This window comes from Eptesicus fuscus, chromosome 1, assembly GCF_027574615.1.
Source record: "Eptesicus fuscus isolate TK198812 chromosome 1, DD_ASM_mEF_20220401, whole genome shotgun sequence".
In the NCBI taxonomy this organism is placed as follows: Eukaryota; Metazoa; Chordata; class Mammalia; order Chiroptera; family Vespertilionidae; genus Eptesicus; species Eptesicus fuscus.
In genome coordinates this window covers 134,718,818-134,862,105 of record NC_072473.1, presented here as the reverse complement: position 1 = coordinate 134,862,105, position 143,288 = coordinate 134,718,818, and the positions used below count along the sequence as shown (strand labels likewise).

The 143,288-nt window shown below is 46.1% G+C and overlaps 4 protein-coding genes across 8 annotated transcripts; 2 read left to right on the top strand and 2 right to left on the bottom strand.

Moving 5' to 3' along the window:
• Nucleotides 1–25,970: 25,970 nt before the first annotated feature.
• Nucleotides 25,971–41,058, top strand: ATP6AP2 (ATPase H+ transporting accessory protein 2). 3 transcript variants are annotated; one of them, XM_028127720.2, is made up of 9 exons: nt 25,971–26,133; nt 30,562–30,692; nt 33,143–33,274; nt 35,589–35,684; nt 35,840–35,977; nt 37,772–37,825; nt 38,719–38,868; nt 39,649–39,768; nt 40,041–41,058. In XM_028127720.2, exons 1-9 carry the CDS (start codon nt 26,094–26,096, stop codon nt 40,233–40,235), a joined length of 1,056 nt encoding a protein of 351 aa, XP_027983521.2. In that variant the 5' UTR covers nt 25,971–26,093; the 3' UTR covers nt 40,236–41,058. The 3 variants fall into 3 exon arrangements, with proteins under 3 accessions (XP_027983521.2, XP_054570435.1, XP_008151254.3); XM_054714460.1 differs by lacking the exon at nt 37,772–37,825; XM_008153032.3 differs by lacking the exon at nt 25,971–26,133 and having other exon boundaries at nt 30,525–30,692.
• Nucleotides 41,059–59,387: 18,329 nt separating this feature from the next.
• Nucleotides 59,388–60,165, top strand: MPC1L (mitochondrial pyruvate carrier 1 like). The gene has a single exon (XM_008153062.3). The coding sequence runs from the start codon at nt 59,388–59,390 to the stop codon at nt 59,985–59,987; it is 600 nt and encodes a 199-aa protein (XP_008151284.3). The 3' UTR covers nt 59,988–60,165.
• Nucleotides 60,166–64,868: 4,703 nt separating this feature from the next.
• C1HXorf38 (chromosome 1 CXorf38 homolog) lies at nt 64,869–78,230 on the bottom strand. Of its 3 annotated transcripts, none has more exons than XM_054714469.1 (7): nt 77,990–78,230; nt 77,668–77,802; nt 73,886–74,005; nt 71,888–72,037; nt 70,934–71,113; nt 67,057–67,219; nt 64,869–65,552 (listed from the first exon to the last, which is right to left on the bottom strand). In XM_054714469.1, the coding sequence occupies exons 1-6, from the start codon at nt 78,203–78,205 to the stop codon at nt 67,058–67,060; spliced, it is 963 nt and encodes a 320-aa protein (XP_054570444.1). In that variant the 5' UTR covers nt 78,206–78,230; the 3' UTR covers nt 64,869–65,552; nt 67,057. The 3 variants fall into 3 exon arrangements, with proteins under 3 accessions (XP_054570444.1, XP_054570449.1, XP_054570445.1); XM_054714470.1 differs by lacking the exon at nt 64,869–65,552 and adding an exon at nt 65,797–66,656; XM_054714474.1 differs by lacking the exon at nt 73,886–74,005.
• A 2,229-nt stretch (nt 78,231–80,459) lies between these two features.
• Nucleotides 80,460–140,126, bottom strand: MED14 (mediator complex subunit 14). The gene is made up of 31 exons (XM_008153031.3): nt 139,625–140,126; nt 135,225–135,251; nt 132,640–132,745; nt 126,886–127,059; nt 126,138–126,267; nt 125,358–125,486; nt 124,930–125,037; nt 124,266–124,398; nt 123,316–123,466; nt 122,731–122,842; nt 116,790–116,915; nt 114,898–114,976; nt 112,312–112,471; nt 110,174–110,368; nt 109,662–109,796; nt 107,187–107,263; nt 102,927–103,087; nt 102,694–102,840; nt 101,364–101,455; nt 100,328–100,480; nt 99,785–100,054; nt 97,967–98,107; nt 96,011–96,122; nt 93,103–93,234; nt 91,218–91,400; nt 90,038–90,273; nt 87,703–87,882; nt 87,502–87,609; nt 86,036–86,161; nt 85,275–85,467; nt 80,460–82,629 (listed from the first exon to the last, which is right to left on the bottom strand). Exons 1-31 carry the CDS (start codon nt 139,837–139,839, stop codon nt 82,556–82,558), a joined length of 4,365 nt encoding a protein of 1,454 aa, XP_008151253.1. The 5' UTR covers nt 139,840–140,126; the 3' UTR covers nt 80,460–82,555.
• Between the last annotated feature and the right edge of the window lie 3,162 nt (nt 140,127–143,288).

Here is a 143,288-nt window from a genome sequence, read left to right as displayed (position 1 = left end):
TCCCTCCACGGCATCGGGAGCTCAGGGGGGCGGGGGGACCGGGTGTGAAAGGGATGGCGTCAGAAGCCACTCAGGAAAACTCTTCCAATCATCACACATGGAAACTTCTAGGCGGGGGTTAGTTCTTACTCACCCCGAGGCAAAGGGGACTCTCTGCTGCCGGGAAGCTATTCAGCAACACAATGTCTGTGATTATGAATGCACCGTATAGTTCTCTTTCCTTGTGCACGGGATGTAGGTGAAGTAGAATATTTTAAACATATTGTTATTGATTTCAGAGAGAGGAAGGGAGAGGGGAGAGAGAGACAGAAACATCCATGATGAGAGAGAATCATGGATCGGCTGCCTCCTGCACGCCCCCCACTGGGGATGGAGCCCACAACCCGGGCCTGTGCCCTGACCTGAATTGAACCGTGACCTCCTGGCTCCTAGGTCGATGCTCAACCACTGGGCCACGCCGGCCGGGCTGTGGGAAGTGGAATTGATCAGAATTGCTGGTTTGTAGGGCACAGGCCTCTGGCAGCAGCACACGCAGCGAGCAGGTCTGTCTGTGCAGTCACGTGCCCTCCCCCTCGGGGAAGTGGCCGGAGCTCAGTGTCTGCGCCTCTTGCTCTGATGAAGTCTGGCAGCTCCAGACGGAACGGAAGGGAAAATTGCCACTGACACAGCAAAATGCCCTGAAGAAACGTATTTATCAATGAGTCAATTTTTATCCCATAAGAGTAATTCGATTACATAATTACGTAGCCCAATACCGTGTAGCGGCAATTTAAGAAGGCATTTGAATTGCTCTTGTAGGCCCTAATTTCAGATTAACTTTATATATTTTTTTGGAATTATTGATCAAACCAAAAATCAATATTGAGTATGCAGCCAAAAGTTGTAAAATAAAAAGTACCATAGAGGGGTGTTAGGCAGTTTAAAAATATATTATGTTGCCTTGTCTGCATTTTGTGAGGTTTAGGTAGCTATCAACTCTTCAAAATTCAGAATTTCTTGTGATTTTGCATTGTGCCAAACGTTGGACCTGTAATCTTATGTACTTTTCCTTAAAGAAGGACCTCAGCCCGGCCGGTGTGGTTCAGTGGTTGAGCGTCGACCTATGAACCAGGAGGTCACGGTTCAATTCCCCGTCAGGGCACGTGCCCGGGTGGTGGGCTTGATCCCCAGTGGGGGGCGTGCAGGAGGCTGCCGATCCATGATTCTCTCTCATCATGGATGTTTCTCTCTCTCTCCCTTCCTCTCTGAAATCAATAAAAATATACACGGAGTGGCCAGATTATGATGATCTCTGAACGCATAATAATCTGGCCACTCCATGTATATCCTATAGAATAAAAGGCTAATATGCAAATGGTCCCCTCGACCAGGAGTTTGACCAGCAGGCAGGCCGGCCAACCACCCATGTCCCCTCCCCCTGGCCAGGCTGGCCAGACCTCACCCATGCATGAATTCATGCACCGGGCCTCTAAGACACACACACACACACACACACACACACACACACACACACACTGAGTGGCCAGGTTATTATGCGCTCAGAGATCATCATAATCTGGCCACTCAGTGTATATTTAAAATAATAATTTTTTTAAAAAGAGGGACCTCAGAAAGGTGTTAGTTTCAGGCCTACAATGCCTTGATCATCCTCCGTTTTCACCCATGACCCCAGGCATGTGCATGTCATCAGCACTGCTGTTCTGGACCCAGCGCCCTGCACACACATCTCGTCGGCCCGGGTGCTCGGAGGTGGCTCTTGGCACAGGGCAAGAAGAGTCACTCAACACACTCGACACGTTGGTCACCTACAGACCCGGCACCACTTTCAACAATCTGCACACAGTTAATGTGGCCCGGCCGGCCTGGCTCAGGGGTTGAGCGTCGATTTATGAACCAGGAGGTCAGGGCACATGCCCGGGTTGTGGGCTCCATCCCCAGTAGGGGGCGTGCAGGAGGCAGCCGATCAATGGTTCTCTCTCATCATTGATGTTTCTCTCTCTCCCTCTCCCTTCCTCTCTGAAATCAATACAAATATATTTTTAAAAATGCAAACAGCCCTAGCTGGTTTGGCTCACTGGATAGAGCGTTGGCCTGCACGACAAATGGTCCCAGGTTTGATTCCGGTCAAGGACACAGGCCTTGGTTGCAGGCTCCTCCCCAACCTGGGCCCTGGTCGGGCTCATGCAGGAGGCAACCAATCCATGTGTCTCTCTCACATCGATGTTTCTCTCTGTCTCTCCCTCTCTTCCACTCTCTCTAAAAAATCAATGGGAAAATATCCTCGGGCAAGGATTAAAATACATATATACATACATACATACATACATACATACATACATGAAACAGTTAATATGGATGAGAACTAACTGCTGGTTTTCAAATAAATTTATAAAAGTGAAAGAAAAAAACAGAAAAAGGTGGGGGGAGGGGGACGCAGAGTGGGCTCCAGTTCTGTGTTTGACCACAAGATGGAGGTAGAAGAGTGGTCCCTCCATTCAGCCAAAACCTCATTAAGAGCTAATCAGGTAAAGTGGGTTTTTCCGCGTTTCCTGCCGCTGCCTCCCCCCTTTGCCAAGCCTCAGTGCACTCACTATTGTTCCGCTCTTCGTGGCTCAAGTTGTCACAAACCTGCACTTCTGTTTGTGAGCTCAGCTGAAGCCCGCAGTGCCTTCTAGACAACTTGCCCCGCTGCTCACCGGTAAGGATTATGTTCTTATTAACTGTTATTAGGAGAATTTTCTGACTCGGAAGTCTCGGGACTTAAAAGTAAAGTCTTAGCTCAGTAATTGCCGGCTCCTGCGCTGCTGTGCTTGGCGCTTTCATTACCGGCTGCTATTCGAGTGCATTTCTCCGTGCCGCCCCGTCGGGGCTCTGCACAGAGCGCTATCTGACACCAGCCCCGTGCCTGTCTGTCTGAGGGAGATATGGGGCCCTCTAGCTTTACCAGGGCCTCGGGAAGGCTGTTACTATAGTGACCCTAAGAAATAGGACTGACTAGCCTAAGAAAGACAACGATCAAACTAGAGTAGAGCCCGGCCGGTGTGGCTCAGTGGTTGAGCATTGACCTATGAACCAGGAGGTCACGGTTCAATTCCCGGTCAAGGGCACATGCCTGCATTGCAGGCTCGATCCCCAGTGTGGGGGCTGCAGGAGGCAGCCGATCCGTGATTCTCTCTCATCACTGATGTTTCTCTCTCTCTCCCTCTCCCTTCCTCTCTGAAATTATTTTTTAAAAGTAGATGTATTGATTTATTTTTTAATCCTCACCAGAGGATATATTTCCATTGATTTTTTTTTTTTTAGAGAGAGAGGGAAAAACAGAGAAATAGCGATGTGAGAGAAACACACCGATTGGTTGCCTCCTGCATGTGCCCTGACCAAGGCCTGTCCAGAATCGAACTCAGGACCCTCCAGTCCACAGGCCAACTCTCTATCCACTAAGCCAAACTGGCCAGGGCAATAAAAACATATTTAAAAAAATAGAGTTGAGCTTCCGCGGTCCAATCCTCCACGCTCCAAGCTGACACTGGACACTGTCCACCTCTTTCCCCGGGAGGTCCTGCAGGCCTTCCGCCCGGCAGCCCGACACCGTCAGCTCAGGACACGGCGCAGAAAGCCCGGGGCGGCGGCTGGCCGCCTTCCTGACCTCTTCTGCGAGCTGCGCCATCCCTGAGCCCTTGCCCTGGACACGTACTTGGTAAAGGGGGGGGGGGGGGGTGTTTGCAGGAAACAATGAGAGGGCGAAGGGCACGCCCCAGAGCCGCCAGGCTGCCAGCCTGTGCTCGGATACAAGGACCCCACCTCTCCTGCAGTCCAGGCAACAGTGTCTGTCTGAGGGGGATGGATGTACCCCATGGGACAGTGGGTGTGTTTTTCTTTTCTTTAATATTTGTATTGATGTCAGAGAGGAAGGGAGAGGGAGGGAGAGAGAAACATCAGTGATGAGAGAGAATCATGGATCGGCTGCCTCCTGCACGCCCCACACTGGGGATCGAGCCTGCAACCTGGACATGTGCCCTTGACCGGGAATCAAACCTTGACCTCCTGGTTCATAGGTCAACGCTCAACCACTGAGCCATGCTGGCCAGCAAACAAATACATATTTTTTAAAAGAAGAAGAGGAAGAAGAAATATGAGAATCTGGGGTCTGGCACTGAGCACTTTTGCTTCTAGGGTTGATGAGTTTGAAGCCTGAACTCAAAGGTTCTCGCTGGCCCACCCCTCTCGCTTCCCCATCATTCAGGGGTAACGCTGTTCCTGTCTCATAATGCGGGTGTAAGGCTCTAACGAGGCAACATCCCCAAAGCGCCTGAGATGCCTGTAGGTTTTTCAAAAACAATGGCTTTCCTCCCGCCCCCGCGCCCCCAGCAGTCAGCACCATCAGCCAACCCGAGCCCGCAGCGCTGGGGAGACATCTCTTTATGGCCACTCGCCTGTGCGCCTCGCACCCCGTCCTGCCCGCCTCGCTAATCCCAGGCAGGAAGGCAAGCACTCGGAGGGGTATAATGCTCCGCGTTCCCGCGGAATGTAAAGCGTTTAATTAGATGCCAAGGATTGAAACTCTTGATTCAGAGCCCGAAATGGCTAATAAGGTTTTATTGTCGCTATTACTTAGAGTTTTTATAGAACTTTAGGCTGGCAGAGTGCTTTTCAATCACTCGAGAGAATCTAACTTTGTTAGCAGCGAGATGAAAAAAATGTTCTATTCATCAGGAGAGACAACATCCATAATATTTTAAGTATTTAAGAATTACGACCCTGCTGTGAGAACTACCTTCCGCGGGGAGGTGGGAGTCCCGGTGCGGGCCCAGGGCATTCCCGCAGACTCCGGTGGCCGGTGTGCGGGCCAACTGCGCGCCAGGAAACGGGGAAGTTTCTAAAACAAACATGAGCTGCCTCCGGCTACACAGACGGAGCTTTTGTCCACACGTGATTCCTGAACATTCTTCTAAGGGAACTCTTAAGGTTTTATGGGCGATCGTATTCTAAAACCGTCCATGGCTCCAATCCGGCTTAATTTACGAGCGCTCTGGGTCAGAGAAGTCTCCCAGGATTCTGCGGTTGGGGCAGCTGCAATTGGAGCCAGGTTTGCACCGATTCTTCCATAAATACTCTCAGTGGGCAGCCCTGGCTGGGAGCGTGTGAAAGTGGGTTTCCCTCCCCATAAGCACGGAGGGCAAATTCAGGCCCCGCCTCGTGGCTGTGTCAGTCAGCTGCTGCAGATAGAGCTGCCTAACAACCAAGTCAGAGCTCAGGGGCACGCCCGAGCGGTTTGGATCAGGGGTTAGACTCTATAGAGCGTCGACCTGAGGTCTGAAGGGTCCCAGGTTCAATTCCAGATCAAGGGCACATGCCTGGGTTGTGGGCTGGATCCCCAGTAGAGGGTGTGCAGGAGGCAGCCAATCAACGATTCTCTCTCATCACGAATGTATCTCTCTCTCCCTCTCCCTTCCTCTCTGAAGTCAATAAAAATGTTTTTGTTTGGGGACAGCAGACACCCAAGAGCGAGCAAGCTGCAACGCACGAGCCCTCTCCAGCCCCGTGTCATCCTTACTAGTGACCAAAGCAAGTCACGTGGCTGAGCCGGCGTCCACAGTGAGGCGATCAACCCACCACTGTGGACGGCACTGCAAGTCACATGGCCCAGGGGTGAGACGGCAGCCGTCTGTGTGAGCTGCCGCAGGTGAGGCTGGGGAGAATAACTTTCTTGGAAAGGAAAGGCAAAAGCAATCCATGTCAGCCATGCATGCATCCATTTTGACAGGAGAAAAGGTTTTCACCCGGAGACCCAAACGAATGTCAACCCACTTCCTAGCCCAAAGGTCATGGGAAATTTTTGACTAAGCACTAATGGGCAATTTTATCAACCTAATAAAAGAGTAACTGCTCATTGACTGTGCCTTCATGATGCCCACCAGCCAATCAGGAGTGGGTATGCAAATTAACCCAACAAAGATGGCAGGTTAATTTGCATACACAGGCACCAAGCAACCGGGGGCGGGATGCTTGCATCGTCACCATGGCGACGACACAGGCATTCCGCACCACCCCAGCTGCTCCGGGCCTCTGGGCAGCGTGGGAAGGCAGAAAGGTGGCTCCGGCCAGAGCAAAGGTGGTGCTGGCAGCCAGGGGAGGGAAGGCCCATTCTTGCACGAATCTTCGTGCATCGGGCCTCTAGTATATTCATAAAATTGATTCAGAGAGGAAGGGAGAGGGAGAAAGAGATAGAGACATCAATGATGAGAGAGAAACATGGATCGGCTGCCCCCTGCACACCCCAACCTAGGCTCGTGCCCCGACCAGGAATTGAACTGTGACCTCCTGGTTCATAGGTGGACACTCAACCACTGAGCCACGCCAGCTGGGCAAGGGTGCTTGTCAAGTGGACCGCTTTATGAACAACACACAGGAGGGGAGCCCCCAGCACCCTCCTCCCGTCCCCACAGGGCAACCCGCACTCACAGCCCGAGGCGGGGCAGGATGCCGCCCTGCAAGCAGAAAGAGTGGAGGGACCGGCCCCGCAGCTCCGCCGGGACCAGGCTCGGGTGGCGGCCACACACGCTGCGGAGAGGCTGTGCTCCCTGCCATTAGGCCGAGCCGCAGCTGGCCCCGGGCCAGGCTCGCCTCCGTGCCCATCTGTCAGGGTGGCACCTGGCCCTCTTCTAGAAGCAGATGGTTTCAATTGATGTTTCCTTGCCAGTCTCTCCTGCGTTAACTCTCCCAGCCCACCCTGCCTCAGCCCGGGGCGTGGGCTCCTCCCATGCTCTGCTCCCCCGTATCTTTTCCCTGGGAGCCAATTCCCTTTCTTCTTTCTTCTTCTTTTCTTTCTTTCTTTCTTTCTTTCTTTCTTTCTTTCTTTCTTTCTTTCTTCCTTTCTTTTTCCAAGTTTTCAGTTTTCTTCAGTAGTAAGATTATAAGTGGATTTGTATATATGCAGGGGGAAATCGATAGCCTGTATTTTTTCTTTTTTTTTGAGAGAGAGAGAGAGAAAGAGAGGACGGGAGGGAGGGAGCGGGGAGAGAGAGAGAAACATCCATGTGTGAGAGACACATCAGTGGGGCCTGGGAGGGAACCCGCAACCCAGGTACGTGCGCTTGATCAGGAATTGAACCTGAGGCCCTTTGGGGCGCGGGCCAACACTCTCGCCGCCGGCAGGGCAATAGCCTGTATTTTCTGGGACAAACTAGAGCCTGCAAAGCACTGACAGCTACAATAAAAATCATGTTTTCCATTTCACTGACCTTGGCATGCGGCTCACCTCCTATTCCCGGACCGAACCGGCTCGGGCCTTCCTGGCTGTAGACTTGGCCTAACAAACGCTCCCAACCAGAGGCAGAAGCCACGCCCCGTTCCCCGCCACACCTGAGCCCCAGGCTAGCAATGCAGTGGCCCCGAGGACCACGTGGGTTTACTTTGTTTGGTTTTAAAGGAGCGGCCTGGGTCAGGGCCGCTGCAGGTTACAGACACCCCCAAGGCAAGACTGCACCTCAGGCCTGAGGCTCCGGCCAGCAAGCAGGGCACCTCCTCCCACCCCCAGCTGGCCCGGCCTGGGTGGCTCAGTGGTTGAGCCTCGACCTATGAACCAGGAGGTCATGGTTCGATTCCCGGTCAGGGCACATGCCTGGGTTGCAGGCTCGATCCTCAGTAGGGGGCGTGCAGGAGGCAGCTGATTCATGATTCTCTCTCATCATGGATGTTTCTCTCTCTCTCTCTCTCCCCTCCTCTCTTCCTCTCTCTGAAATCAATAAAAATATATTTTATTTTATTTTTATTTTATTGATTTTTCACAGAGAGGAAGGGAAAGGGATAGAGAGTCAGAAACATCGATGAGAGAGAAACATCGATCAGCCGCCTCCTGCACACCCCCCACTGGGGATGTGCCCACAACCAAGGTCCATGCCCTTGACCAGAATCGAACCTGGGACCTTTCAGTCCGAAGGCCGACGCTCTATCCACTGAGCCAAACCGGTTTCGGCAATAAAAATATATTTTAAAAAAACGAAAAAGAAAGCACGTTTAACCAAATATCTGGACACCCCAGAGTCCAGTCCAGTGACACAAAATTCTCCATCACGTCTGCGTCTAGACATCGCTCCTACAGACGGGAGCGTCCGTCCCAGGATCCTCATTCCCCCGGAGAACTGGAGACGCCCGAGTGCTGGGGGGGGTACCTCTGGAGGGGCGGCTCCCACAGGCAGGCACGCGAGGAGTCGGCAGTCACAGCCCGTGGGAGCCGTGTCCCGTGTCCGTGGGAGCCGTGGCCCATGGGAGCCGTGTCCATGGGAGCTGTGTCCCGTGTCCATGGGATCCGTGTCCGTGGGAGCCGTGTCCCGTGTCCGTGGGAGCCGTGGCCCATGGGAGCCGTGTCCATGGGAGCTGTGTCCCGTGTCCATGGGATCCGTGTCCGTGGGAGCCGTGTCCGTGGGAGCCACGGTCCGTGGGAGCCGTGTCCATGGGAGCCGTGTCCATGGGAGCCGTGTCCATGGGAGCTGTGTCCCGTGTCCATGGGATCCGTGTCCGTGGGAGCCGTGTCCGTGGGAGCCGTGGCCCATGGGAGCCGTGTGGTCGGCAGCGCGGCGGCAGCTCAGCACTGAGCGCTGCCCCGCGAGGCGCTGTTTCTCGGGGAGCCCCTGAAGGAGTGGCTCACCTGCACGCGGGGGTCACACTGTGAGAACATGTGCCCTGAACTGGGGGCGATGAGGAGTGGGGCTGTGACGGCCATCTCGTGCTCACCCTGCGTGGACTCGCGGGCTATCGATGTCAATGCCTTCTCCTGCGAAGGGTGCGTGGTGCCACCAACATTCCTTAAGGGGCGAGCGGTGTGACTCCGCCGCAAACTGACAGGTGGATAGAAGGAATCAAGTAAGGCCCGGCCGGTGTGGCTCAGCGGGTGAGCCTCGACCTATGAACCAGGAAGTCACGGTTCGATTCCCGATCAGGGCCCAGGCCCGGGCTCAATTCCGGTCAAGGGCACGGACCTCGGTTGCGGGCTCCATCCCTGGCCCTGGTCCGGGTGCGTGTGGGAGGCAGCCCATGCATGTGTCTCTCTCACATCATGGATGTTTCTCTCTCTCTGTCTCTGTCTCTCCCCCTCCCTCCACTCTCTCTAAAAACCAAAGGAAAGTATGCGGGGTGAGGACTTAGAAAGAAAAGGAAAATGAATGAGTGCAAAGGGGAACCGGTGCGCCCAGCTTCCAGCACAGGTGCGGCTGCTGGGCCCCAGGACGGCAGCTCCCCCGCCCTCACTGCTTGCCACTGCGCGCCTCCCCCCCCCCCCCCGGGGCTCCCCAAAATGAGAACTGTCTCCTGCAGAGGCTTCGTGCTGGGGGACCAGCCTCCACGCCCCTCCCCTTGGGCTGTGGCTGTGGGGGCCCGGGCCACCCCGCGATCGCCCCCCCCACACACACGGCGCTGGCGCAGGGGGGCAGGCAGCGGGCGCCACGCGGTTCAGAGGGAGGCGCGGGCGCAAGGCCTGCAGCGATCCCTTGAGCAACTCGCTGCCATTTCCGGCTGCAGGCTCAGGGCGACCCCCTGCTGAGACCCGCTGCCGCATCGCAGCCACAGCTCCAGCCAGGGGAGCCAGGCGGGCAGAGTCGCTCACTGCAGTGGGGGTGGCGGGTCCTGGGGGCCCCGAGGGGAGGGGAGCAGGAGGGATGTTTAGGAAGGCCCCTGGGAGAGGAGGAGAGGGAGGCAGGGGAGGGAAGACACGCTCAGTCGGCCGCGATGCAGGCCCAGGCCCAGCCTCAGCCACCCCAGGAGGCTCTGGAGCGAGGGTGACCCTGCACGCTTGTCCTGAGTCGCACCTAGATGGCCGGATTTTCTTTTTCTTTTCATTTTTTAAAAATATATTTTTATTGATTTCAGAGAGGAAGGGAGAGAGAAAAAACAACCACACACCAATGATGCGAGAATCATGGATCGGCTGCCTCCTGCACGCCCCACCCTGGGGATCAAGCCCGGGACCCTTCAGTCCACAGGCCCACGCTCTGTCCACTGAGCCACACCGGCCAGGGCTGGATGGTCAGATTTTCGTATCCCAGCAGCCATCGCTCAGTGGCAGCCCCTGAAGGGTAGGAGAGCCGGGGGCAGCACGCTGGCCTGCATGGAGCAGTCAGGCAAGGCCATGTGCCCAGGTCTGCCTGAGCGGGGGAATGCAGTGACAGGTGCACTGTCCAGCGCAGAGGCCCCGTGGGAGGGACTCCACAAGAGCCTGGCTCATTAGGGGCGAGGTTCGTGCCGCATCACCAAACAGCAGTCCACCACAGGGGTCAAAGGTCACTGTTTCCTCCAGGCCCCCATTCACTCAGCACACCTTTCTGAGCACCTTGCATGAGCCCAGCATTGGGATCAGCTGCCTCCTGCACGCCCCGCTCTGGAGATCAAGCCCACAGCCCTTGAATCGAACCGTGAGCTCCTGGTTCGTAGGTCGAGCCATGTGAGCCGGGGCTGAGCTAGCTCTTAAAGGGCAAGTACATGGCTACCAAGCAGACAGCAGGCAGAAGGGCTTCCAGGCAGAGGAAGCCACACCTCCGGGGACACAGATGTAGCGGTTGTGGAGCCGGTCAGAGGGGCTGGAGCGTAGCGGGTGCGGCGTGCGAATGCCAAGCTGAAGCGTGTTGATTTGATGATGAAACCTGGGGAAGCAACGGAGGTTTTGTAGCAGAGAAGGGGTGTGAGGGGAGACGTTTTAGGAGAATACCTGAGTGGGAGGGAAGATTAGAGGTGGACCAGGTGGAGGGCCGCCGCATGAGTCCAGAAAGGGACCATGAGGCTCAAACCCAGGCACAGCGGTGAGGATGGAGGCCAGAGACCAGACTCGAGCAGAAGTTCTGGGGTGAAGGGGGATGGGGGCCTGGGGGTGCCTAATGCTGGGTGATTGGCCTCAGTTCTTCAGACAGAGGCCTCGCGTGAAGCCCGCCAGCCTCTCGGGCCTCTGTAGCCTGATGAGAATTTGTTTATTCTAACTCTCTGCTTAGGAAACAGCTTTCTGCTCTGTAATCTGGTCTGTGCAGGAGATCGAAGCTCCTGGAAGAATGTCCGGAGCGAATCAAAGGCTGGTGTTCAGGACGCAGAGAGCCACGTCTAGTCAAAAGCACAGGCTGCGTTTCCAGCTTACTCTGTTGCTAAGGAAGTGGGTCTCAGCTTCGCATTTTGGCTGATCTCCTTCCTTCTGGAACAGATGGATACATTTTCTCTCCTACCTTCAAGATATAAGGGTAGAGGCTGGAGAATTTGCTGGAAGATTGAATGTGCATGTGAAGGGAAGGGCAACCGTGAAGATCGCACCAGGCTTTGGGCTGAGATGGGAAGGCGGGGGGAGGGGCATGCGGGGGGAGGTGGGAGTTTAGTGTTGGATGTTGATGAGCTATTAGGCATGTAGGCGGAAAAATGGAGAAAGCGGCTGCATATATTAACATAAAGTTCCAAGACGTGATCCGGAATGCAGCAAAGACAGAGAGATGAAAAATAGAAAAGAGGGGCTCATAGATATGGAGGCTAGAACGACACAGTCTAATAAGTGTTTGATTGGCATCTGAGAAGGAACAAAATGGAAGAAAGGCAATATTTGAAGAGATAATGGTTGACAATTTTCCAAAATTATTGAAATGCATGAATCTTCAGATCCAGAGTCCAACAAGTTCAAACAGGATAAAAAGCAACCCACACTGAGACACATCACAGTGAAACTGGAGAAACCAAAGAAAAAAACAGACTCTAAAGCAGCCTGGGGGGGCGGGGAGGGCAATTACCCAGAAAAGAATGACAATTAGGATGTCAACATAGTTTCCAACAGCAACTGTAGAACCCAGAAGACAGCTAAATGCTCTTTTTCTAAAAAATCATAATAATTCACATATCATGCAATTCATTCCTTTAAAGTGTGCAATTAAGTGGTTTTTCATGTATTCACAAAGTTCTGCAACATCACCGCTGTCTAATTCTGGAACATTTTCATCACCCCAAAAGACTGCCCGTCTCCCCCTGGCAAGCACTAACCTACTTCCTAATTCTATAGATCTGCCCGCTCTGGACATGGCATGTCAATGGAATCATACAATACGTAGTTCTTCGTGCCTGGCTTCTTTTACTTGGCATGATGTTTTCTAGGTTCATCCACATTGTAGCATGTGTCCGAACTTCATTCCTTTTTATGGCCAAATGAGATTCCTTGTGTGGATAGACGACATTTTACTTCTCTATTTATCAGTTGGTGCATTTGGGTTGTTTCTATCTTGTGAGTATCTACACTAATAAAAGAGTAAGGTGCAAATTGACCATACATTTGCGACTCCCACCAGCCAATCAGGAGTGAGCATGCAAATTAACCCAACAAAGATGGCGGGTTAATTTGCATATGCAGGCGCCAAGTGGGGCGGGATGCTTGCGTTGTCGCCATGACGATGACCCAGGCGTACTGCACCGCCCCAGCCACTCCAGGCCTCTGGGCAGCGTGGGAAGGTGGAAAGGCGGCTCTGGGCCAGAGCGAAAAGACAGTGCTCGCAGCCAGGGGAAGGAAGGCCCGTTCTTGCATGAATCTTCATGCATCGGGCCTCTAGTTATGAATAATGTTGCTATAAACATTCATGTGCAAGTTTCTCTGGTGGACATGTTTTCATTTCTCTTGGGTGTATACCAAGGAGTGGAATTGCTGGGTCAGATGGGAACTCTGTGTTTAACATTTTGAGGAACTGCCCAACTGTGTTCCAGAGCAGGTGCACCATTTTACATTCCCACCAGCACTGTATAAGGGTTCCAACTTCTCCATATCTTTGTCAACATGTATTATTAGCTGTCTTTTTTATCGTAGCCATTCTAGTGGGTGTAAAGTAATATCGCATGTGGCTTTGACTTGCCTTTCCCTGACGGCTAATGATGTTGCACATGGGATTATTGGCCATTTGTATGTGTTCTTTGGAGAAATGTCTATCCAAATCCTTTGCCCATTTTTAATTGGGTTGTCTTTTTATTATTGAGTTGTCAGAGTTGTTTATATGTGCTTGATATTAGACCCTTATCAGGTATGCTTCTCAAATGTTCTATCTCATTCCATGTGTTGTCTTTTCACTTCATTGATGGTATTCTTTGAACCAAAAGAACTTTTAGTTTTGATGAATTTTTGTATGGGGTAGAAGGGAGGAGTCCAGCTTCATTCTTTTGCGAGTTGGTATACAGTTGTCCGGCACTGTTTGTTGAAAAGACTGTTCTCCACCCCCCGCCCCCATTGAATTGTGTTGCCACCAAATGCTGTCTTTAAAGTGCTGAGAGAAAATAACCATCAACTTAGAATTTTATGCCAAGATAAACTGCATTTCAAGGAAAAGGGTAAAAACATGACCTTTTCAGAAAACAAACACTGAGCCGTTTTATCAGCAACGGACCCCACGTAAGGAGCTCCTTAAGGGCTGCACTTCCGGGAGAAGGAAGGACATCTGAGGTGCAAGAGGAGCATTTCAGCAGCAGCATCCGTCTGTCACCCTAAGAAAGCCACATCCTGCAGCCACAGCGTCCTGCAGCCTCCAGGCAGCCACCCGGGGGTCAGATTGTCCGTGGCCAGGTGAAGGCTGTCTCTATTGGGCCTACAGGGGAAGCCTGCCAACCACCAGCTAGCAAAGCCCACATCTCCTGGCAGGGAAGAGAACCCATCAATCAGAAGCCTACAATCAGAGATGAATGGGGAGGGGCCCTGCCCACCCACGTAGCTGTAAGGAGACGGGGCATCTCTCCCTTCTCCAAGCTGCCCTGGTGTCCTGCTTCCATTCCTGGGTGGTGAGAGCCTGTCAGGCATAAACCACGTGTCTGCCACACTCTCTCCCCATCCCTTCCTCCCTCTCTTCCTGTTTTCTTCCTTGTTTACGATGCAACACTAAATCTACTCTAATTGATCACAGACTTATTCGCTCACCTTTCTAAAAACATTTCCCATGAAATCCAATGGTATTTAACACCAGCAGAATGGACCTTAGGTACTCTGATCACAAATCAGACAAAGCCATTTTAAAAGTTTCTTTTTAATATATATTTCTTTATTGATTTCAGAAAGAAAGGGAGAGGGAGAGAGAGAGAAACATCAATGATGAGAATCATTGATCGGCTGCCTCCAGCACGTCCCACACTGGGGATCGAGCCCTAAACCCAAGCATGTGCCCCTGACAAGGAATCAAACCTGGAACCCACCCTTCAGTCCGCAGGCTGACGCTCTATCCACTGAGCCGAACCGGCTAGGGCAAGACAAAACCATTTTAATATAGGGAAGTATCCAGTTGCCCTGAGACATTAAAAAAATGCAGAATTCCTGCCCTAACTGGTGAGGACTGAAGGGTCCCAGGTTCAATTCTGGTCAAGGGCATGTACCTTGGTTGCGGGCACATCCCCAGTTGGGGGGGGGGGGGTGTGCAGGAGGCAGCTGATCGATGTTTCTAATTCTCTATCCCTCTCCCTTCCTCTGTAAAAAAATCAATAAAAATATATTTTTTTAAAAATGCAGAATTCCTGTAAAGTTCAAAGGTCTTTAGACCTCGGCAGGAAGATATGTGAATACCTTTTAAGAGTCAAAGAAATAAAGACTCAATTGCCCAAAGGAGAAGGGGCTTGCGGTGGTGTGCACACAGTGGAGTGTGCAGATGTAGTATTACAAAGTTGTACCCCTGAAATTTATGTAATGTAATTAAGCAATATAACCCTAATAATTGTTTTTTAATGGCTAAAATAAAATGTTGCAAAGTGGAAAAAAAAGAATCAATTGGCTTCCTCAGCCTGGGTGGGGTCTGCAGATGTAAGTGAGAAGACTGAAAAGTTAGGTGTAATGTCGGGGGCCATGACCACCCCTTGAAGTTACAGAAGCATTGACAGAGCAACTCTAAATGGCAACGCGGGCTCTTTCTGCAACCTCAAGCGGCTGAGATGAGATACAGCAGTGGTTTCCGTAGTGGGAGTGAGAGGAATTGCCCAGCTCTCTGCAGCTCCAGAGCTCACGTGTGGCCAAAATTTCTGGTCAAAAACAACTTCAGCTCGTCCGGTGTGGTTCAATGTTTGAGCATCAACCTATGAACCCAGTTTGGTTCCCAGTCAGGACACATGCCTGGGTTGTGGGCTCAATCTCCAGTAGGGGGCGTGCAGGAGGCAGCCGATCCATGGTTCTCATCACTGATGTTTCTCTCTCTCTCTCTCTCTCTCTCTCTCCCCGCCCTCCCCCCCCCCCCCCCCCCGTTCTTCTCTGAAATCAATTATATATGTGTGTCCTATATAATAAAAGCTTAATATGCTGTGTCTGGTCGACCAGTCGGCCATTCAACCAATCAAAGCGTAATATGCTAATGATATGCTAAGGCTGCTCAACCACTCCCTATGATGCGGACTGACCACCAGGGGGCAGACTCTCTGACCAGTAGGTTAGCTTGCTGCTGGGGTCCGGCCAATCGGGACTGGGCAAGATGGACTGGACACACCCTGGAACCCTTCCGCAGTCCCTCCCCGGCTGGCCAACCTCCCGCGTCTCTCCCCGGCCCCAATAATGCACCAGTGGGGTCCCTCGGCCTGGCATTGTGCCTATTGCAATTCAGGACCCCTCAGGGGATGTTGGAGAGCCAGTTTCAGCCAATCCCACAGGCCAGGCCGAGGGACCCCACTGGTGCACAAATTTGTGCATTGGGCCTCTAATATATATATATATATATATATATATATATCCTATATAATTAAAGGCTAATATGCAAATAGTTGTGACACCCTCACGCCGTAACAACCGATCCAGCAGGAGGCTGCGTGTGCAGTGAGGCTCATGCGGGTGGGCGGGGACTTGACTAATTCCCTTTTTTTTTTTTTTAAATGTATTTTATTGATTTCCACAGGGAGGAAGGGAGAGGGATAGAGAGCCAGAAACGTCGATGAGAGAGAAACATCGACCAGCTGCCTCCTGCACACCCCCCACCGGGGATGTGCCCACAACCAAGGTACATGCCCTTGACCGGAATCGAACCCTGGGACCCTTCAGTCCGCAGGCCGATGCTCTATCCACTGAGCCAAACCGGCCTCGACAACTAATTCCCTTTTAATGTGCATGAATTTCATGCGCAGTGAGGCTGCATCCCTGCCCAGCGCTGGCTGGGGACGTGACTAATTCCCTTTTAATGTGCATGAATTTCATGCACTGGGCCACTAGTATATATATATACATGTATATATATATATATATATAAACTTAAGAACAGACTTCTGTCTGGAAGCTTTAAAGTTGAGTCTAAAAAGAAAGTGATAAGAACACAAGGTTGAGTCTCAATTAATTTTTTAACTAACAAAGCATGGGAGGAAAATATATCCCCATTTTATGTTTAAGGGGCATCTAATCTCCTCAGAAATAAATCAGCCAAAAGTATAAACTTCACATTTCTCACAAAGAAATCTTTGAAGTTTGAGACTATAAAATAACAAAAAAACATATGCTAAATAATAAATTTTCAGAATGAATTCTTGTAGATATCCATTATTATTGCAAAGGAGACCCCAAATTAAACATAAGTTAAATCACTGAAAATGTGGTGAATTTTAACTGATTTCAACATTTTCTTAGAAAACTAAGGACATTAGAAACTATTGAATACAGTTTTAAAATAAGACAAATTACAAAATTGTAGATTTTGTAATAATACCATCCCTCACACACATTTACTTATCCAGGCATTCATATTCAATAAATACTCTTTGAGTGCCTACTATTAATAAGCATTTTTGAGCCTTTTTATACATCAGGTGCTATATTATGTCATCTTGTCTAATCCTTGAACAGCATTTAGGGTATATTATTTGCTTTATTGCTGTAGCACAGAGGAGGAAACTGAGGCAGAGAGAAGCTGAGCGACTTGCCCAGTGACTAAGTGGCTGTGCCCAGGTGTGAGCTTCAGGCAAGGTACCCAGTGCTCTGCCTTCCAACCACTATCCTCTGCTGCCTCCGTGTGCCCACAAGAAACTCAAGCTGAGGCAGCTGTGAAGACGAGCTCTTGCTTCACTTAGGGAGTTGACACAAGCACAAGAGACCAAAGGAGCCCAGGAACAAATAGCATATGCAGGGAGGGGCAGAGGAGGGTTACAGTGTGAGTTTGAAAAACACACTGTATTCTTATGGATTAACTAACTAGAGGCCCGGTGCACGGATTTGTGCACCAGTAGGGTCCCTCGGCCTGGCCTGCAGGGATCGGGCCAAAACCGGCTCTCTGATATCCCCCAAGGGGTCCCGGATTGCAAGAGGGCACAGGCCAGGCCGAGGGACCCCAATGGTGCACAATCGGGGCTGGGAAGGGACCACAAGAGGGCTCCAGGGCATGTCTGACCTGTCTCGCCCAGTCCCTATCAGCCGGACCCTAGCAGCAAGCTAAACTGTTTGGAGTGTCTGCCCCTGGTGGTCAGTGCATGTCATAGTGACTGAACAGTCAAAAGAATGGTCAGACACTTAGCATATTAGGCTTTTATTATATAGGACTATTGTGTTCTTTTCCATACTAACAACTGTAAGCCTACTTTTGCCCTACCCTGTACATCCTGGTAGAACAAATTTTACCAGTTTGGGGTTAAATAAGCACATGTGGCTTGTTTTATTTTGTTTTAAACATGTTTTTATTGATTTCAGAGGAAAAGGGAGAGGGGGAGAGAGATAGAAAGAAACATCAATGATGAGAGAGAATCATCGATTGGCTGGCTCCTTCAAGACCCCTACTGGGAATTGAGCCCGCAACCCGGACATGTGCCCTGACTGGGAATTGAACTGTGACCTCCTGGTTCAAGGGTCAAAGCTCAACCACTGAGCCATGCCGACTGGGCTGTTTTGTTTTTAAATTTTTTTAAAACAATGTTTTCAAACTTACACAAACTGAGAGTAGTATAATGAACCCCCATGTACCCATCACCCAGTGTAACTAGTATGAATTCATGGCCCATCTCAGTTCTTCTACACCCTACCCACTTTTTTCTTCCCCCACCTCCTCCCTATTGATTTTTTTAAGGAAATACCAGCTATCATATTCTTTTACCCACAAATACTTCACTATGTATCTTTAAAAGAGAAGGAATCCTTGTAAACATAACCACAATACCAATATCGCCCCCAAAATAATTAACAATGATACCTTAATATCACTTGTTCTGTAGGGAAGGAAAAATAATTTTCTCTCTACCCTTCTAGGTTCTTGGTTGAGACACGTGCGCGCACACACACACACACACACACACACGCACACGGTAATAAAAGAGATAACAACAGGACAAAACAAAAGAAGTGTAATAACTTGTATACCTCCTGTATACATGGGAGACACCCAGGAAAACCAAGCGACTTCCCCAAATGGCTGACGCCACCACCTTAAATACCATCTGCAGGTAAAGACAAAAGAAGATGCTGGGGACGGGGAGGCAGTTCCGGTTCCGGAAGCTACCAGGAAGGCCCAGGAAACAAGGGGAAGGCTGTGATGCCGATTTAAAGCTGTGCCTTCTCCATTGACAAGAGTCTCCAGAGACTTGGGTCACCTCCTCTTCCTGGGACAGAGAGGGAGACGCCTTCCCATGGAGCGTTCCCTGAGGTAAAGGTCTCTTGCCAAAGGGTAACTTCTGCTCAGTTTTCAGAGCTTCCCCTGTGCCTGCTGTCTCTTAAAAACAACCAGCCTGGCCAGGCCGGCATGGCTCAGTGGATGGAGCGTTGGCCTGCGGACTGAAGGGTCCCGGGTTCGATTCCGGTCAAGGGCACATGCGAGGCCTGTGGGAGGCAGCTGATCAGTGATTCTCTCTCATCATTGATGTTTCTCTCTCTCTCCCTTCCCCTTCCTCTCTGAAATCAATAAAAACATATTTAAAAAAAAACAAAAAACAACAACCAGCCTAAAAGAATCCTTATGCCAAAGAGGCGTATTTGGGGGTGGCAGATTCTGCTCCCCTTCAAGTCTCATATTCAAATGAACTGCTTGAGGGTCCACATACCCAGGTTAACAAAAAGCCCAGATTCTTTCTTGGGGCCCCTCTCCAGGGAACTTATCCAGGACACAGCCCAATTCCATCCCAGTCCTGCTTTCAAGGGAAAGAAAGAAGTAGGTAATCTGAGCAGTCCCCCAACAGGCACCCTCTTTTTGCTGCCATGGCTGCCCCCAAGTTTTGCTGATGAATACCAGTGGTCTTGCTCAGTCCGGCAGCCCGAATTCACCCCTAGTCCAGCTCCTGCCCCCTTCCTCCTGAGAGCCCTGGAATAAGGTGCCACGACTTGGAGCCCAAGTGTATGGCTCTACTTTGCCTTGAAACAGCCCTTGTTTCCACAACACACCTGGGGGGTTGCAGGCCCAGCCCGGCCTTGGCCAGAATTCACCTTTCTTAACAGTCAACACCAAGGTGTTGAGCTAAGCTTTTCCCTTATTGGCTCATTTACCCAAGGGTTCCCATGTCTCCTCTCTGGCCAGCAGACACCCACCAGGACACTTTCAACCCATCAGAGAGGGATATTACAGGCAGAAATAGAATAGTGGGGACCAGCTATCATTATAAGAAATACTAGAGGCCCGGTGCATGAATTTGTGCATAGGTAGGGTCCCTCTGCCTGGCTGGTGATAAAGCCAATCGGGTCCATATTGCTCAGTCCTGATCAAGGCCAATGGGAGCTGGCTGGCCAGGGAGGGACCGCGGGAGGGCTCCAGGTCGAGTCCGGCCCTCTCACCCAGTCCCGATCGGCTGGACCCCAGAAGCAAGCTAACCTACCAGTCGGAGCGTCTTCCTCCTGGTGGTCAGGGTGCATCATAGCAACTGGTCAAGCGGCTGACCAATTGGTTGGATACTTAGCATATTACGCTTTTATTATATAGGACTAGAGGCCCGGTGCACGAAATTTGTGCACGGTGTGTGTGTGTGTGTGTGTGTGTGTGTGTGTGTGTGTGTGTGTATGTCCCTCAGCCCAGCCTGTACCCTCTCCATCTGGGACCCCTTGAGGGATGTCCAACTGCCGGGGATCAGACCTAAATGGGCAGTCGGACATCCCTCTCATAATCCAGGACTGCTGGCTCCCAACTGCTCACCTGCCTGCCTGCCTGCGTGTCTGCCTGATTGCCCCTAACCGCTTCTGCCTGCCAGCCTGATCACCCCCTAACCACTCCCCTGCCAGCCTGATTGACACCTAACTGCTCCCCTGCCAGCCTGATTGCCCCTAACTGCCCTCCCCTGCTGGCATGGTCATCCCTAACTGCCCTCTCCTGCCAGCCTAGTCACCCCTAACTGTCCTCCCCTGCAGGCCTGGTTGCCCCCAACTGCTCTCCCCTGCTGGCCAGGTAACCCCTAACTGCCCTCCCTTGCTAGCCTGGTTGCCCCTAACTGCCCTCCCCTGAAGGCCTAGTCCCCCCCAACTGCCCTCCCCTGCTGGCCTGGTTGCCCCCAACTGCCCTCCCTTGCAGGCCTGGTAACCCCAACTGCCCTTCCCTGCAGGCCTGGTCCCTCCCAACTGCCCTCCCCAGCTGGCCTGATCGCCCACAACTGCCCTCCCTTGCAGGCCAGGTCCATCCCAACTGCCCTCCCCTGCTGGCCTGATCACCCACAACTGCCCTCCCCTGCCGACCATCTTGTGGTGGCCATCTTGTGTCCACATGGGGGCAGCCATCTTTGACCACATGGGGGTGGCCATCTTGTGTGTTGGAGTGACAGTAAATTTGCACATTACTCTTTTATTAGATAGGATAAATCATGCTCTGTTAACCGTGATTGTTTTGTTCTGGTTAAAGAAGGCATATTCTGGGCTTGGTCTCTCTCCTTCCCTTCCTCTCCCTCCTTCTCCCTCCTCTCCCTCCGCTTGCTCTTCTTCCTCTCCCCTTCCCCTTCCTTTTCTCCCCATCTCTCTCTCCTCCCCCTCCTCCCCATGAAAAACCAAAATAAAATACAAATTTTTAAAAAATAAAGAAAGCATATTCTGATCTGGCTGGGAATTGTATGCCTGGGGACCTGGGAGTTAACCTTGGAACTGCCTATTATCAAGGAAACACTAACAACCTTGTTGCACCCTTTGCAACCCCCCAGGCAGCATTGCCTAACGATTATACCCGTTTGTTCCTTTTGCCTACTTCCCCATGCCTGTAATACCCATTTTTATTTTTGCATACCCATTCTTATTCCTTTCACCCACTTCCCCACGTAATCTTCATCCTTGTACCCCACATACCAGGTAAGCAGCTGGCTTATCGGGGGGAGGGGTGCAGAGAAGATTTTTGTGGATGACCTGCTGCTCTCCCATGCTGCTGGCAGGATTGGAATAAACACTCATATATGGTTTAACCCTGCCTCTGCTGAATTGGCTCAAGGGGGTTAGCCCCGGACCAGCTGCTGCTGTCCATTACTCCCCCAGATGCAAGTCTTGGGGGGGTCCCTTAGAGGTTAGGAGATGCATGGCTGTGGGGATGAAGTGGGGGGGAGGGAAAGGTATGGGCCTGCTCCAGGGCACATGCTGGGTCCTTCATCTTGAGGATTTGAAACCAGACCCATTGGTTGCCTGGTTTCAGAAGGACACACCTGCCTGGCCAGTGTGGCTCAGTGGTTGAGCATCAACCTATGAACCGGGAGGTCATGGTTTGATTCCCAGTCGGGGCATATGCCCAGGTTGTGGACTTTATCCCCAGTAGGGGGCATGCAGGAGGCAGCCCATCAGTGCTTCTCTCTCATCATTGATGTCTCTCCCTCTCTCTCTCCCTCTCCCTTCCTCTCTGAAATCAATAAAAATATATTTTAAAAAAGGACACACCTGGAAAAGCTGAAGAATAGTCTATTGAGACCCTTCCCTAAGACCTCCCCTAAACTCCCAGCCTTTAAAACCCTCTAGACCCGTGGTCGGCAAACTGCGGCTCTCGAGCCACATGGGGCTCTTTGGCCCCTTGAGTGTGGCTCTTCCACAAAACACCAAGGCCTGGGCGAGGCTATTTTGAAGAAGTGGCGTTAGAAGAAGTTTAAGTTTAAAAAATGTGGCTCTCAAAAGAAATTTCAATCGTTGTCCTGTTGATATTTGGCTCTGTTGACTAATGAGTTTGCCGACCACTGCTCAAGATGAAGGACCTTTCCCTCCCCCCACTTCATCCCCACAGCCATTCACCTCCTAACCTCTAAGGGACCCCAAAAGACTTGCATCTGGGGGAGCAATGGGCAGTGGCAGCTGGTCCGAGCTAGCCCCCTGAACCTGTCCCAAGGCGTCTTTTCCCTGGCTTCCCAGTGAGCCAGAGCAGCCCCACCCAGGCTCCCCTGTGGCTTCCTCTCTCCTGGCCCTTCCTGGTCGCCCAGCCCCAGCTGTGACAAACACACTCTCACAGTCACCGGACTCGCTGGTGAAATCTTTCCTGCATGAAGTCAAGAAGCCACACACCACCGCCGGCCTGAGGCATACCTGCTCCAGGCCCAGGCCCCTCTCCGGTAACAGCTGTTTGAAATCCTTTCCAATTACAAATAACAGATTTTCACATGCAGCTCCTCTTGCCTAGAAACAAATTCAAATCCCAACTTAGGAGGCGCCCTGCTGTATAAGGTAAAGAATGACAAAATATTCTGGAGGATCAGAAACGATGGAACTGACCTTTGGCTGGCTGGGCGCCGGGGAGGAGGTGTGGGGGGTGGGAAAGACTGATCCTGCAGGAGGGAAATCACAGATAAGTTCATTTAGAAACAATTAAGTTACATTGGACTATGTACAGAATGGGGCTGAGTTGTTATTTCAATTAAAAAAATAACTCCTCTAACGTAAAGCTCCAGTGTTAATATGGCATTATATACTGTATATACTGCTCGCCTAGGAGTGTAAATATCAGGCACTCCAAAATAAATTACAGCCATAATGCAAAGTCTGACCTAGTTCTTAGGAACATAGACTATAAAACACTATAATGAAGGCAAAAATCCACGTCAAAATCTCCATTGTCTCGGAAGATGAAACGTAAAGAAGTTTATTCAGTGGCATTATCATTGGAAAATTATTATTGTATTAATTAATATTAATTGTTATTAATATACGGTCGCCACTTCTTGGCTTGATGGGTGAAAGGTGAGTATAACGCAGTGAAGGCAGCAAATTTTCCCACCAGCAGGCAGTGCAGACACAGTACCTTTCCACGCCGCGCTCGGTGCTCTGAATTATTAATTAGGGTGTTCAATATACTGCGTGGTGCATGAGGTTAGATTTAACTTCATATTCTGGCAATCGGATCTTGCCACCTTCCCAGGTTGGAAAATTAGGTTGTAACAGCAGCATTTCTTATGTTTGGTCAGGAAACCACACCCGTGACAAGGGTGGGGAACCCTTTCAAGCTGACCCAGAGAGGGGACAAGTCAATTGAGGTCTTGAGAACAACAGCCACAATGATGAGCTCCTGGTACTTCAACTCCCAGTTTCAATCTTGCGGAAAATTCTAGAAGTATTGGGAATGACGTGGGTTTTGGCCTTAACTAGACCTGGGTACAGATCTAGGTTCTGCCAACACACAAAATACAATAATAGGGGATTAGACGAATAAATTAGGGTGCCATCTACACAATGACATATTATGCAGTAATTAAAAATATACTCTGAGGGGCCAGATTATTATGATCGCTGAACACGTAATAATCTGGCCACTCAGTGTATATGCAAACATTCTGTGAAATGGATGGGTACCACAGCATTTCATGTAAAGGCAAGACATTAAATGTCTGTTTAAACAGGTTTCGTCAATTAAAGTTTGATAATGCTGTGAACTGACAAAGGCCAATTTATTTTATTTTTTTATAGCCAAGTCCTTTATAAAATATATATATATTTTTATTGATGTCAGAGAGAAGAAGGGAGGGGGAGAGAGGGATAGAAATATCCATGATGAGAGAGAATCATAGATCAGCTGCCTCCTGCACACCCCCTCCTGGGGATGGAGCCTGCAACCCGGGCATGTGCTCTGACCGGAAATCGAACCCAGGACCACCTGGTTCATAGGTCGACACTCAACCACTGAGCCGCGCCGGCCAGGCTGAAGCGCCATTGTCATCACATCATATCTGGGTATGTAGCATCAACATGGTGTGTGATTGTTGATGTGGACCTTGGTCACCTCGCTGAGGTCGCTTGTCAGGTTTCTTCCCTGTGAAGTTACTCCCGCCCCCCCTTCACTTTTTCATTCTACAGAATTGTATATGCTATCTTTTGAAAAGGAATTCTTAATTTTTAATTGAGTGGGGGCTGCATGGTCTTGGGGCATGATATGACCTTGGCCTCCGCAGGGCTCCCCGATGGCTGATTTGCAGGGACCAGGCCACCTCACCATGCTCTATCTGGGATCACTCAGAATTTACTGCTGGAATTAATGGGGTGGGGGGGTGGGGGGGCAGAGGGAAAGAGTTAGGAAAGCAAACTGAATTATGTACATATTCTTTCAAATATTATATGTGTACCTCTCCTTCCGTTTTCGTTTTCTGATTCTTCTGAGAGTCATCCCCAGTTCCTTACGAAGCGCTCAAGATTGAATCCAAAGGGCTGCATTCATAAAGCAGAACTACTGATGGTTCAGAATGGGACCTTGAGTATGCGCCCCCCACCCCCCGCGCCGCAGGTTTCAATCTCAGTGTATGAAACCAGAAGGCTTCCTACAGCGGTTATCTTACTGGCTTCTACGGCTAAGAAGCAGCATTGCCCCTTTAAGACCTCAGAGGAAAGGGGGCCTTAGGTTGAAAGGGTAAGAGATTCACCCTTAGCTAAGCAAGGGATGTTATTTGTCAAGACATAATAGAGCATGAGAGATGGTGAGATTTTGACGTTTTATTGTGTGAGGGGGAAGAGGAAGGATTTATTTTATTCCAGGCTATTTACAATATTTTTGGTCATCTTCAAATTAAAAGACAGAAGAATGTTCTGGAACTCTTTCAAGAACAGGACAATCCACTCCTTTCCCTGTCCCTTTAGGTTGGATGAGCGCGCAGGCGCTCTGCTCCACTTTTAGCTGACTATGCCCCTAAGTAAGGTTCATTTACACAAGCTCTTTCCAGGCCCTTGGTCTAGAACCGGTTCTGGTGGCCAGAGTGACATTTCAGTGGATGTGAACAGAAGCGACTCCATCGTGTGCTGCCTCCCCCACAACTTAGTTTCCTACCTGGTAGAAATCCCCCCCCCCCCCCCTCACCTATCCTTGCCTATGGGAGCGCATCCATCCTTCAAGGTCATCAGCTGGGCAATCATCTTCTAACTCCAGCTGTTACAGTGTGTTACTTCTTTCCTCATATCACGGGCCAAGAATTACGAGCTGTGGGGAGGGCGGATCCTGGTCTAATTACTATGTGTAGCCCTCACGGAACCCGGAGTGAATGGATGAAGAAAGTCATTGATGTTTCTGTCACGTCACTCCTGGTCGATCAGGAAGTCAGACAATCTTAGGAGGTAGGGTCACCTCATTTAGCAAATCCACACACAGGCCGCCCAGGTGTATTTGGATTTCAGACTATCAATTTCTTTTTTTAGCATAAGTACGTCCCATGAAATATTCATCCTAAACATTATTCGTTGTGCCCTACGTGGAGGACAGGGCTCCCAGGGGCTCCCAGCTTCCTCCCAGCCGGAACGCAGCGTTGGGCAATAGAGCGAAACCAAACCGGCCACGCAGCTTCCGCGGCTACCCCCGTGGCAGGGCAGAGCCACGCGACCGGGAAGGACGGACAGCCGGTTGGAAACGGCCACCCGGGAGTGGCCACGGGGTCCGCACGCGGGAGGAAGGCTCCGTCCGCTCCCACACCTGCGATCGCCCGCGCGACCCTCTAACTCGTGACCAGTTGTCACGGGCCAGGGGGCGGGCCTGCCCGGCTCTGCGATTGCTGTCTCCCATTAGAAGGGCCGCTCGTCCATCACGTTAGACCCGCCCATCCATCAGTTAGGCCCGCCCATCGGCCCGACGCGCGCCGGCCACGCCTCCCCCGCAAGCCGCGGCGTCTCCGGCGATTGGTGGAGAGCGCGGCACCGGTGAGCGGCGGCGACGACGGGGCGGTCCCAGGCACTCGGGCAGAGCCGGCGCTCGTCACCCGCGGTGCTGCCGTGGTCGCTCGCGTCCTCCTGCCCGTTCCTCGTCCCCTGCGCCGCCGCGGCCGCCGGAGCCATGGCTGTGCTCGTCGCGCTTCTGCCCTTATTGGTGGCGGGTGAGGACCCGGGGCGGGCGGGGCGCGGTCCGCGGGGTCGGGGCCGCCGGGTCGGGGGCGGCCAGGCGGGTGCCCCGGGGGGGCGGGTGCCGCAGTGCGGGCGAGGGGCGCCGCGGCCGGGGCGGGGCGGGGCGGGGCCGGGTGGGGGGCGTCTGAGCGGCCGCACCTTCCTCCCCGCGGAAGGCGCGTCCGCCCGTCTGGCCTCGCGTCCTCCCGGCCTCTTCCGGCTCCGGACGCCGGGGAGGCATTTCTCAATTGAGTGTGGAACCGCAGCCGTCCGCGAAGAAGGGCAGGGACTTAGCTGCCATCAGCGGCTGCGTTTCTTCCGTTTTCCTGGTGGCTTCATCCCTCGCCGATGGCCTCAGTGATCGTTGCGGGACACAAAAGTTGGAGGTGGAGTCCTTGTCGTTGCCTGGTTGTTTCTAAAGGCGAACTCCAAGTCCCTCTCAGTGGCCGGTCCCAGTTAGCGATTTTAAGGATTTGGGAACTAAGATGTGAGTCACGTTCTTAGGGTCACATGTCAGATCATGGTAGCTTTGTGAGAGGAGCCTGGGTTCCCTGCCATTCAGCAAGGGGCAGCTAGGATTTGGCCTCAGTGTATCACGCAATTCCTTGAATTTCACAGCAGCCCTTGCGCAGGACAGTGATCACGCCTAAGCACATTACCCAACGCCACGCAGGTAGCCAGCAGCAAGGCTGGACTTGAACCCAGATCAGCTCTCGCCAGAGCGTGGGCCTTTCCATTCCAGGCGCTGTGGCCCAGGCGGTGGGAAGGCTGCCGCTTTGTGGGAATCACGGGGGCTGGGACCCGGCGCAGGCGGGCCAACAAGAGGCCGCGTGGAAACAGTTGGGAGGAATTGGGTTCCGGCCCCCCGTGCATGGCTTTAAAGCCCATGGGTTAAAATCTAGAGGAGGCCCGTGCCTCTGCTTGCACGGTGTTGTGTTGATGACAGTTATACTTCTTTTCCTGCCCCTAAATTTTAGGCCTGTTTTGTGTCTCTCTCTGGAAAGTCATTCTGATCTATCTACTAAGTTACTTGGGGGCAACTTTTTATTTTAATTTCTTTTTGTTGTTTTTTTAAATCCTTACCTGAGGATATTTTTCCATTCATTTTTAGAGAGAGTGGAAGAGAGAGGGAAAGACAGAGCAAAACATCGATGTGAGAGAAACACACAGATGGCTGCCTCCTGCACGAGCCCCCCAACCAGGGCCTGGGCTGGGGAGGATCCTGCAACCAAGGTACATGCCTTTGACCTGAATCAAACCTGGGACCCTTTGGAGGCCAACACTCTATTCACTGAGCCAAACTGGCCAGGACTATTTTTTAATGTTTTAAATTTCATTTTTGAACTTTAAAAATCTTCCCTTTCATACCATGATTTATCTGAACATATGCTAATTGCACGTTTAGTGTTATGAGTGATACTATTTTGATTCAGGGACGTTTAGGGGGTTTTGTTTATTTTTGGTTTGGCCGATGGTTTGAACACGCTTTCCTAACTAGAATAGGCTAGTTCATGCAGACCAAGAATCCCATCCTGTCAGCATTTGCATTGCTTGGTCTTGTCAGCTGAGGTTCCATTAGTTTTTTCCACAATGACTAAATGTGATCTAAGGGAAGACATCTTTAAGAGATCAGACTTCTCTGTTAGTGAAGAAAACATAGGTTCTTTAAAATGGTTGTTACCAAGTCAGAGAGAGACTAGAGGAGGGAATTAGGATTATGAATACCACGTCACAAGGAGTATTTGAAAAAATTCACGTTCAGCCTGGAGAGGAAAGGCGCAAGGTCAAAAACACGTGGATCTGAAGGCTGTCCTGTGGAGGGGGTTGATTTGGTCACTGAAGCCCCAGAGGTAGAAAGTAGGACCCGTTCCCTTTTTCCCGGATTGATTCCATCTGCCACTCCCAGACCACAGCATAGTGTGGGGGGGGCTCCCAAGGGGTGGGACTCGGCCTCCACTCAGACTGGGAGGCTCACAGGACACATGTGGAAGGTTGGGGTGGGAAGGAGAGGCATTTCTGACAGTACAGGTCTGAGTGTTTAGGGGTTCAGTTGAGAGACCCCAGAAGTAGTTAGTGAGGTGCCCTTGCGTTTGGTCTCCAAGGCTCTGGGCAGTGAGTGGAGGTGGCTAAACTGAAGGATGAATGAACAGATCTGTATTTTGAGGTGACAGGAAGGCAGGTCATAAGGTGGCAGTTCCCCAGGCCTGGCGAGAGCCCGAAGCGTGCGCACTGGACATGGGTGGGAAAGGACTCGTGGGATCATCAGAAAAAAAGTGGACAGGTGAGCTGTGGTGCTGAGGAAGGATTTCAAGGCGACCCATTCAAGCAGCTGGATGGCAGGCGGGGGCATCCTTGGGGGCAGGGAACACGGGGGAGCAGATGGAAAGCTGGGGAGTTCCGTTCCGAACCTGTTGGGTTTGAAAGACCCACGGGGCTGAGAGGGACATGCACAGCAGACTGTTGGGGGTGCAGGTCTGAGGCTCAAGAGAAATCCAGGCTGAAATCAAACCCTGGGAGCCATCAGTGTGTTGGGGAGTGTTCAGCCTTAGGAGAGAGAGGGAGACTAGGAGAGTGGGGGCAGGGAGGGGGCCTCGGGCCTCCCAAGTGCAGTACGCACTTAGTTTTGGGAATAGCAATCAGTGGTCAGGTGTTCTGTAGAATTCCCTCGCTTTGGGTTTGCCTGATATTTTCGGATGATTAAATTGGGAAAAATACTATACAGGTCTCTCCTTTTAAAGGATTGTAACTTTGGGGCATATATTATGAATATGTAACCTATTATACCACAAGTGTATGCTTTGTAAATATGTGTACAGGGGGGCTACATTCAAATTCTGTATTTTGTACTGGAAGGATTGAAACCTACAAAGTCTGGAGTCCATGACTGATGTTTTCTAAAGCGCTGGGCTCCTGCGGGACTGCTGCACGGACAGGAAGGAGCATCGAACTATAAAGTCAAGGCAAAGGCCCAGCCGGTGTGGCTCAGTGGCTGAGCTTCGACCTATGAACCAGGAGGTCACGGTTCGATGCCCGGTCAGGGCACATGCCTTGGTTGTGGGCTCGATCCCCAGTGTGGGGAATGCAGGAGGCAGCCGATCAATAATTCTGTCTCATCCTTGATGTTTCTGTCTCTCCCTCTCTTTAAAAAATCAATGAACTTGTGTGCATGCGTATTAGCATAACCAATGGACACAGACACTGGGCAGTGGGGGCTTGCCCAGGGTGGGAATGGCTGAGGGGGGGGGTGTCAATTGGGGAAAAAGGAGACATATGTAAAACTTTAAACAATAAAAAAAAGGAGAAAACAGAATACCAAAAATAAAATCAATGAAAACATATTTAAAAAATAATAAAGTCACGGCAAAGGAATTGAGTAGAACATTGCTGGGTTGAGTGAGTAGGGCCACATCTCAGAACAGGGCTATCTCTGGATCCAAATGTGGTTTTTAAATGTGTGTGGTGTTTTGAAAGTAAGCGTCTCTTGCTGCCCCATTTTCCGTAGAGTTTGCAAAACTCCTTTAGTGAACCAAGATGCGTATCCATTACAAACGGCCCTTCCATTCTGCCCATTTGTTTTGGTCCACCTCGGGCTGGAACAGTTTGGAAATTTCTGCTCTGGTGGCTGCACTGAATTGCATCTCGTTTTATCAGCACCATCGGAGGCCTTTTATTCACTGTCAGCACCGCAACACCAAACATGGTCACCGCCAACTACTGGGCCACACCGGCCGGGCTTCTCCTCACATCCCTAGACTAGTGACTTTGTTATTACAGAATACCTTTTCTCACCTTCATATGTCCACTGGAAATACTATTTCCTGGATTTTGTCTCTATGGTCTGGTGTTTTGTATCCTGACTGGTAACATGTACCCCCACTTGACAGGCCTCATTTCACTAGGTTTGCCTGGGGGATGAAAGGAAAGATCTGACCTTTCCTAAGATACTAACCTACTACCGTTTTAGGGTGAAATGCTAGGAAATTTTATGAATTTGCATTTTGAAGAGAGGATCGATGGTAGAAATAATTTAGAGTTTTTAAGATTTCATTCTTGTTAGTCTGTGCTAGAGTTTTGTTTTTTTGTTTCTTAAATTCTGGAGACGTGCCACTGATTTCTAATACTTGACAAATTGCCACGTGCCCCTGTTTAAGGGCCATTTGTAGGATGTCCTCTAGATCATTAGGGGAATCCGGTTTCGTAGTTGTATCTTTGTTACAGCAGAATGCTTGCACTTAAATTCTTAGAGTGATTGATACCTTGAAAAAGAATTCATTGATGTTTATTTAGGATTCAGCGTTTTGTCCCATCATGATTTAGTATGCTAAGTCACTGGGAATGGGGAAACATACTTCATAATTTTCAACATGGATGCAAAAGATTTATGATGCTCATCATTCACTTACTAATCTGTTCTCTTCCAGGTGTTTTGGGGAACGAGTTTAGTATATTAAGATCTCCGGGGTCTGTTGTTTTCCGTGATGGGAATTGGCCTATACCAGGAGAGCGAATCCCAGATGTGGCTGCATTATCCATGGGCTTCTCTGTGAAAGAAGTATGTGTATTTAAAAATATATATTTGGGCCCTCGTGGGTAGCTTATCCCTATATGGTTCCATCCCCGGTCAGGGCACATACAGGAATCAACCAAAGAATGCATAAATAAGTGGAACAACAAATCGATGTTCTCTCTCTCTCAAATCAATCAATAAAATTTTTTTTTAAAAATTAGAGCTGTTTCTGAAAGCATTTTTGTTGATTTCTGCAAATAGCCCGAGAAAGCAACAAGCTAACATAGGTATATTTGGTACAGGTTGCAAAAGTAAAAAAGCTCATTTGTAGTTGGGGAGATTTTGGATAAGTACAAGCGTGGCTTATGAAACCAAATCCTTACAAATCATTGTCCATGTAATAGGACGTATATTTTTTAAAAAACATATATTTTATTGATTTTTTTACAGAGAGGAAGGGAGAGGGATTGAGAGTTAGAAACATCGATCAGCTGCCTCCTGCACACCCCCCACTGGGGATGTGCCCGAAACCAAGGTACATGCCCTTGACCGGAATCGAACCCGGGACCCTTCAGTCCACAGGCCAACGCTCTATCCACTGAGCCACACCGGTTAGGGCAGGACGTATACTTTTATTGTTTTCAGTATACGTGACCGATTTGTGTTTCAGCTGCGGCTGCTGTTACAAAGCACTGAGGCTGGGTGGCTTCTAAGCAGCAGCCATTTCCTGCCTTTCTGCGACTGTGTGAGCTCAGGGTGCCGGTGAGGGCCCGCCTTCCAGGGCGCAGGCTGGGCTGCTTGCTGTGTCCCCACATGGTGGGAGGGGTGAGAGCGCCCCAGGTCCTTTGTAAGGGCACTGACCCCTTTCGTGAGCGCTCCACCCTCATGACCCAAGCACCTCCTGAAGGCCCCACCTCCCGATACCATCCCCTTGGGGCTAGGAGCGCAGCATGTGAATTTGGGGTGGGAGACACAAACACTCAGTCTCTTATAATTTGTTACGAATGAAAAAGTGTGTATCATCTTGCCTGAGTTTAGGAAAACGGTGTTGTCAGTTAAGGAGTAGCCTGGGACAGTGGTCGGCAAACCCATTAGTCCACAGAGCCAAATATCAACAGGACAACGATTGACATTTCTTCGGAGAGCCACATTTTTTACACTTAAACTTCTTCTAACGCCACTTCTTCAACATAGACTCGCCCAGGCCGTGGTATTTTGTGGAAGAGCCACACTCAAGGGGCCAAAGAGCCGCATGTGGCTCGAGAGCCACAGTTTGCTGACCACGGGCCTAGGATCACAGGTTCCAACCATTAAGCTGTAACACACAGGAACTGGCCGATCATGCGATGTAGCAGAGGGGCCTGGCCCCAGTGAGCGTGAGGGACGCACGGCTGTGCACTAGCGGAAAAGGGGTTCCGTTTGCTGGGTCTTCCTGTCATCGCCTCCCGTTTTATAAGTTTGGGGCTTTTGATGTGGCCTCCAGATATCATCCGTCACTCAGAGGAACTGTCCTCCGAGGGCCTGGGTGCCCCGAAACCAGGAGCAATGCCTGCGCACCAGCTCGCGGGGCTCCTGAGCTCCTAGCACGAGCGGGACTGGCGGTTACATTTAAGGATGAGATTTGTACTTTGTTCTTTACAGGCTTAAATTTGACTACAAATGGCAATTAAGGTAACCTTTAGAAATAATTATTAGTGAACTAATATGAGTTACTTTCAGCAGGAATTTTGTTTTATTTATAAAGAGCTTAGTCTAATGACAAAAACTTTTTTGAGATGTTTTCTGTTGATTTTAGAGTGAGAGGAGGGGTTGGGGGGAGAGAGAAAGAGAGAGAAACATCTATGTGAGAGAGAAACATCCATCAATTGCCTCCTGTACACTCCCCGACCAGGGATTGAACCCGAAACCTGGTTATGTGTCATGACCGGGAATTGAACCCACAAACTTGGTGCGTGGGATGATGCTCCAACGAACTGAGCCACCGGCCAGGGCTAATGAGATGCTTTCGTGTTTACTTGCCGGCTATTTCCCATCAGAGACTTGAGGTGACTTCCTATTAGACGTTCTTGCTGAAATCTAGAAGTTTTTAAGCAAATGAAGGTAGAAATCCGCGTCCTTGCTTAGAACCGTGGTCGGCAAACTGCGGCTCGCGAGCCACATGCGGCTCTTTGGCCCCTTGAGCGTGGCTCTTCCACAAAACACCACGGCCTGGGCGAGTCTATGTTGAAGAAGTGGTGTTAGAAGAAGTTTAAGTTTAAAAAATGTGGCTCTCAAAAGAAATTTCAATCGTTGTCCTGTTGATATTGGGCTCTGTGGACTGATGAGTTTGCCGACCCCTGGCTTAGGAGATTGCAGCTCCCTGAACGGAAACACCTGCTCTCCGTGACGTGTCCTTGCGGCGTCCGCCCAGAACCCCTTAGCTGTTCTCAGAGGCTCCGGCCTGCTCTCCCGAGGGGTAACTCAGTGCCGTCTCACGCTTCTCCACCTTCATTCAGGACCTTTCTTGGCCGGGCCTTGCCGTGGGAAACCTATTCCATCGTCCTCAGGCCACGGTGATGGTGCTGGTGAAGGGAGTGGACCGGCTCGCGCTGCCCCCAGGCAGCGTCATCTCCTACCCTCTGGAGAACGTGAGTATCTGGAAAGGCAACGGGGGGCGTCTTTAATTGCGTCTTGTCAGCTGTCACCATGCTGTGTTCTGAGCACACGTGTCTTTTTGGATGCACTGATTGATAAGTCCAACAGCTTCTGGTACGAGCAGTGACGTGGGCTGTGGATTTATTGAGGCTTGTCTGTTCCCTGAGCATGGGGTACTGTCTCCGATAAAAGGCAGACAAATGGCCCCACTCGGAACAGTCAGAGGCTCGGAACACGGGAAGCAGCCGCGGTGTCTCCCGCTGACGCTGTCTCGGGCGTTATCTTGTCACTTTCCCTTCAGAATTTCACCTCATTTTTCTGGAAGGCGACTGGAGGCTCGCTCACTCCTTCACAAGCTCTCAAGCAGGCGGCTGACAGCTGTCGGGAGAGACCCTCCTGCGCTGCAAGCACCGAGAAGTCACCCCAACACGAGCGGTCCCTGGGATGTCCCTTTCCCTCCACATTAGGCAGCCCTGACTCTCTAGCTTCTCCAGCTTGATCGCTGGGGACGTGCTACCTTCAGTTCTCAGCTTTCCTGCCACGAGTGCCATTTCACTGGGTACATGTCCTAGTGTTCCCTCCGGAGTCCGAGGCAGAGAGCTGGCTGCTCAGGATGCTCCCGCAAGCTTGAACATTCTCCTCTCTTCATTTGCTCATTAACTCACTTTAAGAGAATTTTGGGAAGAGTTAATATGCATCCTGACTAAGAGGAAAAAATGATTTTGTTTCACAGCCTCATGAGTGGTGGGATTTGATCAGTAAGATTTATATAATCCCAAAAATTTCTGCCCGTACCATGTTAGCATTACTTTGCTGCTTATAAACGTGAACCTTTTTAATAGTAAAAGGAATTACTGTAAGAAATCTCCATTAAAGCAAAACCACTACTACTATACTGCTTCTTGTTGTTTTTTTAAAAGTATGTATTTTTATTGATTTCAGAGAGGGAGAGAGAAACATCAATGATGAGAGAGAATCATGGATCGGCTGCCTCCTGCACGCCCCACGATCGAGCTTGCAACCTGGGCATGTGCCCTGATCAGGAATCGAACCGTGACCTCCTGGTTCATAGGTCAATGCTCAACCACTGAGCCACACCAGCTGGGCTATACTGCTTTTTTTAGTACCATAATATTGAGAATAAAATAATTATTTTGAGGGGAAAATTATCGCAATTTATTGTTAAAACTAATGTAGGGCAAAAAGAGATCTGTGAGGATAGAAGTAAGACTTTCGGTTATTCTTGGGGGTGGAGTGACTGATGGGGGAGGCTCTAGGGGCTGATAATGTTTGGTCTTGATCTGGGGAGATTATATGAGTGTACCCATTTGTAAACCTTCCTTGAGCTGTTACCCCAAGATTTGTGCACTGTATTGCATGTATGTTACACTTCAATAAAAAAAGTTCAAGGAGCCAAAACCGGTTAGGCTCAGTGGATAGAGCGTCGGCCGGCAGACTGAAGGATCCCAGGTTCGATTCCGGTCAAGGGCACATACCTTGGTTGTGGGCACATCCCCAGTGGGAGGTATGCAGGAGGCAGCTGATCGATGTTTCTCTCTCATCGATGTTTCTAACTCTCTATCCTTCTCCCTTCCTCTCTGTAAAAAATCAATAAAATAAAAATTTAAAAAAGTTCAAGGAAAAAAAGATTTTACCACAAGTGGTTATTTCAGTTTAATATCCTGTGGACCTACGATAAAAGCCCTATGAAATTCTGTGACATACTTTATGCTTTGTCTAAGAGTCTTCAGTGTATCTGAAGACAAACATTTTTAAAATTTTGAAATGATAAATGAGGTCTGTTTCTTTCAATTCAATTCAAAATCTTCTGACCTGTGTGTGTTTTTTTATTAAATGTATTGGGGTGACATTGGTTAATGGCATCATACGGATTTCAGGTGTATTCTGACCTCCTGAGTGAAAGTTAATACTTTATTGTAGAATATACATTCTTTGTCGAATGTTTAGTTAATATTGAGACGAAATATATTGCTATTTAAATACACACATGACCAGCAGGAAATGATGGTTTATGCAAGACAGCATTGCGTCCGTGGTGTTTGCAGGTTATTTCCTGTTTGGGCACATTGGGGGACAGGCTCATTGGCCCACTAGGCGGCTGTCTGACCTCTGTGCCCTCAAAAGGACTCTGTGTTTGGATGTGATTTGGGTCTTTTGAATTTCCCTAGAAATTGCTGATGCCTTTTTTTTTTTTTTTTTTTGAGGCTCCTTTTTTAATACCATCTGAATGATTTTTCTTCCCACTTTGGTTGAGATAATAATTAAGGTCTTCCTCTTAAATTTCAGGCGGTTCCTTTTAACCTTGACAGTGTGGCAAATTCCATTCACTCCTTATTTTCTGAAGAAACTCCAGTAGTTTTGCAGCTGGCTCCCAGCGAGGAAGTGAGTGATACACTTTTTATTTAAGCTGCTTTAAGAAATGAGCTTTCATTAGTTGATGAAAACTTAAAGCCAGTTTTATGAACACTGCCGTCAGACCGCTGTACATGGGACTTCATCTGTAGGACCCAGCTGAAACTTCTGGGTTCTTCTTGCAGAGAGTGTACATGGTGGGGAAGGCAAACTCCGCGTTTGAAGATCTTTCAGTAACGTTACGACAGCTGCGCAGTCGCCTGTTTCAAGAAAACTCTGTCCTCAACTCGCTCCCCCTCAATTTCCTGAGCAGGAACAATGAAGTGAGTACAGCTACCGACGCGCAAGTTAATCTCGTTACTCTTTCCTGTAGGTGTTTAAGACAGCGGGTCCAGTTCCCGAGTAGAGGAGCTGGGGATTGAGAAATAAAAGAAAGAAAGAGACAAGACTCAAAATATAAGGAAAAAGCTGGGACCCGGGTGGGACCACCGTCCTCTCTGATGGAGGGACAGGGACCCAGAGCCGATGCAGCGTGTTTATTTATATTCCAAATACCAAGGGGTTTCACCAAAAACTTAGGATCAAAGGAGCTTGGGGGGGCCCAGGTCCTATTCATTCCCTCAATCCCGGTGCTAGACTGGATTTACATATCAAAGGCCGCTCCCCGACACCTGGGCAAAGGTAAGAGTCAGTGCTGACAACACGTCCGCCTTTTTGGTCAATGTGTATCCAAGACGCGGCTCTGCCTGTCGCCTTGGATTCAGCTGACAATAATTAAAGAAATGCCCATGTGCCTTCCCAGGGGGCCTTCTACACTTTCCCATTTCTTATGCTGCTGACTTTTGCAAATTTATGGCTGGAATAGATTCTTCTTTCCTCTAGTGTAGTTTTCTCGCGGACTGCATGAGTCAGCTCCTTCGGTGAGTTGAACTGTAGTGGTAAGTGGTATTACATTGTCACATGAGGGCTGTCGCCAATGAATCTGGACAAACCAGAAATCACGGGATTTACTTGGCGGCTGATGGAGCTGGGCCACTCTGGCACTGTGGGCGCCCTCATTCACTGCCACTTCTGATGTGTTACCCCATTTTTCTAGTTCATTCTTCTTTGTTTCGTTTCTTTTTCTTTTTTTTTTTTTGCTAATCCTCACCTGAGGATATTTTTCTAGTGAATTTTAGAGAGTGGAAGGGAGGGGGAGCGACAGAAACATCAATGTGAGAGAGATGCATCGATTGGTTGCCTCCTGCACATGCCCCACCTGGGGCCAGGGATTGAGCCTTGACCAGAATAGAACCCGGGACCCTTCAGTCCTCAGGCTGACATGCTATCCACCTAGCCAAACTGGCTGGGGCTCTAGTTTATTCTTGACAGTGAAGTGGAGGCAGCCACCCTTCCTTATGACTCCTGTCTGTCAGTTTCACCACCTGCTCATGTACCCTCTTAACCACGTGGCACGCCACCTTTCTGGCACCCGCCCCTCCTCCTATGGTTGACCAGGACCACCGTCTGCTATTCTCCAATGCAGAACATGCTCAAGGGATGTGAGCAAATGGGGCCACTGGCAAGACCTTGCTGCAGTGTGCCAGAACATTCTGACACCCTGAGGAAAAACTGTAGAGTTTAGATGCTTTATCATAGCTTTATCAGAAATATGGCTATTGAGCCCTGGCTGGGATGGCTCAGTTGGTTAAGTGTCATTCGGTACCAAAAGGTCACCGGTTCAATTCCCAGTCAGGACACATGACCAGGTTGTGGGTTAGATTCCCTAGCAGGGGGTGTGCAGGAGGCAACCGATCAATGTCTGTTTCTCTCTCTCCCTCCATCCCTTACCCCCCTCCCTCTCTCTCTCTAAAAAGTCAATAAAAACATAAAAAAAATAAAGAGACACAGCTACTGAGTGGTGGTCACTGTGCGGGGAATGGCCATCCCCTTTCTGGTGGGAAATGATGTCTTACATGTATTTTCCATTGAAATGAACCTACCAAATGGAGGACAACTGTTGCATAAGCTCGCTTATGTGCTTAGCATTTGTAATACCCTGCGCTTTACTTGATAAATGGCAAGCTCAGTTCCGCGATGCATATTTAAGGCACTGCGCATTTCTTTCGGCTCTGCAGGTCGATCTGCTCTTTCTTTCTGAACTGCAAGTTCTACATGATATTTCAAGTTTGGTGAGTAGGCTGCTCTGATTTTTCAGTTCCATTTATTTTGGTGCCAGAAGACACTTCTAGAGAATCTTTGCATGCTAATGAAACCAATAGAAAAGTTTGATCAAGTACGCCCTGGATTCATGATGCCATGAAAGTTGAGGAATCAGTGGCGGTGGGAATTTTGAACTCATCTCATGTTAGTCAAATTATCTTGGATTTCTACTCTTAGGAGGTAGTAAGTATATCCTCCAAGAACACGGGACTTGAGTGGGCCGCCCTAGCTGCAGCCCTGTCTTGGGGTTGATTTCTTGTGAGACATTAAGACTTAAATCCTGTATTTAAAATAGAAATAACAGTTTGGACTAACAAAGCCGTACACCAAGTCAGGAAGGGAATAAATCTGCCTAAAGGGTATTTTTGGTGAATTTTTTTTTCCCACAAAAATCTTCCTGTGATTGAAACAGAAAAATATACCTGTTGGCTGTCTACTGAAGTCGTTGCTCAAACTTTTCCAGCAGGGCTGGTCCCGGGAGCTGGAAGCCCAGTCCGGGGGCCGCCCAGGGTCCAGGAGGGCGTGTGGGAAGTGTCTGCTCTGAGCATTGATGGCTCATGTTCTGGGATCAGACTGGTCCAACCATCTGTTCTTTCATATCTGAAGTTTTTAAAAGAAAATTTAAAAAGAGCTTTTATTAAATATTCATGTAGTCCTGGAACTGCTCTTAAAAATGAGATTTATGTTGGATTTATTGGAAACTCCCATGTAAACCAGCTCCATTTGCCGCCATTTTAGACTATTTGTATATTGTGGCACATGGGCTGGTTCTGTTCAGCCTAGTTTAGTTGGGCATAAAACTTGAATTGGCTGTGTTTGACATGACTTCATCCACTTCATCTTGTTTGTTTGTTCTCCGCAGTTGTCTCGACATAAGCATCTAGCCAAGGACCATTCTCCTGATTTATATTCACTGGAGCTGGCAGGTTTGGATGAAATTGGGAAGCATTATGGAGAAGATTCTGAACAATTCAGAGATGCTTCTAAGATCCTTGTTGATGCGCTACAAAAGGTAAATTATCAGCGGGGTATGAGAGGTTACAGTATGACCACCTCACCTTTAGCCTCTTAATGGAAAAGTCTGCTTAGTGAAATCCTTAATGTTGCTTGAACTCTTACGCTCTTTGGAGAACTTCTAATTTTAGTGGCCAAGGATAGAGTACAGCAAAGACGTATATGTATACTGGGACGTCTGGAATGCTGGCAGAGGCCGCGTAGGAAATGATGGGTAACTCCAGCCCAATACCTTTTTCTTCTCATCGTGCTAAAATATACGTAACATAAAACTTGCCACTTTAATCATTTTTAAGCACAGAGTTCTGTCACATTTAGTACATTCAAATTGCCGTGCAACCACCACTGCCATCCATTACTAGAACTTTTCATCTTCCCCACCTGAAACTCTGTCCCCATTAAGCACTAGGAAATAATCAAAGGGGCGCACCAAGCCAGGAGCAGACATTTAGTAGATAGGTAATAAATGCTCATTTCTCTCGCTCTTGAAATTACTCTCCTGTAACTCTTTAATGAGGTTTCACAGTTAAGTCTTGGTAGATGTTTGTGATTAACCAGAGACCATTTAGGAAGATTCTTTCATTTCCCTTCCCTACTTCCCTTCTCCCAACTTATATGCCAAAAATCCAGGCCCTTCAAGTTATTTGGAACATTTGAATGTATGTTGAAACGTTTAAGACTTGCCTGTTCTAAGCTTGTATTTCATGAGCCAATAGGTAGGTATGTTGTCCTTGTAGGACATGTAGTTAAGATTTATGTAATGTCACTGACTCCGCAGTTTGCAGATGACATGTATGGTCTCTATGGTGGGAATGCAGTGGTCGAGCTGGTGACTGTCAGATCATTCGACACATCCCTTGTGAGGAAGACAAGGACTATCCTTGAGGCAAAACAAGAGGTAAGCACGTTTTCAGATCCTGCTTTCAAACTGCGACATTAACTTTAAAACCCCACTAAAACTTAAGTCACCTGTGGCAGTTGAACCCGTTCATACTTAATCAGCAGTGTGTGCGATCCTCTCCTTGAAAGCTCCCTCCTTGGTCCCTCCTCGACTAAGCTCTTACGCCACTTAGGAATAAATGCTTGTTAGAGAGATGAATCAGAGCTGCTGCATTGGGGTAATTTCCTCTCTTAAAATTCTTCCCTCTTGATTTTCTTTCTTCATTGTAGAAGAACCCATCAAGTCCCTATAATCTTGCTTATAAGTATAATTTTGAGTATTCAGTGATTTTCAACATGGTACTTTGGATAATGATCGGCTTGGCCTTGGCTGTGATTATCACCTCTTACAATATTTGGAACATGGATCCTGGATATGATAGCATCATTTATAGGATGACAAACCAGAAGATTCGAATGGATTGAACTTTCCTTAAGTCAAACTTAGAAAAGGGGTTTGGAAATTGGCTGTTTTGTGAAAATAAATCTTTTAGTGTAAAGTAGACAGTATACTTTAAATTTTTTTAAAAGCAAATTTTGTTCTCTATTTTGTGTGTGCCTGTAAAGTTGTTTTAGAATGAATTATAGTATTGATGTGAATTGTTTGTGTAACAGATTCCGTAATATGCTCAATTATGATATAACCAGTAATTATAATTTCATTCCATTTAGTATTTGAAAATAATGCACTGAAATAAATGTAAAACATTTAGAATAGCTTGTGTTATTTATGTTGACAAAATGCACTGAATTTATTAGATTATGAATGCTTAACTTCCTTATAGGATAGGTGAAAATGGTATTTGGGTTGTTATGTACTGTGAGCTATTATAAATGTCTTAATTTGATGTAAATATCTCTGAAACAAGAGAAGATTTTTAACTTTAGAGCAGCTCTAAACTATGCATGTGCGTATACAGTCACTTAGATTTTGAACTGCATCTGTTTTTCAACCTCTTGAAAGTTTGGTGATCCGATGGTCTAGTGTGGATATTAAAATACTAAATTAAGAAGAAATAGCTTTGTGGAGTTATAAAGCCTCATTATTATACAGATAGGACAAATATTTGGGGGATGTGTAGGGTCATGAATATAAAAATCTCTTTATTTCAGTAACTTTTCTCTATGTAAGTTACTATGGTTTGTGGTACAACATTGTTATCGAAGACTAAGTGTAGATGTTCCTACTTTTGATGTGGAAGTGGACCAATGTCTGTGAAGAGTGACAAATAAAGTTAATGATTCCAAATCTGTGTCATTTCAATACTAAATCTATTTTATATGGTAAAACCCTAACTAAACGGGATTTTATTTCATCGGAATTGGCCATTTTGTTACACAGTTTCATGCGTCTTTTTATTTTTTTTTAATTTTTTTTATTTTATTTTTATTTTTTTTAAATATATTTTATTGATTTAGAGAGGAAGGGAGAGGGATGCAGAGCCAGAAACATCGATGAGAGAGAAGCATCGACAGCTGCCTCCTGCACAACCCCACTGGGGATGTGCCTGCAACCAAGGTACATGCCCCCGACCGGAATCGAACCTGGGACCCTTCAGTCCCCAGGCCGACGCTCTATCCAGTGAGCCAAACTGGCTAGGGCTCATATATTTATTCTCACTGCCTCCTGAGGTTGTACCAAATAGAAGGTAGACACTTTGATCACCACTCCTGTTGTTGCATTTATACAGAATATATGATCTATTCACACTAGACTTTAGGAAGGAAAGGCTTAAATTTCCCTATAGTATAGCATTTTCAAAGACGAATAAGCAACTATTTGGTTAGAATATGAAGGACTATCCAAAGCAGAGGTTTAAAGTTATAATTTTCTTAAATGACTTACATAGTAGAATTTAAAATTTCACGATGATGTAGCTAAATTATTCTAGTATGAGAGTTATACTGCCCTGCCCCTGGGTACCCTACGTGGGTTTAGTATCAGCTGTTGCTGCCTCTTTGGAAAGATTATCAAATCATTTCTAAGTAACATTGAGGGTCGGCAGATTTGAGAAAACGGAGTCTATTTGGTTGTGTTTTCTACCACTGCAGTATTAAGCATCCATAGTGTGAAGGAAATATTTGTTTTCTTTTTGCCTCCCATTAAACTACCCTAATAAAGAGGAAATATGCAAATTGACCATCACAAAGATGGCAGCGTCCACAGCAGAGGCAGGGGTTTCTGTAACACAAGATGGTTGCACCCACAGTGGAGGCAGAATTCCCATAACGAGCCTTAATGAGCAATCGACAGGGACCTGAGGCTGTGTGGTGCTGGGCCGGGGCAGGGGACCTGAGGCTGTGCCCCCTGCCTGGTGTGCACTGGGGGACCTGAGGCTGCGCCCCCCCCACCCAGTGGGGCTTGACGGGGGGCCTGAGGCTGCGCCCCCCTGGCCTGGCAGGGCTTGACAAGGGTGGGGCCAGCTGGGTCTCGATCTCACCCAATGTGGGTGGGGCGGTCTGTGTCTGGTGCGATTTTGAGGTGCCACGGGTGGGCAGGGACTTGACTCTGGGTCCCACGGCACGCCCCAGACTCTGACAGGAGGAAGATTTTCATATACATTTTACTAATTTTCTTTCATCTCTGATGCTTCTATCATAGAGAAAGGGCAAATAGCAATATTAAAATATTTCTCTAATCCCTTTTTAATGTGCACGAATTTTGTGCACCAGGCCACTAGTAAATAATAATGAAGCTGATAGTCAATTCCACAGGGAAGAAAAACTACACTGTTCTAAAATCACTCAAGTATTCTCCACCGCTACCCACTGCCAAGTTTATGGGGTGAGGGTTGTTCAGCTGCCTAGCCCCAAATACTGACCCCCATGGGACCCCTAAGGGCCTATGTTTGGGAAGCAGGAAATCTGTAATGCTGCAGTGATTAAAATTCATTTTTCTTCCACAAGTTTCTTCTATAAACAGTGCATAAAAGTTAGATTGTTATGATTAACAATGAAGTAAACCAATGCCTTTGTGATTTAAAACTGATGACTTTTAAGTTCTAGGGGAAGAAAAAAAATTAATTACATGACAGCACTAATCCTTATAGGGTAAATGGCATCAGCACCCTTCTATCTGTGTTAGACAGAAAGCAATTAATTAAAATAAATGTTCTGCCAAGATTATTATACCTGTTGCTGATGATTTGCTCTTAAATTAAGTCTCATTTGTTCAGGAACATAAATCACAGTGTGTGAAAAGCAGGAAAGCCTCATGGCTGACTCATGGCTGACTATCCACTGGCATTGAAAGAGAAAAACCCAATCACTTCATATCTTATTGGTAGAATTTTCTGGGTTTATAAAACATTTGAGATTTTACATGTGGTAGATACTGCTTATAGCCTAATTCTATTAGGAATACTATTGAATCGATTTTTATTTTCTTTTGCTATGTCTTTTTAAAATATATGTATTTTTTATTGATTTCAGAGAGGGAGAGAAAGAAACATCAATGATGAGAGAGAACCATTGATCAGCTGCCTCCTGCACACCCCATACTGGGGATTGAGCCTGCAGTCCAGGCCCAACCAGGAATCAAACCATGACCTCCTGGTTCTTAAATTGATGCTCAACCACCGAGCTACACTGGCTGGGCTATACTTAGACAATTTAAGACTATGTTTATATCCCATTTTTCATCCTACTTTTACCCATTCATTTTAGCATCCACTGATTCTTGTCTGAAATAATTATTACTGTGGTGTTTGCCAAATGATGATTTTCTCAATCCATTATTCCTAGTATACTTACTAATTGGAATTCTGTAAAGAGCTTTCCCTTCTCTCCCACTAATTTATCAATTCTATTTACTAGAGGCCCAGTGCACGAAATTTGTGCATGGGTAGTGTTCCTAGGCCTGGCCGGCAATCAGGGCCAATCAGGGCCTTCGGGTTGCTGGCCAGGGCCTTCCTTCCCCCACTGCCAGCTACCAGCCGGGGCCTTCCTTCCCCTTTGTTCCGTGTCGCCCCCTGGTAGTCAGCACACGTCATAGCAAGCGACTGAACTCCCAGTCTCCCAGTTGAACTCCCGAGGGGACACTCTGCATATCAGCCTTTTATATATATAGATTACCTGAACTCGTGGATATTTGTTTTAGTCTCTGTGTTATAATCCATTACTGGATTATAATCATTTATTTTGTCCCAGATTTGGCCAGTGGGAGCCCCTTTCTTTGGCTCCTATGTCCTTTTAACACCTCCTCATTTTTTTCTGAGCACTTGTTTGCCTCTGGCACCACTTGATGTTTATGGACTAAATATCAAGTAAACCTCTATGTGATAGCTTTATGTGATGGAGAGAAAGATGGGTGGGACAAGGAAGGAAAGAAAAAGTGGTATCATTTAGAACATGTAAGCATAACACATGAGAGAATGAGGAAGGAATCAGGGTAGATGTTCTTGCCACCTTAAAAGATAACAAGGTCTTGGGTGGTTTTTGTGAGATTTTTTTTAATCTCCTCTAGCAATATTCCTTCTACCTTCGGCTACTCTGGAAGATCCAAGGAGTCTCTGGTAACTTGCCAGTGGGCCATAGACTGGTGCAGGTCTGGGCTGTTAGCAGTTTGTGATGCGATAAGTGTTGAGAAATTTTTATAGCGATTTGACGTTATGATATCCAAACACATGATCAACAGACTCATCTCAGTGAACGAGGTACAGACCAGTTTGGATACTGGAAAGCGTGTATGGTGAGTCACAGAGAGCAGGCTGTCCTAGTCATGCACCACACACCATGCAGTAATGGAAGAGAGTCTAAGGTTAGTTTGCCAACTGTTACCCACAAGTATATCACATTCAGAATTTATATTTAACTTTTACATCATAAATTGTTAGAGCTGGATGAAGATTTGAAGACATTTTGGGAATAAATCATCACTTGCTTTTATTTTGGATGAGAATTAAAAATGAATATCCTGAACTTTCTGAATTACTTTAAAATATCTTCTTCCTTTCCTGTCAACAGCTCTGTGAGACTAGTTTCTCTACTATAAATGTTAAGACCAAAGAAAGAAACAGTTCAGCACTGTCAACAATCCAACTTCAATTAGATAGGCTAGCAAGCAACCAAGCTTATTTGTCACATTTAAAATTTTTAAATATTGCCCGGCCAGCGTGGCTCAGTGGTTGAGCCTCGACCTATGAACCAGAGGTCATGGCTCGATTCCCGGTCCAGACACACGCCCGGGTTGCAGGCTCGATCCCCAGTGTGGGGCATGGAAGCAATCGACCCATGAGTCTCTCTCATCATTGATGTTTCTATCTCTCTCCCTCTCCCTTCCTCTCTGAATCAATAAAAAATATTTTAAAAAATAAACAAAACTTTAAAATATTAATATTCATGGGTTTTGTTCAAAGTGTGCATGTAGGTAGTTAATGTGGGAGAACTGCTTTGACTTGTAACTTTTTATTTAGTTACAACTGTGTAATGATAAAGTTATGAATATAAATAGTGATTAATTACCTATATATATTCACTTTCAATGAATGCACAGTTTTTATAAATTTTTCTTTTTTTCTGATTATATTGACTTAAAATGCAATTTTGCCCTGGCCGGTGTGGCTCAGTTGGTTGGGCACTGTCCCGTGAACTGAAAGGTTGCTGGTTTGATTTCCAGTCAGGGCACATGCCCAGGTTTCGGGCTTGATCCTCGGTAGGGAGCGTACAGGAGGCAGCCGATAAATGTTTCGCTCTCACATTGATGTTTCTCTCTCCCTTCCTTCCTCTCTCTTCCCCTGCCTGTCTTCACCCCGCTCCCACCTTGTGTGGCAAAACCCTGTTTGTTCTTTTTTTTTTTTTTTTTTTTTTTTTTATTTTTTATTTTTTTTTTTTTAAATTTCTTTATTGATTGTGTCACATATTTGTCCTCATCCCCCCATTCCCATCCCACCCCTCTCCCCACGCATGCCCCAATCCCCTGTTGAACTTAACCGTTGGATAGGCTTATATGCATGCATACAGGTCCTTTGGTTGAACTCTCCCCCTCCCCCCACCCTCTCCCTACCCTCCCCTATCCTCCCTCTGAGGCCCGATAGTCCGATCGATGCCTACTTGATTCTGGTTCTGTTCTTGTTCCTCAGTCTATGTTGTTCATCATTTCCTCTAGATGAATGAGATCAAATGTCACTAGATATATACTAATAAGAACTGAATGTGAGACGAGCAATAATATTTATGCTGACAGGCAAATGAATCAATCTGTAGCGAGCTTCCCCCTGGACCAACAGTTCTTTTGAGACCCAATTTCGATGTCCAGTAGTTCCTTATGTGTACATGTCAGCACTGACCCCTCAGCTCTGGATGGTGGACAAATGGTGGTAATGGAGGTCCGACTCCCTCTGGTTTGGTCTCGGCCGAACCCAGGGGCACGGCGTCACCTGGACTAAGGGGCACGTGGCCTCACCCATACCCAAGGGGCGCGTGGTCTCACCCGGGCCTGGGACCCAGCCTCACCCGGATGGATCCAGGGGCGCACGGCCTCACCCGGACCCAGGATCTGGCTTCACCCGTACCCAGGGACGCTTGGCCTCTCCCAGACCCAGGGGCACGTGGCCTCACCCGGGCTTAGTTGCACAAGGCCTCACCTGGATCCAGGGACACATGGTCTCACCCAGACCCAGGAACGTTTGGCCACTCCCAGACCCAGGGCCACTTGGGCTCACCCGGGCCTAGGTGCACGAGGCCTCATCCGGATCCAGGGACGCATGGTCTCACCCGGACCCAGGGACGCTTGGCCTCTCCCAGACCCAGGGCCACTTGGGCTCACCCGGGCCTAGGTGCACGAGGCCTCACCCGGATCCAGGGACACATGGTCTCACCCGGACCCAGGGATGCTTGGCCTCTCCCAGACCCAGGGCCACTTGGGCTCACCCGGGCCTAGGTGCACGAGGCCTCACCCGGATCCTGGGACACATGGTCTCACCCGGACCCAGGGATGCTTGGCCTCTCCCAGACCCAGGGCCACTTGGGCTCACCCGGGCCTAGGTGCATGAGGCCTCACCCGGATCCAGGGACACATGGTCTCACCCGGACCCAGGGACGCTTGGCCTCTCCCAGACCCAGGGCCACTTGGGCTCACCCGGGCCTAGGTGCACGAGGCCTCACCCGGATCCAGGGACACATGGTCTCACCCGGACCCAGGGACGCTTGGCCTCTCCCAGACCCAGGGCCACTTGGGCTCACCCGGGCCTATGTGCACGAGGCCTCACCCGGATCCAGGGACACATGGTCTCACCCGGACCCAGGGACGCTTGGCCTCTCCCAGACCCAGGGCCACTTGGGCTCACCCGGGCCTAGGTGCACGAGGCCTCACCCGGATCCAGGGACACATGGTCTCACCCGGACCCAGGGACGCTTGGCCTCTCCCCGACCCAGGGCCACTTGGGCTCACCCGGGCCTATGTGCACGAGGCCTCACCCGGATCCAGGGACACATGGTCTCACCCGAACCCAGGGACGCTTGGCCTCTCCCAGACCCAGGGCCACTTGGGCTCACCCGGGCCTAGGTGCACGAGGCCTCACCCGGATCCAGGGACACATGGTCTCACCCGAACCCAGGGACGCTTGGCCTCTCCCCGACCCAGGGCCACTTGGGCTCACCCGGGCCTAGGTGCACGAGGCCTCACCCGGATCCAGGGACACATGGTCTCACCCGGACCCAGGGACGGTTGGCCTCTCCCAGACCCAGGGCCACTTGGGCTCACCCGGGCCTAGGTGCACGAGGCCTCACCCGGATCCTGGGACACATGGTCTCACCCGGACCCAGGGACGCTTGGCCTCTCCCAGACCCAGGGCCACTTGGGCTCACCCGGGCCTAGGTGCACGAGGCCTCACCCGGATCCAGGGACACATGGTCTCACCCGGACCCAGGGACGTTTGGCCTCTCCCAGACCCAGGGCCACTTGGGCTCACCCGGGCCTAGGTGCACGAGGCCTCACCCGGATCCAGGGACACATGGTCTCACCCGGACCCAGGGACGCTTGGCCTCTCCCAGACCCAGGGCCACGTGGGCTCACCCGGGCCTAGGTGCACGAGGCCTCACCCGGATCCAGGGACACATGGTCTCACCCGGACCCAGGGACGCTTGGCCTCTCCCCGACCCAGGGCCACTTGGGCTCACCCGGGCCTAGGTGCACGAGGCCTCACCCGGATCCAGGGACACATGGTCTCACCCGGACCCAGGGACGCTTGGCCTCTCCCAGACCCAGGGCCACTTGGGCTCACCCGGGCCTAGGTGCACGAGGCCTCATCCGGATCCAGGGACGCATGGTCTCACCCGGACCCAGGGACGCTTGGCCTCTCCCAGACCCAGGGCCACTTGGGCTCACCCGGGCCTAGGTGCACGAGGCCTCACCCGGATCCTGGGACACATGGTCTCACCCGGACCCAGGGACGCTTGGCCTCTCCCAGACCCAGGGCCACTTGGGCTCACCCGGGCCTAGGTGCACGAGGCCTCACCCGGATCCAGGGACACATGGTCTCACCCGGACCCAGGGACGCTTGGCCTCTCCCAGACCCAGGGCCACTTGGGCTCACCCGGGCCTAGGTGCACGAGGCCTCACCCGGATCCAGGGACACATGGTCTCACCCGGACCCAGGGACGCTTGGCCTCTCCCCGACCCAGGGCCACTTGGGCTCACCTGGGCCTAGGTGCACGAGGCCTCACCCGGATCCAGGGACACATGGTCTCACCCGGACCCAGGGACGCTTGGCCTCTCCCAGACCCAGGGCCACTTGGGCTCACCCGGGCCTAGGTGCACGAGGCCTCACCCGGATCCAGGGACACATGGTCTCACCCGGACCCAGGGACGCTTGGCCTCTCCCAGACCCAGGGCCACTTGGGCTCACCCGGGCCTAGGTGCACGAGGCCTCATCCGGATCCAGGGTCGCATGGTCTCGCCCGGACCCAGGGACGCTTGGCCTCTCCCAGACCCAGGGGCACGTGGCCTCACCCGGGCCTAGGTGCCCGAGGCCTCACCCGGATCCAGGGACACATGGTCTCACCCGGACCCAGGGACGCTTGGCCTCTCCCAGACCCAGGGCCACTTGGGCTCACCCGGGCCTAGGTGCACGCGGCCTCACCCGGATCCAGGGACACATGGTCTGCCTGGACCCAGGGGTGTGTGGGCTCTCCCTGACCCAGGGGCGCTTGGCCTCGCCCGGGCACGGGATCCAGCGTCATCCGGGTCCAGGGGCACTTGGCCTCACCCGGACCCGGAGTCCGGCCTCACCTGGACCCAGGGGCATGTGGCCTCACCTAGACCCAGGGACGTGAGGCCTCACTTATACCCAGAGGCGTGTGACCACACCCGAGCCCAGAGGCGCGCAACCCCGCCCGCACCCGGGTCTCAGTGGGGCCCCGTCTTCCCGATCCCAATTCCTGCCGGTCAATCCCCCTCAGCAATTCCCCTGGCCATCCTTCTGGAGCTCCAGTATGGCTGCTGCAGAACTCGTCGGGCGGCGGCTCGGCAAAGCTCCGGTGCACCCGGTGCATGGCGGTGGGCCAGTCTGGCGTCGCTGTGTCGGCCCTTGGGTCTGCATCGGTGGCTGGTCGCCGAGCATGCGCACCTGGCCGCTTCCGGGGCGTTGAGATTCTTGACGGACTCAGAGGTCAGCAAGCGCGGAGTCTCCCACCCCATGTCTCATAGGGGCTCGTCTGTCCGTGCTTGGCTGCCAGTGGAGCCGTCCCCTCAGCCGGAGACCGCCGGGGGAACTGCGCCGAGCACGTTCCAGGCCGCTGTTGTATCGCCTGAGCCATAGTTCTTTTGTGTCGCCTGAGCTGTAGTTCTTAAAGTGTGGTCTTTGGGTCACCGGCATCAGCATCATCCCACATCCCCCTCTTTTATTCTAGTTGTAGAGCATCTACTCAGCCAGCCCTATGGTGGTCTTGGATGGTGTCTGCTCTGCTCTCTTGTCGTAGTCTCAAAGTTGTTGTGGTAGGCAACAATCAGGCTTCCGCCCTATGCCTCCATCTTGGTCCTCCTTTGTATAGTTAAGTCTTGATTGGTGTTGGTGTCACTGGGGGGGCTCTCTTTGTCTATAAAGGAAGAGTTGCTGTGCAGGAGATACGTTTATGGGCCGGGTCTTGGTGCAGCAAAGCTTTGGCGCTCACTGAATATTCCCGTTGAATGTGTCCCTTATGCACGTGGTTGAAATCTGGTGTCATCTCCCACAGACCACTAGATGCCCTCGTTTCTGGGTCTCCAATGGGGTGTAGATCAGCTACTGCCTTAGGCACTCAGCAAGGATTACAGCAAAAACTGTAGTTTCTTCCTCCTGTCTGAGTGGCCCTGGAGCAGTCCCACTAGAACAGCAGATCATCTGGTCCGCTGCCAGAGGGCAGTCCACCCACATGCCTAAGCCGTTGCTTGGGGCGCAGGTGTGCCTGCAAGACTTGCGGGGCAGGTCTTCAAGACGTGCGGGGCGGGTCCCAGGGCGGGGCGGGGTCTCAGGGCGCCAACAGGCCATGGTGTGGCGAGCCTCGATGGCTGTGAGTCTGGTCCTTCTGCCTTCCATGTATCTAAGTCCCCTCGTTCCGCACTCCAGCGCAGCAAACACTGATTGCTGGGCGCACCTCTGCAAGAGTCCCGCCTCTCCCCGCAGGCATCTGGGTCTCCCGGGGTTCGCCAGAAGATGGGTTTCAGGGTGATGGAGAGCTAATCTCCCTTAGGTTTGGAACAAAAGCCCCTTTCCCCCGCCACCAGCCAGACCCACGCACCTCCACACCTCATCCCCTCCGATTTCGCTGGGTGCGAGGCAACAGAACAGCCTTTAACCTCCGCCGCCATCTTTTTCAAACTTCTCAATTTGTGCTTCTTAATCCCTTCATTTCAGTCAACTCTACTGACGTCTAGCGCCGCCGGGAGGTGCACGGAAAGGGCGCCCGGGCCTCCGTCCGGTGCGCGGTGCGCGCGTCCCGCGGAACCAGGCGCGTGAGGGCCGCGCGGCTGGGACGGGCGCTGGGCGGCCGCCGAGCTCCAGGCACCGCCATCGCTGTGTTCCGGACGTCGCCGCCGCGGCGTCCCCCCAATTTATACTTCTTAATCCCTTGAATTAAGTCAACTCTACTGAAGTCTAGCGCCGCCGGGAGGTGCAGGGAGAGGGCGCCCGGGCCTCCGTCTGGTGTGCGGGGCACGCGGCCCGCGGCACCAGGTGCGCGGGGGCTGCGCGGCGGGGACGGGTGCTGGGAGGCCGCCGGGCTCCGGGCGCCGCCGCTGCGGCGGCGTCCCCAGCGTCCCGGGCCGGGCAGCCTGTGGGGGCGGCGGAGTTGCGAAAGTGAGTGAGTTTCCCAGGGTTTCGCCCGGAATGGGGTTCAGTGCAATCGGAGCCGGTGCTCAGCGCACTCCGGAGCCTTTATCTCCTTCCTGCCAGTGAACTCCGGCCAGGTCATCAGCCGCCCCCTCCTCTCCGGTTCCATCCTCCCCGCATGCGCGTGTGCTCGTGTCTCCGCCCGTTTCTCCATACCTCAGGCTTTTACGGCTTCCCCGACTGTCCCCGTGGCCTTCTCCTTCCCCCCAGCTGTGGGCATTTCAGTCCGCCAGCTCTCCTGTGGTTCTGGACGATGTCCGTTCTGACTCTAGTTGTATTTTTGAAATTGTTGTGTCCGGCTGCAGGTTAGGTGTTTAACCTATGCCGCCATCTTGGTTTCTCTCCCTTTCTGTTTGTTCTTTGAGAGGAAGGAGAAGGTGCTATCCAGCTAGGAACTCTGTTCACAACATGCCTGGGAGTAGAAAAAAGTAATTACTTCAATGCAAAACTACTTTAAGACAAAACAAAAAAATCAGCTCACAAAAATTCTCCCCATAAAGGCCAACCAGGAAAAATCCAAACTAAATTAAATACACTTAAACACATGTTTTTCAATATAAAAAATCTTAAAATCAGAAATGTAAAAACTAAGAATGGAAAAGGACAGACAGAAATAAATGCAAGAGAGTTGATTGAACTCGGGCAAGAAATTGAGGTCAAAGTAAAAGACAACCATCTCAAATGAATAAATTACAAGGAACCCAAAGGAGAATAGATTAAAATGAAAATCTAATAAAGGATACAGCATAAAGATGGAAAACCAGGTAAATAAGAAAAAAGGGTCAGAAAAAAATAGTTGAAATGGAAAATATACAAGAAAAACAACAATGAAAGAGAGCTAATTTTTCAAAATTCTAATCGAAGAAAACTCCATAAATAAGAAAAATCTACATACATACATGGGGAAATTGACCTAAGTCTATCAACTCTGAGACACATCTTAATACAATTTTATACTTTAGAGACAAAAGAAAGATTTTAAGGGCTTCCAGGCAAAAGGTCAAATCTATATATATAAAAGCCTAATATGCTGTGTCCTACCGATTGGTCGCTATGACGTGCACTGACCACCAGAGGGCAGATGCTCCGACCAGTAGGTTAGCTTACTGCTGGAGTCTGACCAATCGGGACTGGGCAACACGGGCTGGATATGCCCTGGAGCCCTCCCATGGCCCCTCCCCGGCCAGCCGGCCCCCATCGGCCCTGATTGGGACTGGGCAAGATAGCCCAAATCGGCCCCAATCGCCGGCTAGGCCGAGGGACCCCACCCATGCACAAATTCGTGCACCAGGCCTCTAGTTACTGATATAAGAAGAAATTTACCTGGAATCAGACCTCAAGAATAATACACAAAGTATTGCAAGACTGAAACAGCATTTTCAAGAAAAGAAAATGCAAGCCAAGAATTTTATATCTAGCCTGGCTGTCATTTAAGAAATCATGTATATAGAAAACACATTTCAACTTTGAAACTCTAAAAACACACAAAAATAGGCTTGACAAATGAAAAGACAGCCTTTTGAATAGGAAAGAGCAGTATATCAGTCAATGTGTTCCAGAGAATATATGAAATATACATATGTATACACACACACACACATTTATTTTAAGGAACTGGTTCATGGGGCTGTGGGGGCAGGCCAGCAAGCTGGAACTCAGGCAGTATTCCTGTTACAGTCTTGAGGTAGAATTCCTTCTTACAAGAACAGTCATATTGTATTAAGGGCCCACCCTATTCCAGCATGACCTCATCCTAACTACACAATTACATCTACAACAGCCCTATTCCCAAATAAGCTCACATTCTGTGGTACCAGAGGTTAGAGCTTCAGCACAGCTTTCGGTGGACAAAATTCAACCCACATCATAAGAATGTCAGTTCTCCCTAGGTTAATTAACAAATTTAATATGATCCCAGTGAAAACAAAAATGTTTTTATGGAGCTAGACAAGTTGATCCTAAAGTTTATATGTGCAAAACTGAAAACTAAGAAAACACTGAAAAAGGGAAGTTACAGAGGTGAACTAGCCCTGCCAGATATTAAAAAGCCTCTCTGATATAAAACAGTATGATCTGGTAGATCAGAAGACAGACATGCCAATGGAATAGAGTAGGAAGTCCATTTTGGAAAAGATAAAACTAGATCCACATCTTCCAGCACACACAAGAATAAACTCCAAATGGATGAGATCTAAATTTTTAAAAATTTTTGTTTATTGATGAGGGAGGGGGGAGGAGAGGTAGAGAGAGAGACACTGATTTGTTGTTCCATTTATTTATGTATTCTTTGGTTGCTTCTTATATGTGCCCTGTCCAGGGACCGAACCCACAACCTTGGTGTATTGGGAGGATGCTCTAACCAACTGAGCTACCCGGCCAGAGCGAGATCTAAATTTTAAAGAGAGAAAGAAACCATACAAGTACTAGTATTTTGGGTGAGAAGCTAAAACTGAATCTATGAGAAAACATCAGGCAAGCTCCAATATTCTTAAAAAAATGTCAAGTAAAACAAAGGAAAGCTGAGAAACTGTTCCAGATGAAAGGGGACTCTGAAATCATACTGGACTGGAACCTGTACTGTAGGGAAAAAAATGCTATAAAGGACATTATTGAGACAATTGACAAAACTAAAACATGGACTACCTATATATATAATCTATATATATGAAAGGGTAATATGCAAAGTGTCCCCCTGGGAGTTCGATCAGGAGACTGGGAGTTCGATCGCTCACTATGACGTGTGCTGACCACCAGGCGTGGCATGGAACAAAGGAAGGCCCCGGCCAGCAGCCGGAAGGCCCGATCAGCCCTGATTGCCGGTCAGGCCTAGGGACCCTACCTGTGCACAATTTCGTGCACCAGGCCTCTAGTAATTACATAAAGTATTATATACAATGGTACATCTCTGATGACTGTACTATGGTTACATCAGAGAATATCTCTGTTTTAGGAAAATATGCACTGAAGTATTAAGGAGTGAAGTAGAAAAATGTCTGCAACCTACTCTCAAATGGTTCAGATAAAATAAATAGTAATGTGCCCTGGCTGGCATGGCTCAGTGGTTGAGTGTCATCCCATGCACCAGGTGGTCATGGTTCAATTCCCAGTCAGGGCACAATTTACCTGGAATCAGACCTCAAGAATAATACACAAAGTACTGCAAGACTAAAACAGCATTTTCAAGAAAAGAAAATGCAAGCCAAGAATTTTATATCTAGCCTGGCTGTCATTTAAGAAATCATGTGGACTCAATCCCCAGTGTGGGGCGTGCAAGAGGCAGCCAATTGATGTTTCTTATCTCTTTCTCCCTTCCTCTCTCTGAAATCAATAAAAACTTTAAAAAAAATAAAAATAAATAGTAATGTGTACCTGTGTGTGTATATACCTTGGAAATATTGTGAGTTAGTTCCAGAGCACTGCAATAAAATAAGTATTGCAATAAAGCGAGTCAGAAACAAAAGATAGGGAGGGAGCAACAGGTCACTGGGGAATGGACCCAACCGATCCCTTCCTGCCACCTGATTGCTAGAGAAAATGAGGTACAACACATCTCCCTGACATTCTGGTAGCTACTGGAAGAAACTGGATAACTATCCAGCCTTCGGCCATTCTATTCACATGAGGGGAGAAAACAGTGTAAGAAGGCAGAAGATTAGAATCAGAACCACAGATGGCTCTAAAATTACTTTCAGCGGTAACTGAAAATAGCAGAGTCAATATATCTGCCTATTGTTTTATTCATCCAGCTTCTCTTGAGACACTATGCTATTTATTCCCTTTGGTAGAATTTAAGAGCAAATATTCCAAGGAAATCAGCATAGGATGTGGCAAAAAAATTCATAAAATACCTAAATCCTAAATGTTCGGTTTTCACAGCCATAATTCAGGACGTCTTATGCTTTGTAAATGTTGGCCAGCATACCAGGGCAACTTTAATAAAATACATGTCTGACTTTCACACCACAAGACAGAAAATAATTTAAAAAGTAAAATGTTGGCTAGGGAATCTAGTCAATAATATTGTAATAACTATGTACACTGCCAGGGGGTTACTGAAATATTGGAGGGAACACTTAGTAAAGTATATGATTGTCTGACTATTATGCTGTATACCTGAAATTAATATAAAATAATATTGAATGTAACATAATTGAAAAATAAATTAAAAAATAATGCCCTGGCCGAAACCGGTTTGGCTCAGTGGATAGAACGTGGGCCTGCGGACTCAAGGGTCCCAGGTTCGATTCCGGTCAAGGGCATGTACCTTGGTTGCGGGCACATCCCCAGTAGGGGGTGTGCAAGAGGCAACTGATCGATGTTTCTCTCTCATCGATGTTTCTAACTCTCTATCCCTCTCTCTTCCTCTCTGTAAAAAAATCAATAAAATATATTTTAAAAAAAAAAAGAGAAGAAAATTTTTAAAAAATAAAAATAAATAAAAAATAATGCCCTGGCTGCTGTTTCTCAGTGGTTAGAGCAGGGGTCCTCAAACTTTTTAAACAGGGGGCCAGTTCACTGTCCCTCAGACGGTTGGAGGGCCGGACTATAGTTTTAAAAAAAACAACTATGAACAAATTCCTATGCACACTGCACATACCTTATTTTGAAGTAAAAAAACAAAACGGCAAAAACACCCGGCGGGCCGGATAAATGTCCTCGGCGGGCCGCATGTGGCCCGCGGGCCGTAGTTTGAGGACGCCTGGGTTAGAGTGTCAGCCCGGACACTGAAGGATCGAGGGTTCCATTCCCAGTCAAGGGCATGTACCTGAATTGCACTTTTGATGCCTGGCCCCTGTCAAGGCTCATGCAGGAAGCAGTCAGTCAGTCTGTCTCTCACATCAACTTTTCTCTCTTCTCCCTCCCTCCCTTCCATTCTCTCTAAAAACCAATAAAAAAATATCCTCGGGTGAGGATGAAAAAATATTAATAATAGAGTAAAAACCAAATAAATAAATTATCATTAGATTAAGACAAGGTACAGGCAAAAATCATGAATGGATGCTAAATGTAGTAGGTTAAATATTAGATGAGGAAATGAGCATTTACAGAGTCTCAAAGTATCTCCCCACAAATCACTTATTTTATTTATTACTAGAGGCCTGGTGCACGAATTCGTGCACGGGTGGGGTCCCTTGGGGTGGCCTGCGGGGATTGGGTCCCAGCTCGCGCCTCCAGCCCTGCAGCCCCAACTGGTACCCCGCCATGGCCTGGCGGTGCCCCCTCAACTGCTCCACCATCCTGCCTATGGGGCAATCGATTGGGGCTGGGCCCCCCCGACACCCCTGCTGGTCACTGTCTGTGGGGTGATCAATTGGGGTTGGGGCCCCTGCCCAGCTTCCTCAGTGCCTGGGAGCCAGGCAGTGGCCCCGACCCCCGCTGTCGCCGCTTATTGCCATCTGCGGGGCAATTGGCGGGGCAATCGGGCCCCTGCTTGCACCCACCTTGGCCTGGCACCGCCCAATCACCTGCTGCACCATCCCACTGCGGTTCCGCTCTCGTCGGGGCCCATTGGGGCCAGCAGCTCCTCCACTGCTGCCCACTGTCAGTGCTGCTCACCGACACCCACCATTTCCGCGCTGCCCCCTGGTGGTCAACGCATGTCATAGCAAATGGTCATACTCCCGGTCAAACAATTTGCCTATTAGGCTTTTATATGTATAGAATTTTTAAAATATATTTGTATTGATTTCAGAGAGAAAGGGAGAGGGAGAGAAACCTCAATGATGAGATGCATACCCCACACTGGGGATCGAGCCTGCAACCCAGGCATGTGTCCTGACTGGGAATTGAACTGTGACCTCCAGCCCTCACCCTAACCCTAACCCTAACCGTGGTTCATAGATCGATGCTCAACCATTGAACCACGCTGGCTGGGCAAGAGAGATAGAAACATCCATGATGAGAGAGAATCATGGATCGGCTGCCTCCTGCACACCCCACACTGGGGATGGAGCCTGCAACCCGGGCCTGTGCCCTGACCTGGATGGAACCATGACCTCCAGGTTCACAGGTCAACGCTCAACCACTGAGCCACGCCGACCGGGTGCTTCTTTGTGATTCTCGTTTGTCTTGTTCTTGGAGCTTAGTGAGGGAGCACAAGCAGCTTGTGGAGAGAGACCTACCCCCCAAAGTCCCAGCTGAGCTCCTAGCCGACAACCAGTATCAACAGGGCAGCCATGCAGTGAGCCATCCCGAAAATGACTCTTCCAGCCTCCAGCTGAGCTGCCACAGCTGGCAGTCCCTGGAGCAGATGAGCATGGACCTAGGAACCAGGAGTCCAGCCCAAACTGCACATTTGTGAGTTAAAAAAAGGGCTGTTGTTCTAGTCCAGTGGTCGGCAAACTCACTGGCCAACAGAGCCAAATATCAACAGGACAGCAATTGACATTTCTTTTGAGAGCCACATTTTTTTAACTTAAACTTCTTCTAACGCCACTTCTTCAACATAGACCTGCCCAGGCCGTGGTATTTTGTGGAAGAGCCACACTCCAGGGGCCAAAGAGCCGCATGTGGCTCGAGAGACGCAGTTTGCTGACCACTGTTCTAAGCCACTACGTTTTGGAGTGACTTGTTATGCAGCAATAGGTAACTGAAAGCAAGTAATAACCCAAGCGAGCTGATCTTTTAGGACATTGGAGCATGTGGCAGTGTAGGCCTAAAATGTCAATCAATTCATGCTGCTGACTTATGAATTCAAACTAATAATAACCTGATTTATACCAGTCATCCATGTTTGCAAGCTTAGCCTTTTAGAAGGGTTATCTAAAAAGTACGCTGCTTTCCTTTCGAGCAATGGCTATACTATATATTTATGTGAAATGTTTGGGAAATAAATGAACAGAATGAATGTAATAACTTTTAAAGGTACAATGGGCTTATTTATAAATCACTACTTAAAGTATTAGTATTTTCAATGTATATTTAATAATTTTTCAACCAGTATTATTTTTATTGGAAATGGTAGAAAACCCTGGGAAAATAATCAGTTTTGTCATTAAGAATTTTCATCAATGGGCCCTGGCCGGATAGCTCAAGTTAGTTAGAGTGTCATCCTGATCCGCCACGGTTGTGGTTTGATCCCTGGTCAGGGCACATACAAGAATCAACCAATGAACACATAAATAAATGGAACAACAAATTGATGCTTGTCTGTCTGTCTGTCTGTCTGTCTCTCAAATCAATAAAATAAAATGCCAGTGTTACTAAAGACAAAGAACACTGTAGAACTATTCTGGATTAAGGAGATCAATCTAAAAGATTACTCTAATAACTAAATGTGAATCTTGATTGACACGGTTCCATTCCAGTCAAGGGCACGTGCCGGGTTGCGGGCTCCATCCCCAGTGGGTGGCGAACAGGAGACAGCCCACCCATGATTCTCTCTCTCTCTCTCCCTTCCTCTCTGAAATCAATAAAAACACTAAAAATAAACTGTAAGCACAGCCATAAAACTGAGAGTTAAATGTGCGCTGCACAGTAGAGAAAGTACTCTAGTAAATGTTAAGTATCTGACGGGATTATTGTATTGTGGTTAAGTTACTCGTTTAGGAGAATGTCCTTGTTAGGAACCAGAGCTGGACTGTTTCGGGGTGACCTGTAACTATGCCTGCAAGTAACACTCCGGCAACCTGGGTAAGGACTACAGCGTTTACCTGGGTGAAGAATTGTGTATCAGCTTCCACCATCGCTGTCCACAAACTGAACAAGCCCAGCTTCCGTCTGTACAGCTGAGGGGACACGACAGCCCAGCGGTCACCTTCCGGGGCTAAGTGGGGCCCGGAGTTTTAAGGCGGCCACAGCACGGTGGGTGCCAGCGACGGGGCTCTGGTTCCACCTTTGCCAGAGGGGCGCACACAGACGCGCACACACAGACGCGCACACATGCGCATTCTGCACACCTCAGGTGGTCACACGAAGGCAGGCACCACAGGGCCCTGCTCGGGATCCCACAGGCACACACAGCAGCACGTGCTGCCCAACGTGCTTTACGGCAGCCGCATTAAGGCACCAGGGCGAAGCTGCGCTCCTGCCCGGCACTAACGCCTGTACAGCGGCACGTGTGTCTGCCTCGCTTTACGGCAGTCGCTGGAGGCGCGAAAGCGAGGCCATGATCCCGCCCCCAAAGGCGCACAACAGCGGCACATGCTGTCTGCCTCGCTTTACGGCAGTCGCTGGAGGCGCGAGGCCATGATCCCGCCCCAAAGGCGCACAACAGCGGCACGTGCTGCCTGCCTCGCTTTACGGCAGTCGCTGGAGGCGCGAAAGCGAGGCCATGACCCCGCCCCAAAGGCGCACACACGACAACGGCTTGTGCTGTGTGTTGCACTTTACGGCAAGCCCGGCTGAGGCGCGAGGCCATGGCAGCGGTCTCCATGGTCACGTCATTGTGAGTTGGCTGGGCGTCCCTTGGCGCTCCCACTGCTCTGTGACCCCGGCAGCGGCCATGGCGGCGCTGTGGCGGAAGGCGTTGGACCATGTGAAGACCAAGGAGTTCCGCGACTATGTGACCAGCACACACTTTTGGGGTCCCCTGGCCAACTGGGGCCTGCCGCTGGCCGCCTTTCGGGACATGAAGGCGACCCCAGAGATCATCAGCGGCCGCATGACCACGGCGCTCATCTTCTACTCACTGGCCTTCATGCGCTTCGCCCACCGCGTGCAGCCTCGCAACCGGCTGCTCATGGCGTGTCATGGCGCCAACGTGATGGCGCAGAGCGTGCAGGGCAGCCGCCTGCTCATCCACCGCTACGGCGGCGGCGGCGTTAAGGCGGCTGCGGACACCGTCACCGACACCCGCACCCGCACCAACACCCGCACCAGGGCCGCCACCACCATGGCCACTGAGTGCTGCATTTATGTCAGCTTCGACTAGGTGGCCGCCAGCCCCAACCTGCAGGCCCCGGAATGAGATTCGTCGAATCTTTGCAGCTGGCAAGTGCTGAACTGTTATTCTTCCTAAAGATGAAGGAAAAGTTCGGTTTTGACTCTAAAACAGTGCAAATCTCATTGAAACCTGCAGTTTGGTTAATAAAAGTAGCACAGAACTGACACCGAGTGTCGCCTCTTCCTTGATCTGGAAGGTGAGGGGGTAGATGGGTTGTTTTCATGGGACCTGCAACTCGAGGGTTAGTTTTGTATGGGGAAGAAAGACTGAATGAAAGGTATTTCAAATTATGTATCTAACTCATTGCTTCTTCCTTTTTAAAAAACATTTTTGTTGATTTCAGAGAGGGAGAGATAAACATCAATGATGAGAGAGAGACATGGATATCAATGATGAGAATCATGGATCAGCTGCCTCCTGCATGCCCCACCCTGGGGATTGAGCCTGAAACTCAGGCATATGCCCTTGACCGGGAATCGAACCCTTCAGTCCACAGGCCGTGGCTCTATCCACTGAGCCAAACCAGCCAGGGCTAACTCATTGCTTCTTTTATTTTCTTAAAGCTCTCTTGGGAATATGTTTTTGTTACTTGTTTTGGGTGTCCAGGGGCCAAATAAGGATGCTTAGCACACATGGCTTTTTAAAAACTTGGTAGAGCCACAAATCTCTTCACACCAAAAAAGTCTGGGACTAGTTCTACTGATGGAAATACTTGGAAGTGAGTTTAAACGAACTCAGTGAAATCCAGTTTAGACTTTTAAGGAGTACTTACTAAGAGAACCTAGAATCTCTTGGTGACAGAGCAATTCTAGAATCTTCCATGGAAACAGGATAAACAACTCTGAGGTCCATTGTTATCAACCCTGGAGTCTAGATACCTAAACTAGAAAATATAAGTGACAAAATCACAATCCTTTCCTCTTCTCCTCATGCCTAAAAATGGGGGAATGCAGTTTGTAAAACTGGTTAACCTATCACCCTGTGTTGAACACTAGCTACGCTGGCGGTGAGGGGGTGCGGTTAACAGTATTAGCCCAGATTGTGCCCCTAGGGATCTCATGGGTGTTACGGATTTTTCTTAAACCAGGGAGCAGGGGAGGAGGGGAAGAGAGAGCAGTGGGGCTGTGGGGGTGAGGCCACAGCAGAGGCTACCCTTTAGGACTTGACCCCGAATCTCTCCCTATCTCTGCAGGATGCAGGAAGTTCCAGAGTGGTCTACTGGGGAACCCCAATGTATGTGTTTAAGATTGCTGAAACCCTGCTTCTATTCAATATTTCAAATGCAAAGCAATTGGAAACAACTATCTGAGCCTGGGCCTAGTAGCTCAGTTGGTTAGAGCAGTGGTCGGCAAACTCATTAGTCCACAGAGCCAAATATCAACAGGACAACGATTGAAATTTCTTTTGAGAGCCAAATTTTTTAAACTTAAACTTCTTCTAACGCCACTTCTTTAAAATAGACTCGCCCAGGCCGTGGTATTTTGTGGAAGAGCCACACTCAAGGGGCCAAAGAGCTGCATGTGGCTCGCGAGCCGCAGTTTGCCGACCACTGGGTTAGAGTGTCGACTCGATGCACCAAGGTTTCCAGTCCCATACTCAGGGCACATTCAAGAATCAACCAATGGCCCAGTGGCGTGGCTCAGTGGTTGAGCATCGACCTATGAACCAGGAGGTCACAGTTCGATTCCCGGTCAGGGCACAGGCCTGGGTTGTGGGCTTGATCCCTGGTGTGAGGCGTGCAGGAGGCAGCTGATCCATGGTTCTCTGCCATCATTGATGTTTCTATCTCTCTCTCCCTCTCCCTTCCTCTCTGAAATCAATAAAAATGTTATTTAAAATAAAAATTAAATATTTATTATCTCACAATTTCTGAGGGTCAGGAATGGGAGTGGCTTAGCTGGGTGCTCGCACTGGCTCAGGGTCTCTTAGCTGTCACTGGGACTGCAGTCTGGAGACTTGCCTGGGGCTAGAGAACCCCACTTCCAAACTCACAATTTGCAGGAGGGTTCAGTTCTGTGCCCGGGGGGCCACAGGGCTGCTCCCCATGTGCTGCCCCCACAGCAGGTGTTCTAAGAGAGAGGAACCCCAAGAAAGAAGCTCTCTGGTTTCCCAGAGCTTAATCTGGGAGGTGATGTACCATCGCCTCACCTGGGTTCTATTGGCCACGTGGTACACCGTGAGAGGACCATACAAGGGTGGGAATACCAGGAGGTGGCCATCACGGGGGGCCACCCTCGGCTGGCTCCCCCACACACGGCTCTGAAATAAAAATTCCCATGCAGCAATAAAAAGCTGTTCTTACAGTTCTGAAATGAATCATAACCTTGTATCAAGATTTTTATTAAAACTTGGAAGGATTTTCCCCCTCGCTATGATATGAGGAGAAATTAATATTTTTAGATTTGTCTTACAGAATGTACTTTGTAAGTTGAGTATTAGATTTCAATAAAAGGCCACTGTCTATTGAACACATTTCAGAGCAGGTAGGTTTCTAATTAACCTGGTAAGAGAAAAGGGGGTACTGCCTGCTGAGAATTTCCTCACTCTACATTTATAATCTAGTGGGCAAACCCATTAGAAAAACACCCAAAAGATGACACCTCTACTCCAATGCAGCCTCCACTCACAGGATCCAATTGGTAGTATGCGCACCCAACTGAGAGCTCTAACCCTTTGTCGCCTGAGATATTCATGCTGAAAGTCATACAAATGATTAATACTTTAATAAAAACGAACCTTTCAAATCATTGGGGTAAAATAATTTCATAATGTCCCCAGACTCTCAAACATAATCCTTCCTGGCCTTGGCAATTTAACTGAAACTGTCTACAGATCCCTACCAGGACTTTATGAGGCCAATAACGTTTTCCGAATTGGCAGTTATTTTTCCCGAAGTTTCTGTTACTGACACATGCTTGTTATTTCCCCGATTTTGTGTTTTACACCGTTTAAGAAGTCCCGAGTTCTTCCTGAGGTCCTCTGAGCTTCCTGGCAAAGTGCAGGCTAAAATCCAAAGAACTGCCATATCTCCCCAACTACACTTAGTGGCCAGATTATTATGATCTCTGAACGCATAGTAATTTGGCCACTCTGTGTGTGTGTGTGTGTGTGTGTGCGTGTGTATATTAGAGATCCGGTGCATGAATTCGTGCATGGGTGGGGTCCGGCCAGCCTGGCCAGGGGGAGGGGACATGGGCGGTTGGCCGGCCTGCCTGCTGGTCGAACTCCTGGTAGAGGGGACAATTTGCATATTAGCCTTTTATTCTATAGGATATACAGAGTGGCCAGATTATTACGCATTCAGAGATTATAATCATCTGGCCACTCAGTGTATAATGCTAAAACCATTTTTCTCCTTTAATTCTTATATATATATAAATATATATATTGATTTCAGAGAGGGAGAGATAGAAACATCCATGATGAGAGAGAATCATGGATCGGCTGCCTCCTGCACGCCCCCTACTGGGGATCGAGCCCCCAACCCTGGCCTGTGGCCTGACGGGGAATCAAACCGTGACCTCCTGGTTCCTGGGTCGATGCTCAGCCACTGAGCCACACCGGCCAGGCTCCTCTAATTCTTTCAAAACCATGAACCACCGTATCGTGTCCCAGGGAGAGGCTGAGAGCATGGTATTGCTGGATGAAAACAAGGCATTGCGACATCAAACAAAGCCTTGGGGGAGGGGAGGGAGCAGCCACTTCCGGGGCTACTTCTGACCTTGACAGCTAAGGAATACCCCGAGGTGGAGCTGACCCCTACAAACACGGAGGCTGCGACATTTTACAGGAAATGTGACACATGACTCTGTTTGGATTCATATTGTTCATGTCTCTTTATTCTGAAATATAAAATCTTAAAAAAAATTACAAAGGACACAGGTGTGTGTTTGTTGTAAAAACTCCACATGGGAGTATACAAAGCCCAGTTTCTTCGAACCACCCCTCTTGACCCCAATTCCTTTCGCAGAGGTTAACAGCCAAAAAGCTGGGGAAAAACACCCAACTTTCCAGACCTGTTATTTTAAAATACAAATAGTTTTACAGCATGCTACGCATTGCTAACATTCCGCTTTTCTGTGAATATGTCTGAGAGTATTCCATAGGACTGCACGGCAGTACTTGCTCCTTCTCTCCTTTTTACCAATTGCATAATACTCTGCAGCATGGCTGTGCTGTCACTTAAACTGGTTCCCCCCTCCCCCCCCCATGGCTGGCTGCCAATTCTGGGACTACCCTCGGTGCATACTGTTCCCACACGCACAGGTTTGCAGGGGGCCCACAGCTCCTGTCCCTGTACCCGTCACATTTGCTTTAAGCCTTCTCTGGGAATGTCTTCGTTTCCATTTCAATGTAATCAATGCCGCCAGTCTAGTTTTCTGAAGTGTCGCAATTTACCAGAGCGGACATTAAATCCAGGAAGATGAACGCTCAGAGGCCATCGTCAGTGCCTTTGAAATCCCCACATCTGCATTTATTCCATGCCCGGCACGTGGCTGACATTGATAAATGTTTGCTGAATAGATAAGGAAAAGCTAACTGGATGTGAGAGGTATGAAAATCAAGTGTTCATAACCCCAAAGTCCCGAAAGTTGGAAATGAGGTTAGTGAATCAAGATTTCATTTGATGCCAAGTTTTGTATCTTATATCTAGAAGCTAGAAAACACTGCAGGGTTTCTTAGTTTGGGGGGAGTTTAAGATGAATGAAAATTTTTGTTTCTTCACTACTGAAGTCATCTCAAGGATTCCATAAAATGAAGGGAGAGAGAAAATGTAAGATTAAAGACCAAAGAGCATGGTTCGTTCCCAGGTTTCGGCACAAAAACAAAACAAACCCCCCCCCCCCAAAAAAAAAAAAAAAAGAGTAACAAGAAAGATTCAAGCAGGAAGTTACAGGCACATCTGTATATATCTAGGTTTTATAAAATTACATTAAGTGTCTCTTAATGTAAAAATATTTACATTGAACACCCGCCCCCATCCTTGCCCCTTCTCTACAGATCATATCCATTTTTAAACTTTTTCCTTTTTTTAAAAAAAATTTGTTTGTTAATCCTCACCCAAGGTTATTTTCCCATTGATTTTTGTTTTAGGGAGAGTGGAAGAGAGAGGGAGAGACAGAGAGCAACGTCGAGGTGAGAGAGACACATCGATGGGTTGCCTTCTGCTCGAGTCCTGACCAGGGCCCGGGCCGGGGAGAGGCCTGCAATCAAGGTACATGCCCTTGACCAGAATCGAATCCGGGACCCGTTGGTCTGCAGGCTGACGCTCTATCCACTGAGCTACACTGGCCAGGGCCAGATCACATCCTTGATGGGCAGCCGAGGAAGCAAGAGCTCAGCTTCCCTTGGGCCACTCCTCCAGGCGGCTAGGCCCTGGGCAGCGGGGACCGTGGCAATTCTGTCCCTGAAGGTTCAGAGGCAACATGGCCAGCTAAGCACCACAGCTGGAATGGGACAGCGGCGCCACAGTTCAGGAAGCACAGGACACAGTCAGAGGTGGAAGACATCTTGGGTGAGAGGAATAGAGGAGGTATGAATGAATCTGTGAATCTGTTGAAAAGAAAATGAATTTCCTTAAGAAAGTTGTAATTCTGAAATCTCCTAAAGAGGGACGAGGCTTAGATGACAGTGTAACTGACATGTACATCTACATATGAACACAGGAGGGCCAGGCCGGTGCTCAGCTGTGACTGCTGAGGCAGTTTACTTTCCTAAGTGCCAGCAACTGGGGACCTTTTCCCAACATTCCTTTGTGTCGCTGACCTGTGACCCCCCGGCCCTGCCCTTTGGTCAGTCAAGTTACTGTTCTCCAGTCCCGCCCTGACCAGCATGGACCCACCTTCTCGTCCTACTGCCTCAGGCTCCCAGTTCCGGAACTAATTGGAAATGGCTAGAAAATGGCCTTTCGGGACATTTCTTTCTTGCCTTCTTCCAGAAAGGAAGGATTTCTGTCTCAACTCTGACACCCAGCTCGCGCCTTGGGCCTCCTCATGAGTGAGACTTTCAGGAAGGAAGCGGGGGGAGGGTCTGCAAGGGGGCAGAGGGCTCTGCATGAGCCTTCACACAGGCTGGCCTCACCCAGCCTTGCCTGCGCTCAGCAGCCAGAGTTTAGGACCAGAAAAGAACATCAGCTTTTAAAGAGTAACAAAACAAAACAAAACAAACCAAACAAAAGCAAAACCTCCAAAAACCCCTGGATGACAGTTTTGGCTTAAGAGTATCTAACATCTTTCGGGCAGTATAGCTCGCACAACACCCCCGCTTATGAGTATAGAGCCGTGGTCAGCAAACTGCGGCTTGCGAGCCACATGTGGCTCTTTGGCCCCTTGAGTGTGGCTCTTCCACAAAATACCACGGCCTGGGCGAGTCTATGTTGAAGAAGTGGCGTTAGAAGAAGTTGAAGTGTAAAAAATGTGGCTCTCCAAAGAAATTTCAATCGTTGTCCTGTTGGTATTTGGCTGTGTTGACTAACGAGTTTGCCGACCACTGGTCTAGAGCAATAGTCCCAAAGGCAGAAAGGGGAGCTCAGGGACAGACAGCATCCTCTGGGGGGCAGAGTGCTCTGGGAAGTCTCCCCTTTTGCACAGAAAAGGACGCTGAGGGCCAAGTCGTGCCGCCTTTCAGAGAACAGGTCTGGTTTGGCCCAAGGGCAACCTACAATCAAAGAAGATATTTAATTGTATTTGAGGGGGAAGAAACTAAAATACCGAAGTTATTTATTTTGATGAGATCTTCTTGTGGAAATTAACAAGTTGCTAGGAAAGCCACAGCTGAGAGCTGGGCACCGTGGGCACCACTGAGGGCTGCCCTGCTTTCCGGTGATGGTCCGAGGCTGACTCACCTAAGGCCAGACCAGCACCTTCAGGCACACGCGGCTCCATGAAGCTGGCGCGAGAACCCGCACCTGGCAAGAGCACCAAGCCCGGGGCCCCTTCTCTCCAGCAGGACAGGGAAGTCCTGGGTGAGACTGTGGCCACTGTGACCCGACACAGAGAGCGGACATCCAAGGGGCGAGGCTGTTCTGTTCTTATTTACCAGCAGATCCTAAGCTCACCTCAGGCCTCCCCTGCGGCTGCCTGGACCCCACGCTCCTTTGAATCCAGTTTTTGATGCTGGAGACACAGGCTGTCCAGCTTCTGCAGATCCTCTGAAAGACCGTTCCTAAGATCCTCATTGTTTCTCAGAAATTCCCTCAGCGCTTCCAGCCGAGTTAGGATCTGCGGAAAGAAACCACACAATGCACAGTCAGAGGATCTGATGGGCTCGGGATTCAAGGGAAAACTCCCAGCTCCAAGTCGGGCTCCTGCTCACGTGTCCACCGAGAGACAGAAACCATGGCTACAGCCGCCTGCCCACAGACAAACCCAACCAACCCTTTCAAACAAAGCATCCTCGCCCTGACCGGTGTGGCTCAGTGGATAGAACGTCGGCCTGTGGACTGAAGGGTCCCACGTTCAATTCCAGTCAAGGGCATGTACCTTGGTTGCGGGCACAATAAAATATAATTTTTAAAAATAAATAAAACAAAGCATCCTCTACTCAAACAAAATAAAACTCAGGCTCACTGGTTCTGGGCCACACAATGGAGTGTTTGCTTGCCTCCTCAAACTTTTAAAAAATATATATATTTTTATTGATTTCAGAGAGGAAGAGAGAGGGAAAAGAGAGAGAAACATCAATGATGAGAGGGAATCACATTTTAACGTTTTATTTCAAACCTTCTGTTAAAACCAATAATGCTGTATGTGTGCCATTCTGCATAAGCAACAAGTCTATTGCAGGATGTTTTTAAAAGTGAAAGGCAGTTTTAATTCTGATGGGGTTTTCTGTTTCATTCATAGATTGTGCCAACACTTCCATCTACTGAGGTTGTAGCAATTTAAACTCCCACCGGCAACGTACTTCCAGACACTTAACTACAAGCACTTGCAGAACTGTGCTTATGACAAAGGTGAGAGTGACGTGTATCTTGGGGTATGATGGAGTGTTGTTGTTGTTCATCCTCACCGCAGGTTATTTTCCCATTGATGTTTAGGGAGCGTGGACGATAGGGAGAGACAGAGAGAAACATCGATGTGAGAGAGACACACTGACTGGTTGCCTCCTGCATGAGCCCTGACCAGGGCCCGGGCTGGGGAGGAGCCTGCAACCGAGGTACGTGGTCTTGACCAGAATGGAACCCGAGACCCTTTGGTCCGCAGGCTGACGGTCTATCCAGCTAGGGCCCAGCTAGGGCCCAGTCTTTATCAAGATACATATACACTGAGTTGCCATATTATTATGATCTCTGAACGCATAATAATCTGGCCACTCCGTGTATATCCTATAGAATAAAAGGCTAATATGCAAATGGTCCCCTCGACCAGGAGTTCCACCAGCAGGCAGGCCGGCCAACCGCTCATGTCCCCTCCCCCTGGCCAGGCTGGCCGGACCCCACCCATGCACAAATGCATGCACCAGGCCTCTAATATATATATATATATATATATATATATATATATATATACATACACACACACACACACACACACACTGAGTGGCCAGATTATTATGCATTCAGAGATCATCATAATCTGGCCACTCAGTGTATATCATTACAGCTCATCATCGAACAGAAAAGAATTGACATGATGAGCTCTCTCTGCCATGAGCTCCATGAGGCATTCTGGGAACCGTCACACCAAATTACCACCATGAGCCATTCTTCAACGTGGCTTTCTACCCCGACTCCCCGTTTTACTGCATACCAGAAGCAGGTCTTATGAAATACTCACAGGAAAAGGCCTGTGCGCATAATATAATCACCGGATTTCTTCATTCCTGGATGCATGTGTTGTTTCTTCCTATTTTAACATCTCAAATGAGAATGCATCTTACCACTGAGTGTCTTACAATAAATTGGCAGCATTTTTTTTTTTTTCTGTCTTAGAAGTAACGGAATCAATGTTGTGTCTTACAACATGGCATCTTAGAGCCACTGAGAGGTGGTCTATCGAATCATCTGCCTTTGGAGACTGACCCTGGAGAGCATGGAGAACCATATCTGGGACTGAACTTCCACAACGAGGTCAAGTTCCACACATCATGGAAAGCCAACCTTCAACTTCTTAGAGATAACATGCCAATCCATCTGAATTTACATTTTGATCAATGGCAACAGCAAGAGAAATGCCATGGTCTACTGAACAAAAGCATGCGGAATGAGAACTTATCAACCCTATCTAGAGACTTGGGACCCAGAGAACAAGCCCATTAACCCCAATTTGTTCCTGGCAAACAGAGATAATGAGGGTTTGGAATGTACGGCCGCCAGCTCTTCGGTGACACAAGATGCAGTGAGGCATGAGGCACAGGCCCGGAGCGCGGGCACCCCCGGCCAGCCCTCAGGCGCGGCCGGCAGCCTCCCACCCGCCAGAGCCTGCTCCTCCGGCTGCTGCCTCGCGTGGAACGCGCGGGCTGCGATCAGGTGATGGCCAGGCTCCCTGGCAGCTCGCGGCTCACAGACTCCAGGCTCGAGTGCGCTGCTGCTGGTGCGTTTTGCTCGTTGTTACACAAACAGGAAAGAACTGCAGCTCCCTCAAGAGGGAAGTAGGGCCGAAACCGGTTTGGCTCAGTGGATAGAGCGTCGGCCTGAGGACTCAAGGGTCCCAGGTTCGATTCCGGTCAAGGGCATGTACCTTGGTTGCGGGCACATCCCCAGTGCGGGGTGTGCAAGAGGCAGCTGATCGATGTTTCTCTCTCATGGATGTTTCTAATTCTCTCTCCCTCTCTCTTCCTCTCTGTAAAAAATCAATCAAATATATAAAAAAAAAAAGAGGGAAGTGGGGACCCCGGACGCCGCTGGGGCTGAGATCCTGAGCGCCTGGCTGCCTCCTCTTGCTCAACCCTGCTTCTGGCAGCAGCAGCAGGAAGAGAAGTGGAGCTGGCTCCACGCATTTTAAAACAAAGCAAGATGAAGCCCAGGGACTCAGAAAACAGAAGATCTGACAGTCTTAGTCATCATTTAAATAACTATGGTGTGCCAGGGAGGGCACCACTCACTCTCTCCCTAAAACCAAGAAACGTATCCTCAGGTGAGGATTTACAAAACACACAAACCTGTCGGCTCCCTACCACTTTCTGGGAATAAGGTCCAAGCCCTGGGTGAAGCACAGAAAATCTTTCAAAATATGGCTTCAACCTACCTGGCCACCTCACATCTCATCATGCCTCCTCCCATGCTCACCTTGTCACTGTCCAGGCCCAAGCTAGTCTGTCTTTTTGAAAAATATTGATTTCAGAAAGAGGAAGGGGGAGAGAGGGAGAGAGAGAGAGAGAGAGAGAGAGAGAGAGAGAGAGAGAGAGAGAGAGAGAAACATCCATGATGAGAGAGAATGATGGATTGGCTGCCACCTGCGTGCCCCCTCCTGGGGATCAAGCCCACAACGTGGGCACATGCCCTGACTGGCAATTGAACTGTGACTTCCTGGTTCATAGGTCGACGCTCACCAACTGAGCCACACCGGCTGGGCCCAAGCTGCTTTCATGCTTTGACAGGTGCTGTTCCTTCTGCCAAGAACGCCCTGCTTCTCTTGCCAATTTGTCAAACTCTGAGCTGATTCTGTTAGTCCCAGCTCCACAGCACCTTCTCAGCAAAGCCTTTTTTCCCACCCCACCCCCACTCACAGAGACTCTGGCACTCTGTGGCAGCCTCACCGTGTGGTTCCACTCTATGGCATGCATCAGGCACTGAAATGTGTCTGTCCAAGTGAAAAGAACTGTTTAAAGGTAATATCCACCTGCGCCAAAAGGGCATTCATGTCTGGAAGGGATTTGTCTTATAAATCAGAAACGTGGCTGGTAATATGCTAAAATTAGCTACTCTTCCTCCCTGGCGTCTCTGTCTGTTTACTCGCACAGAGGATATAGTACTTTTTATTTTATTTTTTTACCTCTTCTGGCAACACCTCTTGTTCTTTCGCTTGAAGATAAATCTCTTGAAGTTTTTCCTTTAGAAATTCCATTTCGATTTCATGGACTTGGCTCTCACTCAGGTATATGCCTGTTTCATAGTCACACCCATCTCGATGATCTTCCTCGGGGATGAGGACGGCCCAGTCCGATGTCAACAGCTGTTGGAATACCGAAAAGATAGGTGAACTCATTGAATGAAAAAGATATTTCGCTGGGTGACTTGAAGAATTCATTCATAATGAATTATCACTGACTGGACCCATTTTATTTATTTATTTATTTTTTAAATATATTTTATTGATTTTTTACAGAGAGGAGGAGAGAGGGATAGAGAGTTAGAAACATCGATGAGAGAGAAACATCGATCAGCTGCCTCTTGCACACCCCCTACTGGGGATGTGCCCACAACCAAGGTACATGCCCTTGACCGGAATCGAACCTGGGACCCTTGAGTCCGCAGGCCAACGCTCTATCCACTGAGCCAAACCGGTTTCGGCTGGACCCATTTTAATAACATCCTGTGACCACAGAAATACTTCTTAGCCCAGTACAATTCTAGATTTCATATCAACATGTTTTTCCCTGTTTACATGCTAACATTTCATTTAACCCTAATAAACTTCAAATTCTAAATGAGTGACTGTGGCTACTTTCCCCCTTAGTTCTTTTTAAAAAATATATATTTTATTGGTTTCAGAGAGGAAGGGAGAGGGAGAGAGAGATGGAAACATCAATGATGAGAGAGACTCATGGATCGGCTGCCTCCTGTACACCCTCCACTGGGGACCAAGCCCACAACCCTGGGCACGTGCCCTGACCCGGAATCGAACCTGGGACCTTTCAGTCCACAGGCCGACGCTCTATCCACTGAGCCAAACCGGCTAGGGCTCCCCTTAGTTCTTTATGCCAGAAGCGTTTAGCCTAATTTTCACCTCTTCTATTCTGGAGTACGCCTCCACAATCTCTGGGATATTACGGAATTCATTCAGAAAATGTTGGATCTTCATCTGGAAATCTCGAAGCCACATAGAAGATACCTTCATCTCTGAAGAGTGCATGATATCGTTACGACACTTAATCACCTACAGAAAGACAGAAAAAGGTAAAAGCCTTCAAAGTCAAACAGCGGGGTGAACTGACATTTTTGTAGTTTCAAAGACAGTTGCAGCCCAGCGTGCTCAGTGGTTGAGCATCAACCTACGAATCAGGAGGTCACGGTTCCATTCCCGGTCAGGGCACATGCCCAGGTTGTGGGTTCGATCCCCAGTGTGCGGCATGCAGGAGGCAGCCGATCCATGGTTCTCCCTCTCCCTCTCCCTTCCTCTCTCTGAAATCAATAAAAAGAACATATTTTTTTTATAAAAAAGGCATAATATGCTAATTAGACTGGGTGTCCTTCCGGACAACCTTCCGGATGAAGCTGGGGCTGCAAGGGAAGCCCAGGTCCTGGGTGCCTGCCGGCGGCTGGAGGGAAGCCTGGGTCCCAGGTGCCGGCAGCCGGGGGAAAGCCTACTCTTGCACAGACCTCTAGTTTTTTTTATAAAAAAAGAAAATCTGCAGAAAAGCTTTTTGTTAAGTTCAATCCCCTGCCCCTTGAATAATCAATTCATCAGGGAAAGAAATACACACAAGCTTACAACTAGCCTTAGTCCTTGAAATCTTGGGACTGGCTGGGCTGTCTCTTACAAACCCCCACATCCCTTAACTGGAAACAACCCGCCGAAGAGCAAGAGTATCGGCTGGCGGCTCTGAGCGCACCCACGGCTACAGCAGAAAATGCAAAAATGCTTTAACTATCGCTAGAACCTCAGGAAACTGGGCCAGGGGAGCTTTTCGTTGCGGAAACCATGGTGAAAGCAACTTTAGCGGGTGTTTTAAGACAGATGGTGCTGTTTACTGTGTTCGTTAATGCATGGAAAGCCGTCCACATCTTTGTTAGGAGAGAGCACAGGGGTCAATTCCGCACTGCGATCGTTTTTGTCTGCTGATGTCACAGAGGCTTCTCAGTCCTTTTAGCCGCTGGCAACCTCGCAGACTATCCATGCATTTTCCTACGTGTTATAAACACTCCATTCACATGCACTTTCTCAGTGCCCCTCAGAGTAATAACTGCGTAGAGCTGTTCTCTGGTGAGAGAGAGAAATCTGTCTAAATCTCCAAGGAAATCTGACATAGTGATCTGTTTTGACCTTTACTCCCTAGTGTTCCTGTTTTCTCCAGTTCTGTGTAACTTGGTCTTATCAATTAAATTTTTAAAAGTTCTTAAAAAATACTTTTACTGATTTCAAAGAGGAAGGGAGAGGGAGAGAGAGAGAAACATCCATGATGAGAATCATGGATCGGCTGCCTCCTGCACGCCCCACATACGGGATGGAGCCCGCAACCTGGGCCTGTGCCCTGACCGGGAATCGAACCCTGACCTCCTGGTTCCTAGGTCGACACTCAACCACTGAGCCACGCCGGCCGGGCTTGCCAATGACGTTTAGAAGGGCAGGACTCAAAAGCTGCCATACCATGAACAGAATGATGTACTGCTCTGCACACATAGTTTTTAACAGTGAAAATAACTTGGCATCTGTTTATGGGAGAGCCCAGAAGAGAAATGTGAGGCTCACCTAGTTTAGCGGCGAAAGGCACAACAGCGGGCTGGCAGGAAGCGTTCATGAGGAAGAACAGAGGCCAGTCTCCTGACCGCGCTTGCGCAGGAGATCTTGGACATCACAGAAGGTGACGGCACGTGAGCCCCCCTAGCCCGCTGAGCAGTGCCAGCTCGGGAGCCAAGTCTAGGTTTCTTTGCACATCGGTGTTTGGGGAGGGGCTGTGTGCTGCGCCTGCGCGCTGCTTCAGCATCACTGAGTGTTTCTCAGCTGGCTCCACAGGACACACGGGACTGACTCCCACTGTAGGGACTAAAATCGGACAGTTCTTACCTCTGTGACTTTCTTTCGATCAACCAGGAAGTGATCGCAGGCGTTGATGAGGTTTAACAGAGCCACTGCATCACATTCCTCGGGTCCTGCTTTGTCCGCCAGTCCGCGGGGCATGAAGGCCTGTGGGAGGGAGAGGCGAGGGGCACCCGGCTTTCCTCCAAGCCCGTGAGCTACTGGGGCCCATGTCACGTGTCTGCTTCCCAAGCGCTGACCGAAATGCTCTCAGTGAAGTTTTAAGTTAGAGCCTCATGAGTCCAAAGCACAAGCCGGGAAAGCGGGCGACAGCTCAGCCGGGGCCAAGGGCAGTAACTACCTGTCCCTCTGCTCTGAGAGACACTTAACCAACATTTCACACAGCTGGTTTCCGGTGCTTTCTTAACAGCATGTCGGCAGGAAGCACGGGTAGAAAGCACCGTCTTTCGTTTCCTTACTGAAGTGTCAGAGGCTGTTGTTAAAGGAGATTTGAAATTGTTAAATCATAGTCAGACCCTGAAAGGACTTGAGAAAGTGCAGTACAGTAGTATACAGGTAAGGCTGTGGGCTTTGGAGTGGGGGACAGGGCTGGGTTCAAATCCCAGCTCTGCCGCTCGGCAGCTGTGTGACCTTGGGCAAGGTCCTCGCGCTCAGAGACCTATCAGCAGACGGGGATGACTGTTCTCATGTACCTCGAAGTGTGTAGTGACGATTAAGTAAGTTAATGCGAATGAACAGGCCCCAAATGCTGGCCATCACCTTGCTGATGGTGCGGGGGAGTAGGACCTGCCGAGTTCCAGATGGAGCTCCGGGGTTGGAGGCCCTAGCCCAGTGGTCGGCAAACTCATTAGTCCACAGAGCCAAATAGCAACAGGACGATTGAAATTCCTTTGGAGAGCCACATTTTTTAACCTTAAACTTCTTCTAATGCCACTTCTTCAACACAGACTCGCCCAGGCCGTGGTATTTTGTGGAAGAGCCACACTCCAGGGGCCAAAGAGCCGCATGTGGCTCGCGAGCCGCGGTTTGCCGACCACGGCCCTAGATGCCTGTTCTAGCACGATCTTGCCTTTTAGAGCATTTTCTGGCACAAACCCCCCAAATGGTGCTATAGCAAGGCTGGGGCACATTTCTTTCCTGAAATATTGCCAAGTTTACATCTGAAGGCAACAACTTTACCGAGCTAAGCAGCTCAGGAGCACATGCCTGCCAAGGGACTGGAAAAGATGACATGAGAAACTGCGTGCAACGAGGACTCTAAATAAAACACAGAGTTCCCTTGAAAACAAACACATTTCAGGGCTGCTCGGGGCGCCAATGCCCCCGGGGGAGAGAGTCGGGCCGTGTTCCGGATGGCGGGGGACCCGACACCTGAGCCTCATGTCATTAAGAAATGGCCCCGATCAAAAGGCACGGCGGCCAGGACCATCCCCGTCTTTCTATATGTCTCAACAGCCACCGACATGCCACCCTCTGAAAGAAGCCTGTTGTGGATGCGACCAAGGCGAACAGAGAACTCGGCTAGAGCATCACCAACGAGTTCCAAGAAAAGGAAGGAGAAACTCTGCTTACTGCTCCCGCTGCGGCTGAGAGGGACACAGGGTTAGAGGCGCCTTAGTTGCCCCAAGACCAGGTCTGGTTTTCTCTCCCGCTACAAGCCCGCTCTGGCTGGCATTTCCTCGCCACGGTGAGCCTGTCTCTTGCGCAATGGCGTTTTATTCTAGCAATTATTCCCTTTCTCTAGAAATAGAAGCCAACAGAGAGGGTCTACTGCCTCGGAAAGCGGTTTCTTAAAACCGCACACCGTGTGCTCCACGCGTTAAACGCAGCTCTGTGCCGCCTGCCGTGCCCGCACGGAGGAGGAGGAGGAGGAGGAGGAGGAGGAGGAGGAGGAGGAGGAGGAGGAAGAGGAGGAGGAAGAGGAGAAGGTGGAGAAATAAACAAGGGCCAGATCGCGCTGGGCCCTCCTGGCTCTGGAAAGGGGTCTGGGATTTGTTCTAAGGGCATCAGAAAGCCCCCGCAGAGAGGGAGAGAAGGAGGATTTCCTAACTACTGTGCGGTACAAAGAGGGTAGTGAGAGTTCGGAGATGAGGCAAGCATGCTTGGAGCCCTGGCCGGTGTGGCTCAGTTGGTTGGAGCATCAGCCCATATAATGAAAGGTTGTGGGTTCAAGCCGTGGTCAGGGTGCTTACAGAAGGCAACCAATCGATGTTCTCTGTGATACTGATGTTCCCCTCTCTCTCCCTTCCCTCCTCTCTAAAACTGGTGACCTCTTGATTCAAGTGTTGATGCTCAACCACTGAGCCACCCTGACCTGGCAAGATTTCATTTTTCTAACTGTCAAATAAGATTCCATTGTGTACACACACACACACACACACACACACACACACACACCATCTTCTCTATCCATTCATCTACTGATAGACAGCTCAGCTGCTTCTCTATCTTGGCTAGTATTAGTAATGCTGGAATGAGCCTAGGAGTATATATATCTTTTTGAATTAGTGTTTCTGTTTTCTTCTTGCCATTTGTGACACCACGGATGGACCTGGAGGGTAGTGCGCTAAGTGAAATAAGTAAGAGAAAGACAAATACCATATGATCTCACTTATATGTGGCATCTAGAAAAAGAAATGAATAAGCAAAATAGAAACAGACCCACAGATACAGAGAACAAGCTGATGGTTGCCAAAAAGGGGGTGGGGTGGGGGAAAACAAATAAATCAATAAATGGTGCTCATGAACAAAAGAAAAGAAAAACGGAAAGTGAAACCAGTCAGCAGAAGCAGCGATGGTGCATCAGGGCTGGAGCTGGGCAGGCAAGTTCAGAGAAGGGAGAACAAAGGAGGGGGTTAGAAAGAATATGAACTAGAAGGTCTGCAGGTGACAGCAAGGCCAAGTGGCATAAACAGGTGGCCTGTGCTTCCAGAGGATTCTAAGGGTATAGCAGCAGCAACAGAGACCAAGCGGGTGAGAGACAGTCACAGTAGAAGACGGAGTTTTAAGGTGAAAGGAGGAGTTGGCTTAGAAAAAAGAGGGCCGAGGGTGCAGGTGTGTGGGTTTACTGGACCATGAGAGCCAGCAGTGTGGGGGTGCTGAGACGGTTCAGCTTCATTTTTGAGGCGAGGGAACAGAGGCTGCCCCGCGTCACTTCACAGCGGTTGAGCTGGGACCGATTTCCGCTGCGCAGGCACCGAGCCCGTGCCCGCTGCTCACTGGCAAGGAGGCTGCCCGCGCCGCCCCGCCCCCTCCCCGGCTTCTGGCAAACATCAAAAAGGCAACAACAACAACACAAACTCCCCACTTGGCCCAGTGAGGACGGCAAACTGCCAAACCCTAAAAACAAGTCTCCTGGAACCCTTCCATCTGGCTGCCTACCCCAGCTCCGGAGCCTCATTCCTTAGACGGCACGGAGGCCTTCGTGCTGGAGCCTTTTCCCGCCTTGGCTCACGTCGCCGTCCTCACGGGGCACGAGAACCAAGCTGAGGACCGGAGCGGCTGCCCCTCAATGCCTGTGCCCCGGCCCCTCGCTCTCTTCCCCATCCCGCCCCCGGGTCGTCGTCCCCCCCCCCCCCCCCCGCAGATCCGCCCTCCAGCTTTGCAAGCAGGAGCAGCCACTCACTGCCCCAGGACGCAGACAGGCAGCAGCAAGCCTCTGCTTCCCTAAGGCGGGCTGGGTCCAACCCAACAGCCTGGAGGCGCCCCGACACCAGCCCTGAGGCTCCACACCCCGCTTCTCTGGGGCTGTGGAGGGGGTCGCGGGCTCCGGGTGACTCCCCTCCCACCCCATAGCCGCAGGGGCTCACCTTGGCCACCTCCCAGGCGTCCGCGGGCCAGCGGCCCGGCCGGCAGTTGCCCCAGTGCACGTCTCCGTTTCTGTTGGTGTGATGTCTCAGGATCTCCCGTTTCCACTCCGCGCACACCTGGCACTGAGGCTGGAACTACAGGGGGCGCGGGGAGGGAGAGGCATTTGGGCATCTGAGCCCCGCACCAGGGAGGGCACGGGACACTGAGCTCGGAACGGGGGGAGAGAGGGGGGGGCCGTGGGGTGGGCAAGGGGATGGAGCGGGTGGGGGGGGGGGGAGAGAGGGGAGCTCAGCGGTCAAGGCCCCGGGCCGGGATGCTCACCTGGCGGCCGCGCGGGCTGCACCTGGAGCCGCCGCGGCAGGTGGCGCCCGGGCCCAGGCCGGGGGCGCAGGCGAGCAGGCCGCGGTGGAAGGCCAGCATCTCCCGGCCCACGAAGCCCTGCAGGCAGCGGCGCAGCAGCAGCAGGCAGTGGCCCGCCTTCACCCAGTTCTTGTACTCGGCGCAGTTGAGGCGAACCGCCAACTCCGACAGCACCATCTCCCGCTCCGGCCGCGGAGGCCACGGGGGCGGGGCGGGCGGCAGTGCGCAGGCGCGGAATCCGAGACAGAGCCGGAAGCCGCGCGCGCGGTAGGCGTGGCCCCGCCCGTAGGCCGCCCCCACGTGCAGGGCGCGTCAGCACGGCGCGCAGGCCTGTGGGCGGGGCGTCCCGGCTCCCAGGACTAGTGGGCCGCACTCGTCTTAAAGGACCCCACACTTTATCCAGCGTCTCTATCTGCAACTCTGTTCCCCCAAACTGAGACCGCCAGCCCCGAATTCTTCCTCTCCGATGTCCGTGCTCCTTCCTGTCTTCTTGTAGGGGTGCAGAAGGCGCTGAAGGCACACTTCTTGACTTAAATGTTCCTAGCATTATACAACTCGACTAAGCTTACTTACCTGGTTCCTAAGCCCACGGATTGGGTGTAGCAAATCCGGGAACTAGTGAAACGTGACTGCGGTAGCCAGCACCACGCACCTATTACCTGCTTGCGTTGTGCCAAGGTGACACCTTTGGGCCACCAAGGAGAGGCGAAGTGGACAACACATCACCTGGGTTTTGGAGGGTGGATTCTGGAAGGCCGCACACTCCGAGCCAGATAAGGGTTTCTTCTTTGGCGTGAAGCTTTGCGCTTAGATGATTACTTTGTACTCTTGATTATATGATAACTAGTGCTCCTCCCATAAGGGAGTCTAAGTTCCAAATAAGTGTGCCAGGAGGGTCAGAAGGCAAATGAATTGTCAGCTTTGAATGACAAGAGGTGATCTCAGTTGTAGTTAGGTTTCGTGCACTGCTTGAGCTTGCAAAGCATGTTAAAATTGTATACCGTCAAAAGGCTCCGAGGGGAGAGTCTAAACATTGGAGCCGGCCCCTGACTTCCTATTTCACAGAAATAGATCTGGACTCAAAATGCCTCTACTTAGCTGTTTGATCTTAAGCAGTCGTAAATTTGATCTCGGCAAGTTACATTTCTCTAGGCCTCAGCTTACTCATCTGTAAAAGGAAGATATTAATACCCACCCCATTTGGGTTGTTGTGAGGATTAAATGGTGTCTGGCAATAGTAAGCTCTCAGTAAATATTAGCTATTATTTTATATTAACCCAAATGTGCCCTTTCATCAATCAATCATGTTCCTGGGCAAGGTATTAACAAATCACAGCCACTTGGAAGTGGAGGCCATTGACAGAAAATTGTGAGATCATGGCTTCCTGGAGGTGTGTAGCACAATGCTGGTTGGCCTCTGCTCATTTTTTATTAACCTCAAAGCTATCCTAAGTAAATTTCAAATCATTCCCCTAAGACACACTGTCCATTCCCATCAAACCCAATGAAAAAGAAAATTCCCCAAGAAACAATGAAATACACATTATTTTCTCTTTTTGTCCCTATAAGTTTTCTTAAGATTTTCGGTACAGTAATTTCGTATCAGGAACACTTGGGTAGCCCAGCTGGTGCGGCTCAGGGGCTGAGCGTGGTCCCATGCACCAAGAGGTCACCGGTCCCATTCCTGGACAGGACACCAGACCGGGATTGGGGCTCGATCTCCAAACCCGGGCAAGCAGGAGGTAGCCAATTGATGTTTCCCTCTCATCAATATTTCTATCTCTTTCTCCTTTTCCCTTCCTCTCTCTCTTAAAAAACAACAACCAAAAAAACCCACTTGGGTAATAAATATTAAAGCAAAATGTAATAGATATTTCTTTGGGGGGAAATCATGAAAGAAACAACTTTTTATGATGAAACTGGGTCTGAATTTAGAGTAATAAAATTATGCTTCTTGAAGTTATAAATTAATCACAGTCCAAAGAATGACTATTAGTATCCTGTGGACAGGTTACTGTGTAAACTGCAACAAAGTAAAGTTATTAGTGGTATTCAAATTCACAATCATATATATTTTAGTTTACACCTATACTTAACTCACTCAGAGAGTTAATTTCAAATATAAGGTTCAGCCCATTAATAACTTGATATGTTCTGTTGAAGTTTTCACTTTTTTCCTAATTCTGAAAGTACTCTATACATTCTGAAATGGCATTTCAGCAGATACAAAAAAGGTGGCAAACCAGAACCAATTTCTTCTTTCAAGGTTAAACTAATACTAAAACATGCTACTATCCAAACATCTTCATGAAAATTAACTACTGAGAGTTGGTAGTTCTCTGAAACTTGTGTAAATTTTATTTATTACTAAAACCACATTGAAAACATCTTAAAGACCCAAACCCTATAGTAGAAAAAATCTCTATGGGCATCCAATCCCTTTGGTTGAAACTAGGTAACAAAAGAGGCAAAAGACATGGTTTGTGATGAAGCCTAAAATTCAAATACTAGTGTTTTCAAGCTTTAATAAAGTATATTCCAATTCCAAGTATCAAGTATGATATCAAAATTCAAATTCACCAATGTACTCTTAAATAAGCATCAAAATACAAGTTTTGTTCACTGAGTCCTATTTTCCTTTTGATTTGCACAATGCATTCAGAGAGGAGTCATAATTAGGAAAAAAGTGTCCACTGAATGCATCATGTTTAAAACGCAATGAACAGTTCAAAACCAATCATACTTAAAAGGGCACACACCTAAAAAGTTAACTTGACTCATAAAATTGTTTGAGGCAGTATTATCCTGTAGATAAAAATACATTTGTTGTGTACACATGGAGGCTTCTACATGAGAGAGGGTTCCGCTCCACACAGAAAAGGACTGGTCCTTGATAAAGACATGTCAGACCGACAGACAGATGTGATTACCACCGCAAGGAGGACTGGAAACGGAAGGATAAAAGGTAAGTTAAAGGAAGGGTAAAAGTTCAGTCACCTGCTCCTGAATAGTGGCAGAGTTGGGCAGGAAGCAGGAGATGAAGGCAGAATAAGACAGAAGAAAGGCAAAGAAGGCCTCAACGCTGACCAGAAAGAAAGACAGAATCAAGCAAAGTTGAGAACAGATACGCTACAGCTGCGGTGAGATGCCTGAAATTAGAATTCGGTAGTAGACAGTTACAGAAGCACAATTAAATTATCTAAAGTGGAATTAGACAAAGCATCTGCAATTTCACGGAGAACCAACATTACAGTGACAAGATAACTCAGCATGAAGTCATTTGTAAAACTTCCCCCAATAGCATCAAGTCACCAGAAGACCTTTGCTTCCGACGACCTTCTTTCAAGCTTATCCGAGTCCCTGACTGATTGGCAGACACAGCGCAGTGCCCCCAAAGGAAACTCTGCGGAGATGTGATCATAGGTTCTTCAAAGTGGGGGACTGGCCCAGGTTTCTTCCAAGCAAACCATGTTACCGTTCTGTAGACAATGAATCAAACAGGGATTGTTTGAATAGCCCCAACTTTGGTGGGGAAATTAAGCAAGATAAGGATCTCCCGAAGAAATTTCATGCAAAGGCAGAGCATTCAAATTCTGTTTCCTAATTAATGCTGTACGCAGAAGTCTCCTGTAAACTAAATTTGCCTAACGGGAACGTTCCCACATCCTCAGCAGACCAGAACCCTGCAGTATTTGAGAGCCTGGATTAACATGAAGTACTCACTGTCTCTCCTCAAAGACTGGGTTCTTGCTCTTGCCAAAACCCTAAACTGACAGACAACCAGGGCGCTAAGTGTTCACCACCAGTCAGCGTCGGAATGTTTGAAGAAAATCAACTTGAAACGAAGAAGTAGATGTTTTTGGTCACATTTGAGACACATATTATTAGAAATGAGTTACTGGCCCCACCAGGCTAAAGATGAAGGGAGGCCCTGAGAAATCTGCAGAACTGATATATACACACAAGTGAGTGTCACTGCTTTTTGTTTTTTTAAACCTCTAGTTTTATTAAATATTGCTTCTTTGGGATGTTTTTTTTTTTTTTATAACAACTCCCAGAACATATTCATGTAAGGATTCAAAGTGGTCATATTAAAATACAGCTTCATATAAAGTTTATCACAGTTTTACAGTATTCAAAACGACAGACCTGCCTTAAAAAAACAAAACAAAAACCAAAAAAGGACTATTACACCCAAAACATAGGAAAACAATTAAATAAACAAGTTTGGCATTTCCGTAACTTTATAGTATAAAACAGAATATTAAATCTAAGATTGGCAAGCGAGACACTGATGTATTTACCTAGTTTGAAACGTGTCCCATTTAACACACTTTACAAGTTCACTACACAAAAGATGGATGGTTTGATAAATGAAGTGCACCCTGAAAATTTTTGCAAGTTTAGAATATTTAGCTCAAAGTAAAAAAAAAAGTCCTTTTCCTTTTTTTAACTGAAGGCTGAATTCAGACTTTTTTTGTTGTTTTGTCTCATTTGTCAGCCTTCCTGGTTTAAAAACAATAGTGTCTATGGACGCCCACCAGGGGGCAGTGTAAGATTAGCCATTAAATCACGAACAGCTGCAAATATTGTGCATTCACCTGCAACAGAGAAAAATGGTCATTAGCTATTCGCAATACAGGAAAGATGATGTCAACACACCGGTGGGGTAGGGGCAGTTAAATCTAAAATTAGCAAGAACTTTAAGGATCAAAATAAAAGAGTAAATTTTAACTGCACAGGTTACAGGGGATTAAGCTTTGGTGTCGAGTATCAGATAATGATTTCATGTGGATGTGGTTTTTTCTTAGGAGGAAATTTTGGGCAAGCCCCATTCAGGTTTGAATTTAAGAAGATGCCTACAGTTTATAGAAACACTGGAGAAGGAGCACTGGATAAACCTCTGAAGTTGGGCTTCAAGGCTACTGACAACTGGCTTGTGCCTTTTGAATGTAATGAAAAGATCTACAGCCTGCCCTGAATGGCTCCGTGGTTGAGCATTATGAACCAGGAGGTCACGGTTCAATTCCCGGTCAGGGCACAGGCCCAGGTTGTGGGCTCGATCCCCAGTGAGGGGCGTGCAGGAGGCAGCTGATCCATGACTCTCTCTCATCACTGATGTTTCTCTCTCTCTCTCTCTCCCCCGTGTCCCTTCCTCTCTCAAATCAATAAAAATGTATTTTTTATAAAAAGGTGAGGTAAAATAGCTATGACAGCACTGTCCAATAGAACTTTCTGTGAGGATGAAAACATTCTATTCGTGCACTGAGGCTACCAAGCAGCACCTGTAATGTAGTTAGGGTGACTGAGGAACGGAATTTTAAATTAACTTTAGTTTAATTTAAATTAAATTAAAATTAAATAGCCACATGCAGTCAGTGACAGTTAAATTGGACAGTACAGTTCTATGACATCTATTCGAGTTTTCTCCCAAATTTGAAGGAAATGATCAACTTCTTGAGTTCAGCATTAAAATCAATTAATACAAAAATAAAGTGTTTTTTCTTAAAAGCACTTCCACCACCAAGGGGAGGAAGTGAAGGGCTTGGCAGGCGGGAGGAAGGCTGCATGTGGCCCAGCAACAATCCCAAAGCAAGACACGTTTGGGGGAGGCTAACGATTCATCCTCTCAATGTCCCCTTTGCTCGAAGAAACCAAACACCCTGCCTCTTCCTTCTTGTAAATATTACAACTGTTTCACTACACTAAACCAAGACCAGCTGTTAAAATTATAAACCAGCATAGCCTAACACTACAGTGGCTGAAATGAGAACTGAAGACCTCAATTGAGTAATGGCCTTCCAGCAGAGGGCAGAGCGCAGTGACCCTGTGCAAGTCACTGCACCCTTCTCATCTACCACTGGAAAATGAAGGCACAGAAAGAAAATGAAATGCAAAGGTATAACCTGTCTAAGGTAGACATAAAAGAAAAACAATTTCAAAATATCCCAACCATTTATTAATTCAAAGAAGTTACATCTTTCTTTTGCTAAAAACACATTTTCATTATTGACAGGTAGAAAAACTTGCTTGATGGCCATAGGATCAAAACATGCTTTCCTTTTAATTTTCAATTCCATAAGACATAATGATAGTCCTCTGCTTACGAGAGAATGGTGTTTATTATCAGAGTTCTCCTGGACTACTACTTTGAAAATGGTTAGCTTTAAACTTTGATTCTTAAGGACCTATTCTTTAGCTGAAAGAAGGAAGAAGTCAAAGGATGAAAGCAGAAAATTATAAGAAGTGGAAGAAGGATTACAACACAAGAAGCATACCCTGCTCTACTGCCCAGTGCATTTTTTATCAACTATACTTGAGTGAGAACTTGCCCTTGTATACAATATGGGGAAACAAACAGCTAAAAATAAATCATTTCTCCCATGATTCCTATTACTAGTAAAATTTTCACACTGCGGTACATAAAAATGTTTCAGAGAACAACTTTCCCTCATTTAAAAACGTAATTCCTTTATCATACTATTCTCAACAGAACGATGGTGGACTCCCTTAACATTAGAAATAAGCAAAAGGGAAGAAAATTCTCTTCGCTGAGCTTTGTTTTGTAACCCAGGATTTCGCACTGCCAGTTGTGTGTTAAGCATAGGCTACAACAGTATTGACCAGACCTTGTTTATCTTGCCAGAACATTCTGGTTTCCCTGACAGTGCTCACCTTGAGAGCTTCATTGTGCACTTGGTGAAAAGGTTCACTTGCACCCACCTGAACTTATATAAGGAGCCCAAAAAGCAGTGATGCCATTTGTATCAGCGTTTATTCTTCACAAAACATTGAGAAGATACAGAACTTTGAATGATATTATTCTCTTCATGACTGAACCATTAAATATGAGAAAGCAACATGCATTTCAACTTGGTGATGTACAGAGTGGCGGGTATCGATGGCAGGGCAGGAATTCACATCCAGGGAAAATTCTATCATCCTAGCCTAGGGCCTTGTGGCAATGTGTGCCATAAATACAAGCTTCTGGCATTAGCAACTGGGTCAGTCCCCACAGTAAATCGCTAGCGAAAATGAAGTCCAGGCAGCAGAGACATGGACGAAAACAGAGAACCAGTGAGAACAGAAGAAAGCGACAGGCGGACACCGAGAGGCCACAGCAACCGGAGCTCTAGGCCTAGGACTGGGCGGAGGTGGGGAGGAGGAAGCAGCGGGGAGAAGGGGACTCTCTCAAAAGAACTCTCACGACACATACGCAACAAAAGAGCATCTACTGGTCATGTACCTTGTCGCGGTGGGTTCATCTCTGCAAACCTCTTCAGAATGTTGCTGACCATCATGGGAGCAGCAACAGAAGAGTTCTGCTGCCTGGGAATGTCTGCCTGCTGGGTGGTACCTGAAGCCATGTCATAAATGATGGGAACTATTATACTAACAGGCTCTTGGGGAGGGACCGATGTCTTCTGAGTTAGTTGAAGCTGCAGACACAAAACACACGCAAAGAGAAGGAAAACGCAGTAAGGAAAACATTGGACTAAAATTTATCAAAGGTACTATCATTTACTGTCAGATTAAGATACGTGAAGCAAAGAAAATTAAATATGACAAGGACAAACAGTTAGATTAACATGCAACTGTCCCACAACGATCGAGTTCAATAACCTTCTGTTATCACTAAAGCAGTGGTCGGCAAACCCATTAGTCAACAGAGCCAAATAACAGGACAACGATTGAAATTTCTTTTGAGAGCCAAATTTTTTACACTTAAACTTCTTCTAATGCCACTTCTTCAAAATAGACTTGCCCAGGCCGTGGTATTTTGTGGAAGAGCCACACTCCAGGGGCCAAAGAGCCGCATGTGGCTCGCGAGCCTCAGTTTGCCGACCACGGCACTAAAGGAACCAGGGTCACGCGCAGTGTAAGCTGACGAGGAATCTGGACCTATTTTTGGCAGCGACGGATCATTTCTGCACTTAGCCACAAGCTGCTGCACTACCCTCACACGGCTCTCTGCAGAAGCTGCGCACACATGCCGGTGGTACTTACAAAAAAGAGCATTTTGGATTTCAGCACCACAGCAGGCGTCCCAGGAGGTGCGATCGGCGGGGCGCTGGGAGGGATCGTCAGGCAAAACTGAACGTTCCACTTTAGCTGTGTTGCCTGGTCAGGAAACTGTTTGGGGAAAAAATCAAAAATCAAGATAAAGTCCTATGAACATTAGGAGTCTGGAAAGTTAAGGCAGAATTTTGTTTTATACTCAACAAAACCAAGTTGATAACTTGCATGTTTTCAAAAAATAGATATACACCAAGTTACTCATTGAAAAGGCCACTATGGATTTATGTGGTGTGTTCCTCTCCTCCCCACTCACTTCATTAATTCCCCGGATTCTGCCTCCTCAGGGTCTCTGGCACCTGTTCCCTTCTCTCTAGTCTCACTGATGGCAGCCCGGGGCTTTGTTACTTCCCCGCGGCCCCTAATGGTCCCGTCCAGGGGCCGCCTCTCCCCGTCCCTCTTTGTAGCACTGCCAAGTGTTCTGGAAGGTGGTTCTATTCTAGCTCACAAATGTTCAGTGACAGGCAGGGACACATGGTGTCCCCACCCCCTCCAAGGATCAACAGCTGGCATTCAAGGCCCTTCTTAACTGGTGCCAACCTAGACTTCCCAGTCCCGGTTCCAATTCCTTCCCCAAAACAAACTAGACAAACTGTGTTAATAACTTGCAATTATATCCACGGATGCTTTTGTAACCACAGAAGTATTTACTCCTTTAAAAACTCAGATGGATATCTTGTTGGCATAAATCATGTCATCTACAGCCTATCAGGGCAGAAGCCATGCTGTCCCAATATTAAAATATCAACTGAAAAAAGCAATGAGGTATTTGGAATGACCCAAAGCAATTCTAAAAACGTTAAAATGTAAGGTTGGAAAACTATCATCAGCTGCCACCTGGATGCCACTGATATAATTGTATAGTTTCATAGAAAGGAATTAAAAATCTCCCAGAGAAGACAGACTTTTTGATAAATGGTACTAAGGCAATTAGGGGCATCTGAAGAACTTAGATCCATACCTCACACGTGACACAAAGACATATTGAAAATGGATCCGAAATTTAAGTAATTTAAAAAATGAGTCCATACAGTATTAGAAGAAGCCATGGGAGGGTTATTTCATTATCCAGGAGTAGGAACAGTGTATTAAATATATTTGCTTTTATAAGAGATAAGCCACTGGTAGCTTGGGTTGCCTGTGGGAAGGAGGTCTAGATGGCTGGACAGGGATGGATGGGAAATTGCCCACTGAATCACCTTGTTCTAAATTCAAAAGATGCAAGAGGAGGACTGTGTTGCCTATTCAAAACATAGAAAATTTAAGTGAGAAATTAAGAAGAATATAAGAGAAAAATAAAAGAGCCTAAACGGGTAAAAACCAATAAACCCTGCCCCCACCAAATGCAACCTCCTCAAAGAGCTGGCTGTGAAAGTTGGTGTTTCTCTGTAACTTACCAGCTCCAGCTTCATAATATGCACACAGTCTCTGAGGATGTGTGTAGGAGCCCCTAATAGCTTGGTGAAGGCTATTAATGTATTGGCTTTAAATGGCGGTCCGGCAACCTGCAGGGATAAATAAAGCAGGTTACTCTTCATTTGACCTTGACTCTTCTGTTTCGCTGGTTACACTAAAATGGTGCATTAATAAACACCTACTCTTGTTTCAAAGAATTTCTCTAAAACTTGAAGTTCGTCAGGCTTCCACTGTCCTGCGTTCTCAGGTGTCACTTTCAGCTGAAGTGTTTGGTTGGTTTTGGGACTAAGGGCCACTCTGCATTTCAGCGCATCCGTCTTAAACATGATCACCCCAGGTTCATTGGAATTTATCAGCTGTAGCTGCAAAACAAGGATGCATCAAATTAGCATGCAAGACAATATGTAAAAAAAAAAAAAAAAGACAGTATGTAAGACAAAGAGAAAATGAAATGTTGCCCAGGGAACTGTTTACTGTTTCAAAAGGAAAACAACTCAGTTGACACCTATTCCAAAACAGAGGTATCTAGGCAGTGAGCACCTAAATTGCGACCACCACCCCAAAGAGGCAATCGGACAGCACGTGTCTCAATGGAAGAGCGTAACACCACCTATAAAATATTCTTGCAAAACAAGAACCAACTTGAGGCTGAATTCAGCAGTTAGATCGACAGGACTGATCCATATTATAGATCTATAGGGGTCAAAAAAACATGTTAAATGATTCTAAAATGATGCAATCGGCAAAATCCAGACTGAGAAACTCTACAGGACAATGATATGGTTTCTTCCAACAAATAAATTATGTAAGAAGAAATGGAAGGGGAACCTACAGTTTGAAAGGGACTTAAAAAGTAGTTTGGGGCCCAGCCGGTGTGGCTCAATTGGTTGAGCATTATCCCACGCACCAAGAAGTTGCTGGTTTGATTCCCAGTCAGGGCCCATGCCCACGTTGTGGGCTCCACCCCCAGTAGGGGGTGTGCAGGAGGCAGCTGATAGATGTTTTTCTCTCTCTTATTGATGTTTCTCTCTCTCCCTCTCCCTTCCTCTCTCTCTGAAAAAATAAAAAACGTATTAAAACAAACAAACAGAACTAGTTTGGGTTCTGATTCAAACTGCAAAGAGAGTGATAACTTGGGAAAGCAATCTGGACACCAACCGTATCTGACAATAAAGAATTGTGTTTGGATGGAATGATGTCTGGAATTTGCTATCAAACAATCTGGGGGACCCTAAGTGAAACAATATGGGTATGAGTTCACTGCTGAAGGCGGGTGATGAGAAAAGACAGGTTCATTATCCAACTCTCTACTTTTTACCAGCTTAAAATTTTCCACAATAACAATAAAACTGGCACATTGGGGGGGGGGGGGGGGAAATAGATCCGGACTGGGACCTCTGCTAGCCCAGGGGTTGGTAAATATTTCAGGCTCTATGGTCTCTGTTACAACCACTCAATGATGCCACTGGAGCTGAAAGCAGACGTAGACGGTATGTATTGAGTGGGCGTGGCTGTGTTCCCACGAACCTTTATTTGCAAAAATAGGTGGTGGGCAGGACTTGCCTCCAGGCACATAGTTTACTGACCTCTGCTCTAGACTAATACGTTGATTACACAAATGAGCACGAGTTTTAAAGAGCTGAACACTTACAGGGCTTTTAAGTGGCAGAGGTGAGCCTAGATCACAGGTCTGATGATTACCATTTTAAATGCTAATTTATTCAACTTGTTAAAACATTTATTTTTTTCAAATCTGAATATAAAGGCTGCAAAATAGTGTGGTGCCACCCCTTGAGTGGATATTTTCAACAGTCACCATTCTGACGACCACCTCATTATCATATGTACATCAACAATAATAATTATAAGTAACTAATATGTACTGAATACCAAGACATGATGCTACGAGCTTTTTATGAATTATCTCCAGTTCCCACAACTGTTCCGAGTTAGGCAGATACCATGACCTACCATCACCAGAAAGGGGAAGAACTAGCCAAGCTCTTGCTAGCAGGTGGCTTGGCCTGGCCACAAACCCAGGCAGCTGGACTCGGGAACAGGTGCTCTCAATGCTGAGCCATCTCCTGAGGGCATCGCCACAGGACAGGTTAGAAGGCCTTTTCGGTCAGGGTTTTAAATCCATTCAATGGCTCGTGTATTTGAAAAATAGCTTTCGTCCCTGTGATCTTAAGTCATTTTTTTCAATGGAGACTCCGGTTCAAAGCGAGCCTGCCCGCAAAGCATTCGAGGACAAGAGCGACTCCTAGGCTGCTCTCTGCAAAGCCTGCTCCGGGGCACACATGTCCTATGGTACTGAGCCGACCTGCCTCCAGGTCCATGTGAGCCACAGCAGGGCAAATTGTAAAGTGAAGGAATATGTCAGAAGGGAAAAGAAAATAGTGCAAAGCGTAACTCTAACAAGCTGGTTAAAGGAGGGGAGGGGATGTCACTTTAGTTCCGATCCTATTCTGCCTTTGACCATCCCCACTTGTGAGTGAGTTCACTAGGTGGCCATACCGTTTCCTGCTGGATAATTCTTTGAAGGTGTCTTCTCATGATGACCGATCCGAGGAATCTTTCAAGCGGAGAACAAAGGTAACTACCAGCCAGGCCAGGCACGAGGCCTGGCGTCGGGGAGGGCAGCAGCAAAATGTTCAAGGCACTGTGAGTGAGGATGGTGGGTATGGAGGCTGCCCAGGAGCGCTGAGGTAGTTTGCGAGGTGGGGGCATGTTTGTTGGCATCGTTTGAGAACCTTTAGGGAAGGAAAAAGTCATTTCACTTATAAAGACCAATATTATCTCATTGCTTTCTGCTTTGTTTCTGGTACAGATCTTTGCTATTCTATAGCAACCTGTACTGTTTAATTACTCCTTGTAGTGTAGCAATCATATATGAGCTTCCTGTTAGCAAAAATGGCCACAGTTCTTCCTGTGGCCAGGTCCCTGCAATGAGACTTTGCAGCAGCCCCATCAAGAAGTGGAGTCTGTTGCTCTGTGACTCCGGGTTGGCTCTGTGACTTGCTGTGGCCAACAGAATGCAGTGAAGTGAGGCCCTGCTGGTTGCAAGCCTAGGCTTTCACTCACTCTCTCGGAGCTCCCTGTCCAGCCACCAGGTAAACAAGCCGCGATCAAGTATGAGACCATCTGGAGCAGAGAGGAGCCATACCGCTGGGGTCACCTTAAATCAGCTAAGCCCAGCCAACCCAGGAGCTGACTACAGACGCATGAGTGAGCCCAGCAGAGCCTGGGAGAACTACCCAGCTGGCCTCAGCCCAAACTGCCACACTGCAGAACGGTGAGCAAAGAGAACTGCTGTTTTAAGCCACTCAAGAGTCGAGAAGCAAAAGCTAGCTGGCATTTTGTACAATTCTTTTCTTCTGTGTTAAATTGCATCATCTTGTCAGATGCCTTTAGGGATCTTTTTCAGGTCTAGTATTGTAGCTAGGGTAGCAGTCATAACAGAGGCACTGGGGTCTCAACTCAAAAAACTTCTGGAAGAGACATTTCCCTTTCTTACATTATGTCTGACTTTGGCAATGAACTATTATTACCACCGATTTACTAAATGGCAAAGGTTGAAGTTATTAAGTAACCCCATTCAGCAAGTAGATCATGATCTTCAAACGTGAGGATGGAATAAAATAGGTCAGTCGTTGGTTATACTGAAAGCAGACATAAACGTGTTGATTACACTCACTTGTTCCAGCTCGAGGGGAATGAGAAGCGTCTGGAACTGGAGAATGTAGTGATGGGTTGGCTGGTGACATCCCAGGTAACCGTGTTGCTGGTGAGGGGCCAGACACTTGAGGAGACCCTGGCCAGTTCCCTGCTCGTCCACTTGGTGACACCATAGTGTACGGAGAACTGGGGTCCAGGCCTCCTGGAAACAAATACATGGTTTTCAAAGTCTGCATTTTAATATCTGAAAAGTACTTGACAACACTTAAATGCTTACACTTTACATGGTGATATTAACACGGCGCATCTGAATATTTTGTGTAGTTCATGTACTTTTGAATGATATAAAAATTAGATAAAAAGACGGAGAAGGAATAAAATTTACCTTCACGCGAACTTCAAGATGTAGAATACATAACAATTTATATCACAGAACAATCTTCTATAGGTTTGAAAATATTAAGCAAAAAAAATCTCAAAGCTCCGTTAAGGAAAGAAATTTTACATTTTTAATTGTGACAGATTATATTTTCATTCTACTCAGAGGAGGCTGAGGAGAGGGAAATTTTCCATTTTCTTTATTTAGTAAAGGTGACATGGACTAAGAAATGAACCAAAGAATAATGTTTTGAAATCAGCGACTTCCTGGACAATTTGGTATTTCAATTCACCCTGCAGGGTTACACCACTTTGTAACCAAATGACAAACTGAAAAAAATACTTCTACCAAATACCAGAGAATAAACGGTCCTTCCTTAGAGGTCTCACAAAGTGATACAAACAAACAGACATAAGAACACAGGAAGAGGATATAAACTGGCACACACAAAATAAGCAGCACACATTAAGCAATAAGGTACCATTTTTGACCTATCTAAATAACCAAGGTTTTAAAAAATCATAATACCCTGTGTTGGCAATGATGCAGGGAAACAGACATTCTAGTATGATACTAGAGGCAATTGGCACAGGCTTTTGGGTGAGCAGTCTGTAATATGTTTTAAAAGCTTTAGAATTTCTCAAACCCTTTGAGGCAGCAATTCCACTTCTAGGAACTTACCTAAGGAATAATCATGCGAGCAGACACGACACCACTTTTACTTGTGAAAAAATGGGAACATTCTAAACATATCGTAATAGGAGAGCAGTGAAATATGGTACGCCCAGGTAAGGGAATGCTATGAAGCCATTTGGTATGACACTGTAGAGTTCTTACTGCCAGAAATGTTGCCGCAAATATTAATAGTAAAGAGTAAAAATCTCCAGTGCTACACAGCTGTCAAATCTGAGGAACGGTAGGCATGACATATTTAAGTGAAAAAAGTAAGGAACTGAACACCACGTGCAATATGCTGTCTGCCATGTGCGTAAAACCCGTATTTGCTTATTATGCATAAAACATCTGCGAGAACAAGAAGAAATGAATGACACTAGCTAAATGCCCGTGGGAGGAGGAACTAGGTGGCTCGTGGAACAGAAGGAAACACTCCACTGGCTACTTCTTCTATTCTTTATTGATTTGAACCAATCTGAAATAGGACTTTTGAATTAATTAGTGAAAAAAGTTGTCTCAGCATAACATAAAGGGTAGGGTCCCAATTTTGGGGTGTGGGGGGGATATGTTTGAGGCAGGAGACAAGAAGATGGATGGGTAGAGAGCAAGCAAGAGACTCGAGCAGGTAGGCAAGCAGGGGTGTGTGACCGGAAGAGCGAGGGAGAGGGAGTGAGTCCAATGCAGACAAAACTGGTCGGTCTCTGCATGGTGTGGCTAGGAAAAATTTCTTTTCTTTTGCTATTTCCCCAATAAACAAGTGCTCATTTTGCAAAAAGAAAATAATTTACGTAAATAAAACTACTTCCACGGCAAACTCTTGTGCTACAGCAGTTTCCATGTACGGACTCACCATGTGGACTAGCAAAGCTGGCCCCTGGTCCTATAGAGAGTCCATGCGAGGATGGGGGAGGAGTTGGAACAAATGACGCTGGTGACGGGGCTCTCAAAGCCCCACTGGGGGAGCTGGCAGCATGCAGGTTTCCTGATAAACGAGAATAATTATAGATGATCTTGCAGGACACCTCTTATGTCCTGTCCAAGGACCCCAAGTTAAGACTCTACAGACTAAAGAAATAAGTAGTAAAGCTCCCTAATAGCGCACAGGAAAACTACAACTTTCATTAGGAAAAAAAGAGGTCAATTCCATGAGGCCCAAATTCCAGCTCTTATATTGGCTAATTTGAAAAAAGAATCCAGTGTACTCTTTATTCACCCATCCACTCATTCAACTAGGCCTGAACGTCAATTTCATGCCTAGCATTGTGCGTGGTACGCACCGGGGATTAGCAGGTAACAAGATATAAAAATTCCTGTTGTCATGAAACTTATATGCCAGTAGAATGTGAAAGACTATAAATACGTGTCAGGTAGGGAGTGATAAGAGCTATGGAGAAAACAGGGAGAGGTAAGGGGCGATACTGAGCAGTGGTGGAGGTAGGTGCTGTTCTTTATGTAACGCAATCAGAGAAGACCTCGTGAGCCGAGAAACAAAGGAAGTGAAGGAAGAGGCATGAGGTTACACAGGGCTTCAGATATTCCAGGCAAACATCTAGTGCAAAGGATCTGAAGGCAGCCACAGTTATAAATAACAGGGAAGAGGCCAGTGTGCTGGAACAGCGTGGGGGGAGGGGGGGGTTGAGGGATATGAAGTCAGAGAGGCAGGGAGTGGTCCTAAATCACACTGGGACTTGTAGGCCACTCAAAGGACTTAGGGTTTACCCTGAAGGAACTGGGAAGCCACTGCAGTTTGCAGCTGAGGAGTCATGAACTAACTTCTGTTCCAGAAGGATCCCTCTAGCTGCTGTGTGAAAAACAGACTATAGGGCAGGGCCAAGGCCAGCGCAACCAGTAAGTGCAGTCATCCAGGTGAGAGGTGGCTAATGACCTGGGCGAGGGCACAGGCTGATATGGTGAAAAGTGGTTAGATTCTGGATAAATTCTAAAGATAGAGCTGGCTGCATTCGGTAACCGGCTGAATGTGGGTGAGAGAGAAAGAGGAATCCAACATGACTCTTTAACAGCTTTGGTCCAGGCAGCAGGAAGGAAGGGGCTGCCATTTACTGAGAGGGGGGCTTGTGGGAGGAGCAATTTGCGGTGGGGAGGAGGGGTGGTTGGTGGGTTTCAGATGTTGACTAGACAGCTAAATGGAAATGTTGAATAAACAGCTGGAAATACAGGACTTGAATTCCAGGGTAAGGCCTAGATAGGAGATACGAAAAAAGGGGAGACATGAGCTTAAAAATGGTATTTAGCCACAGGACTAGTTTTAACTTAGAATTATGAAAGGGGGACCATGGCTACCAAAACTATGAATAAATGCAACCCTAAAATACTTGCTACCTTACCATAACTATCCTCAATATCATCAAGTTTCAAATTCTCTACGTCTAAGAGAATTTCACATTTCCATGTCCTATAATACCTAGTGCAATGCGTTACATTCAATAGACATGTTGATCAACTTGCTTAACCTTTGTTATTTTACTTATGTAGCTGTGTGACCTGGACAAGTGATTACAGGGTAAAGTGCTTAGAATGGGGCTTGGCACAGACTAAGTACTATATATTCCTGTCTGCTATTATCATTATTTCAAAATAATCATTTCTCCTACCTTCTATGCAAAACCAGTCTCAACTCTATCCTAGAAAAACACTCTCCTGCCCTAGCTGATTTGGCTCAGTGGATAGAGCATTGGCCTGCGGACTGAAGGGTCCCGGGTTCGATTCTGGTCAAGGGCATATGCCCGGGTTGCGGGCTCGATCTCCATTAGGGGGCATACAGGAGATAGCCCATCAATGATTCTATCTCGTCACTGATGTTTCTCTCTCTCCCGTCCTCTTTGAAATCAATAAAAAAAATATATATATTTTAAAAACACTCTCCTTGGGTTCCATGCCCTGTGTCTCCTGTTTTCCTTCTTGTTCTCTTGGCCGCTCCTTCTCGGGATAAGCTCACCCACCCACGTGGGCTTCAGTGACCTTCAGTGACATGACAACAACTTCCAAGTCTTCATCTGTGGTCCAGGCATCTCTGATGGGCAGGCAGGCGATCATGTCCCCCAGAAATCGGACACCTGTCTTCCTTGCTAGGTGATCAAGCTCCCGAGCAGGGCTGGTCCCTGGCTCCCGGGTCAATCCTCGGCAGCATGCAGCATTTGGCACAGAGCTTCAGAGAGGCCCATGAACTGTTAGGTCAACAGTCAAACCTTGGCCTTCTCAAGCAATTTGACCGCATCCTTCGTGGGGTTACCAGCAGAGCCATTTTGCTTGGACAGGCAGGCGGTGCGCTGCCTAGCTCTGAGGGGCGGGCACCATTCACAGGTACCAGGGCGTGGCCAACCTTCTGGGAGGGCCGGTCGCCGTGGTGGGAAAGCGGCCTCGGACACTACATGAACGTGTGGCTGCATTCCAACGAAACTATCCACAGAACAGGTGGAGGGAGGGCAGGACCTGGCCCACAGGCTTCAGTTTGCCAACAGAATTCTGACATAGATCATGCGATTAGATTAGCACTTCTTGGAGCTGTGCCATGAGTCTGGCCCTGGGTGATAACACCAACATTTAATTCGGACCTTTTAAAGTGCTTTGAATCATGAACACGGATTTCACAACCCTGCCATCATGAATGAATGGCAGAGACGTAGCCACAGACTAGAAAGGGAGTTCTCTCTGCAGTCCGAGGCTACACGCGCAGTGCTTCTGTGTGTGCGTACTTTCGATTTAAAGGTGACACGACAAGAAAATAAGTATCGCCTTACCTGGAGACTGTGTGTGCATCATAGAGGGAGAGGGGCTAACTGTGCTATGGTAAGATGTAGGAGGTGAAGTAAGAGGATAAGCGCCTGATGATCCTGGCTGCTTGGGAAATGGCTGAAAAGAAGAAATGGAAATGTTTGTCAAATGGCCAACCACAGCCCCAGTGTATGGCTTCCCCAACAGATAGCTCCAGCAACGCCATTTCACACTTCGTGAAAATGTACAAAATACACATCAATAACACGGGTTTGAAAAAACCTCCTGACTTTTAAAAATCAACACCCACATTCCCGAACTCGCGATGCCATTGCTTATATTCCTCAAGATGGCTTTCGCTCCTTTTATCGGTCCTAGTTTAACTGGCAGTACAGAAAAAATAACGCTTCTTTCCTTTGGTGGAGTTTTGGAGTCAGTGAAACATGGTAGTTCAACCTGACCTCTACTTACCTTTACCTTCATCTCCAGTAATGAAAACAACGTAATCCTTTCTGCTCTGTTTTTGTAAAAATTGAGGTACAAATCACATATAGTAAAGTGCACAAATCTTAATGTGGATGGATTTTTACAAGCATACTACCACATAGACCAAGATACTGAAGAGATTGCCAGAACCCCAAAGGCCTCCCTTATACACTTTGTCTTCATCACCTCCCCAAAGGTAAGCACTATTTTGACTTCTATTACTCAAGTTTGGTTTTGCATTTCATATAAATACTGAATGTACTCATTATATACATGGCATCTGGCTTCTTTTGGTCAACTCTATGGCAGTGAAATTAATCATGTTGCTGCATGAAGCAATAATTTGCTTTCTCATTTCTGTAAAGTATTCCATTGTATAAATATACCCCAATTTATCTACTCATGCTACTGTTGCTAGATATTTGAGTTTTTCACAATTTTTTGGATAAATAATGTTGCTATAAAAGTTCTTGTGTTTTTTTGATGCATTTTTAAAAAATATTTTGATTTTTTACAGAGAGGAAGGGAGAGGGATAGAGAGTTAGAAACATCGATGAGAGAGAAACATCGATCAGCTGCCTCCTGCACACCCCCTACTGGGGATGTGCCCACAACCAAGGTACATGCCCTTGATCGGAATCGAACCTAGGACGCTTGAGTCCGCAGGCTGATGCTCTATCCACTGAGCCAAACCAGTTAGGGCTTTTTGATGCATTTCTGTTGCATATATACCTAAGAGTAGAATCGTTAAGCCATATGTTGCATAATGTTCATCTTTAGCCCTCTGGAATGCTGCTAAACCCCACGGCAAGCTACTTGTACCATTTCTCACGGCCTCCAGTAATAAGTGAGTTTCAGTTGCTCCTAATACCCAATGCTGGCAAGGATGATCATTTTTCTTCTTAAAGCCACTATTGAGGCTATGGAGGATTATCTCACTGCACTTTTGATTTGTGTTTCTGTGATGCCAAATGACGTTGAACGCCTTTCCTGTGCTTACTAGCCATTTGGACATCCTCTTGGTGATTACACGGGTCATCACTGACATCACTAAGCGCACAAGTCTGAGGTTAATGCTGCTGCTGGTACTATTCACTTGCCATCACTGGAAGCCTCCTCCTTGTCACCTCTAGCACTATTTGTTCACATGCACTTCCTGGGCATCTGGGACGCAATCTCCTTTTCTTTCAATAACGAAGCCCAGCCCTGGCCAGTGTGGTTCAGTTAGCTGGGCTTCGTCCGGTGCACTGAAAGGTTGCCAGTTCGATTCCCAGTCAGGACACATACCCAGGTTTCGGACTCAATCCCCAGTGGGGGAAGTGCAGGAGGCGGCTGATCAACTTTTCCCTCTTACACAGATGTTCTCTCTCTCTCCCCCTCTGCCTTCCTCTCTCTAAAAATAAACAAACCATCTTAAAAGAAAGAAGCCCAGACACCTGTAGAACCTGTTAAATTAAACAAATGTGATGCCGTGTGGAATTTCAGCTACACGTTACCTGTTGCTGAGGTGGCGGCTGGAGCTGGGAGATTAGAGAATCCATCATATCTCCTCCTATGGGAGAAGGGGGATTATCGTCCTCATTTACAGACCTTCTCCGAGCATCCTGATTGCTGTCAACAAACATGTTCAGGAAGGTCTATGGATAGAAACAGGTAAAACTTACATTATTTTACCTAACTTTAGTATGGTATTTTAGATTATTTCTAATATTTTAACAGAAATAAACATACCATGTGTATCTCTGAAATAGAAATTTAACACGTGATCACTATCACTAGGACAACCTGAAGGACATATTGGTAATCTTGAAGGAGGGATATTGAGGAAAACTGTTAACCACCGCAACAAAATCAACATCGAGGTTTAAAAAGTACAGTGCAAGCAACGAGTTGAAGAAAGAATTAAACCCTGGCACTTCTTAACAATAGGCCAAAATATTTTCTTATTAATTTCTGAAGCAAAAATGGGGAGGAGAGGATCAAAAGTTGTATGTTGGAAAATTTCCTACTTAGTGAGAGTTTTCACTTTTTAAGCTAGAAAATATGAGAGGAAAACAATAAAGAAACTAAGCCATCTTTTCTCTTTTTTCTCTAATGACTTAATCTTGAATCATCAAGAATGGGACAGCCTTGTTTATAAGATATGGCATCAAAGGCTACCAGAATTTGTGTCAAGCATAGCTTTTCTTTGTTGTAATACTCTTCATCTTCCCAGTCTTTAAAAATATAGGTCATAAGATTATCAGAATCACTCAAAAGCATTTAAAAGTACATAGTCTAATTTCGAATTAAAGATGACGATTCACAACACATTTCATCTTCTCCCAATAATGCATATGAAACGCTTATAAACATTTTTTAAAGCAATAACTCACAACAAAAAAAGAATGGGAAAAGAAAAAACTAGCAGTAAACTCTGGAGGCTGCAGAGCAGATGGCTGAGTGGTAACCAACAGCGGGAGGGAGCTGTATGCGAAGCAAGCAGTGGGGGAAGCCAAGAAGCGACGCTATTTCCATCTAGACCCTCAACACACGTAGGAACTGGCAGCACCAGATACCTCTGCAAGTCAGGATGAAGGTGAAAAATTACCCAATCCAAACTGCTATCGAGCCCTGTTGTAAGAACAGGAGGAAAGGAAGAGGTGTTTGTGAGCAGCAGCCTGGAACGAGGAAGGAGCGCACAGAAAGCATTCAAAAAGAATTAAATCCTCATCTTTCATTGTGACCATCAGATAATGCCCTCAACTAAGCAGTCAACAAACAGCAATGTCATCACCTATTTAAAGATAAGCTATAAATACCAAGAGAATCAACTATGTAAGAGTTGAAAACATAGCGGGAAAATGGCAGGAGAGGGTTGCAGGGAACTAATTTTCAAAAACAAGTCATTCGGAACTATTTGACTCTACATTATAAGCAATTGAGCTGTTACACCAGAGTCTCCAAGGATTAGGGCCCAGGGCCCTACATTTTAAAAAAGCACCTTAGTTCTGCTGGCACATCAAACCTCTCAATAAGCAGGATGAAGACTACTTTTAACGTTCTGAGTAGTGAACAGGACTCTCTTCAGTATCGTCCACCTTGCTCAGCAGAGTAGGGAACAAAGGGAAAGACATTTCTCACCTCATACACAGGCACAACCCTTTAGTAGAACTTCTAGCTCCTTCCGAGGCAAGCGGCAGAGCTAATGCGTGAACATGGCTGCTTATTAAGTTTAGACAGGAATTTGTCGCTTTTCCCCATTATTTCCCCCTCAAAGGAATGGTCTGAGATCACGTTTATGCTTATTCATGCTGTACCACTTAGTGTGTTACCTTTAGTCCTGGGGCAGGATAAAACCCTTCCACTAGCTTGCTATTATCGAAAAGACTATAGGCGCCATCCCGAATGGCCACCACGCCTCGGCTCCGGCAGTAGATGTCAATGCAGTACATGTTCCTGAAGGCCAGTCTGATGTGGGTGGACGACTGCGGCAGAATGGAGAAGCACTGGTAGGCAGTGTTGGTTCTCTGGGTCAAGCCCAGCATCGGCACGGTGGGCAGTTTGTTGATGGCGTTTAACGGAGCCTGAGTATCAAACAGTACCTACGAGGAGCAAACACAGTGAGAGCAGCCAGCTTCTGTACAATGCCAAAGCCTCAGAATTTTCCATGTAGAACCAACATAAATGAAGACGATGTCCTTCTGACACATCCCATAAAACTTTTCCTTGAAGCGAATGCAAACTAGATCGCTCTGTCCACTTTGAATCAGAGAAAATTCTCCAAGAAAAGTGCAAGATATGAAAGACACGGACGCCCACCCGCGTCACTAATACTAACCGAATCTTGTTTTTAACGAGAAAATAAACTCAATTACCTGTAGTAACTGAACCACATTTGGTGTTTTGTTGAACATTTCCTGAAGCTGATGGAGAATGGTATTGTGACAGTTACTGCAACCTGAGTTTGGACCAACAGTTCCCAAAGAAATGTGGAATTTCTGATGTATCGAATTCCATTGGATACTAATCTAAATCAAAGAGAATACACATTTCAGACACTGAGAGAGTAAAAGATTCAAGTAGTCGAAAAAATGTTTCAACAGTAAGGCAAAATTTCAAAGATCTAAATTAGATCTTTTCTGAAAGCAACTCCTAAGACTGGACTCTCTAAATTCCAGACGTGCTGTTACTAAGGACTAGTGCATTTGCTGAGCATGTGTGTTAGATAGTCCACTTCTAAATAAAACAGAAAGAGAGGGTGATAAAGAAAACATTTGATTAAACTTTATTTAAAACTTACTTAAAAATTACCAATGATGTTTCTAATGTTCACTTTTCCTTGAGCTGAAGGAGAGTCACCCTCTAGGAAGCCACCCCCAACACAGAGGCCTTCGTTAACAGGTTTTTAAACACGCAAGTAATTTCTGATATTACTTGATGTGGAGAGTGCAGAAAGAAGCCAGCTGGCTGAATGTTCATACTAAATTTCTAGGGCTTTACATGTGAGGTAGAAAAAAAACCATTAGCAAAAACTATGAATTATGGGGAATACCTTAAAAAGCAAGATAAGATCAAACAATGTTCATTATCACATGACCAAAAGTAGACACACCATATTGTTCAAACCCATATGTGAACTTCATCACACTAATCACATTGCTAAGCAGATCTGAAATCAGTTAAGAACAAAATGCAAAAACTAAAAGTACATTATCGTGTACTTTCAATTTAAAAGAGTTAAACATTATAGTACACTATATTTATATCAACCAAGTATTTAAATTTTACCATTTATCCCTAATTTCTACTTGAGCCCCCAATTATTTCAAGGCAGTTTTCATAATTTTTGAATTCTTGCTTTTTACAAGACTGATGAGAGGAACTTCAGTTTTAATTAATTCAGACACTTACTGAGCTTCCTTTGGTGGTTCCGTAACACAAGATAAGTTTTCGATAATTATAAACACGAACTTCTGAGAAAATATTTAGATGAGCAGGTATGTCTAAATAGAAAGGAAACAAAAAGGAGATTAAGATTACACATGCAAAATGAAAACTATATATTTGAAAAGGAGGGTATTTTGGCAATATTATATTCCTTGATCAAAGTCTCTAAAACGTGTAATTTAGTAAAAAAAGAAAAAAGAAAGCAACAGCATAAATAGAAAGTAGGCGTCCTTCCATTTCCATTTCTACATGAGGGGGCCTGGGCAGGGGTGGAGATATACTTAAGCAATAGCATAGTGGTCAGAGGCTTCAATTCCAGCTCTGCCATTTACTAGCTATGTGACCATCAACAAGTTTCTTAAGTCTCTGTGACTTGTTTTTTCCAATTATAAAATGAAGAATAACTTACCCACCTCATAGAGTGATTGATTATGACAAGTTAATATAAGCAAACTGTTTATTACATTGTACGGCACATAGTAAACTCTCTAAGTATTAACTATTATTATAATCTATACTAATAAAAGGGCAATATGCTAATTAGACTGGATAGACAGGACGTCTTCCGGACATCCTTCCGGACAAAGCCACAGTGGCGGGGGCTGAGGCAGAGGCGTTTAGGGGCGATCAGGCTAGCAGGGGAGAGTGGTTAGGGGCGATCAGGCCAGCAGGAGAGAGCAGTTAGGGGTGATCAGGCAGTCAGGCAGAGGGGTTAGGGGTGATCAGGCAGGCAGAGTAGTTAGGGGTGATCAGGCTGGCAGGAGAGAGCAGTTAGGGGTGATCAGGCAGGCAGGCAGAGGGGTTAGGGGTGATCAGGCCGGCAGGAGAAAGCAGTTAGGGGCGATCAGGCTGGCAGGCAGAGGTGGTTAGGAGCGAGCAGGCCAGCAGGGGAGAGCGGTTAGGGGCAATCAGGTTGGCAGGCAGGTGAGCGGTTAAGAGCCAGCAGTCCCAGATTGCAAGAGGGTTGTCTGACTGCGGGATCAGGCCTAAACTGGCAGTCGGACATCTCCCAAGGTGTCCCGGATTGAAGAGGGTGCAGGCTGGGCTGAGGGACCCCTCCCACCCGTGTGTACCGGGCCTCTAATACACGGGTATACCCATGTGTAAAAATTTCTGGAGACATAATTAACAGTGGTTGTCTCTGAGGGAAGGAAACTGAAGCCTAAGTTAAAAGGGAAACTTATTTCTCATTAGATATACTTTTGCTTTTTTTTTAAAAAACAATAGTGCACGTTTTACTTCTTTAAAAAAGGGGAGATGCTTTTCCCCCCAGAAGGAAGATTATCACACGTACCTGGTAGAGAACGTGCAAATTCCAACACACACTCATATAATCGTGCAATGCTATTCCAGTCATTAAGGAACATTTCCACCACTTTCCTACCACCAACGGGTTCAGACAACAGGTTTTCATATGTTAGATAAACATGCCGGGATGGTCCTACAGGGTTAAGAGAGAAATTAATAGCAATCAGTATGAAAAAAGGCCCAGAAATATACAAAGACAAAGTGTGTGAAGCATCTCACCTTGTTCCCTGGTAGAAGTGCCATTAAGCGGACAATTTGCAAACACTAACTCTGCCACCCACGTGCGGTTATTTCTACCTTGCAATCGGAAAGTGCAATCGAGGAGAGAGCGGTCCAGCGCCTTCTGGGTTTCCTCACTTACACCCTTACAGGGAGGAATTCTGGTGAGGAGAGACAGCACATGAAGTACTTCCCATCACAGAAAGACAAAAGCACAATCTCTACAATGACAGGGGGCATTTACATTAGAGCTTCAGTTCAAAGTCCCTACTAGGCACCTTCTGTAAAGGAAGGAGGCAACTCATAGCAATTCAAGGCAATTAATAGCATTTAACCCATTTCCATTCACTTCAACACAGGTTAGGACTCTCATTTTAACAAAGTGATGTTTGCTTTCATCCTTAATCTTGTTATTAGAAAAGACCACAGTTCTTGAGAATGAAAAATCAAGGGTATTGACTTTCTAGAAAATCTATTTAGAATATCCTCAAGGAAAAACTAAGGGGAACAAAATGCTTGTAAAGTCACTTGGGAAGGCAGGATGATGCAGTGGAAAGTACAGGGCAACGGAATCAGGGACCTGCATTTGAATTCTGACTCAGCCGCATATAAATCCTTGGATTTCAGTTTCCAACTACAAAATGGAGATAAATAACTATCTCATGGTCAGTGATTTTAAAACATATAAAGTGCTTATGGTGGCTGATACAGCAGGTATTCATAGGTGTTAATCCCCCTTGCAGTAAAACAAATCTTCATCACTGACCGCCATGACAGAATTCCAGGTTCATTACCATCCCCTTTGCCTCCTCTGTAGAGTAGTAACATGCACTAGGATGAACTTTAAATGTATTAATTCATTTAGCATACATATTATCACTCACATGTATCACATATACAAGAGGAACGTATTAGTTGTCTTACCACACCTACCTATCCATTTCATCGCAATTTTATGACTCTCTTATTTGTCATAATACACTGAGAAGTAATAGTTTAGCTGTTTTCAGTAATGGATGAAAATAATGAGATAATATATTCTTTAACCCTACCTACATTATCCTGTAACTCATAGGGAAGGTGGATCAATTCTCAGATTTGGTATGATTATCAATAACTAAGGAAAACAACAACAACTATAACTGGAAACGGAATCTTGGTTTAGGTCAGTGATGGCGAACCTATGACACGCATGTCAGCACTGACACGCGTAGCCATTTCTGATGACACGCGGCCGCATGCCGAAGATGAAACATTTGCTGCTCCTGAGGATGAAACATTTGCGAAATAATGTTTTTTCCTCAAAGTGACACACTACCCGAGTTATGCTCAGTTTTTTGGCGAAGTTTGACACACCAAGCTCCAAAGGTTGCCCATCACTGGTGTAGGCTCTTGCTCAGACTGTAACACCTAGAACAGGGTTTTTCAATGTTGGCAATAGTGACGTTTTGGGCTGGACTCTGTTGTGGAGGGCTGTCCAGTGCAGCCCTGGTCTCTCCCTACCAGATGCCAGGAGCGCCTTATCCCCTCTGATAACCAAAAATATCCCCAAACATTGCCAAACATCTAGAGGGCAAAGTACCCTGGGGTTGAGAACCACTGACCCTGGAATAAACAACTTCAGAGAGCAGACCAGAGACAGAAATTGCATATGGTAAAAAATAAACGGTAGGGGGAAGAAATCTATAAGGTTGCATAAAGTTAACATAGTACTGAAATTTTCTCAATTAAAAATTCATCACAACTCTTCTTAAATGTACAGCTTTTTAAGTTTTTCAAATGTGAATCTTTCATACTAGAGACCTTTTATTACTACCAGGAAGATTTCATTTGGGGTAGTTGTTATAGGAATCGAATACATTGCATATATGCTTTTCTTTAATCCTCACCCAAGGACATGCTTAAAGGGAGGGAGGGAGGGAGGGAGGGAGGGAGGGAGGGAGGGAGGGAGGAACATCAATTAGCTGCCTTCTGTAGGCGCCCCAACTGGGGATCAAACCCGCAACCCAGGTATACGCCTGGACTGAGAATCAAACTGGCAACCTTTCGGTGCACAGGATGAAGCTCAACCAACTGAGCCACTCCAGCCGGGCACACATATGCCTGCCCCCACCCTTCAAAACATAACCCTAACCCGTAAGAGTTATAAAGCAACCAATTCAGACAGATTTTTAAATCTTGATTTTGAAAATGTAAATGCAATACATTTATCTTCCTTTCACATAAAATAGGTATTTCATGAAATCCATCTGGTTAGAAAATGAACACACAGAAGCCAGCACATTTTCAAGTAAGAACTAAGTAAGAATAAGACTCCTTCCAATTTATGGTCTCAGGAACCATACAACCTTGAAAACATATTCCATGTCACTTTCTTAATCTGTGACATAAATACAATTGGCTTACCCCAAGAAACTTGGACAATATTTACTTGCTTTTAAGGTTATAAATGTAACAGAGAGAATAAAAGTAAGCTACCTTCTTAGGCGGGAGGATTATGAGTTCTCGAAAGGGGACTGAAATTGCTTTCATAAAAATGCTGAGCATAAGTTATTTTAAAACTCTTGCAAAATATAAAAACATAACTAAGAAAATAGAACACAAAAGTTAACATCACCTACTCATCTGCAGTTGCCAAGAAGAGTGAAAAGAAAAAAAATACCCTGCATTTGAAGCCGAAGTAATTCAAAACCGAATGAATGCAATTAAATTAAGAGTACTGCATTTTCCTATTGATTTCCACTGTAAGACTAGCTCTCCCGCGCCGGAAAACCACATTTCGCAGAGATGGCATTATGATAGCCAGGAAGGAAAGCTATTCCCATTATCTGGAGTGAGCACCAGGACACGCCGGTGGTGTGTGTGCCGCCTGCTAGCCCTTCCCATCTTCCACGGCCACAAACTGATCCCCACGTAACAAAACTGAAAGCCCTGCTGGCTCAGATCCCAGAGCTGCCCTGTCTTCGCAGACAGGAATTCAAGCAGTAAGATGCTTATATGATTTATATTATTAAACATCTGAGAAACAATACAAATGCCAACAGAAGAAAATGTTTTCTGCACGAAAAAGGCTGATCTCTTGCCCTGGCCCGTGTTGCCCAGTTGGTTGAGTGTCGTCCCATGCGCCGAAGGGTCTCCAGTTCATTCCCAGTCAGGGCACATACCCAGGCTGTGGGTTTGATCTCCCGTCGGTGTATGCAAGGGAGGCAACTGATCGGTTTCTCTCTCTCTCTCTCCCTTCCTCTCTCTAAAAAAGAAGATATATATATATCTTAAATGGCATGCTACCTCTGCAGGTCCATCCTGGTCACCTTACGGAGCACAAACAATGCACCAGCTTTCCTTTTAAGCATCCTGTGGCCCTTGCCCTCTATGTTTAGAAGCAAGCCAAGCCCTCTGCCCAGCTCCCCCTGTGCACTCTTTCCTGGTGATCTAATTTACCATCCCAGCTCACTTACTATCGCCTTGGTGGTGACTCAGAAGTGCCTCGCGCTAGCCGACTGCGCCACTGGAGCTCCTGACTCATCTGCCTGCGCTGCCCAGACCTGCCTTCTGAGCGTGAGACATCCCTCCCTGCCCAAAGGGATGTCCAGGCGCCTCAGACTGAGGAAAGCCCCGCAAACTCACATCTCCAGTGTCCCTCATCTTAGAAAACCCCACACTCACCCATCATTCAGAAACACTTGCGGTATTTAATGATGTCACTTTCTGTTTAAAACGGCTTCTTATTGCCAGTAGGATCAAGTCTAAATTCCTTAAGGACACTTACAAAACCCCACGGGACCTGCACCCGCCCTGCTGAAGCTCTTCCCGTGCCAGGATGCTGAGCTCTCTTGCCTCCAAGCCTTCACAAAAGCAGTTACCCCTTCTGGCGAGGACCGCCCCTCCCCCCCTTGCTCCCCTTCCTCTAATTCTCACCTCTCCCTGACTTCCGAACTAGCCCAGATCCCCCTGCTGTGTGAGCCCCGAGCATCCTGAAGGGCTCCATCAGAATGCCAGCCTGACAGAGTCCCACTCAGGAAACATCTGCTGAATGAAGAAAAGCAAAGCAGAGGAAAGAAAACCTAAAACACCCAGCGGCGCGAGATTGCCGCTGGGCGGGTGAAAGAGAATCCTCCCCCAGATCTTAGCAATTCTCTGCAGAAATCCGGACTCCCACAGCTTCTGACTCGGCTTGATGCTGACCCGAGAGGACAGGAGCGGCTCTGGCCCTGGGGCTGCAATGGGTGGCACCCAGCGACACACATGACAGGGACTTACTTCAGTAAGCGAATCGCATGGCTGAAGCCATCCCCTTCCATTTGCACTCCTTGATGGGGAATCTCCAGATTGGACAACTAGGAGGAGAAAAGCACAGGGACGTCAGCCCACCGACTTCACCGGGGAACCGCCTTCTCTAGGGCCTCCGCTGCTTCTCGCGGCCTTTCCTGGGGCCGCTCGTTCTCAAAGCTGCGGCACATGAGGCACGGGCACCGTCCGCATCATTGGGTTTCCTGGGAACTGAAGTCCAGTGAAACGCAAAGATGCCCAGAGCTTCTGGTTAAAAAACGCCTCCATAGGTGATAAATCTTCAAAATTTGGGAGACCGATCTCATTTTTGTAGCGAACCAGAAGCAACATAACCTGTTCTGGTGGCTCCAAATGATTCAATTGTAAAGTAAGATTGGTTTACCGGTGTAATTCAATTATATTCGTTTGAAACACTGTTTGAATGATGGTCAGATCTCACTTCTAATCACAAACAATTATTTTTGTAGTTCAGAACCTTTCTGGAATATATTTTGATTTTTAAGAAACCATTTCCTGTACAGCCCGTGAAAGAAAGAGTTCCCAGTGGGAGGGCTCAGAGAGTGAGGTGTAAGGATGATGCGGGAGAGTGCCTGAGACCCTCCATGGCACTCCAGGTGCTTTAGGTGTGCCAGAAAGTCAGCTGATCCCAAAGGAATGCTTGACTCTTTATGTTGACCTTGGTCCAGAAAGGGTTTAAGGCAGCCCTGAGGATCTGAATGAACCCTGGGCTTCTGGCCTGGGAAGGGCAAAGGTTTAGAACAAGAACCCCTGACCAAATAGGCAGTAGGGGTTCAGATTCAAAAGGAATCGTAGGGTGAAGGGCTCAAACAATGTTGCCTTCATTCTATGGATCACATAAATAAATAGCCCTGGTAAGATTAGATTGCGTTATTCACATCTCAGTACAAATTGCTTTAAGCAGAAAATGTGCTTGCTTTTGTCTTTTACATGTCTTTTTCGTTGAGAGAAGAAAAGTAGGCAAGGTTTTTAAGAGCTTGATTGAGCTGACAAGAGCTCATATGTCTTCTGTGTGTAACAGGTATGGGAGTGAAGACAAGGGGACAGAGAGGACATGTGTCTAGAGGTGTTAGTCCATGTGGGCACTACAAAGACACATTTCTGTGATTTCTAGCTGGAGGAGGAGGGGGGGACCAGGCAGGAAAAGAGGAAACAATTCATTACTTTGCCCCCGGACACCATGCACCCTCCCTTCCTAATGCAAAGGCAGCACTGCCTGACTTTCACACGCTCAAGCCACACAGCACCATGAGAAAGGCCGAGGTCTGTACAGGCTAGGAGCTGTGGCCGGTTCCCAGCAAATACTCCTCAAGCTCTCAGCTCTAGCAGCCGCGACACTGCGGACAGGGGATCTCTTTTAGGTGCCTGTTCCTGGGCTGCATTTCTCAGGGCTACTGGGCTCTTCAGTGTCACAGCTGATGCCCACCTTGAGATCCCCAAGCTCTATAAAGCAGGGGTCAGGCAGAACAGCTCGTGGCCAAATCCGGCCCACTGCCTGTTTTTATAAATAAGTGTTACTTGACGATAGCCATGCTCATTTTTTAAAGCATCAGCCATGGCTGGTTCACACTACACAACAGATGTGAGTAGCTGTGGTATGAACCATATGACCCACACGCCTAACTATTTACTATCTGGCCCTTTCCATAACCAGCTTGCCAATCCCTGCTCTAAAGCACGAAAGTGTTTTCTGAGTCTTCCTGAGACTGTCACCATCAGTGCGACGGAAACACTCCACTTTCACATTTCCAGATCTCTTCCTTCCTTCACAATGATTCCCAGAGGGAAGGAGTCTTACAAAAAGTAAAACTTCAACTAGAGTGAAATAATCTAGGATTTAAGGGTTGCTGATCCTGGTCTAAAGCCCTTTATAAAAAGCAGGTTCTGTCGGTTCCCTCCCCTTTTACTTTCATGGGGGTCATGCTGGATGATCACAACTGTGTATTCTTGAAAAACACGAATTCTGCGGAAGTCTATGCCTCTTGCATGTGACAAAAGTAAATTCAGTTTAAGATTCTTTCTGACCTGCTTCTCAGAAAGGAACCCAATTTTGTTACTGTGTAAGCAATATGTATAGCTTCATCAACTCAAAAATAAGCCTCCCCTTTATCCACTGGCCATGTCTAACAGAGTTAAATAATGCTGCTACAAAGAGGTATACAAGATGTTAATTCTCAAAAGCTGCCTTTTTGTTTTAAAACTGAAAAGAATTTGCTTTCCACTTCCACAAAGAGCAGAAGGCACACAATTCCAGATGAGAGAGATGAAATAATTTAAGTTGTTTTACATGTATGATTTCATCCCCCCCCTCCCAAGATGAACAAGATTGACAATCATTCTGATTCTCCTAATGGAATCCATGTAGCTTTAGCAAAGCATTTGAAAAATTACTTTCATTTAGAGTACCCAAAATTGTTACAAAATTACCTCCAACCGAAGTCCTACAAATGGCATGTTTGTATCACACACAGCGACAAAGTGAGCTAGAATTTTATTGAAGGCACACATTTCTCCTGAGCGTTTGGTTTTCTTAGGTTCTAGTGGACATGTATCATCAGACAACTAGAATATAAGTAAAAAACAGAAAAAAAGTGTATGTGATACAATTAGTTAAGGCAGTTAAACTATGATAAAGCTCAAGGTTAAGTAAAAGTCTTACTCATTCAGCAAATATTTATTGGGCAAATATTGGCCTAAACATGAGAAATTTAGCAGTAAATATTGTGTATTTAACAAGTTCTCTTGTGGAAAATGATGTATAATTAATTATTAATTAAAAGAGAAGCATTTCCAAGAAAATGTAGACAATTATTACTTAAATCTTATTGCTGCCTCGTCTTTTAAAAACTATCTAATTCTTTCCCATATTAAAAACATGTGAAGACTACAATGAAGTTAATGCACACAAATTCTGTGCTTATTTGCACATGTGAGCATACCTTGCGCTTGGTACCGGTTCTAGGCTGTTTCCCGGTTTTGGTCCGGAAAATCAGTTCCTGGATGTTGTCCTTGAACTGCTGCAGCAGGAGTGCCATGACAGGGCCGTCCTCGCGCTCCCCAGCGCTCACGGACAGGAAGTAGTACTTGTAGGACAGCTGTGTGGGTTTATTGGGAACCTCCAACATCTCTACAACCTAAAAAGGCCCACACAAGAAATGAAACTCGGAAAAATAATAGGGGTTGGATATGTTCCCCTGATATCAAGTAGGGCTTAGAATTATAAATCTAATGATCTATTTTTTTCTTTAAACAAGACAAATTAATCGTGATGTCAAAAAAAGCATTCCTACCCAGTAAATATATAATTTTCTAAAAAATTGAGCAGACTAAAGAACAACAACGATAGTGAAAACCTTAAACTATAGCTAATGGGACATTTAGACTATTTTCATTAGATGTTCTTGATATTCCTGCCTTAGCTTAAATAAATTGGGGGGAAAAAAAGTTACGCTTAAGTCCAGCAGCTCTGCTAGATTTTTCTACAACGTTACCTATTTCAACTTGCCCTGCTGTCTCCCTTAACCATGAAAACATCCTAAGAATTCCACTATTATGGCAGAAAAAAAGGACAACGATCTCTCATACTTGGAAGCATATAAAAATGAACCCCGTCTTTTCAACAGAGAAATGTAGTCACTGTGAGGATAATGGTAACGGTATCACCTACAAGATGACAGGTGCTAACATATTTAATCCTCCTCATAACTGTGAAATCGGATTATCTTCATTTTCCTGGTAGGGAAACTGAGGCACTAGAGTTAAGGTTACTTGTCCAAGGTCTCAGAGCTAAGAAGCGATGGACTCACACTTTGATCCCAGAAGTTTGGCTCTAGAGACCTTGTTCTTACTCACCGTACCAGCTTACTATTCTCAAGGTCTACCTGAAATTTAAGAAAAGTCCCCTAAATACTTTAGTGAGAGAAAGAAATGCCCTTAGGCAAAGCTGTTGACCAACACTTTCCTATCTCTCATCCTACCTCTCCCCCCCCTCCCCAAATACTCTCTTCAGGAAATTGGCCAACACCTAAGCATCACACTGATACACCCGAGGCAATGGAAGAATTAAAAGTAAAATGGACACTTCACCAAGGAAGACCTATGGATGGCAAATAAGCATATGAAAAGATATTCAACATCATCAGTCATGAGGGCAGCGCAAATTAAGACTACAGTAAGACACCATCCCATATCAGAATGGCTAATTTAAAAAAAATTACAATATCCAGTGCTGGCAAGAGTGTGGAGCAATGGGAACTCCCATGTGTTGCTGGCAAGAATGCAAAATGGTCCGGCCATGTTGGAAAAGTTTGGCAGTTTCTTATAAAGCTAAACACTTACCATATGACCCCAACAATCCCACTCCTAGTTACTTATACAAATGAAACAAAAATTTAAGTTCACAAAAAACCTATATGCAAATGCTCATAGCAGTTTTACTGATAATTATCCCAAACTGGAAACAACCCAGATTCTTTCTACTGGAGACTGGTTAAACAAACTGTGCCCCACCTTCCCATGGACTACTACTCAGCTATAAAGGGGTGAACTATGATACATACAACAATAAGAATCTTACTATGCACTAAAAGGTAATGTAACCAATAAAGTGGATATATATACCTTCAATCAATTAAAGATTAGAAAATAAAGCTCCTTCAGCCAACCCATATTAAAAGGCTGCATTATGCAAGTCAATATTTGATTAAAACCAAATAAATTTATCTGACACAAACAACATCTCCAAACCCTCACGGTAGTTGCGTTCAATTTTTTTCTTCTTATTCAAAGATGATGCCTCATTCCAAGCAGAAATTAGGCCTCACCATAGGAAAGATCCCAGGGTGAGAAATGGGGGTATATCTTATATTCCCCAAGCCTGCCTGCACATTATGAAATTTCTTAGAATTTTCCTCTCTCCCAACCCTACCATTGTCCCTGCCCTCCTGGGTTGAGAATCACTATACAAAAGTCAGTTATCCAATAAAATACATTTGCAAATGAACTTAAACAATAAATCATTCAAGATACTGACAGAAGCACTGAACTGGCCACCCAAATCACCCCTTTGCATACTTACAATGTAGTACTGTGGAAGGCGAGTAAGTTTAATGAACAGCTTATTCTTAGAAAGTTTTCCAATAGGATGAGTTGAGTAATTGGACAGCTGCAATGTTTCAGTGCTTATTGTAGGCAGATGTTTTATAGATTGTTTGCAACGTTGTTGTCCAAGCCAAAACCTTAATTTAAAAAAGGTAATCCACATCATAAAAATCATAGGATTTTCTGATTAACATTATGCTAAGTGAAAGAAGCCAGTCAGAAACGATCACATACTTTATGACTGCATTTGTATGAAATGTCCAGAAAAGGACAATCCACAGAAATGAAAAGCAGGCTCATACTTGCCTGAGGCTGAGGCTGGGAATGGGAATGAACTGTAAATGAGCACCTTTTTGAGGTGATAAAAAACGTTCTAAAACTGGATTGTGGCTATGGTTGTAAACCTCAGTAAATTTACTACAAGTCATTGAATTGCACACTTAAAAAGGATGCATTTTATGATAAGCAAATTATACTTCAATGGTTATTTCAAAAAAATTAATGTTCCATGATAAATTAGTGACGAACTGGTTATTCATCAAAGATCATTTGAGAAACAGTATAATAACTGACAACCAGAGGATTTTTTTTAAATCGTCATCTGAGCCTGTTTTTATTGATTTTAGCGAGAGGAAGGGAAGAAGGAAGGGAGAGAGAGGGAGAGAGGAAGGGAGGAAAAGAGACATTGATCAGTTGCCTCCTGCATGCACCCCAATCAGGGATCGAACCCACAACCTAGGTATGTGCCCTGACCCGGAATCAAACCTGCAATCTTTTGGTGACCAGGATGATGCTCCAAGCAAGGCACCTGGCCAGGACCAGGGGACCTTTCCTATAATTATGTGAGTTTAAGGCTTTTGGGATTTAGCTTTCTGGTTTTAGTTATATTTCTGCAGGCTGGAACTGCCAGATAACCTTAAGTTATGCAAAATGTGAATTATGAAGCATTTAAGTATTTAAACGTTGCTTGTTTAGCCAAAATGCACAAAAAATGATGCTAAACCACAAAAATTTTAGAAACTGTTACCTAGAGTAATGACTATCATTTTTCACATACAAACTAAACAGCCATTCAAAAGGCTCATGAAAAAAAAAGAAAGGTTCATGTAATATTATCTCTCTATTGGCATTTAAAATCATGTCCTGTTAATGAGAAAAATGACTTGATATAAAAATGTTTGAATTTTTACCACCTAAAACTTCCAAAGCGGAAGAGGTAGGCTAGAAGATCACAAAAGCAGTAGATCCACCCCTTCTCCATTTGCCAGCTTTAGCCTTGATCTCTAAAATTTATATTTCTCTCTTGGAATTTTTGTTGATTTATTAATTTTAAGAGAGTTTGTTAGAGTTGCTATAATGGTACCTGTGTGGACTAGAGTGGTAATGAAACCTTCAAGGATTATCTCTCGCTCCATTTTCAATTTTATTTAGTTTCACAGCATGAAGCATTCAAAGGATTTTGAGACACATTGAAGGACAGTATCAGAGAAGCAGAAATGATTATTCTGAAAGTGTCAGCTGGCAGATGCATACCCTGAAGACTCTCCGGGATAAGAACAACAAGGCACTACTGCAGAGAACACCAGCTACAATAAAATTCCTGGTGCAGCGTAATAGTGCAGGAGAAAAAGTGGCAAGGAACGAAAGCTGACCGCCATGCCCTTCATACCTACATTTGCTCTAGAGGGGAATCTAATACGAAGCACTGCCATCCTGGACCTATTCCAAGAGAATTTAGATTCGACCATTAAGTACTAAAAGGTGTTCAAGCTTCACGTCATAAACATTAAGGACCGACCAAGAGCAACAATGGAGCCCGGCCGGCATGGCTCAGTGGTTGAGCGTCCACCTATGAAGCAGGAGGTCACGGTTCGATTCCCGGTCAGGGCACGAGCCTGGGTTGCAGGCTCGATCCTCAGTGGAGGGACATGCAAGAGGCAACAGATCTATGAATGACATGAGAATCCCCATGTGATCTTCTCATCATTGGTATTTCTATCCCTCTTTCCCTCCCTTCTCTGAAATCAATAAAAAAATATTTTTATATATTTTATTGATTTTTTACAGAGAGGAAGGGAGAGGGATAGAGAGTTAGAAACATCAATGAGAGAGAAACATCGATCAGCTGCCTCCTGCACACTCCCCACTGGAAATGTTCCTGCAACCAAGGTACATGCCCTTGACCGGAATCGAACCTGGGACCCCTCAGTCCACAGGCCGACGCTCTATCCACTGAGCCACACCGGTTAGGGCTAAAAATATATTTTTTTTAAAAAAAGCAATGATGGAGAAAATGTATCCATTTTGCCCTAGCCAGTTTGGCTCAGTGGGTAGCATCAGCCTGTGGAATGAAGGGTCCAGGGTTTGATTCCGGACAAGGGCACGTGCCCAGGTCTCGGGTTCGATCCTCAGTGTAGGGCATGTAGGAAGCAGCTGATTCATGATTCTCTCTCATCACTGATGTTTCTCTATCTCTCCCCTCTCCCTTCTCTCTGAAATCAATAAAAATATATATTTTTAAAAAGTTTCCATTTTTAGTATTGAGCTAAATAATTAAACTTACTTAAGTTGTTGAACCCAAGGAACAATCCGTTTCATATCATCATTCACAGACTTCTCCATGTCATCCAAAGTGGCCTGATCTAGAAAATAAAGCATTTTAATTAATTAATTGCTTGTACAAGACACAAAATATCTAGATAGCCCAAAACTTAAAATGAAATTATTGTTTTAGGCAGAAAGGAGTGTTACTTTTGAGTTAGAAAAAATCTAAACTAAATGCATCATTAGGCATAAATTAACCTAATCTGTTTTCCCTCTTTAACATTTAGGGAGAGTTATAGTTAAGACAACTAATTAATATCAAATGTATACTTGCAACAAGAATAAGTAACAAATACATGAATTAATTATTTGCCTATATTTTAATTCCCAAAATTCTTAAGTCAATTGATATTTTTAACTTATCTGTATTGAAAGCTCTTAATATTACTAGACGAAGAACCTTAAAAATTATAAAAACTATAAAATTCCATTATGATACTTATTAAACACAAATGGTCTCTAGCATAAACAAGAGCTGCTGGCTGAAGATTAGCATACTAAATGTCACTTAGAATTTTTAACGACACTAGATAATGCTAATAATAGAATGTTGAGCAAAAAGCTAAATATAAAATGATTTCAACTAAAGAAAAAAATACAGAAAAAAGAAAAAAGCACTGCTGTGGACTGAACTGTATTCCCCTACTTGCCCGAGATGGTAGAGGCAGGGCCTTCAGGAAATAACTAGGCTCAGATAAGGTCGGGGGCTTCATGGTGGGATTAGTGCCCTTATAAGAAAGGCCAGAGAGCCTGCTCTCTCCCGCTTCCTGCCATGTGAGGACAAGTGAGAAGGCCGGAGTCTGCAAGCCAGGAAGAGAGCCCTGACCATAACTCAACCGTGCTGACCACCTGCTTTCAGACTTTTGACCTCCAGAACTGTGAGAAAGCACATTGTTGTTTCAGCCGCCCACTCTGGTTCTTTGTTATGGTAGCCTGAGATGAGTAAGATAAGCATAGATATCCTAAAGTAACAGTGATTGCCAAGAGAAACTATTTTTTACTTCTTCTCTCATTTTTACATGTTTAGGTTTTCACTGATGAGTATGTACTGTGTTAATAATCAAGAAAACAGTTAAATAAAGTTTTTAAGAACAAACAACAATTGCCTGGTTGGTTTGGAACCATAGTTAAAAGGTAATTCATAAATGTGTCACTTATCATTTAGCCATCACACATGTGATGCGATTCAAAGTAATGTGGCCAGTACTCCACGAGCAGCTCGTAGAAAAATCTCTTTATAGCCAGCCATACAACTAGAAAAACTTTTATTTTCAGCAATCTATGTAGCTTAATGTTAATTTCAAATGGCAAAGGTGCTAATATGCCCCAGAGCAATGGTCCATTAGCAATACAAAAGCACTAAGTTCCTAGTATTTCACCATTTTAGAACACCAACTGACAGAACATGTAAGAAATCAAACTTTAATTTCTACTGTATTTAAGCCAGAAAAAAACCTTTTCCTCCAGGATCCTGTACCCCAAGTTATCTTAGATGTTTATAGCTATGAATGGCATGAGAATCCCTTGTGGCCATCTTCATGTCTCCCAACTATTAGTGGTAAAATCGTTACATCTAAAACACATCATCCATCAACATTATGACTTTTACGTCAGAGAAGCAACATGAATGTACTTCATATTGGGAAGTTTAACTTCCGGTACAAGAAAATCCAAAGTGGAGCTAAAATGGGCCCCAAGGAACAGATGTCAGCAAGTTATTCTTTCCATATCTACTCCTCTCTACACTGCTCATGCCGCTCTTCTCAATATCTAGTGGCAGGAATTTTTAATTTTGCTTTTGTTAAAAGTATTTTTCCTTACAGTGAATGACTATATCATTTACTAACTTACCAAGTCCATAAAGCATCAATTGGAACATTCCAGAATGCAAATCCACAAAAATGTGTAGACACTCTGAATTTCCACAGGGCTCCAAGATGGGAACAACGAGAGCTGGAAGTGCAGTCTCTATGGAAGCTGAACAGTTAAGAATTAAAGATTATATTTCTATCTGAGCATTTCTTAAAAAAAAAAAAAAAAAAAAGTATATCTCAGAGACTAGAAACAAGTCAACTAGTAAACAATCCTGACTGTGAGAAGAAAAACATGATTTTTGCAAAATTGCAATATATAAAGGCAATTAGGAGCTCAAAAGGAAAAATGTAATCTTCAACGTGGCGTGAAACAAATATGCCCAACTCAAATATTATAGCAAAGAAGTCCCAAAGGGCCTTAAAAAACATTAAAACAGCCAGGGAAAATTTAACCCCATCAGTGAGCTGGGTCCTAGTTTTACTTTCACTCAGTAATGACCAATAAGTTAATTTTTAAGGATTTTCTTTTTTATATAGTGGGAAGCAAATCAGTTGTTTGGTAAATCAAAGAAGTTTCATCTGCGGCATAAATATTCTCAATGCCATTCTTCCTAAAGGTAGGTTTTCTGGCAATTAGGGCCATGTGTTTAGAAAAACAAACAGCACGTGAGAATTACTGAACATTGCTGATTATCCAGGAAAATGCTTTTCATTATTTATGTCCCTCATTTTCAAGTTACAGATAAAATAAGAACACAGGCAACTTCTACACACAAACTCCCAAAGCCGCCCATGTACTTGTTCTGGGCTTTCGCAGTATTCCCAGCAGGCCTAAGGAACCTTTCCCTTCACCCCACAAGCTGGCAGGCAGAGCAGGAAAGGAGCAAAGCACTGAGAGCACACTGAGCAGACCAGCCGGGGAGCTGGGAAAGGAACAGGCCCCTCCGGCGGCCGCATTCCTCTAAGGCTAACACAGAAGAAAGGCAGAGAGGGAGGAGAGCGGACATGGAGGCCCAGCCTTCCCTCGGGTGTGGCTTCTCTGTGCTATTTTGTTCAACAAGGACAATAACATCTTGCTGTCCATGCCAGGGGTCCTTAGGAGGAAAAAGTGACAAGTTTGTGAAGGTGATTTAAAAACAAAGTGCTTAACAATGTACGTTACCTTTACGAATCGAAGAGACAAACCAAAACATCTTATTGTGAATTTGCAATCATTAAAATGAGGGAAGTTACCCTTGGTACTATCTATACAAATTATCTAACAAATTAATAAAGCAAAAAATGGAAAGAGACATAGATGAAAACAAGCTGCTTTCAAGTGTATCTGTACATCTCTGTATGCAAATGTTTAACAGCAGATCCAGCAGAACTCTCACCTAAAGACAGATAAAAAATAGAACAAAAAACAGAACAAAAAGGCACCTACAGGAATTTCTGTACCATATTTTATAATTCAGAACAGTGTGACAAATTAGTTCATGTTCTGCTGAAATGACTGTTCATAAAATAAAAAGTACTTACAGATTTGAAGCAGGGTTGCTGACTTTAAAACTTATCTGTACTGTTAGAATTCCTAATGGGGTAGAGATATTTTCCTCAAAGCAAAAACATTTTTGAAGCGTAGTAATGGAGTAAAACTAGCTCTGACAACTGGGATAACAATTATAACTTCAATCTGATGATAAAAACTGAGTATTCTTGAAAAGACAGGGGACCAAAGTAAAATATACAACACAGTCCAACAGACAGAAAATACTTTGATGTCTATCTCTGAACATATTTTATGACCACCAATGTCCATAAAATAAAATAGCTAAGGCTCTAAGCACTTAAAGGCAGCAGGTGTTATCCAAAAATGGAGAAACCTGCGAATAAAACATAGCAGGGGGAATTAAATGCTGCGCAAGATGACAGGACTAGGCACTACTTTTGCCTGCAGCAGCGATCCATACACAGATTTCCTCTTTGGTTCCCCCCTCTCTTCACTGAGGACAACACGAGGAATGCACCAGCAGACAGTAACATGAAGGGTGAAGACTGAAGACCAGCAAGTGGGCACAATCAGGAATGGCTGTGAGCTTCACAGCTTCTGAACTGACCTGGACACCCCAATTCCAGTGCTGACACAGCACAACCCAAGGAGCGCACCCCAGCTTTCAAAAGCCAGGCAATGCTGCGAATGGGGCCACGTGCCTCGCACTGCCTTTTATTCAATTTCTCTCCAAAGCCTTGCCTACTTTCCCGGAGCCTTTGCCCGCCCCCACCTCCCACCCGTAAGCAAGCACAGACAGCCACCTGGGCTACACGCAGCCTGCTGTCTGTGCCTTCTCCTAGCCAGCCCTGGAGATGCTCCACTTTCCGAGCTACTCACGCCCTCAGGTGATGCCAGTGAGGCGCTGGAGGAAAAGCCAGGTGATCAAGGGGGCTGCAGAAAGGGATTCCAAGAACAGCCCCTGGTCCCAGGCAAGGATCTGACTAAAGCATGCTTTACAGAAGGGATCCAGTAAGACTGCATGAGGAGTATAAATGCATGAACATGAATTTAAAAAACGAAGCGTTGGCCGGTGTGGCTCAGTGGATAGAGCATCGGCCTGCGGACTGAAGGGTTCCAGGTTTGATTCCGGTCAAGGGCACATGCCCCGGTTGCGGGCTCGATCCCCAGTGGGGGGCGTGCAGGGGGCAGCCGATCCATGATTCTCTCTCCTCATGGATGTTTCTATCTCTCTCCCTCTTCCTTCCTCTCTGAAATCAATAAAAATCTATTTAAAAAACAAAACACAACAACAACAACAACACACAAGGTAAAGCATATGTCCTAAGACGGTGGGTCAGCAGGCCCTTTCCTATAGGTTCTCACTTCCAGGACTGTCTGATTAAAGTAGGACAGAGTTCCACCCCCACACGCCAGCACCTCCCTCCCCTCTAAAGCTCAGTTTCCCAAGCACCTTTCTCTAGCACTGAGGACTCCCCAGACACCGAGGGCTTGAAAACCCCACTTTTGCTAGAGTTCTAGAGATCTCGGAAGAGCCTGGACATCCTCTAATTACAAATGAGGAGAATGGGGCCCAAAGAGCGTGATTATTCAAGACTCGCAGCTGAACTCAGGTCTTGGGGCTACTGACTCAAGTAGTGACATCGCTACAAAATGCTGCTACAGAAAAACCTTCGTAACTTATTCAAACAGCACTTCCTATGTAAACACATGCTTACAGTCTATTTTTCAAAGTAATTTAAATATCCCCTGGGCAATCATATTGAGTTTTTTTACTTACTAAGCCTTATTTACAGACGATATTAAAGTAAACCAGAGCCTACCACAAGATCACAAACCCCTATTTTCTGCAATCCCACCAAATGAAATTTTAGAATTTCTCTATTTTGAAAAACTAGAAATAAGAAAAATTAGAAAGAATTAAGATTGCAAAAATACTTTAAATTTTCATTAAGAACAAAAGGGGCACTTCAACAAGGGTGCCCAGACAATTAAATAGGGGGGGAAATCATTTTTTTAACCAGTTACTAGGACAACGGCATATCCCCAAACAAAAAACTCAGTTGGACCCCTACCTGAAAGTAAGAACTAAAACTATAAAACTCTTAGAAGAAAACTCAAGAGTACATCTTCATGACCTTGGGTTAAGTAATGGATTCTTTAGGTTTGACACCAAAAGCACAAGCAACAAAAGAAAAAATAGCCAAACTGGACAATGTCCAAATTAAAAACTTGTGTTACAAACGATACCATTTAGAAAGTGAAAAGACAACTCATGGAATGAAAAAATCCATGATACAGGAAAAGGGACTTAGATAAAGAACTGTTATAACTCAGTAATAATAAAAAGATAATTAATCTAAGTATGATATGGGTAAATGATCTGGATAGACATTTCTCCAAAAAAGGTAAGTGAAAAGATGCTCAACAATCATTAGGAAAATGCAAATCAAAACCACTATGAGATACCACTTCACACCCACCAGGATGGCTAGAAACAAAGATAGACAATAACAAGTGTTGGTGAGGATGTGGAGAAAACTGGAATCCTCACGTGCTAGTAGTGGAATAAAAAATAGGTGTTAAACATGGCAAAAGGTAAAACATATAGAGTCACTATATGACCCAGCTATTCCATTCATAGGTACATATATATGATATTACTCTGAAATGTCCTGGAAGGCAATTCTATAGACAGAAATAGATTAGTGGTTGCCAGGGAGCTGGTGGGAGGGGTGAATGGGGGAGTGACTGCTAATGAGTACATGGTTTCCTTCGGGGATGATAAAAATGTTCTAAAATTAGATTGTGGTAATGGTTGCACAACTCTTTGAATATATTAAAAAAACACTGAATGAGTGAATTATATGTGAGTTACCTATACTAATAAAAGGGTAATACACTAATTAGACCAGGAGACCTTCTGAGAGACCTTCCGAATGTCCTTCCAAGCAAAGCCATGGTGGGGGGTCCCGAGGCAGAGGCGGTTATGGCGATCAGGCGGCAGGGGGGGTAGTTGGGGGCAAGCAGGCCAGCAAGGAGGGGCAGTTGGGGGCGAGCAGGCCGGTAGGCAGAGTGGTTAGGGGCAATCAGGCAGGTGAGCAGTTAGGAGCTAACAGTCCCAGATTGTGACAGGGATGTCCCCTGAGGGGTCCCAGGGTGCTGAGGGACACCTCCCCACACTAGTATCTCAATAAAGCAATTTAAAAAAAAAAGGAGGGTCCAATTAGAGTTTTAATTATGCTTTCCAATCATAAATTTTAGGTCTGTATTTAGTAACATTGCTTGAGGGATTAAAATTGGGGGGGGGGCAATTTACACTACATCTTATAATTAAATTTAACCCTTTGCACTCGCTTGCTTTTTTTCTCGATTCCTGCTACCGATGCTAACCATGTCGAGTCACATTTGAGTGCAAAAGGTTAATTTAAATTTAAAACCTGAGATATCTAATGCTAAACCTTGATGGGGTTAAAGGACATGCCCCCTCAAAGCAGATGAAACAACTACAGATGCCTGCCACACCCTTTATTTAAGGCTCACATTTGCATTTTTAAGTTAACCTACCCTTCCTCTTTTAGCTTGTCTTAGATCCTCTTTTTCACCTTCCTTGGAAATTATGTATTCTCAACACAAATTTATTTTCCTGACTTTCTGTCTTTTCTTCAGGCAGTGTTTTTCTCTACTTCAACAAAGCAGTTTCATTCCAGTGTGACTAGCCTGGACCTAAGAAGTTGCCTTTTTAAGTATAATGGGTTGCGGTGGGCTCTGTGATCAGGAAACGCAGTACTTTTGCTACTAGCGCGATTAGAACTTCTTATTTATATGGCACTTCAACATCATCTCACTTAAAGGCTGCTCACTGTGGGCACAAGGTAGTCACAGCAACAACAACTAGGGCGGGGACAGTAAACATGCCCATAATGACACTGTGAAACTGTATTTCTAGAACGAAAAGTGCTTCCTTTCTAAATGATTGACTATCCCCCAAAGCTCGGAATCTTCTAGGTAACTGGAAGATTCTTCACTGTGTGTCTATCTGTATTTCTTATTTTGAACCCTGTTAATGTATTTACAATTCAAAAAAGGTTTTAAAAGACAAAGCATACATTCTGCTTCAAAGAGGCACATTTTATAACTATATTATAAACATTTGCAAAGCTGCCTTAACCTTAGAAGAAAACCTAAAAGAAATAAAATTCATATTAAAATGTTAAAATAGCTTCCATTCCAATAGGAAAAAAAGTTTTAAGGAGGGTCAATATGCATGCATTTCAAAAATAAGGCCAAGCTAAATAAAAAGAAAATAAGGGAAAAGTTAGGACAAGCTGGGTAGATCACAAGTTAAAATGCAAAAATGTCCGGCCTTCACAACAACACCTATATAGCAGGAAAGAGGGCACATTAAGATAGACCCTTCAGAAAATAAAAGTGAATACTAATCTAAACAAAAGAAAGACAAAGATGCCTATTTAAAAGAACCTACAGTTTTCATTGGCATTGTAGCCTCTAAGAATGGTCTTCAGTTCCTGGAGCTTCTGATGCGCTCGTGCACGAACACTGTCAATCAGGAGTTTCTCTATTGATAAGTGATCAATCTGCATAGACAAGAACAACAGAATCACATGTGCAATTTAAACATTTTTACTTTAAAGCTTGAGTAGATTATTGTGCTTCAAGATATTTCCTTTTAGAATCATAATGATTAAGCACAAACTTAAAGTACAAAAATAAACATGTGGTGCTGGCAGCTTAAAGACTACAGGTAACATTTTGATGAGTATAGATCAAGATACTATATGTATCGCTTATCATAGATTAAATGACCTTAAAAACAAAATGATGATCTGATCAAAATTATCAAATATGAAAGAACATATTTTTATTATTATATTAGATTTTAAAAAATAACAAATGCAGAAGCGTAACAGTCATTTAAAACAAGTTCCATAAAGGGTTTTAGGAACCGTTAGGTAATTTAAAGAATTTACACTTGAAGTTTAAGTATAAATGATAAGTTACATTATATCCATTTATTTAAACCAATATTAAAATATATTGAGATATTTACCTTCATGGCTCTTTCTACTAATTTGGAATCAGAAGCTGGCAAAGGAGGATCATGAAAAATCTGTAAAGGCTTCGAGCCATCATTCTCATCGATTTTAATTGTAACTTTGTGAACAGATGCCGTCCCTGTTTTTCTCCCAAGAATCTGTTGACTAAAGAGAAAAAATATACAATTTTTTCAACAACGCCTGTTAACTTTTGGAATGAAATAGAGGCAATCCACTGTGGGCCTGAGCCAGAGGCCAGAACATGGCAGTCCCTCACTGTTTGTGGAGGGAATACATTAATATTGGGAAGACAGCTATTCTGTAATCAAACACAATATTTGATTTACTGCATCCAAAAAAAACCCAAAAAATCCACAAACCCCACAAACAAAAAAACACACCCAGACACAGAATTTAAAAATAAAACACATGCATACAAATAAAAAAAAAAATCCCAAAAAAGAACAACCTGTATTCTAAGTGATATCTATTCATCTCTGATTCCTTTCCAGAAAATGGGGATCAAGCAAAGTTCGAATAGGAAACTGGGACTGTAAGCAGCTCCATACTAATTTTTCCCAAAACCCTCCCCCAAAAAGATTTTAAAAGTAGCAATTCAACATGTAAAACTCTGATAAGCAAGCAGGTTTGTTTTTCAAACAATATCCAATAATCTAAGTCTTTTAGCAATCTGGTATGAGCCCAGAGTCATCTAACTTTTTAAGAAGAGTAAGTCTTAATACAGACAGATGCCTACATACTCAAAACATGCCACGTTCTAAGAAAGCTGCCAATTATGGATGTCCTCTATAGTTTCTATGATACCCTGGGACCTTACTATACCAAATCACATTGCTAGAGGCACACAGCTATCAGTATACAGTCATCAGATGTATGAGAGAAAAAGAGAAACGAACAGTATTTACAGTCATAGCTGGAACCCACCAGAGCCAACTTCACTTACTTCCAAACGGAGAGGGAGAGGCACTTCCCAGGATGATACCTTTCCACCTGCACAAGGTCTCCCCACCGCTCCCGGATTAACATCAGAGTTTGGGAATGTAGCACTTCTAACTGAAGTGACAAGCAAAAAGAATCTGATGGATCTCGTTAAGCAAATATAATACATATCACTACATCAGCCACTGAAGTACAAGCAAACTTCATTTAACAAAAGCTCTATTCCTAAGAACTGGTTCTGAAAGAAATTTCTGGAATTATATTTCGCCAATGACTTATTCTAAAAAGTGGCATAATTTGTGGCATAGTTTTAGAAAAATGTATATTTAATTTTGATCCAATATAAACAAACCATTAAGTTGCCCCTTAATTCATCATAGTTTAGAGAATATGGGTAGACCAGAGTACTATTTTTTCTCCAAATAGTACTACTTCTAATTCATCATCTTTTATTTTACCCGCAAAGTCAACAGTAAGTTTACAACTTGGTTTACTTCAGATTACTATTCTTCACATTGACTAGTTTCCCCAGCCCCATTTCTACCCAAAAACGTGGATGGGGAGAGTTTAGGCTGCTGCAGTTCAAGATGAGGGGCAGATGGAAATGTGGAGGTGAGAAGGAGACACAAATTCCTTATAAACATGTGTCTCAAATTCCAGAAGGATACGCAGGCAATTGTACATGTCCTGAAGAGGTTTCTCATCAGCAAAGAGCCTAGATTGTACCAGCTGATGGATAAAGTTGATTTGCATGCTATGAACCAAGGCTCGTCCATCTTCCATTCACAGGAGAAAACAAAGTGGTTAATCAGAAAAGCGTACAGATCATGTCATAGTACCAATTATGGAAAAATATATTAACTAATAATAAATTTTTTAAAAAAGAACTGAAACTATCTATGGAAACTAGAGAACATTATACTTAAACACTGAAATCTTTAAGGTCAGTAGGTAATTATGATTACCATAAAATCTGCTTCAAATTACAGGATCAATTGCTAACCGTATTTATTATTCTGCCAAAATGTTTCAATGATATAAAAAACTCCAACATTTAAATCAATACTTATGATTTCAATCCATATTCATGATTTACCTCCTGTTTCCTTATCCTCTACTAGAATTTCTAGCTTGAGAAGACGCCATGGAACATCAGGATCATCTCCCATTACAGTCAAGGTGGCTTCAAATTCTCCTTCAACTCGAAACTTCACCCGGCCATTTGCTTTTAAAAGAAGAAGAGTAAGTCTACTTTGCTGAGAAAAAAGTAAGCAGCTCTTTGCTAACCCAGAACCTTCAGTCTTGCTTAGAAGAAATTTTAAATAGCCCTGACCGGTGTGGCTCAGTGGATAGAGCGTCAGCCTGCGGACTGAAGGGTCCTGGGTTCGATTCCGGTCAAGGGCATGTACCTTGGTTGCGGGCACATCCCTAGTAGGGGGTGTGTAGGAGGCAGCTGATCGATGTTTCTAACTCTCTATCCCTCTCCCATCCTCTCTGTAAAAAATCAATAAAATATATACATTAAAAAAAAAAAGAAATTTTAAATAGATTGAATGTTTTTTCATAAATGTTCAAACAATTCAGTGGTTCCTGCATAAGTAGTGGCCAGGTTCTGGGTCATTAAGCAACCAAAGGCAACTCTTCTAGCATCAAGGAACAACAGTGATCTCACCCGCTTGTCAGCTTCAAATACCAGCACTGTATTTCCAGGTCATAAAAGAGAAATGACAGGGCTGACCAGCCACAGGTTCAAACACCACCACAATTGTAGGGCCAAACCTCATGATGACATTTCTTTTAATAAAATCCCAAAAGCTTTTAAAAAAAAACATTTCCAACAAGTCAATTCTTAAAACAAGACCCTTCAGGTACATACCAACTGTGAGATTTGCTAACTGAGGAGGAAGATCGGTGGTTACAAGCCGATGTCTAAGAATCTGGTTCAGCTGGTGGAGGGTAGCTTGTTTCTCAGTTTTGGTAATTGGGTCTGGAGGAATAATTTTGTCCTTCAAAAAAATGTAAGTGATTTTAAAATAATGTACAAAGGGGCATAATTTTTAGCTGTGTCTTCTTAATGTAGTATTTCCTTACTTTACCCAAGAGAATCTTAACACTCATTCCTGCCTTCTACACCCAATAATAGTGACCTTTATTCTCATGCATTAGAGTGCCACGTGATTCCACCAGTCACTCAGCTAAGATGGTCATGCAACATGATCTTCTTCGTGCTCTATTTATGAAACCAACTTACTGCCACGAGATGATGTCCACCACTTCTTAGAAGTATAAAATCCAATACTACCAAGGCAGTCAAAAACCAGCACAGTAAATGTTTAAAACACTTCCCCAAAGCAAGCAGCATGCCGTATTTTCATATGGGAAATAGATGTAAGTTACACCTGCATATCTGTTCTCCCTCACGGAAAAAAAATGATCCACCCATTTTCATAGCTACTCACATTCTGACCCCAATTTATTTAAACAAAACACAATTTTAGTTATACAGGAAAAAACAAATAAATGTTTGTTGTAAAAGTATGAAAGTTTTTGGTGGTCTACTTAATAATATAGTAGATCCAAAGCCAAAGCCTTCAGATTTTAAGAACGGGAGAGAATGTACTTACCCTAATGCAGGTTGGCAGCCGTGGGTAAGACCCAGTAGTCAATACATCAATGGCATACGGGATGGCAAAACTAGGGAGGCGGGCATGGACCAGAGCATCTCTAGCTAATGAGGCCAGGCGATCAGCAGTGTCCACAAACAAGATGGCTTGTTGGTCTAAAAAGCTCGAGATCATCTTTAAAGCAAAGGGTAATGTATTAATTACGCTTCCTTGGAAACTAGCAACTTTTCACTTCAAATGTCATTGATTCGTTCCAAAGTAAACTTCGAGGGGAATTAATATAGGTATTTGCTATTACAAAATATTTCTTCAAAACATGTCCAGCCCTGGCCGGTGTGGCTCAGCTGGTTAGAGCGTCGTCCAGGGCACCAAAAGGTGGTGCGTTCGGTCCCTGGGCAGGAGGCAGTGGGAGGCAGCTGACTGACGCTTCTCTCCCACATCCATGTATCTCTCTCTTCCCTTCCTCTCTCTCAAATCAATTAAAAACAAAACAAAATATATCCTTAGGTGAGGATTAAAAAAACAAATTATTAAAAAATACTTTCCCCCAGTATCTTTTTGAAAACAAGAACCTTCTATTAATTTAATTCGTTTCTTCATCCTTAACATTCCAGATACACACTATCACATTAGAAAACATAAGTAGAATAAAATCCTTTTTACTACTCTTACAGACTTCTGGAGTTGGTTGGTGACAAGGAGAAAATGCTGAGGTGTCCTAAATTAAATTACAGAAGGCCAGAGGGTGGAAGGAAGAGACAGAAAGGGGGGTCAATCAGTTAGGTGCAGCGCAAAACCGACTAAAGACTGCGCAGACTCCTCAGTGTAGGTTGGAATTATTAAGTTAACTGCCAGCTGGCTGTTCCAGAGATTATCTAAAAAGAGAGAAGAGCCAGGCACCTTGAACCCCAAGAGCCCCCTCTTCGTGTTGACACATGAGCTTTACAGAGTCATGGAATTAGCCCTAGCTACACCTGCCTCCTCCCCCTTTGTCTACAGCGGATGGAAAGCCTTTCAGAATGGCTTACATCTTCCCCACCCCCAACTGGCTGTATGCAACCACTGGCAAAACTCCAGGGGACGGACATGTCTGTCTTTCCTACCTAGCCATGTTGCTGGTGGTTTAGACTCCCTGCCCCAGCCAGTCTTTTTTTTTTTTTTTTTTTTTGCTAGCAATGGCCTAATAAATGACAAACGCTTTCTTTTAAAAAGACTTTCAGTTAAAATTTTTAACAGTTGGCATTGAAGTGTGGACTCCTGGACCCAGACTACCTTGGTCTCAATGCTAACTCTGTAACTGAACTGACCCTATAACCTTGGGGGAAGTTAGCTAATCCCTCCGTACCTCAGTTTTTTCAACTGTGAAATGGAGATGATTTCCAACCTCCCGAGGCTGTTCTGAGGATTAAGAGTTAATGCAGCCCTAGCCGGTTTGGCTCAGTAGATAGAGTATCGCCCACAGACTGAACGGTCCCGGGTTCAGCTCCAGTCAAGGGCACGTACCTCAGTTGCAGATTTCATCCCCAGCCCTGGTCATGGCAACCAATCGATGTGTCTCTCTCACATCAATGTTTCTCTGTCTCTCCCCTTCCCTTCCACTCTCTAAAGATGAACGGAAAAAATCCTCCAGTGAGGATTAGCACCAACAAAAAAAGAGTTAATGCATATGAAAGCTTTGGAACAGTGCCTAGAACATATAAAACACTCAATAAACACTGCTCATTATGAGATCTAGGTCAACTTCATGCCCAATACTTCCCAGCAGTTCCCTCCTCAGTGCATTTCACAAGGGCATCGGAGCTCCAGAGCTCATCACAAAGCTGAAATCTATTTCCTTGAAACTTCTACCTTCTACTTCTATTCTGGAACAATACTTAGTCTCTCATGCCCTTCAAAATGGGGAAGTCCAACCTATTTTCAAGCTAACCATTCCACGTCACTTCAATTAGCCTTCCCATCTCCAAATTCCCCACTCCCCATCCTGGTCCCACTACCTGCAAATGCTGGTGTGTCAGTGGCCAACTTCAAATATGGTCTCCAGCACTTATACCACACCATGCCCTACATTTTCTCAGCATTTCCACACTCATTTTCTAAGTCCAGGAAACAGACAAAACCAGACAATCACCATCAGCTTAGAGATAAGAAAACTGAGGCTGAGGTTAAGACACTTGCCCAAAGAACGTCAGTCAATCAGAGACTCTGGAACCAAAAATGTTTCTTCTAACTCTTTATTACGCCAGCAAAGCCCAGCAGGACAAGTGCTACCTTCTGTGACTAGTGAAAGGGACCTGAGTTTTGCCATCCCAAATACACTTTGGGGATATTTGAAGGTGGTTATTTTTAAGAAACAGGACTCGGACAGGACCTCTGCCCCTCCTCCTTACCTGGCTAAAGGAATTCAGGTAGAAAAGCCTGTTTCAAGAAAGGGAGCATTACCTTAGCATCATAATGGAATTCAGTGTGGCAGACACAGAGGAATCTAGCAAAGCCTGTTTGCTGGGCTCCCCTCTGCGTCCCATTGTTTCTGGGTGGCCCGGCAAGAATGTTTACCACGTTTGCTCTTTCTCAGCTACCTGTAAATTGCCTGCTTTCTCTCTCTTTGAAATACCAGACCCTGCCTCCCTCTCCTTAGTCCAAAATAGCATAGAAGCTTCTCTGCCCAGTGCGTCCTCCAGTCTCATAGTCTTATGTAACCTCCATAGGTGCAGATTAATCAATGTGGACATTTTCTCCTATTAATCTCATGTTAATTTGATTATTCGCCTAATCAGAAGAACTTAGAAAGATGGGAGGAACATTCTTTTGCGCCCCCACACTAGTAAAATGGATTTCTATTAATGCCACCAACACTACTTTATTAGAACCATTGCTAGCACACAGCAAGCTTGGCGTTAACTAAAAGGCCTTAATCTTTTGTTCATGAATCTATGAATCTCTAACAAGCAAGATCTGCTTTCCCATCCCAACTTAATGCAGGACTGGAACGTGTCTGATTTTAACATGTTCAGAACCATTTTTGATCTTGCCTTCTCTCAACTTCTGAACTGGTTTTCACTCAGATTTAGGTCATCCCAATTCTCCCTTTACTCAGGGCCCTAAAAATGCTCATCAGGCCAAAGCCAAGGCCAAAGAAGAGCAAAGACCCGCCTCCAGAAAGACATGCATCGACCCTAATGGGGTGCCACAGTTTATCAGCCCAAGTCCCTCTACCTTAAACATGGTGACTAATGAAACACTCTAAACCACCTTGCTCAACTCAAAACATACTAACCTCAGCTATACTCCTTTGACTTAGAAATCAAATAAGTAAAGATTAAAACTTGAGTTCTGAGTAACATATTAGTGACTCCATGTAGGTCCCTAATGATCAGCATGTTCGTTTTTTTTTTCTTTTAAGTAGTCACATACCAGCTGTTAATATGGCTAATAATCTTCCTTTAAAATTTAACTGAGTACCAAACAGACATTTCTCTAAGAAAAATATACAAACTGCCAAAAGCACATGAAAAGATGTTCAAAACCATTAGTCATCAAAGAAATGCAAACACCACAATGAGATGCTCCGTCCACCTACTAGGACAGCTGGGATCAAAACGTCACACAAGAACAAGTGTCCGCAGGGAGAGTGGTGGCAGGAATGCAAAGTGGGACAAGCATTTTGGAAACAGTTGGGCAGTTCCTCAAATAATTAAACACAGAGTTACTATATGGCCTAGTAATTCCACTCCTAGGTATACACCCCAGAGAAATGAAAACATATGTCCACACAGAAACTTGCACATGAATGTTTATAGCAGCATTATTCGTAATAGCCACAAACTGGAAATAACCTAAATGGCCATTAACTGATGAGTGGATAAACAAAACCCATCCAATTCAGCTACCAAAAACAATGAAGTGCTACTACATGCTATAATATGAGTGAACCTTGAAAACATTATGCTTGGTAAAAGAAGACAGTCACAAAAGACCACATGTGATGATTTCAATTATATGAAGTGTTCAGAATAGGCAAATCTATAGAATAGCAGATTATCGCTTGCTGAGGGCTAGGGGCAGGTACTTGGGGACGACAGCTAAAAGGGCAATGGTTTAAGTTCTGAAGTGATGAAAATGTACTAAAATTGACCGCGGTAATGGTTGCATGTTCCTGTGAATATACTAAAAACCACTGAATTGTGCACTTTAAATGGGTGGATGGTATGATATGTAAACTACATTTCAATAAAGCTGTTTTTTTTTGGGTTTTTTAAATAGCTCTAATAGAATAAGAGATATTTCTCTTTTTCTTAGATAAAACATTAGTCAGGCTAAACTGTGTATTTATACACTCAGCTATACATGTAATATGTCTGGCATGGCTAAAGATCATGAACTATTAATCTGAAGCACCTTTAAAGACACTAAATAATCATTAGGTTGCGAACAGAAGTGTCAAAACACAAATAATCCTCTAATTCTCCAGCTGATGGACTTTATCTTTGACATAAACACATCTGTATCTACATCCACAAAATGGAAACAACATAAATTCAATGAGACTTTATCAGAATGACTTATCTGAATAGCCAATTCAAAAAAATAACAGAACACTATACTATGAATTAGTGAAAGATGAATGCAATATGGCTCGATATCAAAACCAAGAGTTTTGGTTTTTGTTTGATATGTTATTGAAGCACACCTCAGTAGTATCAAACAGGTAACTTAAATACCCATGGTATAATTTAGGATTTAACACTATTTTGAACAACTGAACACTTGGATTTGATATACTTTAGTAATACCTAACTTTTCACTGAAAGTTTGAACATCTTTAAGAAAAGATTACCCCAAATTAACTAACTATTGAAAAGAAACCTTCGGTTTTTCAGAAATACTATACCATGCTTCTTCACTTCAGCCAGACTAGATTTATTTACACTTGGTGCCCAAATTTCCAAAACAATGAAATGAACTGTAAAATTTCTGATAAATAAGCTTGGAATAAACCTCTTTAAGTATTTATAACACTTATAATAATGTAAAGCATTATTCTTTCAATGATGTTTTACAGTGTACAAAAGACTTTGTCTACAAACTTTTATTCCCCCATCATATCAAGAGACAACAGATTTTTAGCATCTTTGGTCACTTCACTACATGTCAGTCCTTTGAGTTCAAAAGCGTTATTCAAGAGTCAAAATACTATGAGCTTCTTGAGGGCGGGGGTTATGCCTCCTTATTCAAGTCTCCATCCACCATATCCCATAGCCTGTGCTCAGTAAATGTTTGGAGAATGAGTAGATGAATAAACAAACAGATATATGCTGTTATCAGCTCTGTGACCTTGAAGAAGCCACTTAACTTCCAGGAAACTTATTGTTTCCTCATTTATAAAATAAGAAATACTGACTGTCATACTCACAGGGTTGTCAAGAATCAACAGGCAAAATATAAGGGAGTACTCTGCAAACTAAGGAACCATACAAATATAAGTTAACCATTCCCCCCATTCAGTTAAAGTCTCCTAATTAATATCTTCTAGCTTAATGATGTCTCCAGATATTGCCTAGTTTTCTTTCTGTCCATAAGCAAATACTAAGCTTCTACAGAAATATATTATACATTATCATCAGAAATATTATTCACATAAGTAATGTTTCTCAAAACAAATCAGCAAATGTCAGTTAAAACTAAAATTAGAATCTATTGTAAATTAACATTCCACAAAGTTATTTTATCTAAAATAAAATAAAAAGTTTAACTCACCGCACATTTTTCCACTTTGCCAGCATTATTAGCCCATTTTACTAAAGCTAGTAATCGAACAAAGAGTTGACGTGTCCGGCTAGCAAACTGTACTATTTCTATTTTCCTATAAAAATAAAACAATTCTTAATAAGTCAGCATATTTAAAATAGAACTTCACAGTTTATTTAATCTGAGCTAAAGTATGACAATCTTTGTTTAAAACCATTACAACAAAATGAACCACTTAAAATATTTATCTAAATACATATAAATTATTGTTGTTTTATATACCACCTGCATATGCTTTATTATCTGTCATAAATCCAAAAGAATGTTTTAGCAATAAATCACATTTAAAAATTAATTTTATATTGCAATAAAAGTTGTTTGCTAAAATATAGTAAACTCACAGATATAAAGTTACTATATAGACGTTAACTGGGTCACACAGGGGACCAAATTAGGAATTAGGAATTTTATAACTGAAATTATAAGTTATGCATTAGTAACCTTTTGGTAAGAGGAAAGAATTGAAATAGAGCTCGCAACTGTATTATTCCTACAAAAGCAAGGGCACAACTGAAAAAATTAAATAATAAAAGAACTTAGCCATGCAACTCTGTACCAAATGAATTTCAATGATAAACTTAGATATTCAATAAGCCAAGCAAAGAAAGTAAGTTGAGTACTAAAAGTAAAAGCTAGGTCTGACCATATCTATTTTTATTCTACACCCACTACAATCCTTTTTCTCTCAATACTTATTCATCACTGTTTTTATCATCTGCTTAAAGTCTTTAAAGCTTAATTAAAGGCTTTATGTTGTCAATCGATGTGTTAGCTAGACCTCTCAACTTCATGTCATCTACAGAACTGATAGTCAGACCTCTCATGGTTTACCTACGACACTGAAAAGCATCTTCCACAGGCCAGGACCAAAGACAGGACCCAAACAGCACAAGCTCTCTCCAATTGGATTCTGACCCATCAATCTTAGTACAGCTGTTCAATGACCTGCAGATCCAATCCACATCTCTGCATCTTGCCAACAGCAATACAAGGCACCAAAATAAAATTTTTGCTGAAGTATAATCCTGACTGCTATAGAGTCAAGCTCCTATCGAGAGCACGCATGTGCCCGAACAGTGTGGCTCAGTGGTTGAGTGTTGACCTGTGAACCAGGGGATCATGGTTCAATTCCCAGTCAGGGCACAGGCCCAGGTTGCGGGCTTGATCCCCGTGAGGGGGCGTGCAGGAGGCAGCTGATCCATGATTCTTTCTCATCATTGATGTTTCTGTCTCTCATTCTCCCTTTCCCTCTGAAATCAACAAAAATGGTAAAACACACACACACACACACACACACACACACAAACACACACATAGCCCATAAATAACCTGACAGGCTTTCTTAAGGATCAGCCAGCAATATTACTGGAAGTATAAGGAGAAGAATCAAGGGGACAAATACAGTTGGGACTTCTGCCAGTGAAGGATCCTAAAAGAGAAAATAAGCAAGCCTCACAGGCAAGAGTGGGACACAGCAGAAACGTTAAATGTGCATTATGATCTGGCAGCCACCTCAGTGCCAGGAGCCTCAGGACTGACTGTCACTCTAACGGCTTACAGAGGACGTGCGGTCTCTGCTCCTCTTCCAGAACAGACATATCTGTATGTTAGTGATTTGGCTTCCCAAATGAGCTCCTCTCCTAGAAGGAGGACACCCCCCTTCGTGCCTATTGTAACGTGGGTTTCTCACACCCTGCTGTCTCAAGGGAGAGGTTTTCCAGAGCCCTTCCCACCCGAGTGGACAGCACAAACCCGGACTTTCATTTTCATGTCCTTCCTTTGAAACTGGCCAGCCAAACCAGAACACAGGCACGCTTCAATTTTTTCTTTCACCTCTTTTTGATCTATGTCTAATTCTATCAGGAAGGTCAGTTGAGGGTAGGGGGAGAGTGTAATCATTAATAAAGGCTAAAATCCTCTTCAGTGACTTGGTATTTAAAAAACTTAAACTAAGGAGCATAAGAAGTGCCAAAAATATAGTCAAACAGCCTATGCTGTAGCCATAATATCTCCATCACAAGATTTCTTTGAAACCTTAATTTATCTTGCTCCTTTGGCCTATGGAAACATAATAGTGTTTAGTTGTATCTTAAGCCTCAAACTGCAACTGAATCAAAATTCTCTCAACTCTAAAACAGCAACAATAGTAGGCAAATGTCAAGTCTCTAAAGATATCTAATTGCATCATTGTAGCAAATGGTAAGCAAGCAGCCAACTTTTAAAGCCAGTCTATTCCTTAGCTTCTTCCATTAAGTTTTACAACTTCTCAGGGACTTGACCTGATCAGTGACTTAAAAAAGGTTTTTAAAACCGAAGATCCAGAGCTGGTCTCACACCAAGAATTGTCAGGGATGAAGAAATTACAAAGAAATGACGTGAAAAAAATCACCCCCGGCTCTCTGGGCCTAGGTTTCCGATCTGCAGCACTATGCCCATCCCCATCCCCACTCCCACTCTCATTCGCATACATACACACACATACTCATAGATATAGCAACACAGACACAGATTTAAGTTTTTTTTTTCATACTCACCTTTCCACATCAGATTTCCTTGGCAGCCTAAGAAGAAAAAAAAGAAATTGACTAAATACATGCTCACCTTCATGAAAACATGATAATAGTTTTTACTTTGACTCTATTAAACACGTTAGGTTTCAGAAAAACTAGATACACGGCCACTACAGGCTTGTGTGGCTACCAACTCTTTAATAAGTTTCCAGCAATACGCTACAAGGGAAAAACTAACAAAGGAGCATTTTTCTCCGTTCAAAATGCTTCAAAAGGTATTGCACGAACCTCAGACATTTATGAAGCCGCAGCTTTACATGAGCACACTATAGCAGAGAGTCAGAGAAAACATTATTTTAAGGCTAAAATGGTCCCAGATGCAGAGTACTACTTAGGTGCCAGTCTCCCCATATCCAGTGGAACCTGGCTTCCAAGCAGCGATCCTGCCGGTTTTGCTATGGTGGGCAAAGCTGGCAGCTGAGCACACAAAAGAGCCAGTGTCCGCCAGGGTCTCCCGGTAATGATGCTGCTGCATGTGAGTAGATGTAAATTACTTATATTACTTTCAAACAGCTCCAGTAAGGTTTTGGTTCTTTCTCATTTCTTTTTTTGCTAGTCCTCCAGGACTGACAGCCAGCAACCAATGTCACCATTTCCCCTGACCGTTAGCACTCTCGCATCCACAGGTGCTTTTGGAAAGGTCCTGATCTGCCTCCTGAATCACCCCAGGGTCCAAGACTCAATGGCTGAACTCTAAAGCTTCCCCTAACATTTCATCGTTCTTGAAGAATATACACCAAGACCCTTCGATCCTCTTCTCCCACCCACAGGCCACAGGTACAGGCAAACTGAGCCCACCACGAGGGAAAACTATGAAGATAAGCTCTGGCTTACAGTCACCTACAATCCCTATGGTAGACAGTGGGAGGGAAGCTGAAGATATCATCCCAGCAATAAGGGGAACCAGGCAGGTGCGGGAAGAACAAGCAGACCAGAGGATGAAGCGGAAAGTCAGGCTTTATTGGAAGACCGGAAGTAAAAGCAGCTGTTGAGTTCCGCTACACGTGGAAGCTCTTGGGAAGTCCCCTGTCCTCAAGGGAAGGAGAGAATAGGAACCACCCGTGTCAGAGAGACAGAACCGAGTAGGGCCTTTGGGGTAGACAGCACAGCAATCATTGCTCCAGCTCTCCCACCTGTCCCTCAAAGGATCATCCCATGTCACAGGTGGTGTCATTTCAGGGACAAAGGACAGGCTTTGCTGTCTACATCCCCCCTCCCTCCAAATTCCTCCTAATCTATTTTAAATTCCTTTACAGATAACAAATCCACCATTTGGGGCAAAAGCCTTAAAATGCTAATCTTTTGGAAATGGTAAGTCACAGAAACTTACGCTAAGTCTCTAAAAAGTCAAGGCAGAGTATAAACTCTAAGATGGGAGCATGGGTATTGGGGGGTGGGGGTGGAGGTGGGGGAGTGTGGCAGAAGGAGGAAGTGGACAAGCAAAGAAAAAACCAGAAATCTGGGGCCTAAACCAAATCACCTTAAACGCTAAGGCTGCCTTTTCATTCGACAGTTCACAGACAAGCATCAAATGGGGCAGAAATAAGACTCTTATAAGAACACTGGTCTTCCATTATTAATACATTGACCCGGACAGTTCCTACCTGGAACAAGGAAAAATACATGATTTAGGAACCTCCAAGGTAAGTCCCTAAACTAACTTTGGTAACCACAAATCAAGAGAGAAAAAAGTTTATCTATCAAGAGCAACAACGAATCTTCCCATCAAGTTCTCAATGATCTACAATGACCATTCTAAAAATTCACTCACTAATGTGTTAAATCAGTGAATAATCAGGCAATCCCCTATATGTCAGGCATTGTCCTAGGCCCTGGGGAAAGAAGCAATCAAATCAAAATCCATCCTCACTGAGCTTCCAAGGCGAGGAGGAAACAAAACAAAGCAGTGAGCAGAGGAGGATAGAGTGAGGAGGCAGAGCTTCCCGTGACAGTCAGAGAAAGTCTGAACAAAGACCTAAAGGAAGTGAGAAAGCAAACCTCACAGATTTCTGGGAGAAGAGCAAAGGTTCTAAGCGGGGAGTGCGCCTCGCACTATCACAAAACATCAAGAAGGTAGAGGACCTGAAACAGAATAAGCAGGGAGGAGCGTAGTGGCCAGTGAAGTTAGAGAGGTAAGGGAGGGAAGGCACAGATCAATGTAGGGGATTACCTGATTATTCACTGATTTAGCACATTAATGAATGAATGAATGTGGGGAACACCTGGCCAGAGGGATGTATAAGGCCCACGAAATCATTTGGTCTGGCCCTGCCAAGGCATTAGGGGTGAGTTAATTAAATATTTGACCAAATATAGCAGGCTAAGTTTTAAGTTGATAATTTTGTTTGGCCCACAAATGATGTTATAAATATCCAGATGGCCCTGGGCAGAAAAAAGGTTCCCCACCCCTGATATAGGGCCTTAAAGCTAAGGTGACCACATTCCTGGTTTACCCAAGCTAGTTCCAGTTTATGCCTGCTGCTTTGACATTACTACTAACAGCACCATCTTTCATGCTCAAAAGCGTCCTGATTTCAACCATCAATTTTACGGTCACCCTATAAATAGGTGGCTATAAAAACGTTTACTCTAAGTGAGGTGGGGAACCACTAGCGGGTTGTGAGCAGGTTTCAAAGGATCATCTTGGCTATTTTGTGGAGGAAAAAACTGAAGAGGGAAAAGGCAGCAGTAGAGATACCAGTTAGCAGACTACTGAAGTAACGTGGGCGAAGGACTAACTTGATGGAAATACTGAAAAGTGGTCAGATTCTGAAGTCAAAGATGACAGGCCTGCTGTTGAACTGTACTGTGGGGCTAGAAAACAGAGGAGCCAGGCATTATTCCAGTATTTTTGGCCGAAGCAACAACAGGAAGAATCGCGATATTATTTAGTGAGATAGGACAGGTTTGGAGAGATTGAATGGAAGCAGGAGTTTGGTTCTGGACTTGGTACACTTTAAATGCCTGTTAAAGTCTTTACGCATAGGCATCTGGATATAGAGTCTGGAGGTCTATGCTAGAGATAGAAGTATGGGAATCATAATTATATAAAGTGTATGGGACTACAACGGTATACTTATTCTACAGCAATAAACAGATGTTCCTCTCTTCATAACTAAGTCCTAAAATAGCAAGAACACCACAATAATTCAAAGAATTTCTACAAATCCCTATGGGAAAACAAATTACACAACCACTCATAGCAGCAGTTTTTAACACTTCTCCATAGCTAAACAGAGGACACATAACCTTCACATATATGAAATTTTCTCGTGGATACGCTTGGATTTTTATGAAATCCAACAATAAATGGTGCAAAGTAGTATAAATACTACAATAATCCCTAATCATGACATCTTAAGTTTCTCATTAGAAAGGGGTAGACTTTTTTCTGTCCCATTCAATAAAGTACAGTATGTGAGAATGATGTTTTACAGGAATAAGAGGAACCTTTTCAAATTCTTTTAGCCATATGCAAACAAATATTTTAACAGTCTCTAGTAACAAGTTACTATGACACTCTATAGCCTAATACCTATATACTAATTATTTCCATTGAAAACACTGATCTGTTTTGTAACAGATAAAAGATAAAAATTCGTACTTCTAAACTTTTTCTGAACCTGGAATAAAACATGCAAAATAGTAAAGTATACACTCCGCCAAATTTTATAGTGCCTTTTCTCCACACACTGAAAATCATTAGTGTTCTGACCCTACTCTGAAGGATTACACCCTAATCATGGGTAACTTGATTTGTAAATTCCCTTCATACACCAAGAAACTCTAACAGAAGACCAGTTACAAAAAACCTTTTACTTACACTAAATGCGTTAAGATCCCAAATGTTCTAGAAAAAAACTTGGGATCCAAATGATGGTATTATTTGACACACACCCCAGCTCCCGAGTTCAAGCTTAGTCAGAAGCAATTACAACCCACATCTAAAATGTACCGTCAAGATGCTGTACAACACATCTCGCATCTTTGGAGATTTTTTTTTTTTTAAAGCTCGATTATGTATTCCTCAACCCTAATGTTGGGCTCTGGGCTAAAAAGCTCCCAGCCAAGAGATCAATCCAGGTCTGTTGGCAACCTGAGCAAAAATCCCCAAGGTAAGGTTCGCAATGCAAGCCTAGCAACATGCATAATTAACGAGTCTCGGTCGCCGCCTCTCCAGAAAGACCCCAAACGCGAAGCTTCTCTCCCCCACCTCCGCTGCGCCCCGGGAGTTCAGCTAGACTAAGCAGCCCCGCACGGAGGAGAACACAGCAGCCTCTAGGGGAAGACAGCGGTGCTAGCCCCTCCGCCGCTTGGGCGGGAAGGGGGAACGGCGGAGCAGGCACGGGTTTCGCGGCACTTACAGGTCCGTCAGCACCATGAGCTCCGAGTAGGCCCGGTGCAGCAGGAATTCGATGAGGGTGCTCAGCCGGTAGCCGGGGCTCGCCGCCGCCGCCGCCGCCGCCGCCACGGCGGCTCCAGGGGGAGGAGGCGCCGGCGCTGACGCGGGGCCGCTGCTGCCTCCGCCGCCGCCTCCGGGCGGGACCAGCTGGTGGTTCTCCAGCTGCACAGGGGGCATGGCGGCACAGGGTCGGGCTAGGCGCAGCGGCCCTGGAGCCTCCCGGGGGGCTCGGTCGCCGCGCCGAGGTGGGCGCGGGCAGAGTCAGCCGCCTACCGCCAGAGCGCCTCTGAACAGGAAGCCGAGCGCCGGGCGCGGAGGCCCGCCCCCATGAAGCGAGGAGCCCGCCAGCCCCAGGGACAGCAGCGAGGGGCGGGGGGGAGGGCGGGGAAGCGGGACGGCTGCCGCAGAGAAGCTGCGCCTCCGCCACGGATCAGAGTCCGCTCCGCCAGGCAGCCGCAGCAACCATATTGACGGCCCAAAGCGGAAGTCGATAGCAGACCGGAAGGGGAACCTGCAGGGGGACTTCCGACAGTTCCTGGCCTTTCTCCAGGCAGTTGGGCGCCAGGACGCTAGCGGCGGGGAGGAGGCGGGGGGGAGGGAGGCGGGGTTAGGGGAGCGGGGCGGGGCCGGCGCGCGGGCGGGAAAAGCGGAAGCGCGGCCGCGCGCCACCGGAAGCGGCTGTGTGGGGGGAGCCGGCACGTCACCGTGAACGTCAGCGGTTGCCCCGCCCTCGCCCTCGCGGCCCTCAGGTTTCAAAAGGCTGCGGGTTGCCTCGAGGTAACTCTCCGCGCTCCCGGGTGCTTCCCGAGTGCGGCCGGGACGCGCTCCTCCTGTTTTCGTGAGTTGCGCTTCTGGAATCGCGAGGAAATGACCCCGGCTGGTGACTTCTCAGGCCTTTGCGCCTCCCACGGTCCGCTCATGCGCCTTCCGTGGGATAGAAAACGTTTCCGTCATTTTTTTTTTTTTATGACTGTGGGAAAAGGTGCAAGAAAATATGATTGGAGGTAGAAGCAAGGCCGCTGGCGGGATAATGTCACCCTAATGGAGTTGGATGGCTGCTGATCTTATTACGACCCCCCAAATCCAGGCAGTTTTAGCACAAAAAACAGCCTTTCAGCCCTCCCCGCTGGCGCTCAGCCGGTCCTCGTCCCTGCCCTGCGGGAGCCGCCCTGCCCGAGGGCTTTCGGTTCATCTGTGTCCTTCCCCCCCCCCCCCCCCCCGCCCGCCACTCTCTGCCCCTCAAAACCCACCTTTCCTATCTGGCTTCCTACTTTAAAATGGTGATCTCAACCTCGCCTGCGCGTTAGACTAAGGAGGGGGGTGAGTTTTAAAAAATACTGTGCCAGCCCCACAGATTCTACTTGAATGGGTCGCCTGTGAGGTCTGGATTCGGATTTTTTTCAAGCTTCCCAGCGAGGTGCAGCCGGAGTAGAAATGCGGTTAAAACGCGCCCCTTGCTGTGACCCGTCTCCAACAGCCTTTTGCAGGTTCCTGTCTAACTCGCCCGTTCCCTGCGGTTAAAATCCTCTCCCTCTTCACCCGTGTCGTCCTTCCAGGCCATTCGCGGGGCTTCCAAAGGTGTACCCTTCCGAGGGAACAGCTGGCTCCCGCCTTTGTGGCGATGAAACGCATTTACACACAGTTCACCCTGGTGCGGGGCGGAGGGCAGACTCCCCCGTCCCCGAGCTGGCGGCCTCAGCCAGCAAACACATTTTTTAAACGAATTAACTCGAATTACCATTTCTTTTGTAGTTGGTTTGATTTGTTTGATTGAGGTTTTCCCCGGAACCTTCTTTTGAAAAGGATCAGGTTCCAAACCCCTGGTGGTCACATACACACAAAAGATAGGTGGCTGTACAACATGGTCCTTAAGGTCTTTTCTAGAAAACGCTCAGGTTCTGATTCTGCGTGATATTGGTAGGACTTGAACTCCGCCTTATTGCGTATGTTAACCACTTTCTGTTTGGCAGTAAGGTTCCACTAGTATCTAGAGAGAATACAACGACCTTGCAAATAAAAGAAAAAATTAATGGGTTTTAGAAAAGAGTCACACCCATAAGATTCGATTTTATTGACATTTCTGTGAGTTTGAATAGATACCTTTAAAAATTGAAAACTCGTTATTTAAAAGGATGTTCTAAAGGAAAATAGGGCCCTGACCAGTGTGTCTAAGTGGTTAGAGCGCGGGCCCTCTCACTGAGGGGCGCACCTTCCCCAGCCCCAGGAGGGGCACGTTGAGGGGAGGGGGCAACCAATTCCTGTCTCTCTCACATGGATGTTTCTCTCTCTCTCTCCCTCCCGTCCTCTCTACAAACCAATGGGGGGAAAATATCCTTGGGTGAGGATTAACATAAAATAAATAGAGGAAAGTAGGTTGAAAATACAGGAATAGGACTGAGACTTGATCTGCTTGGGTTATTGTTAGCGTGTTTGTCGCAGAGAGGCGCACACAGCAAGGCCACGCAAGGACCCTTGAGACTGGGGTGGCCACCTCTCCCATAAATCAGCGGGGAGATTTGTATAGAATTCATTTTTACTTCAACCTTTTAGCCCATTCTTCCTAGAGATTTTTCAATAAAATACAGTGAGCCAAAAAGGGAAGGAAACTCCCAATTCTACGTTAAGAGCAAAGTTTAGAGAGAAAACAATGCTCAAGAAAATGTGAATTATTTTTATTTTCTATTTTTGAACATGGCCAAAATTCTTTCCTATGAATGTTACCAAAAGATTGTTGAATTAGGTACTCTTGAGGGATAGGTAGTGGTTTACCAGGGTCCAAAATAAGATTGCCAAAAACTATGAGGTGGTTAATTCCTCAGTAATTTCATTTACATATATATTTTCCAAATTTTCAGAGTTTTATCTTTTTGCCAAACCAATACTGGAAATGTATTTGTTGTATTGGGACCTAGACTATATTGAATCCAAACTTTTGACTTTGAGGACCACCAGGATATAAAAATACGTGTGGATGGATCTTTACCTTGAAATCTGATATCAGGGTAAGCTTGTATCGTTTCCTGGAATCGTTGTATTACCATTTCTCTCACAGCAGAAAATTTAGACTACATTGCCTTATATTTGGCAGCAAAGTAACAGTTATGTCATGCTGGATTTCCATATCAGTCCGTTATTTCCTCTTTATGGATGTTGCATTCAATTACTCTGATATTATAGGCCATTATTTATGTCAGAGCCTTTTCTCTTTGACAACAGAACACGCAGAAACCTGTACTGATGAAGAGTGGCACTGAACACTAAACTCATCTGTCTCTGCTGTGTCGTCACAGCCCATTGCCAGACTTTGCCAGTTCTAGACTGACCTCAGCCAAACACCAGGTTAGGGTTCACATTGGGACTGGGCACTGACTTGAGAATGATAAAAGAACTCTGCCCGAGTAAAAGCGGGTGCTATTTTATTTTTTCAAACTCGAAGCCAGATAGCCCCCATTGTGTGAGCTAGGGGTGACTTGGACTGCAAGAACAGGTGGTGTGCTAACAGTAGATAGGAATTTGTTTTCTCACTTCATGAAGTGTCTGGAGGTTAGGGTCCTCGGCTTCATACTTTCATGGTCACAGATGGCTCCTGCCACTCCAGACATGGAATAAAGTGGAGAGAGAAAAAT

Excerpts from the sequence above, each read along its gene's own strand:
- ATP6AP2 (XM_028127720.2), top strand. The coding sequence starts at position 26,094 with ATGGCTGTGCTCGTCGCGCTTCTGCCCTTATTGGTGGCGG. Across the intron at positions 33,275-35,588 it reads TCTCCTACCCTCTGGAGAAC|GCGGTTCCTTTTAACCTTGA; the intron begins GTGAGTATCTGG and ends CTTAAATTTCAG. Across the intron at positions 35,978-37,771 it reads TCCTGAGCAGGAACAATGAA|GTCGATCTGCTCTTTCTTTC; the intron begins GTGAGTACAGCT and ends TCGGCTCTGCAG.
- MPC1L (XM_008153062.3), top strand. The coding sequence starts at position 59,388 with ATGACCCCGCCCCAAAGGCGCACACACGACAACGGCTTGTGCTGTGTG.
- C1HXorf38 (XM_054714469.1), bottom strand. The coding sequence starts at position 78,205 with ATGGTGCTGTCGGAGTTGGCGGTTCGCCTCAACTGCGCCGAGTACAAG. Across the intron at positions 74,006-77,667 it reads ACGCCTGGGAGGTGGCCAAG|GCCTTCATGCCCCGCGGACT; the intron begins GTGAGCCCCTGC and ends TCCCTCCCACAG. Across the intron at positions 72,038-73,885 it reads ATCGAAAGAAAGTCACAGAG|GTGATTAAGTGTCGTAACGA; the intron begins GTAAGAACTGTC and ends GTCTTTCTGTAG.
- MED14 (XM_008153031.3), bottom strand. The coding sequence starts at position 139,839 with ATGCCCCCTGTGCAGCTGGAGAACCACCAGCTGGTCCCGCCCGGAGGC. Across the intron at positions 110,369-112,311 it reads GCCTTCCACAGTACTACATT|GTTGTAGAGATGTTGGAGGT; the intron begins GTAAGTATGCAA and ends GGGCCTTTTTAG. Across the intron at positions 93,235-96,010 it reads GATGCACACACAGTCTCCAG|GAAACCTGCATGCTGCCAGC; the intron begins GTAAGGCGATAC and ends CTCGTTTATCAG.